This window comes from Eleutherodactylus coqui, chromosome 2 (assembly GCF_035609145.1).
Source record: "Eleutherodactylus coqui strain aEleCoq1 chromosome 2, aEleCoq1.hap1, whole genome shotgun sequence".
Lineage (NCBI taxonomy): Eukaryota > Metazoa > Chordata > Amphibia > Anura > Eleutherodactylidae > Eleutherodactylus > Eleutherodactylus coqui.
In genome coordinates, this window is record NC_089838.1 from 1,029,547 (window position 1) to 1,155,786 (window position 126,240).

The following is a 126,240-nucleotide window of genomic DNA, read 5'->3' on the forward strand; positions in this document are numbered from 1 at the left end:
TTGTACATAGGACTAGTATTATAGTAGTTATATTCTTCTACATAGGGGGCAGTATTATAGTAGTTATATTCTTGTACATAGGGGCAGTATTATAGTAGTTATATTCTTGTACATAGAGGGCAGTATTATAGTAGTTATATTCTTGTACATAGGGGGCAGTATTATAGTAGTTATGTTCTTGTACATAGGGGGCAGTATTATAGTAGTTATATTCTTGTACATAGGGGGCAGTATTATAGTAGTTATATTCTTGTACATAGGCGCAGTATTATAGTAGTTATATTCTTGTACATAGGGGGGCAGTATTATAGTAGTTATATTCTTGTACATAGGGGGCAGTATTATAGTAGTTATATTCTTGTACATAGGGACAGTATTATAGTAGTTATATTCTTCTACATAGGGGGCAGTATTATAGTAGTTATATTCTTGTACATTGGGGGCAGTATTATAGTAGTTATATTCTTGTACATAGGGGCAGTATTATAGTAGTTATATTCTTGTACATAGAGGGCAGTATTATAGTAGTTATATTCTTGTACATAGGGGGCAGTATTATAGTAGTTATGTTCTTGTACATAGGGGGCAGTATTATAGTAGTTATATTCTTGTACATAGGGGGCAGTATTATAGTAGTTATATTCTTGTACATAGGCGCAGTATTATAGTAGGTATATTCTTGTACATAGTGGGCAGTATTATAGTAGTTATATTCTTGTACATAGGGGGCAGTATTATAGTAGTTATATTCTTGTACATAGGGAGCAGTATTATAGTAGTTATATTCTTGTACATAGGGGGCAGTATTATAGTAGTTATATACTTGTACATAGGGGGCAGTATTATAGTAGTTATATTCTTGTACATAGGGGGCAGTATTATAGTTGTTATATTCTTGTACATAGGGGGCAGTATTATAGTAGTTATATTCTTGTACATAGGGAGCAGTATTATAGTAGTTATATTCCTGTACATAGGGGGCAGTATTATAGTAGTTATATTCTTGTACATAGGGGGCAGTATTATAGTAAGTATATTCTTGTACATAGGGGGCAGTATTATAGTAGTTATATTCTTGTACATAGGGGACAGTATTATAGTAGTTATATTCTTGTACATAGGGGGCAGTATTATAGTAGTTATATACTTGTACATAGGGGGCAGTATTATAGTAGTTATATTCTTGTACATAGGGGGCAGTATTATAGTAGTTATATTCTTGTACATAGGGGGCAGTATTATAGTAGTTATATTCTTGTACATAGGGGGCAGTATTATAGTAGTTATATTCTTGTACATAGGGAGCAGTATTATAGTAGTTATATTCTTGTACATAGGGGGCAGTATTATAGTAGTTATATTCTTGTACATAGGGGGCAGTATTATAGTAGTTATATTCTTGTATATAGTGGGCAGTATTATAGTAGTTATATTCTTGTATATTGAGCAGTATTATAGTAGTTATATTCGTGTACATAGGGGGCAGTATTATAGCAGTTATATTCTCGTACATAGGGGGCAGTATTATAGTAGTTATATTCTTGTACATAGGGGCAGTATTATAGTAGTCATATTCTTGTACATACGGGGCAGTATTATAGTAGTTATATTCTTGCACATAGGGGGCAGTATTATAGTAGTTATATTCTTGTACATAGGGAGCAGTATTATAGTAGTTATATTCTTGTGCATAGGGGGCAGTATTATAGTAGTTATATTCTTGTACATAGAGGGCAGTATTATAGTAGTTATATCCTTGTACACAGGGGCAGTATTATAGTAGTTATATTCTAGTATATAGGGTGCAGTATTATAGTACTTATATTGTAGTACATAGGGGGCAGTATTATAGTAGTTATATTCTTGTACATACGGGGCAGTATTATAGTAGTTATATTCTTTAATATAGGGGGCAGTATTATAGTAGTTATATTCTTGTACATAGGGGGCAGTGTTATAGTAGTTATATCCTTGTACATAGGGGGCAGTATTATAGTAGTTATATTCTAGTATATAGGGTGCAGTATTATAGTAGTTATATTCTTGTACATAGGGGGCAGTATTATAGTAGTTATATTCTAGTATATAGGGTGCAGTATTATAGTAGTTATATTGTAGTACATAGGGGGCAGTATTATAGTAGTTATATTCTTGTACATAGGGAGCAGTATTATAGTAGTTATATTCTTTTATATAGGGGGCAGTATTATAGTAGTTATATTCTTGTACATAGGGGGCAGTATTATAGTAGTTATATTCTTGTACATAGGGGGCAGTATTATAGTAGTTTTATTCTAGTACATAGGGGACAGTATTATAGTAGTTATATTCTAGTATATAGGGTACAGTATTATAGTAGTTATATTGTAGTACATAGGGAGCAGTATTATAGTAGATATATTCTTGTACATAGAAGCAGTATTATAGTAGTTATATTCTTGTATATAGGGGGCAGTATTATAGTAGTTATATTCTTGTACATAGAGGGCAGTATTATAGTAGTTATATTCTTGTACATAGGGGCAGTATTATAGTAGTTATATTCTTGTACATAGGGGCAGTATTATGGTAGTTATATTCTTGTACATAGAGGGCAGTATTATAGTAGTTATATTCTTGTACAAAGGGGGCTGTATTATAGTAGTTATATTCTTGTACATAGAGGGCAGTATTATAGTAGTTATATTCTTGTACATAGGGGGCAGTATTTTAGTAGTTATATTCTTGTACATAGGGGCAGTATTATACTAGTTATATTCTTGTACATAGGGGGCAGTATTATAGTAGTTATATTCTTGTACATAGGGGGCAGTATTATAGTAGTTATATTCTTGTACATAGAGGGCAGTATTATAGTAGTTATATTCTTGTACAAAGGGGGCAGTATTATAGTAGTTATATTCTTGTACATAGGGGCAGTATTATAGTAGTTATATTCTTGTACATAGGGGGGCAGTATTATAGTAGTTATATTCTTGTACATAGGGGGACAGTATTATAGTAGTTATGTTCTTGTACATAGAGGACAGTATTATAGTAGTTATATTCTTCTACATAGGGGGCAGTATTATAGTAGTTATATTCTTGTACATAGGGGGCAGTATTATTGTAGTTATATTCTTGTACATAGGGGGCATTTTTATAGTAGTTATATTCTTGTACACAGGGGCAGTATTATAGTAGTTATATTCTAGTATATAGGGTGCAGTATTATAGTACTTATATTGTAGTACATAGGGGGCAGTATTATAGTAGTTATATTCTTGTACATAGCGGGCAGTATTATAGTAGTTATATTCGTGTACATAGGGGGCAGTATTATAGTAGTTATATTCTTGTACATAGGAGGCAGTATTATAGTAGTTATATTCTTGTACATAGGGAGCAGTATTATAGTAGTTATATTCTTGTGCATAGGGGGCAGTATTATAGTAGTTATATTCTTGTACATAGAGGGCAGTATTATAGTAGTTATATCCTTGTACACAGGGGCAGTATTATAGTAGTTATATTCTAGTATATAGGGTGCAGTATTATAGTACTTATATTGTAGTACATAGGGGGCGGTATTATAGTAGTTATATTCTTGTACATAGCGGGCAGTATTATAGTAGTTATATTCTTTAATATAGGGGGCAGTATTATAGTAGTTATATCCTTGTACATAGGGGGCAGTATTATAGTAGTTATATTCTAGTATATAGGGTGCAGTATTATAGTAGTTATATTCTTGTACATAGGGGGCAGTATTATAGTAGTTATATTCTAGTATATAGGGTGCAGTATTATAGTAGTTATATTGTAGTACATAGGGGGCAGTATTATAGTAGTTATATTCTTGTACATAGGGAGCAGTATTATAGTAGTTATATTCTTTTATATAGGGGGCAGTATTATAGTAGTTATATTCTTGTACATAGGGGGCAGTATTATAGTAGTTTTATTCTAGTACATAGGGGGCAGTATTATAGTAGTTATATTCTAGTATATAGGGTACAGTATTATAGTAGTTATATTGTAGTACATAGGGAGCAGTATTATAGTAGATATATTCTTGTACATAGGAGCAGTATTATAGTAGTTATATTCTTGTATATAGGGGGCAGTATTATGGTAGTTATATTCTTGTACAAAGGGAGCTGTATTATAGTAGTTATATTCTTGTACATAGAGGGCAGTATTATAGTAGTTATATTCTTGTACATAGAGGGCAGTATTATAGTAGTTATATTCTTGTACATAGGGGGCAGTATTTTAGTAGTTATATTCTTGTACATAGGGGCAGTATTATACTAGTTATATTCTTGTACATAGGGGGCAGTATTATAGTAGTTATATTCTTGTACATAGGGGGCAGTATTATAGTAGTTATATTCTTGTACATAGAGGGCAGTATTATAGTAGTTATATTCTTGTACAAAGGGGGCAGTATTATAGTAGTTATATTCTTGTACATAGGGGCAGTATTATAGTAGTTATATTCTTGTACATAGGGGGGCAGTATTATAGTAGTTATATTCTTGTACATAGGGGGACAGTATTATAGTAGTTATGTTCTTGTACATAGAGGACAGTATTATAGTAGTTATATTCTTCTACATAGGGGGCAGTATTATAGTAGTTATATTCTTGTACATAGGGGGCAGTATTATTGTAGTTATATTCTTGTACATAGGGGGCATTTTTATAGTAGTTATATTCTTGTACATAGGGGGCAGTATTATAGTAGTTATATTTTTGTACATAGGGGGCAGTATTATAGTAGTTATATTCGTGTACATAGGGGGCAGTATTATAGTAGTTATATTCTTGTACATAGGAGGCAGTATTATAGTAGTTATATTCTTGTACATAGGAGGCAGTATTATAGTAGTTATATTCCGGTATAGGGGGCAGTATTATAGTATTCATATTCTTGTGCATAGGGGGCAGTATTATAGTAGTTATATTCTTGTACATAGGGGGCAGTATTATAGTAGTTATATTCATGTACATAGAGAGCAGTATTATAGTAGTTATATTCTTGTACATAGCGGGCAGTATTATAGTAGTTATATACTTGTACATAGGAGCAGTATTATAGTAGTTATATTCTTGTACATAGCGGGCAGTATTATAGTAGTTATATACTTGTACATAGGAGCAGTATTATAGTAGTTATATTCTTGTACATAGCGGGCAGTATTATAGTAGTTATATACTTGTACATAGGGGGCAGTATTATAGTAGTTATATTCTTGTACATAGGGGGCAGTATTATAGTAGTTATATTCTTGTACATAGGGGGCAGTATTATAGTAGTTATATTCTTGTACATATAGGGCAGTATTATAGTAGTTATATTCTTGTACATAGATGCAGTATTATACTAGTTATAGTCTTGTACATAGGGGGCATTTTTATAGTAGTTATATTCTTGTACATAGGGGGCAGTATTATAGTAGTTATATTTTTGTACATAGGGGCAGTATTATAGTAGTTATATTCTTGTACATATGGAGCATTTTTATTGTAGTTATATTCTTGTACATAGGAGGCAGTATTATAGTAGTTATATTCTTGTACATAGGGGGCAGTATTGTAGTAGTTATATTCTTGTGCATAGGGGGCAGTATTATAGTAGTTATATTCTTGTACATAGGGGGCAGTATTATAGTAGTTATATTCTTGTACATAGGGGGCAGTATTATAGTAGTTATATCCTTGTACATATGGGGCATTTTTATAGTAGTTATATTCTTGTACATAGGGGGCAGTATTATAGTAGTTATATTCTTGTACATAGGGGGCAGTATTATAGTAGTTATATTCATGTACATAGAGAGCAGTATTATAGTAGTTATATTCTTGTACATAGCGGGCAGTATTATAGTAGTTATATACTTGTACATAGGGGGCAGTATTATAGTAGTTATATTCTTGTACATATGAGGCAGTATGATAGTAGTTATATTCTTGTACATTGGGGGCAGTATTATAGTAGTTATATTCTTGCACATAGGGGGCAGTATTATAGTAGTTATATTCTTGTACATAGGGGGCAGTATTATAGTAGTTATATTTTTGTACATAGGGGGCAGTATTATAGTAGTTATAGTCTTGTATATAGGGGGCATTTTTATAGTAGTTATATTCTTGTACATAGGGGGCAGTATTATAGTAGTTATATTCTTGTACATAGGAGCAGAATTATAGTAGTTATATTCTTGTACATATAGGGCAGTATTATAGTAGTTATATTCTTGTACATAGGGGGCAGTATTATAGTAGTTATATTCTTGTACATAGGAGGAGTATTATAGTAGTTATATTCTTGTACATAGGGGGCAGTATTATAGTAGTTATATTCTTGTACATAGGAGGCAGTATTATAGTAGTTATATTCCCGTCCATAGGGAGTAGTATTATAGTAGTTATATTCTTGTACATAGGGAGCAGTATTATAGTAGTTATATTTTTGTACATAGAGAGCAGTATTATAGTAGTTATATTCTTGTACATAGGAGCAGTATTATAGTAGTTATATTCTTGTACATAGAGGCAGTATTATAGTAGTTATATTCTTGTACATAGGAGGCAGTATTATAGTAGTTATATTCTTGTACATAGAGGGCAGTATTATAGTAGTTATATTCTTGTACATAGGGGCAGTATTATAGTAGTTATATTCTTGTACATAGGAGGCAGTATTATAGTAGTTATATTCTTGTACATAGAGGGCAGTATTATAGTAGTTATATTCTTGTACATAGAGGGCAGTATTATAGTAGATGTATTCTTGTACATAGGGGGGCAGTATTATAGTAGATGTATTCTTGTACATAGGGGGCAGTATTATAGTAGTTATATTCTTGTACGTAGGGGGGCAGTATTATAGTAGTTATATTTTTGTACATAGGGGCAGTATTATAGTAGTGATATTCTTGTACATAGGGGACAGTATTCTAGTAGTTATATTCTTGTACATAGGGGGCAGTATTATAGTAGTTATATTCTTGTACATAGGAGGTAGTATTATAGTAGTTATATTCTTGTACATAGGGTGCAGTATTATAGTAGTTATATTCTTGTACATAGGGGGCAGTATTATAGTAGTTATATTCTTGTATATAGGGGCAGTATTATAGTAGTTATATTCATGTACATAGGGGCAGTATTATAGTAGTCATATTCTTGTATATAGGGGGCAGTATTATAGTAGTTATATTCTTGTACATAGGATCCAGTATTATAGTAGTTATATTCTTGTACATAGGGTGCAGTATTATAGTAGTTATATTCATGTACATAGGGGCAGTATTATAGTAGTTATATTCTTGTACATAGGGGGAAGTATTATAGTAGTTATATTCTTGTACATAGGGGCAGTATTATAGTAGTTATATTCATGTACATAGGGGCAGTATTATAGTAGTCATATTCTTGTATATAGGGGGCAGTATTATAGTAGTTATATTCTTGTACATAGGGGGCAGTATTATAGTAGTTATATTCTTGTACATAGGGAGCAGTATTATAGTAGTTATATTCCTGTACATAGGGGGCAGTATTATAGTAGTTATATTCTTGTACATAGGGGCAGTATTATAGTAGTTATATTCATGTACATAGGGGCAGTATTATAGTAGTCATATTCTTGTATATAGGGGGCAGTATTATAGTAGTTATATTCTTGTACATAGGGGGCAGTATTATAGTAGGTATATTCATGTACATAGGGGCAGTATTATAGTAGTCATATTCTTGAATATAGGGGGCAGTATTATAGTAGTTATATTCTTGTACATAGGGGGCAGTATTATAGTAGGTATATTCATGTACATAGGGGCAGTATTATAGTAGTCATATTCTTGTATATAGGGGGCAGTATTATAGTAGTCATATTCTTGTATATAGGGGGCAGTATTATAGTAGTTATATTCTTGTACATAGGGAGCAGTATTATAGTAGTTATATTCTTGTACATAGGAGCAGTATTATAGTAGTTATATTCTTGTGCATAGGGGCAGTATTATAGTAGTTATATTCTTGTACATAGTGGGCAGTATTATAGTAGTTATATTCTTGTACATAGGAGGCAGTATTATAGTAGTTATATTCTTGTACATAGGAGGCAGTATTATAGTAGTTATATTCTTGTACATAGGAGGCAGTATTATAGTAGTTATATTCTTGTACATAGGAGGCAGTATTATAGTAGTTATATATATGTACATAGGGGGCAGTATTATAGTAGTTATATATATGTACATAGGGGGCAGTATTATACTAGTTATATTCTTGTACATAGGGCGCAGTATTATAGTAGTTATATTCTTGTACATAGGAGGCAGTATTATAGTAGTTATATTCTTGTACATAGGGAGCAGTATTACAGTAGTTATATTCTTGTACATTGGAGGCAGTATTATAGTAGTTATATTCTTGTACATAGGAGGCAGTATTATAGTAGTTATATATATGTACATAGGGGGCAGTATTATAGTAGTTATATATATGTACATAGGGGGCAGTATTATACTAGTTATATTCTTGTACATAGGGCGCAGTATTATAGTAGTTATATTCTTGTACATAGGAGGCAGTATTATAGTAGTTATATTCTTGTACATAGGGAGCAGTATTACAGTAGTTATATTCTTGTACATAGGGGGCAGTATTATAGTAGTTATATTCTTGTACATAGGGAGCAGTATTATAGTAGTTATATTCTTGTACATAGGAGTAGTATTATAGTAGTTATATTCTTGCGCATAGGGAAAAGTATTATAGTAGTTATATTCTTGTACATAGGGGCAGTATTATAGTAGTTATATTCTTGTACATAGGAGCAGTATTATAGTAGTTATATTCTTGTACATAGGAGGCAGTATTATAGTAGTTATATTCTTGTACATAGGGGGCAGTATTATAGTAGTTATGTTATTGTACATAGGGGGCAGTATTATAGTAGTTATATTCTTGTACATAGGGGGCAGTGTTATAGTAGTTATATTCTTGTACATAGGGGGCAGTATTATAGTAGTTATATTCTTGTACATAGGCGAAAATTTTGTAATTACTTTGTAAGTCATGATTTTGGCATTACTATGCTGTTTTCCTGGAGTTGCCCCTTTATTAATCTCCTGTTTCCCGCTGGCATATAGCATTCCTTGCTCCGGGCATTCATAGTGCGTCTGGGCTGTGAGACACACGTGATAGCAAAAGGACTTCATGCTGCGTTTCTTTCTATGTAACTGATTCATCAGGGACTGGATGCTCTCACGGTCTGATAAAGCTGAGCCACACAGGAACAGCGGGAAGCGCACACTGTCATGTGATCCAGAAAAGTCCTCGTTATATTTTTATTTTCTATTCTGAAATTCTTATTTTCTAAGAAAGCGTTCATCTAATATAGTAAAAGGAGGCCGGGATATAATGTGAGAAGGTCGTATTCACTCCTGTGTAACTGATGACCTGCAGCGGTATGTGCTTCTGGTGTATTGTATGCTGGTATAAGCTGGGCCTCTTCGTACATGCAGAATATACACACTGAGCGGCCCCTTTATTAGCCCCCCCCTCTCATGATTAGCGCCCCCTGTACGGTAATTCCCCCCCGTGACCCCGGAGTGCGCCATAAAATCACGTCACAAGTTTTCCGCTGATCATTTTCAGTTTGAATCCACATTAGATGGAAGATCCAGCGATCGGAGCGACTTCCAACGAGGCCGGTCATCGGTGCTGGACTAGCCGGAGTGTCACCGCTAACCACAGGGGGGTTTATCATGTAACGGTGTGGAGAGTATACCGAGAATGGCGCGATCGAGGAAAACCTCTAGCGAAGGGGGATCCTGCGGACGGAAACAACTCATCACTGAAAGGGGTCGGAGGAGGATGTCAGGAATCGTTCTGACCAACAGGCTGCACAGTCAGCTGATACAACGCTGGAGCTCCAACTAACGTGTCCGAACGCACAACTCGCCGTTCCTCCGCACGGATGGTATAACAGCGGGCGACCAGTTCCAGCGCCATTGTGTCTAGGAGAAACAGAAAGACTCCAGCGGGCAAAAGAGCGCAAAACTTGTATCACTGAGCAGCGGAGAAACATCTCCTGGTCAGATGGAGACAGATTTATGTGCTGATGGGAGGGCAGAATTTGGCACAAGCAGCATGAATCGCTGACCCCTTCCTGTCAGCCGGTCAGAACATGTCAGCACCGCCATCTAATCTGCAGGGACTACAAGAAGCTTCCTGTCCGCAGGGGCCGATATTCCTGCAGAACCGTTTCATCTCTTAGTGGGATCTACATTACGATGAACTGTTGCGGTTCTGAGGGCCAACGGAGCCCAACGCTACAGGATGGGGGTTTAATACAGGGGCCCTTCAGTATATATGTGCAGCCATGTACCAGGGGTGACATCCGGTCAGCGGGTAAAGTCTGCTGCTGATACATACATGGCCGTCTAATTCTCATTGTTTTGCTCTCCAGATAAGGTCTTCTGGTGTCTCCAGTGTAAATATTTCGCTCCCGGCTCATCACTTTAGGGTAACCCTTGCTCTGTGTATTTACGGGTCACATGAGGGCATTTATCTTATCCTTCATCAGAGTCTGTGCAGAAGCCAGAAAACAACTTCTCTGACTTGTAGCCCCAATTCTTTCCAGGTGACTGCGCCTTTAAAAAAAAGAAAGAATACTCCCTGGAAAGTCCCCATCAACCTTACAGTCCCTGAATGTCAGCAAGATTGTTCCCATTCACTGACAGGAAGCAAATAAGGTGAGGAACTGAAAAACAAAGTCTGTTAGAAAGTTGCAGAACTTTTCATTATTCAGTGTTTAAATGTTACTTCAAACCAGGGAACCTTTAACAGGGCCCTTTAAGAAGGTCCTGGGTCCTGTGGTTGCCTTGGAGAGGGTCTTACAGGTTGTGTGGTCCTTGCAGGGGTCCGGCTCCCCTTCCTCGTGGGTCACACATAGAGGAACTTGTGTTACTTGACGTGAGCGTTGAGGTTGCACAGATTACATCGGGCCGAGCGGAGTTCCATGAGGTTGAATAGTCTATTAGGTTACAAGTCACGTCCCTCCATGTCAGCCAGAAATACCCTGGAACATGGCTGCTATGCCAGAGCTTGCCCTCCCATCATCCTTAAAGGGGTTGTAGGGATTAGAAAAACATGGCTGCTTGTTTCCGGACACAGCGCCAATGTTGTCTGTGGGTTGTGTCTGATATTGCAGCTCAGCTGCCCTTCACTTTAATTGAGCTGAGATGCAATACCACACACAACCCTTTGGTGGCGCTGTATTTGGGAGAAAGTACCCATATTTTTCTAACTCTAAACAACCCTTTTGAATTAAGTCTGTCACCATTTTTCATGGAGGAGCCCACACAAGACATATACAGCAGCCTACAGGTCTTGCAAAGAATGCTTGGAGTTACCAGTGGGGTAAGTAGAAGAAAAGAGGCCCTTAACCCAAAGGGGTCCCCTATTAGGATGCATTCCAGGGCAGCAGGTCATGATCTTTGTCCTCTCCAACCTCTTTCCAGAAGCCCTGAGCCAATTTGCTTATGCTTACTAACAAAGCAGCTTCTCTAGGGAGGGGCATCTTATTGGGTGAAGAGAGCCAATGCAGGATGCCCCTCCCCCGAGGAGCTGTACTGTTAGCAAGTGTCAGGAAATAGGCCACTCAGGACTGAGCATCTTCTCTTCCAAGTCCCCATAGCAGCTGCCTGGTCCGCCCTTATGTATGTACTCCACCGAGGGACGACTCCTGTTAACTGCAGCTTTACCGGCCAGGATTTCCTTCTCTCATGTGATTGACTGTAAAGCTGCATCTTTGACTCTTATGTTGGTGGGGGATGAAGACTAACCTATGTGCTCCTTTGGTTTTATTAGCAGCAGCTATATAGTCCTAAAAATTGCAGTTTTTTATGTATTCCTACATCTTGGGAAAATTAGGACCAAACCATCCCACTCCGATACGGAGGACAATTTGGTCCTATTTTCCACGTGGCATAGAGACGAAAAACAGCAATTTGGGGCGATGCAGCTGCTGTTATTAAAACCTAAGATACTGGTAGGTTGGTCTTCATTATCCTTCTGCATGCAGATTGGTTAGGAAGCTACACATGAGCAATAGTGTAGCATGAGGAGTCGCTTGGTAAAGCACTTACCATAGAGGCAGACCAGGCAGCTGCTATAGGGCCATTAAAGAGAGGGGCTCAGTCCTGAGGGGCCAGTTTCCTGACACATGCTAACAATGTAGCTCCTCAGGGAAGGGGACATCTGGTCGGGCCATCTCATTAATAGTAGATTGTGCAGGAAGCCCCGCCCTAGAGGAGCTGCATTGTTAGCAAGCATCAGGAAATTGGCTGAAGTCTCATTGAAAGGAGTTGGAGGAGACAAAGACTCGGACCCCCTTTCCTGGAAGACACAATAATAGACGACCCCTTTTGATTGACGGCCCTTTTTTTCTAGTACTCCACTGGTAACTCCAAGCATTTTTGGAGACCTGTGGAATGCCATATATATATTGTGTGGGTGAAAGATTGCTGGAGGCAGGCTCTTCCTTAAAGGGATATTCCCATCTGGCATGTAGTCTGATGGATGCAGGTTCCACCTTTTGGACTCACACCTATCACTGGCTGCTACACCTTTTGCCATTTTGAGACCTGATTGCTGGTTTTTGGTCCCCACCCTTGTGTATAGCCTGCAGCTGGTTCTGACACCAGTCTTCTTATCTGCGGAGTTCTCCATCGTTTATGCTGCTGACCACTTTCTATACTCGCCTCGGGATTGTGGTAATATCACTGTAAAGATGTCTGCAACTACAACTCCCAGCATGCCTGCGGTAGATGAGCTGCACACTGTGAACACATGTATGTTGTGGGATGGTTCGAGGTTACATGAGGCATATATCCCCTAATCCTCCTATCTCACATCTACTTCATATCTGGGGGCTGCAGGCGGACATGAGATTGGGGGTTATCCAGCTCCAGTCTTTAGAGTGTAAGCCTTTGGACTGCAGTTTTTTTGTCCATGCAAACCTGTTTGTTTCCATCCTGATTGGACCGTTGGATGAGAAGCGGACGGTATAGGAGGGGGGCGAGGAACGGCATAACGCGGTCACATAGGGTTAATTCTGTGGAATATAATCACAACTAGTGAAGCAGCACCCCCAGTGGTCGGATTTGGTATCACACCCATGAAAAACTTCAGGACTTCGATTTCACAAAAGAGGCTCCTGTAATTAGGGCTGAAGGCTGCCTTCACACGGCGAGCGCCATATCGGATTGCAGGATTCAATGTTCATTGGGATTTGGGAGAAACTCGCCGTCGCTAAACGTGTGATTGTCACAAATCACATGTAAACAAATTAAACATCCCATGGCACTGGCGGGTACACGGGGATGCGCGGCAGTTTTTTCTCACCCATTGGAAAGAATGGGCAAAATTTCTGCAGAGTCGCAGAAAAAAAAGCTGTGATTTTTCAGTCTGGCGGCGTCGCTGCGAGAGGAAAGCTGGACGTGTAAATACATGTATTAAAGCAATGCGGTCCGTGTCGGCTGTGCCTCGCGATGCAAGAATCGTGTTCGTGTGAACGCACCCTTAAGACGGTTTCAAACCGCGGAGAAAATCACGTGAGATTTGTGGGTTGCGAGATGCACAAATTTCGCACGAATACGAATCCCATTTTTTTACCCCTGAGCGCTTTTATCAGATTGCGGTGCCGGAACATTCTGATGATCATCCATTGTTTTCAATGGGGTCGCCAAACAGATGGCGCAGGCGAGTGCGAGACGGGGATTTCCATCGAAAACACAAGAATGTCTGGCATCCGCCCGGAGATCACCTGATATGGGATGAGCCTCACGGACCGTTATCACCCATGTGATATTAGTCCCGTCGTGCCGCCATGATTATCGCATTACGGTACAAACCGAATCCAATGATTTCAGTTCTTTCATTTCACTGGTGGGATTCCCACCCGTTATTTGCGCGGCCGCGAACAGAATGGACGTGCCTCGTATTACGGGAACTACATGCGGACGGATCTTCCTGCTGTTTTGCCCGACTTCTGCGCTATGGTCTGGAGTTTGAACAAAAGGCGTTCATGCGAAACTGCGCTTTGTAGCGGCAGGTGTATTTGCGCCTAGGGCCATCAGACACCGCCCACTCACACGGACGTAAGGGTCCCGCATATTACGCGGTCCATTGATTTCTATTGATATACTCGCACGCATCACTTGGTGATAAGAGCCCCCAGCGCACGGCATTGTGGTGCGGATTACTAATACACGTCATTATGGGCTGTGGGGGTTCAGCTGACACATATGTACAGCCGTGTTTACTATGCACCTGAAAAACCCGTGTAATTGGCGGTACACGTACGCCGTGTGAGCGAGCTCCAAGGCCCATAGAAGGATGCTGTTTACTGCGCATACAGCTCCGGGTCTGGGAGACGTTCCACCTCAACACATGTGACCGGTAATGCCACAATATTGGACCGGCACGCCGCAGCCGCCATCGACTTCTATTGGAGTTTGTAAAGTCTGCAGTCTTTTCTTGCTCCAGTCCTGATAAGAATCCCCTGCGGTTTTGCGTATGAAGCCCTTTGCAGCTCGCTGCCCCCGTCTGATCCCGCATTCACATACATTACTCTTCCCAAACCATGGTGAGAACCAACCCTCCCCTAGAAGTTGTCGGGATCAATGAGACTTTCTCGGTGTCACGGTAAAGTTCTATTGGGGATAAAGACCGGGCGGCCATAGCAGTGTGACAATGTTGGGGGGCTCCTGGGACCCCCCTGTGTGTGCGGCCGAGCATTATCCTGCTGGAAGCCACCATGAGAGGAATACATGTGGCTGCAGGATGTCCGGAACATATCGCTGAGCTGTCATTGTCCTCGTACCAACACTAGGGGGGACCGGCTGTTGTATGTGATGCCCCCCCCAAACCATCACACCAGCAGGGGGCAGTGTGACAATGTTGTGGGGCTCCTGGGACCCCCGTGTGTGTGCGGCCGAGCATTATCCTGCTGGAAGCCACCATGAGAGGAACACATGTGGCTGCAGGATGTCCTGAACATATCGCTGAGCGGTCATTGTCCCTCGTACCACCACTAGGGGGGGACCAACTGTCATATGCAATGACCCCAGACCATCACACCAGCAGGGGGCAGTGTGACCATGTTGTGGGGCTCCTGGGACCCCCCTGTGTGTGCGGCTGGGCATTATCCTGCTGGAGGAACACATGTGGCTGCAGGATGTCTGGAACATATCACTGAGCTGTCATTGTCCTCGTACCACCACTAGGGGGACCGACTGTTGTATGTGATGGCCCCAGACCATCACACCAGCAGGGGGCAGTGTGACAATGTTGTGGGGGCTCCTGGGACCCCCTTGTGTGTGCGGCCGAGCATTATCCTACTGGAAGCCGCCATGAGAGGAACACACATGGCTGCAGGATGTCCTGAACATATCGCTGAGCTGTCATTGTCCCTCATACCACCACTAGGGACCGGCTGTTGTATGTGATGGCCCCCCCAAACCATCACACCAGCAGGGGGCAGTGTGACAATGTTGTGGGGGCTCCTGGGATCCCCTTGTGTGTGCGGCCGGGCATTATCCTGATGGAGGAACACATGTGGCTGCGGGATGTCCTGAACATATCGCTGAGCGGTCATTGTCCCTCGTACCACCACTAGGGGGTCTGACTGTTGTCTGTGATGCCCCCCCAAACCATCACACCAGCAGGGGGCAGTGTGACAATGTTGTGGGGGCTCCTGTGACCCCCTTGTGTGTGCGGCCGAGCATTATCCTGCTGGAAGCCACCATGAGAGGAACACATGTGGCTGCGGGATGTCCTGAACATATCGCTGAGCGGTCATTGCCCCTCGTACCACCACTAGGGGTGATTGTTTGGCTTTATCTGCACGGGGTTGGAGCCCATTGAAATCAACAGAAGGTTTGTTTGCAGTCTGTAACAATGAAGACAAATAAGTCTGCATAGGAGCTGCATACACAAAACGGTAGGAGACTTGGTATTTAGGGCATTTACAGTATTGATGACCCGTACTCAGGATAGGTCATCAATAGTTGATCAGTGGCGGTCCGCAGCCTACGGGGTTCCCTGTCACTCACTGCAGCGAGGCCTTATGTCTGCATTGAGGTCAGAGCTAGAAGTGTAATACAAGGCGTAGCTTCCATTGATTTAATTGGGTGCGAAGCCTTCTATTACACTTCCAGCTCCGACCCCACAGAGCTGTCAACTTCCAGCCTGTCTGCAGTGAGTGCTGGGGGTGCGATCAGCTGATCACCGGGAGTCCTGAGCAGTGGAGAGGTCATTAATGTATATAAAGTGTAGCAACTCTAGTAGTTTAGGTGAAAGGGGAATCCCGGGCATTTAACGCCCTCGCTATATTGAGGACCTATCCACCGCTCAGGACTCCCAGTGATCAATTAATCATATATATATGTATATGATTTCAAGCGATTCATGGTTGCAAAAGCCTATATACCCCTTTAAGAGGGCAAAGAGGCAAGTCACCTGACCTACTGATGTCCGGGTGTGTAAACCAGGATAACTGGTCGAGACATTCCAATGGTAATGGATACATTGTATCAGGGGATGACTCTGACACCTTCAGGGCCAGGGGGGGGTCTAGGGCGCTCCTTCTGACAGGGGACAATGCTGGGTTGTGTTGATAATCCAGAGTCAGGGGCTCTAATTACGGAGGTTCATGTGACACAAGCATGAGACTCCCATCTGAAGTGCCGCCACAACACCGAAGGCCCTTAGAGATAGTCCCGCCACAAGCACACACATCACACATGTGACCCGGGCGACCCAGCCCTTCTTACATAACAGCAAGCAGAAGCGTGTCTGAAAAACAGAGGCATGATTGGTCAGGAGCACCACATACGTGTTTATGTATACAGCGTATCCGTAAGTCACGGCGACTGGCAGTACAGCAGGATGACGGGGACCACATGGCATCTCAAGGTCTCCCTATGGGGACATATAGGGCCATTCTGAGGGCTCCCTGTGGTCACATGTCTGTGAGAGGCACGGACTGATCGTTTTCCAATAGTTGGAGAGTCGCAGATTAATTAAAGGGGTTGTGCAAGACCAGAAACGGCAGTAATGCTCTTTGCAGTCTATACCTAAATCATTGTGTTGCACCTGCATGATAGGACTACGGGGGGCGCAAGCGAAGCACTTGGTTGGATAATTAGCAGAAACACTTAGTGGTCATTAAACGGGTTTTACCATCAAAGACATGAATCTCCTACATACCGCCCGACTGTTGAACTGAAAAAGAGGGAGAACTATAGCAGCTTGGCTAGTTTTTCTGACAGGCCACGCCCCTTTTACACAAAGCCATGGCTGTTGTATCCCCTAATAGTGCCCTTCAGTGACCCCCTCACAGTAATAGTGCCCCCCTTAATGGCCACAGTAGTAATAGTGATAGCCATAGTGGCCTCAGTAGGAATAGTGACCCCTATAGCAATAGTGATCCCCATTAATGGTCCTTGTAGTAATAGTGACCTCCAAAGTGGCCCGAGGAGTTCTAGTAGCCCTAAAATAGCCCCATTAGTAATAGTGCCTCAGTAGTAATAGTGACCCCTCCCCCCCATAGTGGCTCTGTTAGTAATAGCGCCCCAATAGTGGCCCCAGTAGTAATAGTGCCTCCATAGTGGCCAAAGTAGTAATAGTGACCCCCCACCCCCACCCATAGTGGCTCCGTTAGTAATAGCGCCCCAATAGTGGCCTCAGTAGTAATAGTGCCTCCATAGTGGCCAAAGTAGTAATAGTGACCCCCCCCCCCATAGTGGCTCCATTAGTAATAGCGCCCCAATAGTGGCCTCAGTAGTAATAGTGACCCCCCCCCCCGTAGTGGCTCTGTTAGTAATAGCGCCCCAATAGTGGCCCCAGTAGTAATAGTGCCTCCATAGTGGCCAAAGTAGTAATAGTGACCCCCCCCCCCATAGTGGCTCCATTAGTAATAGCACCCCAATAGTGGCCTCAGTAGTAATAGTGACACCCCCCATAGTTTCCCCAGTAGTAATAGTGACCCCCATAGTGGCCAAAGTAGTACTAAAGCCCCTACAGTAGGCCCAGTAGTAATAGTAACCCCCATAGTGGCCCCAGCAATAATAATGCCCCCATAGTGGCCCGAGCAATAATAGTGACTCACTATAGTTGCCCCAGTAGTAATAGTGACCCCCATAGTGGACCTTTAGCCAACAAGCATTTTACTCACAGGTAGTCCTGGACCAGCCGCTCCTATCAGTGTAACCTCTGAACTCTCCGTGGCGTCTGCCTGCAGGAATAGAAAAAAGAAAGAAAGGTTTGGTCCGGTGTCGTCAGCAGAACCAAATGTGATTGTTCTCAGCAAGAGAAGCCGGGTCATCCTGTAGATATGGGACCTTCTAATGGCCAACAAAAACGCATCATGTTATAGCGAGCTTTCAGATCTTCTATCGATCCTTCCTTAGGCATATGGCTGCAGGAATGCAGACTCCGGGGTAGAGGTCAGGGGTCGCACTGATTACTGCAGCCTCTGGGAGAACCAGTGAGATGTATGCTTGTTTCCTGCCAGCTGGGACAGCAGAGTCTGGGCTAGTTGGGAGGAATACCTCTATCCAGAGGAAAGGGAATAAGTGTCTGATGTCGGAGATGCTGAGAATGAACCCCCCCTCCCCCATGTGAATGAAGTGACAGCACGCATGTGGGTCAACACTCCATCCATTTCCATGGGACAGGTGTATACCCATTCCATAGAAGTGAATGGAGTGGGGGGTCATGTGTGCACACTGCTGCTCAGGTTACATAGGGCATTTGGGGAGCCATGATTGCTGGGGGGGCGGTAGGCGGACCCCAGATATTTATCCCGCACTCTGTGGACAAGAGATAAAGGTCTTTGGTAGTTAAACCCCTTTAATTTGGGTCAAAAAGTAGAAAACTGTCCATGAACCTCCATGCATGAATGAAATGTCTCGCTGACCCGTTTCCACCTTCTTATTAGCTGCAGTTGAGTTATAAATCGTACGGCCAATGTACTGCTAACGTATATTACTGTTTACCCCCCTAAGGACTCCTCAGTGCCAGGTATACACTGATGTGCCAAAAGTCATGGGACAGGAACTAGTATGGTGTAGGACCCCTCTAGCCCAACAACCTGACGTGGCATTGACTCCACAAGTGGACAGAAGACGTCTGGTAGGATGTTGTGCCGTCTGGATGCCCCCACAGCCTCGGGATATTTGTAGGTGTAGGATCTCAGGTGTGAATGGACCTCTCCACCACTTCCCATAAATGCTGGATCGGGCTCATGTCAGGGGAACGTGCCGGCCGAAACATTCATAGAACTCTCCAGAACGCTCCTCCAACCGGTTCTGGACAACTTGGGCCCGATGGTTCGGCACATTATCCTGCTGGAGTATCCCATCATTGTGGGGGACATGAAATCCATGAAGGGGCTACAAACGGTCACCAAGAATGGAATGTTCTACCTGTCTGGCACGCACTATGATGCCCCATAATTCACGTTGCCTTGCCATGAGCATTACTGGACCTGCTTGGAAACAGATCACTGATGGAGGTAATGGCACAAAGCTGACCTGGACTCCTCTTTACACCCTATGATGCCAGATAGGAGCAGAGGTTGGGGCTGCCTGAACACCTCTGGAAGGTTCATGTGTCTATTATAATCCTGTGAGCCTTTATCAAACAACATGTAGTTCATGAATTACAGATAGTGAATTATCATTTCAATGGGAACTTGACCTGCAATACCAAGCCTGGCCACTACATTACGAACAGAGCTGTTTGCTTCAAGCAGAATTCAGTTGAATACATAAGTGTACCAGCCTGGTGAACAGCTGATTAGCAGGGGTCCCAGACAGCGGGCCACAGCCAGTCTACTATTGAAGACCTTTCCTGTGGATGGACAATGAAGAGTTTACAACTGGATAACCCTTTTAATGTTATTATAGATATATAGTCGGCACCAGATGTACGCTAGAAACATCTCACTGGAACTATAAGTCCAAGCATGCCCTGCCTGTCTGCAGCCGCCACGGTGTTCTGGATGTAGAAGCATTGTGTTACTGGCCCTTTAAAACTTTTTTTTTCCAAACCGTGATGTGTTGTTCACAGCAGCACAGAGGATGAATGAAGCCGCCCTTCTCACCTCCTGTATGAGGATAACAACAGTGCCAACTGCTTTGTTAGCAGGCAGATCTTTAAAGAGACAGACCTACTTAATACTAGAAGGACTTGTTTGTCTTGGCCCCAGGGGAATAAGCAGCGTGACTCCTCTGCATTTCTCTTTCTGTCCAGCAGGTGGCCCCACTGAGTGACTCTTATGACTTTTTGCAGCCATCTTTCCCTCTGCAAAGCAGAACAAGCAGTGCAAGAGAAAGCAGGGGAGAGGGACGGAGCTGCTGCTGCTCCTGCTGACTTGGAACTGTCGAAGTCTGGATGTCCCCCGCTTCACAAAGAGCCCCACAAGACTCCAACCCTGCAGATTAGAAGCCGCGGCAGCCACCATGGATGAAGCTATCCACAGTCTGCAGGAGAGGCAGTTACTGGAGCACAGAGATTTCCTGGGGTAAGGCGATTTTCTTGGACTCCTGGTGCCGACTGAGAAGTGAAGTCCAAGCCGAGCGTCTACTAAACCTGTCACTTCTTTGCAGAATGGACTACCCCTCCTTATACCTGTGCAAGCCCAAGAGGGGAATCAAGAGAGACGACAGCAAGGTAGGAAGTTTTTTATTTCTTATAAGAGGGAAGGGGGAGGAGGGGTTGTGATCCCAGACAGTAGATCCGACTTGCACGGAATCCTAAGTGTCTGTCTCGATGGATACAATGTATCTTTCCCACCATTTAGGAGACCTACAAACTGCCTCACCGGCTCATTGAGAAGAAGAGGAGAGACCGGATAAATGAATGTATCGCGCAGCTCAAAGACCTTCTGCCTGAACATCTCAAACTGACGGTAAGATCTCCGCTTGGCGTCTTGTAGTCATCTATAATTAATAGCCATCAATATTTCACAAAGCCCATTGATCGGCTGAGGGGGGTCATTTGTGTGCCACGTTGAGCTGTTGCCCCGCACACGTACCATCGGCAGTGTGAGTTCCTGGTATTCCTGGGTTTGCGGGCAGCTGGCAGGCTCGTCAGGGAAGAGCTGGCATGGGTGCTGACAGTTTTTTTTCTCTTCCCTCCGATGTTTTTGTATTGCAGACGTTGGGGCACTTGGAGAAGGCGGTGGTGCTGGAGTTAACTTTGAAACACTTGAAAGGTTTAACGTCCCTGACGGAGCAGCAGCACCAGAAGATCATCTCATTACAGAACGGTGAGTCCTGGTTACACTTTCTCCTCGCTGCCGTCCTTGAAGCGTATGTTTTTGCATCGTGTGGACATTGCGGCTGCGCTGTCTTTTTAAAATAGTCACGAAAATTTGATCCGTCAGTCAATGCAGTGTTCAGGTTTTCGGGTGTTGTTGTAGGCGATGTTGGGGTCTTAGTAGCCGACCAATCAGTGCAAATTTTTGAAGATTGTCCTTTGGGGTCCTGCAAATGAATGGAATCAACCTAGGGAAAAAATAGTCACCCGTCATTATAATGGTTACCTCGAGGTATGTGGCCAACGTAAACGTTCTTGAGAAGGTGCTGGTGGGTCTAGAGGAGGAGAGCATTAGATGCCGGGTCAATCTTTGTCCAGAAATCTTTTGGCACTGATTTGAGACGTTTGCACAAGAGGTGGGAGCAGAAATCTGGGACTTAAGGTGGAAGTTGGGTTTCGTCTTGTGTAGAGGCCGATAAGCAGATGTCGATTGTTGACTTTACTCCTTGTCTGTGTTTGCTATGAACAGGAGAACGTTCCATGAAAACTCCCATCCAGTCAGATCTGGACGCTTTCCATTCCGGCTTTCAGACTTGTGCCAAAGAAGTTCTGCAGTACCTCTCCCGGTTTGAGAGCTGGTCTGCCCGGGACCAGAGGTGTACCCAGCTCCTCAACCATCTCCATACTGTGTCCAGCCAGATCCTGCCCAGTTCTCAACTCCTCTTACAACAGATCCCTGGTGGCAAAGCATCTTCTCCATCCCCGTCTCGAGGGGTTCAAAAAGTAGAGAAGCAGACAAACTGCGTGCCGGTCATTCAGAGGACACAAAACCTGGAATTGAGTGAGAATGACACTGATACCGACAGTGGGTATGGGGGCGAGGGGGAGAAGATGGACACTAAAGCTGAGGGACAGAGTGGTGGCAAGGGCCAAGAGGTCAACAGTGTGACTGTGAAACAGGAGCCTCTGGACGAACCATTGCCTAAAAGGTTTAAGGCGGAGTGCTCAGGATTGGGCGGATCGGCCACCGGCTCTGATCCTGTTCTCCGACCCGATGCCAATCTTCTCAACACTTTGATGGGATTTGGAAGTGGTCCTTTTGGTCAACAAGCACCCTTTTGTTTGCCCTTTTACTTTATCTCGCCCACGGCAGCAGCCGCAGCCGCAGCATATATGCCTTTTCTAGACAAGGGTGGTTTGGAAAAGTACCTCTACCCAACGGCTGCCCCAATCCCCTTCATCTACCCGGGTATCCCAACCCAGGCAGGAAACACGTTCCCATGCCTCTCCTCTGTCTTGTCCCCTGAAAAGATGCCAGGTTGCTCCTCATCCCTACTTGCAGAACTTCCGTCATCACCTTTTCAGGCTGGTGGTCCTACCTCACTGGCTACAGAGGATCTTCGGGAGCCTTTACAAGACCTCTTGCAGCCTCCTAAGGAGAACTGATGCTAAGAACACTGGGAATTCAAGCAAAAAATCATAAAAAATCTATATACTTATCTATATATATGTATAAGGAGCCTCTCATTTTTGTAGCAAGTATTGAAGTCTCTTACCGGATCAACATTAGGGTTGTATATTGATGGGATGGATGATGGCTGCTTTTAATTAACTCACAAAGTGCTGGTTTAGTCGAGTGGAGGTTGTGGGACCTCCGCATAGAAGGCATGTAAGTGTTATCACGGCACCTGGTGAGTAAAGATCTAGGGTCAAAACTAAGATGATTTACAAAAAGTTTACAAAAACTTTCCTACTGGGGACTTCGATCAGATGATTTATCTTCAGACAGGCTGAACGTACAGTACAGGAACGACTCCCTTCTGGCCAATCCAAAAAGTAGGCGCTGAACGAAACACAAACTGTAGAGAGCTTACTGTATATATTCGTTAACCCCCGGCCCCAGACTAAGACGGTCCTCTTACCAAGGCGCAGGTAGAGAAACAGTCTGATGGTCCAAAAACAGAGAAAAATACCTGAAAACATTTTTTCCCCGTTTTTGGAGTCACTTTTTAGCTTAAAATGTTCTTTTTCCAAGTGACAAGCCTTCTTGGAGCGGAATACTTTTTTGTTAATGCCCCGTCTTTAATACGATTTGCCGGCACTTAACTTTTTGAGACAAGATTGTACTTAAGAAAAGAAAATTTCTAAACAATAGTTGCGGCTAATGGAATTCTCAGAGTAGACAATGAGAGAGCATGCGGTGGCCGGGACCGTCCTCTGCCCGGTACAATAGCCACCCGCCGGGCCGCCATGCCCACATAATGGCTAATTATCCTGGTAGATCTTATGCCGTAACCGCTTATATAAGAGAGGTGTAATTAGACTTTGTTTGGCAGAGAGGGAAGATCGCGTTCTCAATTCTCTCTTTCACTAAATGAGTTCAGCCTATAAATTATGTAATCGGCTTCTGACGTGGATTATTTCATTGGGCAAAAACAGCCGTCGGCCCATGTGACCCGCCGGAATGTACATAGGCTGCAGCCCCGCCCAGAGCCATCTGTATGGAATGTTAATGTTGGTCTTGTAAATCCGTGGGGTTTGGGGGGAACAATGACAGTTTTTGCATTAAAAAAAAATTAATTGTTGATTTGCTGTAAAAAAAAAAAAAAAAAAAAATTGTGTTAAAAAAAAAAACCTAAAAATTTCTAAATCCGCCCATTTATTTGCCATATTTCAGAATTTTTTATTTGGGCTTTCTAAAAGCGGTTCTATTTGTAGACGCCAAGCTCTCGTTTCTAGTTGCACTTTAATTTTACCGGTTTCTTTAAAGTTCCACTTGATCTACACTTTTTGCACTTGACGTCTTGACAAGATACTTCGTTGTTTTTCTTTTTCTTCTCGATTACTTGAAAGCCGAGTTTTAGTGAGAATGACAAAAATAATCCTGTAAGTTGTCAAAACCAGCGGTAGCACTTTATGGGCTGACTGGCCGTGAAGGGGATGATGTGCGTAACTCCGCCTCGAGTGGTGCGAATCCACAGCCCGACGCGTTCTATTATAGAGGGTCTAGAAACAAAAAGCGCACTGAAATAACAAAAATATTTATTTGTAGCGTAAAAAAAACTATTACTGAATCGATAAACTGTAAGGTGGACTAAAGAGCTTCACCAGTTTGGGGACGGGGGCTGGGAATTGTAGTCCCGGGGTACCCTTGCCAACCTCATCCTGGGGTCTGTTAACCTCTTGTGCACTGGAGACGCTATTCTGACAGCAGATGGATAGAAACCATTCCACCAATCAGTGTTTTTGTTTTATATATACATCTATATTATATATATATAGTAGGGATGGGTTCATTCCTGCCCCTTGTAAACGCCCTTTTACGGGCCTCGCTGAATGTCAATGTGGTGCTGAGCACCTGTTTACTGGACTCTGTCTCTTTAAATAAAGTTTTTGTTTTTATATTGCATTTATTTACATCGCTCTTTGTTTCTCGTGAGCGACAAGCTCGGCGCCCAAAAGCGTACCCCAAACCGTGGCGGCTGAGGTCACTGGGCTCCTGTCCTTGGTGTTAGTCCCATAATGGGGTGCATCCCCATCTGAACCCCCTCAGTAACCAATCTAAGCCTATCTCTCTACCTGTCAATGGTACTATGTTTTGTACTACAGTACAATGTAGCGACTGGAGGGTCTCCAGCTATTACAACTCCCATCATCCCCCCCCCCCCCCCCATCCCTGGAGAGCCGAAGGTTACTTACTAGAGATCTAGATGAAAGAGCAATTCCAGTCATGTATGACAATTCTCCTGCCTCCCTGGCCCCAGATTCTTGCCCATAGGGGCAGTATTGTAGTAATTATAGTTTTGTCCATAGGGGGCAGTATTATAGTAGTTATACTTTGGAACATAGTTTGTCCATAGGAGCACAATGTGCATTACTTATCAGAGGGTGACAATGAGCAGTGGAGAAAGCTCCTCGTACAATAAAGTGTCAGAAAGGGTATGGCTTCTCCTTAGGGAGAGCATCTAGAAGGTGTGAGAAGACTTATAAGGCCATCCATGCTCCTCTGGGAAATATGCAAATAGGAAGCTGGAACAATAGCCCTGCAGCGCCACCTATTGGATGGCAGCATTCCTGCAATTTAATGTCAGACTTTTGTAACAACCCTTGTAACAATGACAGGGAATATGAGCCAAAGGAGTACATAAGCACGCACGCACACACGGACAGGTGTTTTGGGGTGTTCTCCCCTTCATCGGTGTGCCTTGCTTGGGTAGATGAAGCCTGTTGCTCTATATGGAGGCATGATGGGACTGATTTTCCAAAAAACGTAATTCAGCAAACTTTTACAAGATGTCTTTACGAACGCTTACTATGTTGGAGGTATGAATGTCAGCAGTGACTGGAATTGCCCTTTACGTTTGTCCTGTAGGTTCCCTTAAGGCCACTGACCCCCTATTTATATAATCCTCTTGGGCCGTGAAGTTCTTCAGATACTCTATGGAGGTGCTAACATACTGATTGCCTTAACCTTTGTATCTCTTCGTGAACTTCTTGCGATCTCCTTAGATCTTGGCAGCCTCTATGGAAGCTCCCAAGGCTGTTTTGGGGCTGCATGTCCCAGCATGCCTATTAGTTTGGGTTACAAGTTAACCCCCTCCACTTGAAGTCGATAGAGAAGGACTGCCCCGCAGATAGACCTTTCACTCTGCTTGGTTGTTTTTGTTTTTTTATTTCAAAAACTTTTTTTTATAGCAGTTTTTCATAATTCAGACTTTTTTTTACAAGTTCCAATGTGAATCCCGGCGTCGCCCCGACAGTCTGATAATGACAGGGGAAGCTTCTTTCTTTTAGTAATAGGACTTAAAGAAGACCTTGTCTAGATATTTATAGGTTGTTGCCAAGGTAGCGCTGTGAGATATCGCACTTCATTGTTATGTAAGAGGTGAGATGCGACGCCGAGTGACTAAGGGTGAGTAATCCCCTCTGCTTTTTGTCGCTTTTCGCTGCAGTTCGCCTGAAACGCTGTGTTTAAACAACGTTCTGGAGGCTCTCGGGGCCCGCCCCGCCGCTGGGCTTTATGTAAATAGATCCCAATCTGAATGACGTCCGATCAGCTATTTTTGTAAAAGGGGTAAAACATTTTTCTGCGATTTAATATATGTGATTTGGAAAGATTTGCGGTAACAGAAGTTGTACTTTTGCTGCGATGCTTTCTGCTTGCCGTTATACTGTGTGCTGCCGTAAATTATTGAAATAAACCATGAAAAAAACAAGCAAGGAAAAAATGTGGCTTTGTGTGGAATCTATTTTTTGAGGATTTTTCTTTATTAAGGGTCTAGAAACCGGAGGGTCCTGATGTGCGATCAGGATGAGAGGACTCTTAAAGAGATACTCCATTCACTGATGTGATGTCACTGGGGCCCAGACGCATCCAACCAAGGACATCTCTGAAGAAGTGGTATGCTCTCTCAGCGTAAGTTTTCTCCGGATTCTCCGGTTTTCTCCTGCGATCCATAACATACTGGAAACGGAAGGTGCATTTACACGCAGAAGATCCTCAAAAGTCATCAGAAACTGACAGTTGTGAGCGATCATTCTGCAGCGGTAGTACTGGGCTCATCAGCCCTTCAGTACCTCATTGCATGTATTGAGAGGACAGCGGGTGGTCTGTTCTCTAAATACATCGCTATTGTTCTCCAGAGGGACAGCAGCTGTTAACAGCTGGTAAAGAACCCCAACGGCGCTGCCAGCGGAGAACACAGTGCGCGGTCCGTATTATCAGGGACGATGGATGTCATGCTGACCTAAAATCAGCGATGGACGAACAGTACACGAAGGGCACACAGTTACACGCAACAATTATCACTCAAAATATGGCTTTTGAGCACATTTTGAGTGATAATCATTGTGTGTAAAAGGGCCTTTAGTGTGTGAGAAAGGGGAAATTAGAAAGTCACAAACCATAAGTGCAATCAGGAGAAATGACACTGACCTAACAATTGTCATAATGGGATGCAGGAGGCAATCAATCCCATATCCATCTATCTATCTCCTATATATCCCATATCTATCTATTTATCTATCTATCTTCTATCTATCTCCTATCTATCTATCTATCTATCTCCTATCTATCTATCTATCTATCTCCTATCTATCTATCTCCTATCTATCTATCTCCTATCTATCTATCTCCTATCTATCTATCTATCTCCTATCTATCCCCTATCTATCTATCCCCTATCTATCTATCCCCTATCTATCTATCTCCTATCTATCTATCTCCTATCTATCTATCTATCTATCTATCTATCTATCTATCTATCTATCTCATATCTATCTCCTATCCATCTATCTCCTATCCATCTATCTCCTATCCATCTATCTATCTCATATCTATCTATCTATCTATCTCCTATCTATCTATCTATCTATCTATCTATCTCCTATATATCTATCTCCTATCTGTCTATCTCCTATCTATCTATCTATCTATCTATCTCCTATCTATCTATCTCCTATCTATCTATCTCCTATCTATCTATCTCCTATCTATCTATCTCCTATCTATCTATCTCCTATCTATCTATCTATCTATCTATCTATCTCCTATCTATCTATCTCCTATCTATCTCCTATCTATCTATCTCCTATCTATCTATATCCTATGTATCTATCTATCTCCTATTTATCTATCTCCTATCCATCTATCTCCTATCTATCTATCTATCTATCTATCTATCTCCTATCTATCTATCTATCTATCTATCTCCTATCTATCTATCTCCTATCCATCTATCTCCTATCCATCTATCTCCTATCCATCTATCTCCTATCCATCTATCTCATATCTCTCCTATCTATCTATCTATTTATATATCTATCTATCTCCTATCTATCTATATCCTATGTATCTATCTCCTATCTGTCTATCTCCTATCTATCTATCTCCTATCTATCTATCTATCTATCTCCTATCTGTCTATCTCCTATCTATCTATCTATCTCATATCTCTCCTATCTATCTCTCTCCTATCTATCTATCTCCTATCTATCTATCTATCTCATATCTCTCCTATCTATCTCTCTCCTATCTATCTCTCTCCTATCTATCTATCTCCTATCTATCTATCTCCTATCTATCTATCTATCTCCTATCTATCTATCTCCTATCTATCTATATCCTATGTATCTATCTCCTATCCATCTATCTCATATCTCTCGTATCTATCTATCTATCTCCTATCTATCTATCTCCTATCTCCCGTCTATCTATCTATCTATCTATCTATCTATCTCCTATCTATCTATCTCCTATCTATCTATCCATCTATCTCCTATCTCTCCTATCTACCTATCTATCTATCTCCTATCTATCTATCTCCTATCTATCTATCTATCTATCGCCTATCTATCTATCTATCGCCTATCTATCTATCTATCTATCTCCTATCTATCTCCTATCTATCTATCTATCTATCTCCAATCTATCTCATATCTCTCGTATCTATCTATCTATCTCCTATCTATCTATCTATTTCCTATCTATCTCATATCTCTCGTATCTATCTCCTATCCATCTATCTCATATCTCTCGTATCTATCTATCTATCATCTATCTATCTATCTATCTATCTATTTCCTATCTATCTATCTCCTATCTATCTATCTATCTATCTATCTCCTATCACTCCTATCTATCTATCTCTCTATCTATCTCTTATCTATCTATTTAATATCTATCTATCTAATATCTATCTATCTATCTATCTCCTATCTTTCTATCTATATTATATCTTCAATATCTATCTCTCTCCCATCTATCTCTCTCCTATCTATCTATCTCCCATCTATCGATCTCTCTTTCTCCTATCCCTCTATCTTACATCTATCTATCCATCTATTTATCTATCTATCTCCTATCTATCTGTCTTTCTCATATCTATCTATCTATCTATCTCATATCTATCTATCTCATATCTATCTATCTATCCATCTCATATCTATCTATCGCTCTATCTATCTATCTATCTATCTCATATCTCTCGTATCTATCTCTCCTATCTATCTATCTCATATTTCTCGTATCTATCTTTCCTACCTATCTCATTGCTAACTATCTATCTCATATCTATTTATCTCATATCTATCTATCTCAATCTCATATCTATCTATCTATCTAGCTAGCTAACTATCTATCTCATATCTATCTATTTAACTCATATCTATCTATTTAATATCTATCTATCTCATATCTATCTATCTATCTCCTATCTATCTATCTATCTATCTCCTATCTATCTATCTATCTATCTCCAATCTATCTCATATCTCTCGTATCTATCTATCTATCTCCTATCTATCTATCTATTTCCTATCTATCTCATATCTCTCGTATCTATCTCCTATCCATCTATCTCATATCTCTCGTATCTATCTATCTATCATCTATCTATCTATCTATCTATCTATTTCCTATCTATCTATCTCCTATCTATCTATCTATCTATCTATCTCCTATCACTCCTATCTATCTATCTCTCTATCTATCTCTTATCTATCTATTTAATATCTATCTATCTAATATCTATCTATCTATCTATCTCCTATCTTTCTATCTATATTATATCTTCAATATCTATCTCTCTCCCATCTATCTCTCTCCTATCTATCTATCTCCCATCTATCGATCTCTCTTTCTCCTATCCCTCTATCTTACATCTATCTATCCATCTATTTATCTATCTATCTCCTATCTATCTGTCTTTCTCATATCTATCTATCTATCTATCTCATATCTATCTATCTCATATCTATCTATCTATCCATCTCATATCTATCTATCGCTCTATCTATCTATCTATCTATCTCATATCTCTCGTATCTATCTCTCCTATCTATCTATCTCATATTTCTCGTATCTATCTTTCCTACCTATCTCATTGCTAACTATCTATCTCATATCTATTTATCTCATATCTATCTATCTCAATCTCATATCTATCTATCTATCTAGCTAGCTAACTATCTATCTCATATCTATCTATTTAACTCATATCTATCTATTTAATATCTATCTATCTCATATCTATCTATCTATACATCTATCACTCCTATCTATCTATCTATCTATCTCCTATCCATCTATCTATCTCCTATCCATCTATCTCATATCTCTCGTATCTATCTATCTCAATCTCATATCTATCTATCCACCCATACATCTATCTCATATCTACCTCCTATCTATCTATCTCTTATCTCTCGTATCTATGTATCTACTATCAATCAATCTATCTATCTATCGATCTATCTATCTTTCTATATCCTATCTTTCTATCTATATCATATCTTCAATATCTATCTCCTATCTATCTATCTCATATCTTCAATATCTATCTCTCTCCTATCTATCTATCTCCTATCTATCTATCTCTTTCTCCTATCCCTCTCTTATATCTATCTATCCATCTGTTTATCTATCTATCTTATATCTATCTATCTATGAAATATCTATCTCTATCTATCAAATATCTATCTATTCCATATCTATCTATCTATCTCATATCTATCTATCCATCTCATATCTATCTATTTATCTATCCATCCATACATCTATCTCATATCTATCTCCTATCTATATTTCTCATATCTCTCCTATCTATCTCTCTCCTATCTATCTATCCTATCTATCGATCTCTCTTTCTCCTATCCCTCTATCTTACATCTATCTATCCATCTATTTATCTATCTATCTCCTATCTATCTGTCTTTCTCATATCTATCTATCTATCTCATATCTATCTATCTCATATCTATCAATCTATCTATCTCATATCTATCTATCTATCCATCTCATATCTATCTATCTCATATCTATCTATCTCATATCTATCAATCTATCTATCTCATATCTATCTATCTATCCATCTCATATCTATCTATCTCATATCTATCTATCTATCTCATATCTATCTATCTCATATCTATCTATCTATCCATCTCATATCTATCTATCGCTCTATCTATCTATCGCTCTATCTATCTATCTATCTATCTATCTCATATCTCTCGTATCTATCTCTCCTATCTATCTATCTCATATTTCTCGTATCTATCTTTCCTACCTATCTCATTGCTAACTATCTATCTCATATCTATTTATCTCATATCTATCTATCTCAATCTCATATCTATCTATCTAGCTAGCTAACTATCTATCTCCTATCTATCTATCTATCTCCTATCTATCTATTTAATATCTATCTAATATCTATCTATCTCATATCTATCTATCTATACATCTATCACTCCTATCTATCTATCTATCTCCTATCCATCTATCTCATATCTCTCGTATCTATCTATCTCAATCTCATATCTATCTATCCACCCATACATCTATCTCATATCTACCTCCTATCTATCTATCTCTTATCTCTCGTATCTATGTATCTACTATCAATCTATCTATCTATCTATCTCCTATCTATCGATCTATCTATCTTTCTATATCCTATCTTTCTATCTATATCATATCTTCAATATCTATCTCCTATCTATCTATCTCATATCTTCAATATCTATCTCTCTCCTATCTATCTATCTGCTATCTATCTCCTATCTATCTATCTCTTTCTCCTATCCCTCTATCTTATATCTATCTATCCATCTGTTTATCTATCTATCTTATATCTATCTATCTATGAAATATCTATCTATCCATCCATACATCTATCTCATATCTATCTCCTATCTATATTTCTCATATCTCTCCTATCTATCTCTCTCCTATCTATCTATCCTATCTATCGATCTCTCTTTCTCCTATCCCTCTATCTTACATCTATCTATCCATCTATTTATCTATCTCCTATCTATCTGTCTTTCTCATATCTATCCATCCATCTGTCTCCTATCTATCTCCTATCTATCTATCTATCTATATCATATCTTCAATATCTTTCTCTCTCCTATCTATCTCCTATCTCTCTATCTATCTATCTCTTTCTCCTATCCCTCTATCTTATATCTATCTATCTATCTATCTATCTCCTATCTCTGTCTATCTATCTATCCCATATCTATCTATCCATCCATACATCTATCTCATATCTCTCCTATCTATCCCATATCTATCTCATAAGATAGATAGGAGATAGATATGAGAGATATAAGATAGATAGATAGGAGATAGATATCTCTCATATCTATCTCCTATCTATCTTATATCTCTCGTATCTATCTATCTCATATCTATCTATCTGAATCTCATATCTATCTATCTATCCATCCATCTATCTCCTATCTATCTCATATTTCTCGTATCTATCTGTCTATCTATCTATTTATCTCCTATCTATCTGTCTATCCCATATCTATCTATCTCATAGCTATCTCCAATCTATCTATCTTATATCTCTCGTATCTATCTGTCTATCTATCTATCAAATATCTATCCATCTATCCATCTCATATCTATCTATCTCATATCTATCTATCTCCTATCTCTCGTATCTTTCTATCTATGTCATATCTTCAATATCTATCTCTCTCCTATCTATCTATCTCATATCTCTCCTATCTCTCTCCCTCTCCTATCTATCTATCTATCTCTCTCCTATCTATCTATCTCTCTCCTATCTATCTATCTCTCTCCTATCTATCTATCTCTCTCCTATCTATCTATCTCTCTCCTATCTATCTATCTCTCTCCTATCTCTCTCCTATCTCTCTCCTATCTCTCTCCTATCTCTCTCCTATCTATCTCCTATCTATCTCCTATCTATCTCCTATCTATCTCCTATCTATCTCCTATCTATCTCCTATCTATCTCCTATCTATCTCCTATCTATCTCCTATCTATCTATCTATCTATCTCCTATCTATCTATCTATCTATCTCCTATCTATCTATCTATCTATCTATCTCCTATCTATCTATCTCCTATCTCCTATCTATCTCTCTCCTATCTATCTATCTATCTCTCTCCTATCTATCTATCTATCTCTCTCTCCCATCTATCTCCTTATCTCCTATCTATCTCTCTCTCTACCTACCTCTATCTGATATGTATCTATGTATGTGATGTGCAGCTGTCTATGGAGAGGTTGCAACTTTTATATGTTTATATTACCCAACAGGAAAGTAGACGGAGAGACCTTGTGGCAGTGTGACCCTTGGGCGGCATCCAGTTCCTTGTCTGCTTTGTTTTTGGAGAGGGTGTGACCTGTGTAGGTCTAATATACCAAAGAGGATAGGGCACAGAGAAAGTTGTTTAAGGGCCGCTAAATCATTCATATTGGTGTATCCAGTGATAATCCGGACAATGACCGTTCGGTGTGACTGCATGCCCCGACTGAGCGACCAACGAGACTTTCTGTGTTCATCTGTTCCATTTCTTCATGCAATCGTTCATTTATGAATGAATGCCTGTTTATTATGAATGTAAGTGGGTGGGCCAGAACGATCCCCGCCGCGCTCCACCTTCATTCACTCAGTGAAGCTCGCTCCTCTGTGAAAGCTCAGGAAAGATAATTGTTGGGATGACTTGTCGGGCATCTGCACCCAACAAGTCTTCCTGTGTAAAAGGTCCGTAAGCCCGTAATACCCAGTGGGAAAGGGCATGGAGAACCCTTGAAGAGACTTCGACAGCAGATTGAAGTACTAGGACCTTGGCTGCGATGAATGTCAAGAGTTAGAAGCTCAAAAAAATTGCTCCACCAACTGTTTCATTTGGGGGTTCCACCAATAGGCTCCATAGTCCAAGAAAGGCAGGAGGACGGTCTCTCAAGCAACCAGGTTTTTGGGCATTTAACAGTTAACCAACAGGACATTCCTTGCCTATAACTTGAGAAATTTCTGAAAGTGAGTTAGGGTGACAGAAGTTTATGGTGAGTCAAGGACCATCAAATGCCAACTGGTAAGCTATAATCCAAGTAATGGAAAACATTCAAACCCAAACCTTTTACCAGAAGAAAAGGTTCTACCAAATTGTTGGCAACCTGAACCTCAAAGTGGTGGGATACTCTTCTTGTCATGGTGGCATCTCCAAATTAAGAGACTTAAACCAAGACTGAGTTTTGGTGAGCAGGTCTAAGCATTTATGCTACTGATCAGAGGTGGACATAAAGACAACACCTGTAGCTGCTATGGGGTCCAGTTAAGGTTTCCTCATCCAGGTAATCACACATTGAACTCATTGAGGCTATGATTTAGAGACTTTGATGAGCATTGATGACGTGTCTGATGGTGAACTGACCTGGATACAGCTGCTTTGGTGCCACTACCAGTCATGGAAGGAGTACTGGTAAGGACTTCAGGGTCCGCATTGTTTTCCATCATGGAGGTTAATGAACATTGTATTTTGCCATTGTCTCACAATAGGTGCAGAGGCCGGCCTCCTCACTGGCTCACTGCGCTGACCATCTTCTAGTAGATCGAAAAAGACATTTACAAAGAGGCAATGTTCAGTTGTGCGTTCGGACACGTTAGTTGCAGCCCCAGCGCTGTATGCGGAAGTTTCTGAATGTGCAGAACCTGTTCACCAGAACTCCTAACATCCTCTTCTGGCCCCTTTCATTGACGCGTTGTTTCCGTCCACAGAATCCCCTTTCGCTGCATGTTCGTGCCTGATCACACCATCCTCTGTATTCCCTCCACACAGCTACACGAGACAGTCCCCCGCACGTGGTACGGCAACACCCACTGAGAATGGTTGTTTATTTCTGGGGAGGGGTGGGGTTCCACGTTGCCCCTCGCACTTATATATATATATATATATATATACACACACACTCCTTCAATGTCACCAATCACTAAAGGGCACAGCGTTTTTCCTTTTAATACAGATATTTAACTACATCATGCGTGGAACAATCTGCGGTCCCACATCCGGTGCCGCCATCGATGTCTGAAAAGGAGGGGGAAATGAATATTTTTCTGTTTTTCATCTTGTAAAAGTAGGGGGTTCAGAAGCCGGATTATCATTCATATGGGAAGATGAGCGCATCCACCGTGGAGAGGCGGAGCCATACTGTATACACACTAGTATCAAGCATCAAATAAGACCGTAATCACCTTGGGGAGAAAAAACCACGGACAGTAGATACCTCACTGCGAGAAAGTCAGGACGGCAAAACATTTTTTTAATTGGACATTATAGGTAAAGATTCGCAAATTAATTTTATGCACTTCATGTAAAGAAGGGGGCAGTATTATAGTAGTTATATTCTTGTACATAGGAGGCAGTATTATAGTAGTTATATTCTTGTACATAGGGGGCAGTATTATAGTAGTTATATTCTTGTACATAGGGGCAGTATTATAGTAGTTATATTCTTGTACATAGGGGCAGTATTATAGTAGTTATATTCTTGTACATAGGGGCAGTATTATAGTAGTTATATTCTTGTACATAGGGGCAGTATTATAGTAGTTATATTCTTGTACATAGGGGGCAGTATTATAGTAGTTATATTCTTGTACATAGGGGCAGTATTATAGTAGTTATATTCTTGTACATAGGGGCAGTATTATAGTAGTTATATTCTTGTACATAGGGGCAGTATTATAGTAGTTATATTCTTGTACATAGGGGCAGTATTATAGTAGTTATATTCTTGTACATAGGGGGCAGTATTATAGTAGTTATATTCTTGTACATAGGGGGCAGTATTATAGTAGTTATATTCTTGTACATAGGGGCAGTATTATAGTAGTTATATTCTTGTACATAGGGGCAGTATTATAGTAGTTATATTCTTGTACATAGGGGCAGTATTATAGTAGTTATATTCTTGTACATAGGGGCAGTATTATAGTAGTTATATTCTTGTACATAGGGGCAGTATTATAGTAGTTATATTCTTGTACATAGGAGCAGTATTATAGTAGTTATATTCTTGTACATAGGGGCAGTATTATAGTAGTTATATTCTTGTACATAGGGGCAGTATTATAGTAGTTATATTCTTGTACATAGGGGCAGTATTATAGTAGTTATATTCTTGTACATAGGGGGCAGTATTATAGTAGTTATATTCATGTACATAGGGGGCAGTATTATAGTAGTTATATTCATGTACATAGGGGGCAGTATTATAGTAGTTATATTCTTGTACATAGGGAGCAGTATTATAGTAGGTATATTCTTGTACATAGGGGCAGTATTATAGTAGTTATATTCTTGTACATAGGAGGCAGTATTATAGTAGTTATATTCTTGTACATAGGGGGCAGTATTATAGTAGTTATATTCTTGTACATAGGGGCAGTATTATAGTAGTTATATTCTTGTACATAGGAGGCAGTATTATAGTAGTTATATTCTTGTACATAGGAGGCAGTATTATAGTAGTTATATTCTTGTACATAGGGGGCAGTATTATAGTAGTTATATACTTGTACATATGGGGCAGTATTATAGTAGTTATATACTTGTACATAGGGAGCAGTATTATAGTAGTTATATTCTTGTACATAGGAGGCAGTATTATAGTAGTTATATTCTTGTACATAGGGAGCAGTATTATAGTAGTTATATTCTTGTACATAGGAGCAGTATTATAGTAGTTATATTCTTGTACATAGGGAGCAGTATTATAGTAGTTATATTCTTGTACATAGGAGCAGTATTATAGTAGTTATATTCTTGTACATAGGGAGCAGTATTATAGTAGTTATATTCTTGTACATAGGAGGCAGTATTATAGTAGTTATATTCTTGTACATAGGGGGCAGTATTATAGTAGTTATATTCTTGTACATAGGGGGGCAGTATTATAGTAGTTATATTCTTGTACATAGGGGGCAGTATTATAGTAGTTATATTCTTGTACATAGGGGAGCAGTATTATAGTAGCTATATTCTTGTACATAGAGGGCAGTATTATAGTAGTTATATTCTTGTACATAGGGGGCAGTATTATAGTAGTTATATTCTTGTACATAGGGGGGCAGTATTATAGTAGTTATATTCTTGTACATAGGGGGCAGTATTATAGTAGTTATATTCTTGTACATAGGGGAGCAGTATTATAGTAGCTATATTCTTGTACATAGAGGGCAGTATTATAGTAGTTATATTCTTGCACATGGGCAGTATTATAGTAGTTATATTCTTGTACATAGGGGGCAGTACTATAGTAGTTATATTCTTGTACATAGGGGGCAGTACTATAGTAGTTATATTCTTGTACATAGGGGGCAGTACTATAGTAGTTATATTCTTGTACATAGGGGGCAGTACTATAGTAGTTATATTCTTGTACATAGGGGGCAGTATTATAGTAGTTATATTCTTGTACATAGGGGGCAGTATTATAGTAGTTATATTCTTGTACATAGGGAGCAGTATTATAGTAGTTATATTCTTGTACATAGGGAGCAGTATTATAGTCGTTATATTCTTGTACATAGGGGGCAGTATTAGTTATATTCTTGTACATAGGGGGCAGTATTATAGTAGTTATATTCTTGTACATAGGGGGCAGTATTATAGTAGTTATATTCTTGTACATAGGAGGCAGTATTATAGTAGTTATATTCTTGTACATAGGGGGCAGTATTATAGTAGTTATATACTTGTACATAGGGGGCAGTATTATAGTAGTTATATTCTTGTACATAGGGGGCAGTATTATAGTAGTTATATTCTTGTACATAGGGGGCAGTATTATAGTAGTTATATTCTTGTACATAGGGGGCAGTATTATAGTAGTTATATTCTTGTACATAGGAGGCAGTATTATAGTAGTTATATTCTTGTACATAGGGGGCAGTATTATAGTAGTTATATTCTTGTACATAGGGAGCAGTATTATAGTAGTTATATTCTTGTACATAGGGGGCAGTATTATAGTAGTTATATTCTTGTACATAGGGGGCAGTATTATAGCAGTTCTATTCTTGTACATAGGGGGCAGTATTATAGCAGTTCTATTCTTGTACATAGGAGCAGTATTATAGTAGTTATATCCTTGTACATAGGCCTTACAATTTGTAATTTATTTGCACAAGTCCTAAGTCTGCTCCATTTTACAATCTCAGGCAATGTTTATCAATGATATGAATCAGGATGTTTAACCATAGAGATATGTGTTTATATATATAATGTAAAATTGATTATATATATTTTTATATATATACACAAATAAAACCTATCAGCATGATTTGCCTGCAGTTCTCGGACCTTTTGATTAATCTCAGCAATTCTTGTATTTTATATAATCCTCCTCCTGCGTTTAACATGAGAGTCGTCTCTACTTGTACTTTCATTGTGACAATCCATTCCTGAAATGTCTATCTGTCCTGGGAACTAAACTCTCCTGTCAATCGTACCGCCATCTGGCGACATGTCCGACATGTCACAATCCTGGCTTGTCTACATTATCGCTGTGTCCTATATAGTGCCCTAACTACATGTTCTGCACTCCTCGCACATTTCTAGCGTGACCCCATCATTTCGAGGGCTAACTTGACTCTTGAAATTTGCACGTGATTATTGTACAGCAAAGTATTAGATCAAAGCTTGTACACTCCGCCGAGATCTGTGTGAAATCCCTTGTTAATTGCTTCACTCCGGGGGGCCTTGAGCCCGCAGCATGTTATAATGTGATTATTAATGGATAGGAGTGTATTCCACCATCTCGTGATAAGGGCTCACATGGGCAGCAAGTCCACAGGAACTCTGCTGACCTCCCACACGATGTTAGTGTACCGTATGCCCTGCTGTCTGACAACTTGTAATGAACAGTTCATCATTGTCCCTCCTATTCCTTTGCCACATACAGATCTGGCCAGCCAGAAAAGCAATTGAGAATGTAAGTCTTCAGGAATTCAAATTACCATTAAAATGCTCCCTCTGTATAAGGATATAACTACTATAATACTGCCTCCTATGTACCAGAATATAACTACTATAATACTGCCCCCTATGTACCAGAATATAACTACTATAATACTGCCCCCAAAGTACAAGAATATAACCACTATAATACTGCCCCCTATGTACAAGAATATAACTACTATAATACTGCCCCCTATGTACAAGAATATAACTACTATACTACTGCCCCTATGTACAAGAATATAACTACTATAATACTGCCCCCTATGTACCAGAATATAACTACTATAATACTGCCCCCAAAGTACAAGAATATAACCACTATAATACTGCCCCCTATGTACAAGAATATAACTACTATAATACTGCCCCCTATGTACAAGAATATAACTACTATAATACTGCTCCCTATGTACAAGAATATAACTACTATAATACTGCCCCCTATGTACAAGAATATAACTACTATAATACTGTCCTCTATGTACAAGAATATAACTACTATAATACTGCCCCCTATGTACAAGAATATAACTACTATACTACTGCCCCTATGTACAAGAATATAACTACTATAATACTGCCCCCTATGTACAAGAATATAACTACTATAATACTGCCTCCTATGTACCAGAATATAACTACTATAATACTGCCTCCAAAGTACAAGAATATAACTACTATAATACTGCCCCCTATGTACAAGAATATAACTACTATAATACTGCCCCCTATGTACAAGAATATAACTACTATACTACTGCCCCCTATGTACAAGAATATAACTACTATACTACTGCCCCTATGTACAAGAATATAACTACTATACTACTGCCCCCTATGTACAAGAATATAACTACTCTAATACTGCCCCCTATGTACAAGAATATAACTACTCTAATACTGCCCCCTATGTACAAGAATATAATTACTATAATACTGCCCCCTATGTACAGGAATATAACTACTATAATACTGCCCCCTATGTACAGGAATATAACTACTATAATACTGCCTCCTATGTACAAGAATATAACTACTATAATACTGCCCCCTATGTACAGGAATATAACTACTATAATACTGCCCCCTATGTACAAGAATATAACTACTATAATACTGCCTCTTATGTACAAGAATATAACTACTATAATACTGCTCCCTATGTACAAGAATATAGCTACTATAATACTGCCCCCTATGTACAAGAATATAACTACTATAATACTGCCCCCTATGTACAAGAATATAACTACTATAATACTGCCTCCTATGTACAAGTATATAACTACTATAATACTGCCCCCTATGTACAAGAATATAACTACTATAATACTGCCCCTATGTACAAGAATATAACTACTATAATACTGCCCCCCCATGTACAAGAATATAACTACTATAATACTGCCCCCCCATGTACAACAATATAACTACTATAATACTGCCTCCTATGTACAACAATATAACTACTATAATACTGCCCCCTATGTACAAGAATATAACTACTATAATACTGCCCCTATGTACAAGAATATAACTACTATAATACTGCCCCCTATGTACAAGAATATAACTACTATAATACTGCCCCCTATATACAAGAATATAACTACTATAATACTGCCCCTATGTACAAGAATATAACTACTATAATACTGCCCCCTATGTACAAGAATATAACTACTATAATACTGCTCCTATGTACAAGAATATAACTACTATAATACTGCCCCCCTATGTACAAGAATATAACTACTATAATACTGCCTCCTATGTACAAGAATATAACTACTATAATACTGCCCCCTATGTACAAGAATATAATTACTATAATACTGCCCCCATGTACAAGAATATAACTACTATAATACTGCCCCCTATGTACAAGAATATAACTACTATAATACTGCCCCCATGTACAAGAATATAACTACTATAATACTGCCCCCATGTACAAGAATATAACTACTATAATACTGTCCCCTATGTACAAGAATATAACTACTATAATACTGTCCCCTATGTACAAAAATATAACTACTATAATACTGCTCCTATGTACAAGAATATAACTACTATAATACTGTCCCCTATGTACAAGAATATAACTACTATAATACTGTCCCCTATGTACAAAAATATAACTACTATAATACTGCCCCCTATGTACAAGAATGTAACTACTATAATACTGCCCCCTATGTACAAGAATATAACTACTATAATACTGCTATGTACAAGAATATAACTACTATAATACTGTCCCCTATGTACAAAAATATAACTACTATAATACTGCCCCCTATGTACAAGAATGTAACTACTATAATACTGCCCCCTATGTACAAAAATATAACTACTATAATACTGCCCCCTATGTACAAGAATATAACTACTATAATACTGCTCCTATGTACAAGAATATAACTACTATAATACTGCCCCCTATGTACAAGAATATAATTACTATAATACTGCCCCCATGTACAAGAATATAACTACTATAATACTGCCCCCTATGTACAAGAATATAACTACTATAATACTGCCCCCATGTACAAGAATATAACTACTATAATACTGCCCCCATGTACAAGAATATAACTACTATAATACTGTCCCCTATGTACAAGAATATAACTACTATAATACTGTCCCATATGTACAAAAATATAACTACTATAATACTGCTCCTATGTACAAGAATATAACTACTATAATACTGCTCCTATGTACAAGAATATAACTACTATAATACTGTCCCCTATGTACAAAAATATAACTACTATAATACTGCCCCCTATGTACAAGAATGTAACTACTATAATACTGCCCCCTATGTACAAGAATATAACTACTATAATACTGCCCCCTATGTACAAGAATATAATTACTATAATACTGCCCCCATGTACAAGAATATAACTACTATAATACTGCCCCCTATGTACAAGAATATAACTACTATAATACTGCCCCCATGTACAAGAATATAACTACTATAATACTGCCCCCATGTACAAGAATATAACTACTATAATACTGCCCCCTATGTACAAGAATATAACTACTATAATACTGTCCCCTATGTACAAAAATATAACTACTATAATACTGCCCCCTATGTACAAGAATATAACTACTATAATACTGCCCCCTATGAACAAGAATATAACTACTATAATACTGCTCCTATGTACAAGAATATAACTACTATAATACTGCTCCCTATGTACATGAATATAACTACTATAATACTGTCCCCTATGTACAAAAATATAACTACTATAATACTGCCCCCATGTACAAGAATATAACTACTATAATACTGCCCCCATGTACAAGAATATAACTACTATAATACTGCCCCCTATGTACAAGAATATAACTACTATAATACTGTCCCCTATGTACAAAAATATAACTACTATAATACTGCCCCCTATGTACAAGAATATAACTACTATAATACTGCCCCCTATGAACAAGAATATAACTACTATAATACTGCTCCTATGTACAAGAATATAACTACTATAATACTGCTCCTATGTACAAGAATATAACTACTATAATACTGTCCCCTATGTACAAAAATATAACTACTATAATACTGCCTCCTATGTACAAGAATATAACTACTATAATACTGCCCCCTATGTACAAGAATATAACTACTATAATACTGCCCCCTATGTACAAAAATATAACTACTATAATACTGCCCTCTATGTACAAGAATATAACTACTATAATACTGCCCCCATGTACAATAATATAACTACTATAATACTGCCTCCTATGTACAAGAATATAACTACTATAATATTGCCCCCTATATACAAGAATATATCTACTATAATACTGCCCCCTATGTACAAGAATATAACTACTATAATACTGTCCCCTATGTACAAAAATATAACTACTATAATACTGCTCCTATGTACAAGAATATAACTACTATAATACTGCCCTCTATGTACAAGAATATAACTACTATAATACTGCCCCCTATGTACAAGAATATAACTACTATAATACTGCTCCTATGTACAAGAATATAACTACTATAATACTGCTCCTATGTACAAGAATATAACTACTATAATACTGCCCCCTATGTACAAGAATATAACTACTATAATACTGCCCCCTATGTACAAGAATATAACTACTATAATACTGCCCTCTATGTACAAGAATATAACTACTATAATACTGCCCTCTATGTACAAGAATATAACTACTATAATACTGCCCCCTATGTACAAAAATATAACTACTATAATACTGCCTCCTATGTACAAGAATATAACTATTATAATACTGCCCCCTATGTACAAGAATATAACTACTATAATACTGCCTCCTATGTACAAGAATATAACTGCTATAATACTGCTCCTATGTACAAGAATATAACTACTATAATACTGCTCCTATGTACAAGAATATAACTACTATAATACTGCCCTCTATGTACAAGAATATAACTACTATAATACTGCCCCCTATGTACAAAAATATAACTACTATAATACTGCCTCCTATGTACAAGAATATAACTACTATAATACTGCCCCCTATGTACAAGAATATAACTACTATAATACTGCCTCCTATGTACAAGAATATAACTACTATAATACTGCCCCCTATGTACAAGAATATAACTACTATAATACTGCCACCTATGTACAAGAATATAACTACTATAATACTGCCCCCTATGTACAAGAATATAACTACTATAATACTGCCTCCTATGTACAAGAATATAACTACTATAATACTGCCCCCTATGTACAAGAATATAACTACTATAATACTGCTCCCTATGTACAAGAATATAACTACTATAATACTGCCTCCTATGTACAAGAATATAACTACTATAATACTGCCCCCTATGTACAAGAATATAACTACTATAATACTGCCCCCCTATGTACAAGAATATAACTACTATAATACTGCCCCCTATGTACAAGAATATAACTACTATAATACTGCCCCCTATGTACCAGAATATAACTACTATAATACTGCCCCTATGTACAAGAATATAACTACTATAATACTGCCCCCTATGTTCAAGAATATAACTATTATAATACTGCTCCTGTGTACAAGAATATAACTACTATAATACTGCCCCCTATGTACAAGAATATAACTACTATAATACTGCCCCCCTATGTACAAGAATATAACTACTATAATACTGCCCCCTATGTACAAGAATATATCTACTATAATACTGCCCCCCTATGTACAAGAATATAACTACTATAATACTGCCCCCTATGTACCAGAATATAACTACTATAATACTGCTCCTATGTACAAGAATATAACTACTATAATACTGCCCCCTATGTACAAGAATATAACTACTATAATACTGCCCCCCTATGTACAAGAATATAACTACTATAATACTGCCCCCTATGTACCAGAATATAACTACTATAATACTGCCTCCTATGTACAAGAATATAACTACTATAATACTGCCCCCTATGTACAAGAATATAACTGCCAATATGCTGTTATTGTGAATGGATGGATGTGAGTGTGAAGGTTTTGATATATTCTTCTATATGTCTGTCTGTTAGATGTCACACTTTAGTATCAGGCATTAGATTGCGCTCCTGTATGGGATCCAGTAGGGATCAGACATCATCCTTACTGCATCCTATACATTAGTGAGGTTTCCTCAGACATCTGCAATGGAGATTAAAGGGTAAAAACAAATCCTCGAGGCCGATGCAGATTCTTGCACTGATCTGGCTATTTTTGGGCGGGGGTGAAGTCAGGTTGCATACACCAGAGTGACCCTGTCTGATTTTACGTGTCTCCTAAATGTCACCTCATGCGGTGGAAAGGCTACGCGGACATCAATCAAACATACCTTTCATTACACCTAAACATAGACTATCGCGGCCACACATGTGGCAAGGGGGGGGGGGGGGGTGTCATGTACTTTATATTAGGAGGTTTTCCTCCACCGCTGACCCAATATGTACAGATAATAAGGCTGCGACCGCAGGAGGTCCTTTTATTAAAAAAAGGACACACATGTCTCATTATTTAAATTGTGCCTGTCACTTTAAATATGAATCAAGAATGGGTAACCTTAGCGTGGTCTCAGAGTGCCCACTATAGCGCTCCTTGACCTCCTGCTGTATGTGGCTTTACTGTACTATAGGGGCTGTCAGGGTTGATCGTTGTGAATTGCCCAGGAGGCCACCAGCAGCAACCTGAAATTACCATTTACCCCTTCACTGCCCTAGACCACCAGGAAATATAAGATGAACTCCGTCAGGAACTCAAAATCACCAAGCAATTTACATTTAAGCCTTTCACCACCCTAGACCACCAGGAACATTACAATTACACACATGCTAACTGTGGGGCCTGACCTCCTTCCACATAACCAGTCATAGCGCCCACCTTATCCATAGGGTTGTGTGTGGTATTAGCTGAGCTGCAATACCAGACACAACCACCAGCCACAATCAACAAGGGTGGCGCTGTGTTTGGAAGAAATGTTTTTTCTATCCCTGGACAACCCCTTTAATATCAGACCCCAATAGTTTAAAGGCATTGTACCAGAATTACTTTTTATCACCTATTCACTGGATAGGTAATAAAAGTGTCATCAGTGGGGTCTCACTGCTGAGACCCCCACCAATCTCAACAACATGGGACCCCTATAGATAAGGAATAACTTGAAATTCCTCTACTACCCCTTTAATATGAGACCCTAGGTCAGACCTCATCTGAGGGGGGTGCACGTGTGGTTATCATGCCCACCTCCCCACCCCCTTAACTACCCCTCCTATCCTCCTTTAGTTAGGCTGCATAGCTAGTTCATCTAGTTAGAGCCAATTATTTAGTCTGCAGCGCCCTCATGTGGCTAAATGGTGCATTACAGGTTCTTGTCCATGTCCTACTCATGGGGAGGTCGTGGGATTGGAGGCCAGACTGACGTCGGTATTGGTAGTTAAAGTTGTTTTGGCGCCAATGGCGTCAGAGGAAGTATCACCAGCACGGTGGGCTATTAGTAGAGGTGTGGTAGACGGTATGTGGACCAGGGGGCTGACCACATGACCGCGGCCTCACTAAGTGATTGTAAGTGTTGCACGGAGCTTGTTATTACAGCCGGCTGGCCAGTGCTGATGCCAGTTACAGGTAACAAGGTGCATTACACACCGACTGTTACACCGCATCTACTAAAGAACTGCTGACTATATTAAAGGGATTGTCCAGTTGTAGACTATCGATGGCCGAACTGCAGGATAGGGCATCAGAAGCAGATCAGCACGGGTCTGCTACCCAGGACTCCCTGGTGATCAGCTGTTTGCTAGGCCTTTGTGTTTGTACACTGATTTTTGCTGCAAGTAGACAGTGCCGTTCTTGCTGCAGTGGCCAGGCTTGCTATTATACCTATTAAATTCAATGCACACTTTTCCTGCAATACCAAGCCTGACCACTGCAGTTTGAACAGAGTTGTCTGCATCCTGCATTAATCAACTCAATGCACAAAAAGGTCAACCCTGCAAACAGCTGATTGTCAGAAAGTCCTGCGTGGCACCCCTGCTGATCTACTATTCATGACCTATCCTAGAGATAGGCCATCAATGGTTTACAACTGGACGGTACTGGTGTACCTTGTCTCCACCACAAGTATGGGTGGAGACCTAGTGATGGGCTGGAGACGCCCACAAGTTCGTGATTGGCTGCCTGTAGCAAGATCCTAGCAGCGTGATGGAGGGTTAGGGTTAGCTGTGTAGAACCCTAACATGTAAAACTAACCCTAACTTTCCACCTAAGGCAAAGCTCAGTCCCCACGCTGCTAGCAACTTGCTCCTGGGGACAGTGACCGGGTGGTGGTTCCCAACAACAGAGAAAAAGCGCAGAAGCTACAGCAACGGGGTGACTGACGGGGGCACTGAGACGGGGAGCAGCGACGTGACAGCCCCTGACAGGCTGACCACCACAGCCAGAAGGGAGATGGCAGTAGTGACTGCCAGGACCTGCGAGGCGGAAGGCAGAGACCCACCCATGCAGCCAATCAGACACAGGGTGCGTCACCTGGCTGTTAAGCAGCCTTACACTTGTCGACACCCACCACTTCCAGGGTGGACAAGGTACAACAGTACCCAACTGGACAACTTCTTTAACTCTTCCTACCAGAGAACTGTTTAGCTGTTGCATCGAATAAAGTTTATTAAGAGCAAGATGGCGTCCTCAGCTTTTGTCTGGTGCAAACTACTGTGTGCCCACTGCCAGCCCTGTGATCGGGCTGATTATCAGAGACAAGTGGAGCTTGAACCCATACCCATGCTAGAGCGGTCTGCCCGGCATCTGGGTACTACGTCTAATGGGATCTAGGATGATGGTCCCCCATGTTCCCTCCTGCCCAAGGGCCCCAAGATACTCCAGGACCTTTACAAACATATACCACTATCAGACCTCCTATATTAAAAGGGTTGTCTACTTGTAAACTATTGGTGGCCCGTCTTCAGCACTGGTCACCAATAGTAGATCAGCCGGTTCCATCACCCGGGACCCCTGCCAATCAGCTGTTAACTGGATTGTTGCGCTCATGCACGGAGCTGATTTCTGAAGGAAGCAGATAGCTCCATTCCCACTGCAGTGGCCAGGTTTGGTATTGTAGGCCAAGTTCTCATTGAAATGAATGGGAACTTGGCCTGCAATACTAAGTCTGGCCACAGCAGTGGAAACAGGGCTATCTGCTTCCTGCAGAAATCAGCTGAGTTCAAAAGTACACTGTCCCACCGAGCATCTGATTAGTGGGGGTCCCTGGACAGTAGACCCCACCTAATTGACTATAGATCACTTGTCTCGAAGATGGGCCATCAATAGTTTAGAACTGCACAACCTCTTTAACAGAAGCCCCCATACCTGATCTGATATATGAAGAGCAGACCGGCACCACTGCACTGGGTCCTAATGCCGTCCATTGTCAGGACTGGAGCTGGAGAAGAGTTGGGAGTGGGACGGGGAGTGTGCCCACCGCTACCGGCTTGATGGATCCAATAGATAGAAGGCGGGTTTTGTAACCGCTACACGTGAAAAACAGGGTGACCCCGGTGAAGGCCGGTGAGTTGGCGTCTGCGGTTTCCATGCTGCACTTTCTACATTGGGGTTCAAAGACGCGTATTAACGTTCATTTCGGTTTGTACGCGCAGCGATTCTCGCCAGATGGGGTTGGAAATTTAAAAAATCGTAACACCCCCCCGAATTATACACGGTCATATAGTCACAGGAGCAAAACCAAAAACCAGTGGCGGTGTTATTACAACCGGGCTAATGAGAGGGGAGCGCAGCGGCTTCTACAGGCTGGAGTAACATCATCTGTGGGCTTCTTGTGACCCCTGCTGTTCTACTGGTGGCATAACACTGAGAAACTAGATTACGTGCGCCACCTGCTGGCAGCACAGTGAACTGCAGGGCACTCAATTTCTGTTCTGTTTTTTATGCTACTTTATGGCATTATGTTGCTCTATCGCCACGGCCCGTCGCGGTCCGCTGTCATTAGCCCGCACTCACTGCGCCGACTCCTTAAAACAAACATTTATTAATGTGAAGGCTTAAAGGACGAACACTTCAATAGAATTATTAAAAGTCCCCACCCCCATCATGGCCAAGTTCTTACAATACAGGGGTTACCTTGGAGAACAGTTGTGCATCTTGTGCCGGAGCACCAGCTTGCAGAGGGGCGTTATGTGGCTTTCAGACAAACTTGACCCATCGCACAGAGCAGACTGTCAGGCTCTGGACCCGACTTTTACTCTCTAGCTGGTCGTCATCTCCTGATACTGACGGACATCGGTCTGTCATCATCTGCAGTTGTCTTGTCTCTGGTCATTCTGTAGCCGGAGGTCATCTCTCCCCCCCTCCCATTACTGATGGACATTGGTCTGTCGTCATCATCCGCAGTTGTCTTGTCTCTGGGAACTCTGTAGCCGGAGGTCATCTCACCACCTCGTTACTGATGGACATTGGTCTGTCATTATCTGCAGTTGTCTTGTCTCTGATCATTCTGTAGCCGGAGGTCATCTCACTACCTCGTTACTGCTGGACACTGGGCCGTCATCATCCGCAGTTGTCTTGTCTCTGGTCATTCTGTAGCCGGAGGTCATCTCACCACCTCGTTACTGATGGACATTGGTCTGTCGTCATCATCCGCAGTTGTCTTGTCTCTGGTCATTCTGTAGCCGGAGGTCATCTCTCCCCCCCTCCCATTACTGATGGACATTGGTTTGTCGTCATCTGCAGTAGTCTTGTCTCTGGTCATTCTGTAGCCGGAGGTCATCTCACCACCTCGTTACTGATGGACATTGGTCTGTCATCATCTGCAGTTGTCTTGTCTCTGGTCATTCTGTAGCCGGAGGTCATCTCGCCACCTCGTTACTGCTGGACATCGGTCTGTCGTCATCATCCGCAGTTGTCTTGTCTCTGGGCATTCTGTAGCCGGAGGTCATCTCCCTATCCAGTTACTGACGGACATTGGTCTGTCGTCATCTGCAGTAGTCTTGTCTCTGGGCATTCTGTAGCCGGAGGTCATCTCACCACCTCATTACTGCTGGACATTGGTCTGTCATCTGCAGTTGCCTTGTCTCTGGTCATCTGGGCACTCTGTAGCCGGTGGTCACCCCCCCCCCCCCCCCATATTACTGATGGACATCGGTGTGTCGTCATCATCTGCAGTAGTCTTGTCTCTGGTCATTCTGTAGCCGGAGGTCATCTCACCACCTCGTTACTGATGGACATTGGTCTGTCATCATCTGCAGTTGTCTTGTCTCTGGTCATTCTGTAGCCGGAGGTCATCTCGCCACCTCGTTACTGCTGGACATCGGTCTGTCGTCATCATCCGCAGTTGTCTTGTCTCTGGGCATTCTGTAGCCGGAGGTCATCTCCCTATCCAGTTACTGACGGACATCGGTCTGTCGTCATCTGCAGTTATCTTGTCTCTGATCATTCTGTAGCCTGAGGTAATCTCACCACCTCGTTACTGATGGACATTGGTCTGTCATCATCTGCAGTTGTCTTGTCTCTGGTCATCTGGGCACTCTGTAGCTGGAGGTCATCTCACCACCTCGTTACTGATGGACATCGGTCTGTCATCATCTACACTTGTCTTGTCTCTGGTCATTCTGTAGCCGGAGGTCATCTCACCACCTCGTTACTGATGGACATTGGTTTGTCATCATCATCTGCAGTTGTCTTGTCTCTGGTCATCTGGGCACTCTGTAGCTGGAGGTCACACCACTCCCTATTACCGATGGACATTGGTCTGTCATCACCTGCAGTTGTCTTGTTTCGGGTCATCTGGGCACTCTGTAGCCGGAGGCCATCTCACCCCCCTCCCATTACTGATGGACATTGGTCTGTCGTCATCACCTGCAGTTGCTTGTCTCAGGCCATCTGGGCACTCTGTAGCCGGAGGTCACCCCCCCCCTACCTCATTACTGCTGGACATTGGTCTGTCATCATCTGCAGTTGTCTTGTCTCTGGTCATTCTGTAGCCGGAGGTCATCTCGCCACCTCGTTACTGCTGGACATTGGTCTGTCGTCATCCGCAGTTGTCTTGTCTCTGGTCATTCTGTAGCCGCAGGTCATCTCTCCCCCCCTCCCATTACTGATGGACATTGGTTTGTCGTCATCTGCAGTAGTCTTGTCTCTGGTCATTCTGTAGCCGGAGGTCATCTCACCACTTCGTTACTGATGGACATTGGTCTGTCATCATCTGCAGTTGTCTTGTCTCTGGTCATTCTGTAGCCGGAGGTCATCTCGCCACCTCGTTACTGCTGGACATTGGTCTGTCGTCATCCGCAGTTGTCTTGTCTCTGGTCATTCTGTAGCCGGAGGTCATCTCTCCCCCCCTCCCATTACTGATGGACATTGGTTTGTCGTCATCTGCAGTAGTCTTGTCTCTGGTCATTCTGTAGCCGGAGGTCATCTCACCACCTCGTTACTGATGGACATTGGTCTGTCATCATCTGCAGTTGTCTTGTCTCTGGTCATTCTGTAGCCGGAGGTCATCTCACTATCCAGTTACTGATGGACATCGGTCTATTGTCTTGTCTTTGGTTAAGTGGGTACAGAGGCTTCCTCTCACACATCTCGCTCTTATGCTATGCCATCTTCTGACCATCACGGCTGCGGTGACTCCTGTCTGGGCTGCGGAGTTATTTACCTAACCCCCTATTTGCCACATGCAGGAGATGGGGTCCCTCACAGTCTTCTTCAGCACTAGTGCTTACTGGAGCCCCCCTACTGCCGCCATCATTGCACTTTCCTGCACTCACTCCAACAGGGGGGTGAAACCTCTCCCTGCGGCTCGTGCCGCTCTACAACTGAGCACCTCCTCCCCCTCACAAGGGACGCATTAGGCGAATCCGCAAGAGGTGGGCACCCATCGCTGCGGAGCCCTTAAAGCAGGGGATGCACTAGCCATGTCACAGTAGTATTTCTAAATTGGGGTAAGGCACTTGGGCTGCAGATGCAACGGACTTACACTTAAAATATATTTGTAACCCAACTAGCGGGACGGCCATTTTGGACTTCATATTAACCAACAGACCTGACAGAATAACATGGGTGCACAGGCACCTGGGAAATAGTGACCATAATATGGGAAATTTCCCCTTGTTGACTCAGAGAGGTTATCAAAAGTGGGGTTACTTAGTTTAGAAAAAAAGACAGCCGAGGGGCGACCTAATAACTATGTATAACATATCAGGGGACAACACCGATCTCTCCCATCATCTATTATACCCAGGACTGTAAATAGCGGGCGCCCACTAGTGGAAAGAAGGGTTCTACACAACAGGGGGTTCTTTACTGTAAGAGCAGTGAGACTATGGAACTCTCTGCCTGAGGACGTGGTGATGGTGAACTCCATAAAAGAGGGTCCTGGACGTCTTACTTGAGCGATACATTACTACATGTTAGATCACGGATGACTGCAGGAGGGTCGGTGATCCGGGGATTGTTCCAATTGCCAGATGGGAGTCAGGAAGGAATTTTTTTTTCTCTTAAATAAGGAAAATTGGCTTCTACCTGATTGGGTTTTTGCCTTCCTCTGGATTAACATTGGGGGTAATAGGATGATCTGGATATGTGTCTCTTCAGGCTAATTTATTAGGTTAGTGTCATACCGGACTGGAGGGTGCAGCACTGTATAGGCATGTAAAGGAGCGGAGAAGCTTACGTCTCCTGATACGAGCGGCACTACTGCTCCTGCAAGGGGGGTGAGCTGTGCCCTGCTCCCCTCTTAGGATAGCCGCTCTGCAGTGAGCTCCACACTTACCTCCGCCCCCTGTCAGGCAGGGCAGGGGAAGCAGAGAGGGGGAGTACTGACCATGCTACTTGAGACCGGGCACTCCGAGAGTAGGCTCCGACGCCCTAGTGACGTAACAATGTGGTTAGCATGTCACAGCGCCTAAGATAGGCCCTGCCTAGGGAAAAACAAAGGGGACTAAGCTCCGCCCCCACAAAATGACAGAAGTGCCGCGGTCAAAGCCAACCGTGCTTTTAAGCAGACAACAGAAAGAGATGGGGTTCTTCCTCGCACCCCCCTTCCACAGCGTGAGCGGAGGATGGGCTAGTTCAATATATCAAGCTAGGGCTTCAAAGGCAACATCAGAAAATCGCTCTATACTGCAATACTCAAGCATTACAGTATATCGTACAATCAAGTTCATGTTTCCTGCAAGGATTAAAATGTTTTTAAAAGATTTTTTAATAAAAAAAAAACACTAAAAATTTGGTACCGCCCCCTCTGTAAAGGGCCAACTAGTAAGATATCACAGTATTAATCCATAATAGACAAAAACGGAACCGCAGAATTGTGGAGTCTTGGATTTAAAAAAGCGATCAAAAAGACGTAGGCTTCCTAAATTGGTACTAATGAAACTATAGCGCCCCCCGCATATAACAAGCCGAACACGGGCGGGTAGGCAAAAAATAAAAAGGTTACGAGCCGCAGTGTACGGCGCAGGAGGCAACTTTTAGGGAGAAATTTTACTTGTTAAAAATAGAACAAACATTAATAGAGATGAGCGAGCGATGCCTGAGTACCCGCCGCCCCCGAGCGATGGCCCGCGTAACAGCCGCCCCCGAGCGATGGCCCGCGTAACAGCCGCCCCCGAGCGATGCCCCGCGTAACAGCCGTCCCCGAGCGATGCCCGAGTACCCACCGCACCTGAGCGATGCTCGAGTACCCGCCGCACCCGAGTAACTGCTTACTGCTCCGAGCAGGCTCGGGGGGCAGCACTTTCACTCCCCCCGCCCTACTGAACACGCTCGGACCAGTAAGCAGTTCCTTGGGTACCTGCCGCACCCGAGCGCTCGCTCATCTCTATACAGTAACAGTATTGTGTAGATTTAGCATCATGGTAAATGGCACTGCCCACCGCACAGAGTTCATGGCATTGTTACTGCTGTGAAGACTAAACCCACCCAAACATGATGCAATCGCATTTTTTTTAAATTTCTCCCCACTTAATTTTTTCTGTACATTATACTATACTTTAACCCCTTCCCTGTCTCCCAGAAAAAATGCAATAAAAAGCGATCAAAAAGTCGTATGTAGAGATAAGCGAGCATACTGGAGCGAGCAGTGCCTTATTCGAGTACCTGCCTGCTCGTCTCTAAAGATTCGGCTGCCGGCGCAGGTGAGAGGTGAGTTGCGGCAGTAAGCAGGGGGGAGAGAGAGAGATCTCCGCCGCCACTCCCCGAATCTTTAGAGACGAGCAGGCAGGTACTCACATAAGGCACTACTCGCTCATCCCTAGTCATATGTATTGTGAATTGGTACTAACGGAAACTACAGGACATCCCGCAAAAAATGAGCCCTGGGACAACCGATGGAAAAATAGGGCAGTTATGGCGCGCACAAGATGGCGGCCGGAAATAACTGAAAGAATTAAATGTCTTTGAAAAAAGAAAAAGTAGTGCAGTAAAAAAGCCACACAAGTTTGGTCCACTTTAAAAAGTTTTCCAGTCCAATATACGGTACATTAAATAGCATCACTGAAAACTACAACTCGTCCCGCAAAAACCACCGAGCCCTCATACAGCGACGGTGATGGATGAAATAAAGGAGGTACGGTTTATTTTAAAGGAAGGGGGGGGGGGGCCGCGTCATTAAGGGGTTAAATTGTACCATTAAAAACTACAACTCATCCCGCAAAAACCACCGAGCCCTCATACAGAAACATCTATGGATTAAATACAGGAGTTACGGTTTATTTTAAAGGGGGGGGGGCGTCATTAAGGGGTTAAATTGTACCATTAAAAAATACAACTTGTCTCGCAGAAAAACAACATTCGGCGAGGTCAACGGAAAAGTTAAAAAGTTATGGCTCAGAAGGGAGGGACAAAAAACAGGAGAATTAAAGAGTGAGTAATCCCTGTAATACAGTGTGTAACTAGGAGAACGTTGGGGGTCTTCAGTTTCAAGAAGCCCCTCCAATCCTGGAATTAAGCCGTTTAAGGTGGACTGCCCCTTTAAATGGACACACTCTCTAATGATCGTGTGATCCTCTCTAATGGTCTCGGTAGTTAGGCTCCGCCTCCACACAGGCTGTACAATGTGGCATATTATGTAATAACTAGTTGGTCGTTTTGGGATCTAATTACCCTCCTGTAACCTTAAAGGGGGTCTAAACCCCATTTCTATTTTGCAGTCTTGCAATTCTTGGTTGGAGCCTGCAGTGTAAAGGATGGAGGTTCTTAAGGTGCATTTACACACAGAGGATCGCTCAAAATTCATCAGAATGACAGTTGTGAGCGATCATTCTGCAGCGGTAGTACTGGGCTCATCAGCCCTTCAGTACCTCATTGCATGTATTGAGAGGACAGCAGGTGGTCTGTTCTCTAAATACATCGCTATTGTTCTCCAGCGGGACAGCAGCTGTTAACAGCTGGTAAAGAATGCTATCAGCGCTGCCCGCGGAGAACACAGTGCGCGGTCCGTATTATCTTATCGTCCTGAGGGGCAAGCATTTCACGCGGACGCGAAGTCAGCGATGGACAGATAGGGCACGGCAAGCGCACATTTACACACGATGGCTACATTCACACATCGCTCTCTATTGTAATTATGGTCCCTGCTGATAATGCCGGATTATCAGGTGTTCTAGATTACTGGCTTTTTTTCTTTTGACCTTTGTGCTGCTCCTGTAGAGTTGTCACATGACAGTTGGGATGTGACGGCGACTACCAAGATACAGTATAATGATTGAGAGGGAGGATATATGATTACATAGGATAATGTGTATGTTATGAAACCAATAGAATTAGCTCCCTCTAGTGGCTAAAGTGCTATAACAACTACCACGGTACTCGGCGGGCCCCTAGGGGTGGGCCAATCACTTGTGAACAAGATTGTAGCACTGGCCAGTAATTTTAATACAGGATGGCTCTGACAAAAAAAAAAGGGAGGAGCTGTGACAAAGGAGGGAGGGGCTGTGACATGACACTGCCATTGGTTGGTGCTCATAACTTACCCTGTCATAATTCCGTCATTTCAACCCTAAAAATCTGCATTTACTGACAAGAGTATTATAAAAGACAATTAAGCCCCGCCCATGAGGAACTTCCCCAAGACACCTGCATGGAAACAATGCCAGAAGCCCATCCTAGAATGTAACTATGGCGGGTTATGAGTGGAAGGGGTGGAGCCTGACCCCACCGGGCCTCCCCCTTGCCTAGTTACGCTCTAAGGTTGGCGACATAGGTGCATTTACACACATTTCCGCAATAGCCATTGTGTATGTGTGCTTTAACTTTTGCATGTTCAAATCACACGCATTTGTGTGCGCAGAAATACACACAACCGCGCCCCCGTCCAATAAAATGGGCAAGAATCGTAATTAGCGCAATGTATGTGCAGGAAAATAGAAGCATGCAACACACGCTTGTGAACAAACCCATCGAAATCAATAGGTTCTATTCACTGCATATTGCATGCCCAAAACATTTGTGTGACTCATGCCTAGGATGGATTTCTCACAGGTTGCAGCCATTTTGACGATTTCCTAGCCTAGCCCTTTAAGGAATTCTGACTTAATAGAAGGTGGGGGGCGCACCCTGATCGGGATCCTCATCGCTTGGTAGAATGGAGAACAGCCACAAGAATATTCCCTCTCTCACTGGAGGACCGGCCATGTCCGGCATTAACCAGACAACCCAGTGATGTGAATGGACATTGTGTAATACTTCATCTCCCCTGTGGGGGAGCTGCAGGCATATGAAGCGCTTTTTTCCCAGGTTTTCCCTTAGATCACAGCTGATCGCTGAGGAGCCCAACAGGCGGGCCCTTTATGGTCAGTAGAGGGCAGCGATCTCAGCCAGGATCTCTCTATTTAGGGATGTATTAACCCCCTACGCCTCCCACCTTGGCCCATTACCACGGATGAATAAAGACAGGAGACGAGCGCCCCAATGTGAGCGGGAATATATTGTAAGCAACAAATCCGCTTGTTTTCTTGTAGCAATAATTAACAATGTGGTAAAATCAGAAAATAGATAATATCGGTAACAGAAAATAGATAATTACATATAATACAGTCTGCATCGAAGCAAAGCAGAGGGGGATCATTCACAGTCACCTAGAGGATATATATATATACTGCATCCAATCAGAACGCCCATTCACAAGTCCATGTCCTTCACGGAGCGCGGTCGCCCGCGTATAGCGGTGGCAGCCATTTTGGTGGATTGGCGTTTCCAGAACAGTATTGGCAGAGGCGTGACCCAACGAAGAGACGCCACATTTATGTTTTCCGTTGGGTTGTGCCAAGATGTTCAACTCCTCCCAAAATTTCGGCCTGGGGCAAGTGGGTGATCGCCACCAGGACCGGGGGGAGCCACAGGCCAATAGACATCAGTAGGGGAAATGTATTATCACAGGGCGGCCATTTACACAAACGGCGGTCTTGTAACACCGGGGGGGCAGGGGGTCTGCCAGGACAGGAGCCGCTCTTACTGAGCAGCCATCAGCTCTGGGGGATAGGGGGGACCCCCATCAGATGACCACATTAGATGCCAATGGGAGCCATCGGGGTCAAAGAACAGATCCATCATGGCTGCCGTATGAACGGAAGCCATGACACCAATGCCTTAGACTACACCCACATGGGCGAGCGCGACATCCTGCGCTTTACATGCGAATGCATTCAAAAACACCTCGCATCACTTCTTGTGACGATCAGGCGCGCGTTTCACGTACGCTAGAGCATCGCACGCGCTTCCCATTGACTGAGGGCCGTGCGATGTCTCCAAAAGGTCCATTGAAAATAATGGGCGAGGCGTTCCGCGGAAACACCCGGAGATTAAAGGTCGCCGCACGTTCCATCGCGCAGCAACTCTACGAGTCCACATACGCAATACTAACATGCAGCAGCGCATGCGGTGACATTGGGCCGTGCTTACAGGCCGAATTGTACCCCGCCATGTGACCAAGCCCTTGGGATGGCGGCACGTGGCGGATTTCCTGCAGATCCCTCGGGGGTTTGACCCCTTTCATGGCGTTCAAATAATGGTGAAATCTGCGGTAAATCAGCATCGTATGTGAAGCATAAACCGCCACGTGCGATTTCACCCTCATCCGTAGGCCGCGGCGATAGATCCTCATCCGTAGGCCGCGGCGATAGATCCTCATCCGTAGGCCGCGGCGATAGATCCTCATCCGTAGGCCGCGGCGATAGATCCTCATCCGTAGGCCGCGGCGGTAGATCCTCATCCGTAGGCCGCGGCGGTAGATCCTCATCCGTAGGCCGCGGCGGTAGATCCTCATCCGTAGGCCGCGGCGGTATATTAAGGTCACAGTCGCCATACATTTAAGCTTCAAAATGGCTGCCACCGCCACGGTCTGCCGATGCTGCGCAGTAGGCGGGTCACCGCATTTATTTGCTTTGTGAAACAAAAACTTGTACAAAAAATAACCCAGACTGCTCGCACGTGAATGCGGCCCGTCAGCGCTAAATATTATTGCGGTAGTTCTCACACATCCGTTTACAGTCGGTACGTAACATGCGCCATTCGCTTCTCGCCAGTCTGGCTAATACTGTATCAGTAAGGCCGCACATCACGGCTTTATGGCAACACTTGGACACCATTTTCATAAATCGCCACGACATGGCTGTTCTCGCCGCAGTTGCAGCGTGCGTACTCGCCGTCATTGGGGTGTTAGAAGTGATCAAGTCGGACATGCTGGGTGTTAAGGCAGCGACAAGCAATGGCGGGAGGAAACATTGTGGCCTGCAGGGAACTACAAGTCTCAGCAGGCCTCATGTGCCCATAGCAACCAATCAGGGATCAGCTGTCATTCTCCAGCAGATTGGTTGCTACGGGCGACGAGGCCTAGTCTACAGGACGCACTCTGTCGTCACTGAGGTAAATCCAAAAGGGGCGTTCGGAGCGCTGAATCCAGAGATCGGGGTCCAGGGGGCTTGTGGCTGAACACCCCTCTGAGCGGCTCATCCCCTCACTGTGGTGGAAGGACCCCGGAGCTCGCAGAGCGGGAGCCCCACGCCGCCATGAAGAAAGCAGCTGTCGCTACGACGGGCCCTCCTACTGAGGAACCAGCAGGTCCCACACACTACCCCCATGGAGGTTACAGGCAGCCATTGTGAATCCCTCCATGGACAAGCCGCGGCGGAGCGTGAAGCAGTAGGAATGTAGAATACAAACATCCGCCATTTCATTATAAATGTGAAAAACGTGGTAAAAATACATACAAAACGTGTCTGACCTACGACCTTAGAAAGCTATTGCGCCATTCTAGTGATTTGTTTTACATGCAATCAGACTCCTCCCCGGACGCGGCCGGACGGTCGTCATTAGCCACCGGGAAGCGCTTCAGACCTTCGGCCACGTTTCCGGGAAGCTGCAAGCAGATTGTCTACTATTTGGCAAAAATACATGTGAATGTATAGAACTACATTCTAGAGTGAAGCCGACGCGGGGGCTGGGATGGAACTCCTGTAATCCGGCATCTGCTGCTCCGGAAATTCAGAGGATCTGGAATCTCAAAAGATCCAAAGCAGAAAGCAGTGCTGTCACGTCATGCAGTAACAAGAGGCGCCCTCTGGTCTGCGCTGCTGCTCCAGTCGTCTGGTCTGCCTGATAATCCGGAATATTCTACAAGGAGCCGGGTCTTCTGAACCAACAGTATTGTACATTGTTCTTCATAAAAGAAATGCCCTCAGAAGCGGGACACGTGGCCTCCCCGGATCCTGGAATATCCCAACAATTTATAGCAAGGTGGCCACTCCTCTTATTGTTTAGCCCCGCCCCTGAGGAACCAAGAATCGGGACTGGCAATAACAATATTGAATGGCTTCTAAATGCTGTCTCTCCCATTATTCTGAATGTAGAGCGTCCAATAATCTGGCACCCAGATCTCCAGTATGAGGGCAATACTCCAGTCCGGGGTCAAAATTCTCTCTAGGGACTGGACAGGGGAGTTATATTACCCATCATCCACCCTCAGGGCTCCTGTCCCTTGGTCCATTTTTTCAGTCTTCCAAGATGGCTGCTGCAATTTTTTGACTACCTAATGCAAACTGGACTGGTAGACTTCCAATGCACGCCCCTGCTATGACTAGCCAGCCCTCTTCATTTGAGGAGCTTTGGCCAACCTGAGATCAGCGTAAAGAACACCGGACTACCATGAAGATTGTTGTGGCCATCTTGGAAGACCACAAAAGGGGGCCACAACTGGTGGCTCTGAGGAACAACAGTGTTGATGACTGACGGCAAGTAATATAACCGCACCGGCCGGTGGCGGCACGACCAGAGGGCCACTGACACCCGACCAGAGGGCCACTGACACCCGACCAGAGGGCCACTGACACCCGACCAGGTAGACTGGATAATTAGAATACTGGGGCAGATTTATTGAAGGGATGGTTCAGGGTTAGAAACACATGGCTGCTTTCTTCTAAATACAACGCCACCCTTGTCCATAGGGGTTGTGTGTGACATTGAAATCAACGGGAGATGAGCTGTAATAGCAGACACAACCCATGGCCAAGGGTGGCGCTGTGTTTGGAGGACACTAGCCATGTTTTTCTAATTCTACCTGTTTATATCTAGTTTCGGCCTCCATCTTTTGGTTCCGTCCAGATGGCCTGAAATGGCTTCCAGAGAGAATCGTGGGCTCAAACGTAGACGAATAAGGCCGCCGTGGAGCAACACTCCCATTTATGGCCGACCTTTGGGCTGCAAGGAATACTGGATCCAACCAGCTCCTGATTTCCGGCACAATATAGCCTCTGAATGACTAATGATGGCGGTTCTATCCTCCATTTCTGGCAGCCCAGACGGCAGGCGGCAATAAACCTCCCCCCTCGATGTGAGCAGACACTAATACTGTCCTAGACGGAGGGCTCCTTCATATCGGAGTATTGCGCACAAGTCAAGGTGTTCGTTCTCGCCTCCCGATAGAGCGTCTCCATAGAAACCTGTGGGAGGCGCGCAAATGACGTCCCGGGCATACGCAAAAAGTACGTAACGCGCCGTTATGTACACAAATCTACCTTATTCATAGCGCAAATACACTGCGCCGAAGCGTTCACAGCCGCGCACTCATCGAAGGAGCCCAGAGGCAGCAGAGCGCGATAGAAGACCGGAGGTAGGTGGCCCTGAATCATCAGTGCCGCCGGCTGCACGACTGGCACCAAAATAATGGCGCAAACCATCACTGCATTGGCGCATTTCACGACTTCTTACCCACGCCACTTTTGTACACAGTTTTGAAAATGGTCATTGAGCTGTAAAGCGAGTCGGTGGCACAAGTTTGGCGCAGCACTTAGACACCAGTTCTTGGTGACAATTGGAGCCAGAATTCTGCCACCATTTACGCCATCTCCCGCAATCTGTCTACACACTGAGCGGCCCCTTTATTAGACCCCTGGCCCGCTCACAAATGGCGCTTCACTATACGGTAATTCTCCCCGTGACCCTGGAGTGCGGCATAAAATCACGTGACAAGTTTTCCATGGATCAGTTTTAGCGCGAATCCACATTAGATGGGAAACTCCAGCGATCGGAGCGACTTCCAACGAGACCGGTCATCAGTGCTGGACTAGGATGACACCGCCAACCGCGGGGGTGGGGGGGGTTCTCATGTAACGGTATGGAGAGTATACTAAGAATGGCGCAATCAAGAAAAACATCCAGGAAAGGGGATCCTGCGGACGTAAACAAGTCATCACTGAAAGGGGTCGGAGGAGGATGTCAGGAATCGTTCTGACCAACAGGCTGCACAGTCAGCTGAATACAACGCTGGAGCTCCAACTAACGTGTCCGAATGCACAACTCGCTGTTCCTCCGCACGGATGGTATAACAGCAGATGACCAGTTCCTGCGCCAAGAAAAACAAAAGAGAGACACTGCAGCGGGCAAAAGAGCACAAAACGTATCACTGAGCAGCGGAGAAACATCCCCCGGTCAGATGGGTGCAGCCCTGGGATGCCCCGTGCTGCTGGGAGGGCAGGATGAATCCATGAACCCTTCCTGCCAAGCTGGGTGAATAGATGAAACGACACGTTTCTGTGGTTCTGAAGGCCAAAGGTGGACCAGCGCTCTACTCCATGGGGGTCAGTAATAAAGGGGTCATTCAGTGGCAGAGAGGCAGGTCTTCTAGATACTAGTCATCGGGAACCTCATTGTAATACTGTCATCCCTACTCGGAGGTTCCCTTTACACTAGCCAACTTTCGGAGAACTTTCTAGTAACACTGTGGGTGAGCGACCGGAGAACACTGAAATGCTGGACATAACGGAGCGGACGTCCCATCGGCCCGAGATACAGAACGCCGCCGCTGCCGCCGGTGGACAATAGACTTCTGTCACTGCGGCCTTCCTGGAGACGTCTCCAGCCGCGGCGCCCAAAGATAGGACTCAAAAGGGGAAAGGAGGAGAGAAGCCTGAACCCCGGAGAGCGCGTCAGCCATGCCACAAGACCACCAACCGACGGCTCCTGCAGCGGGGGGCTTCAACAACGAGGAGGGAGAAAAACTCACTACTCTCCAAAACATAGGAGTTGTAGAAATGTAAGAAACGCCGTCCGTTAGGGCCAGTCCGTCCAGCAGCTTGCAGTTATACGTAGATGCCCTCGGGGTTGAACCCTGAAGACAAGGCGTTCTGGAGGATCCGCAGGTTACTTGGAAGTTGTCTTGAAGTCACAGGCCGCTTTAGAGAACCGGACTGGAATGCTGGCTCTGAGGAAGGAAGCAGATTGGATGAAGCGGAATTCAAAAAGGGCAAAAATAAAACACAGCCCCCTGCTGCCCGTTAATGGTACTGCATGTACAGCTGCTACCTTTTGTAGATTTCTATAGCGACTATGGCTTGATTCAGTAGAACTCTGGAGCGTTCAGGTTTGGCAGCACGAATATGAGGTTAAAGGGGTTGTCAATCCTCAGGATAAGTCATGAATAGTGGATTGGCAGAAGTCAATCACCATGGACACCCACCAAACAGCTGTTCTCTAGCCCGATGCGCTTGTGTACTGAGGAGATGCCTGCAGGAAGCAGACAGCTCAGTTCTCACTGTAGTGGCCAGGCTTGGTATTGCATGCAACATTCTCATTCATTTCAATGGGACCTTGGCCTGCAATACTAAGCCTAGCCACTACAGTGAGAACAGAGCTGTCCGCTTCCTGCAGGAATCTGCTCAGTACACAAGCGCATACACTGATTGGTGGGGGTCCCTGGTGGCAGGATTGATCATCATAAATTGGTGGGGTTGTGAGGATATGCCATCAATAGTTTACAGCCGGAGCACCCCTTTACAGTACTCTACAGCTCTAGTCGGGTCGGATCCCATGGCTTCTAGTAGGACACCCACACTGGACAACATGGCTGCAGGAAGCTCAGAACAATCCTGGTGACCCAGAGGAAGTCTACCTTTTTCTGGCGGTGGGAATTCGGCTTCGCTGGGCTCCGCGGGCAGCACCGTAACCTTCGTACCGGTCTGCCGGATGAACTGCTGGAGGTTCACCTGTCGGAGCTCTTTGGTCAGCTGTTGGAGTTCCTGCTCTCGTTCCTGGAGGGGGGGAGGGGGGGATTAAGAAAAAAAACAGTATAAGAGTCTTGGACATTTATAACTTTTTTTTATAAGTCACTTCCATTTTGCTGTTTTTCCCAAAAAGTACATTATGGGTGGTGACAAACAGGAGGCTCCACCCATGCTGAAGAACATATGAAAAAAGGGAAGCTATGGCGCTCAGATGTCATAAGTGGCTCCAAATTCTCTGTACTAACAAAGTTAGAGAGTCTGTTGGCAGCTCTGACCGCCAAGCCTGATGACACTAGGTAGGTGATGAGGCGACTGGCCATGGGGGCTGCACACCTGAAAAAGAAGTAGTCCCTTCATTGTGATCGTCCTCCCTTCTGCCCCCCATGCCTTTAGTAAGTGCCCAAGAAGTAGTCCCTTCATGGTAATCGTCCTCCCTTCTGCCCCCCATGCCTTTAGTAAGTGCCCAAGAAGTAGTCCCTTCATGGTAATCGTCCTCCTTTCTGCCCCCCATGCCTTTAGTAAGTGCCCAAGAAGTAGTCCCTTCATGGTAATCGTCCTCCTTTCTGCCCCCCATGCCTTTACTAAGTGCCCAAGAAGTAGTCCCTTCATGGTAATCGTCCTCCCTTCTGCCCCCCATGCCTTTAGTAAGTGCCCAAGAAGTAGTCCCTTCATTGTGATCGTCCTCCCTTCTGCCCCCCATGCCTTTAGTAAGTGCCCAAGAAGTAGTCCCTTCATGGTGATCGTCCTCCCTTCTGCCCCCCATGCCTTTAGTAAGTGCCCAAGAAGTAGTCCCTTCATGGTGATCGTCCTCCCTTCTGCCCCCCATGCCTTTAGTAAGTAGGGAACGGGATGGGATTTAAACATGTTTTTACCAGCAAAGAAATGTATCCATAAATATCTGACCGCCGGTGGTCCGCCCGCTGGGACCCTCAGAGATCGTCGCACGTGAATGGTGCAGCAGTGCACATGTGTGACCGTGGCTCCATTCACTTCTGCCGCACGGCAGGAGATAGCGGAGCACATGTATCTTGGAGAAGTAAAAGGAGCAATGGCCGAGCGTGTCAACCCCCACCGGTCACATGGCGCGGGCATATACCTTCCATCCTGCGGTGTCTGGTTGGTGAAATCCCTTTAACCCCTTCAAGACCAAAGCGGTCTGTCTTAATGACCGGCCTTTTACCCATTTAGTGCCCCGACGCTGCTTTATCCTCATCACATTTATAGTGGAATTCATTTAGGAGGCAAAATAGTCCAGATTTATTAAAAACGCCAAAAATTCAGGAAAAGGATTCAAATTGGTCTTTTTTTAACTTCTGCATGAGCCCCCCCATACCCACCGGCCCGGATCTTCCATCAGATCCCCATTTGTCGCTCCTTCGTGAGACCAACGCCTATCTGTGCTCGTCACTTAGACTCGGTCTACAGATCTCCCCGCACACCGCGCTCCCGCTGACTGGTTGGTGATGCGAGCGCACTGACCGGAGTCGTATCACTGCGGGCGCGCAGCGGGACGCTCATCCATAACACAATCCTGTAAATCAGTCCAATGCTGCCAACCTGCACCAAAGCGCGCCGCGTGCCAACGTACCTTATAGAGTCAAGTCACTTCTGGATAAATTAACCCTACGTTATAAAATCACCTATAGCATTATAGCTTACTGTAATTACGGGGTTAATGCCTCTCGCTGACCGCTCACTCAACGCCTTCTGCTCCCTCTCCTATCTAACAAGAGCAGGAATAGGGGACCCATAGCTCTGCATGGGGGCTGTAAACCACAAATGGAAAGGTTTGAAACAAGTTGCTTTGCCTCCAACTTTAACAAGCCGCCACGGCCGGCACTACAAGCCACTCACCAGTAACCTCTTTGCCGCCTGCCCCAGCGAGCGCTCTACAGCCTTGCCCCCGTTCTCCAGCCGCACGCTCTCCTGCCCCTGGATCTCCAGCTCTCCTCTCATCTTCTCGATCTTGCCCCTGACGATGCCCTCGTTGATCTGGGACTCCTGCAGGACCATCTGTAGGCGCTCGGCCTGGATGCCGCCTTCGATGCTGTGGATCTGGCCGTGGCAGTCCTTCAGCTGGTCCTCGCACTGCCGCATGCGCTGGCTCATCTCCTGCAGCTGCTCCTTCAGCTGCTTCTCATTCTCCACCTCGATCTGGAACTCGTTCTCCCAGAAGTCCTCCTCCCCGATCTCCACATCGTTGCGTTTGATCTTCTGCTCCCACTTCTCGATCTCGTCCTCCAGGCCGGACTTGTACTTCTGCTCCCAGTAGTGCACCTCGCCATCGCTGGCGTCCAGCTGCTTCTCCAGGGTCAGGAGCTTCTCGGACTGCAGGTGGATCAGCCTCTTCAGCTCCTCGCCCGTCGTCTTATAGTTGTTCAGCACCTTCTGCTTGAACTCAGACTCCTTGCCTTTACCGAAAATGTCTATCAGTCCTTTGGCTCCGCCAGTAAAGGTCAGCGACTTCCTCTTTGGTTCGCGCCTCTTTATGGACTTGTCGCTCTGCGGCCTCAGCTTGGCTAGGGGCGGCAGACTCTGCCTGTAGAGGTTCCTCTCGGGCACATGGGCGATGCTGTCCGAGGTGGGGCGATCGCTGAGCGAGGGCCCGGTGCGCCGCAGGATCAGCTGCACATCGCTGGCGTATTGGCCCCACTTGTTCAGCGAGATCACCGGGTTCTCGTGGGGAGCCAAGTGCCTCTCCGAGTCCCTCCACTTCTCTATCAGCGTGTACCTTCCCGTGCGACCTGCGGGAAGACAAGGGGAGAAAAGGGTTAATCACCGGACATAACATGCATGTGACCAAGGGGACCCCCACCCGTCCACGGTGACCACCTACCTTCTCATACACAGGCAGTGGGCCCTAGGGAAGGCATGGGGCTCATCCACACAAGGGGTGGATTCAGTTTTGTGCGAGTTCCCGGCTCCCGGCGTCTGTTCGCACGCTCAGTCATTGGGCATTTCCGAAGCAGCGAAACAAATGCAAGACGGCAGCGCAGTGAGAACACGTACAAACCCCTGACTAAGGGGCCGCAGACCGAAACAGGACATGCCGACGACCCCGGAGCAAATTATTGGGGCAGAGCTCCATATTACATGCCTATGGGTAATTCACGTGGCAGATCGTACTATACCCCTACTAGAACAGCTCGGTAAATACGGCGCCAGCAGCAAGAGCCAGCTGTCCATACGGCACCAGAACCAAGCTCATCACATAAGTTTATAACCTTATATACATATACGACCACCTCTATACCTACTCGCCCCATCGTACAGGTTACACATAGCTAAGGCTGGCCATGAGCACACACTGCCAGTAGATGGCGCTGCTGGATCACTGGTCGCGCCGTACATCATCATCCAGGGCCATCTTCATTGTTTGTTGCGGTGATACAAGTCATGTGACATTTATGAAGCCCTATGACAACCGCGAGGGCCGCCCTGACAAACACTGAGGCACATTCTGAAAAATATTTAAGATTTTGTAAAATTTCTTACGAATTTCCAGAAAAATACGGAAGTTTGTAAGAAAAGTTATCAGTTTAAACCAGATTTCAATCCAGGGAAACAAAAGCTGCCAAGTCACCGCCGCTCTGACAGCCCTCATCAGACGGCGCAGCCTGCCATCTGCAGAGGCGGGGACCAAGAAGGGAAGCGCCGATCAGTCATGTGACACGGCGGGACGAATCCTAATGGGAGTACCAAGAAGTGAAGCGCCGATCAGTCATGTGACACGGCGGGACGAATCCTAATGGGAGGAGCAAGAACGGAAGCGCCGATCAGTCATGTGACACGGCGGGACGAATCCTAATGCGAGGTGCAAGGAGGGAAGCGCCGATCAGTCATGTGACACGGCGGGACGAATCCTAATGGGAGGAGCAAGAACGGAAGCGCCGATCAGTCATGTGACATGGCGGGACGACTCCTAATGGGAAGAGCAAGAAGGGAAGCGCCGATCAGTCATGTGACACGGCGGGACGAATCCTAATGGGAGGAGCAAGAAGGGAAGCGCCGATCAGTCATGTGACACGGCGGGACGAATCCTAATGGGAGGAGCAAGGAGGGAAGCGCCGATCAGTCATGTGACACGGTGGGACGAATCCTAATGGTTGGAGCAAGAAGGGAAGCGCCGATCAGTCATGTGACACGGCGGGACGAATCCTAATGGGAGGAGCAAGGAGGGAAGCGCCGATCAGTCATGTGACACGGTGGGACGAATCCTAATGGTTGGAGCAAGAAGGGAAGCGCCGATCAGTCATGTGACACGGCGGGACGAATCCTAATGGTTGGAGCAAGAAGGGAAGCGCCGATCAGTCATGTGACACGGCGGGACGAATCCTAATGCGAGGAGCAAGGAGGGAAGCGCCGATCAGTCATGTGACACGGCGGGACGAATCCTAATGGGAGGAGCAAGAAGGGAAGCGCCGATCAGTCATGTGACACGGCGGGACGAATCCTAATGGGAGGAGCAAGGAGGGAAGCGCCGATCAGTCATGTGACACGGCGGGACGAATCCTAATGCGAGGAGCAAGAAGGGAAGCACCAATCAGTCATGTGACACGGCGGGACGAATCCTAATGGGAGGAGCAAAGAGGGAAGCGCCGATCAGTCATGTGACACGGCGGGACGAATCCTAATGGGAGGAGCAAGGAGGGAAGCGCCGATCAGTCATGTGACACGGCGGGACGAATCCTAATGCGAGGAGCAAGAAGGGAAGCGCCAATCAGTCGTGACACGGCGGGACGAATCCTAATGGGAGGAGCAAGGAGGGAAGCGCCGATCAGTCATGTGACACGGCGGGACGAATCCTAATGGGAGGAGCAAGGAGGGAAGCGCCGATCAGTCATGTGACACGGCGGGACGAATCCTAATGCGAGGAGCAAGAAGGGAAGCACCAATCAGTCATGTGACACGGCGGGACGAATCCTAATGCGAGGAGCAAGGAGGGAAGCGCCGATCAGTCATGTGACACGGCGGGACGAATCCTAATGGGAGGAGCAAGGGAAGCGCCGATCAGTCATGTGACACGGCGGGACGAATCCTAATGGGAGGAACAAGGAGGGAAGCGCCGATCAGTCATGTGACACGGCGGGACGAATCCTAATGCGAGGAGCAAGAAGGGAAGCACCAATCAGTCATGTGACACGGCGGGACGAATCCTAATGGGAGGAGCAAAGAGGGAAGCGCCGATCAGTCATGTGACACGGCGGGACGAATCCTAATGCGAGGAGCAAGAAGGGAAGCACCAATCAGTCATGTGACACGGCGGGACGAATCCTAATGGGAGGAGCAAAGAGGGAAGCGCCGATCAGTCATGTGACACGGCGGGACGAATCCTAATGGGAGGAGCAAGGAGGGAAGCGCCGATCAGTCATGTGACACGGTGGGACGAATCCTAATGCGAGGAGCAAGAAGGGAAGCACCAATCAGTCATGTGACACGGCGGGACGAATCCTAATGGGAGGAGCAAGGAGGGAAGCGCCGATCAGTCATGTGACACGGCGGGACGAATCCTAATGGGAGGAGCAAGAACGGAAGCGCCGATCAGTCATGTGACACGGCGGGACGAATCCTAATGGGAGGAGCAAGGAGGGAAGTGTCGATCAGTCATGTGACACGGCGGGACGAATCCTAATGGGAGGAGCAAGGAGGGAAGCGCCGATCAGTCATGTGACACGGCGGGACGAATCCTAATGGGAGGAGCAAGAAGGGAAGCGCCGATCAGTCATGTGACACGGCGGGACGAATCCTAATGCGAGGAGCAAGGAGGGAAGCGCCGATCAGTCATGTGACACGGCGGGACGAATCCTAATGGGAGGAGCAAGAAGGGAAGCGCCGATCAGTCATGTGACACGGTGGGACGAATCCTAATAGGAGGAGCAAGGAGGGAAGCGCCGATCAGTCATGTGACACGGCGGGACGAATCCTAATGGGAGGAGCAAGAAGGGAAGCGCCGATCAGTCATGTGACACGGCGGGACGAATCCTAATGCGAGGAGCAAGGAGGGAAGCACCAATCAGTCATGTGACACGGCGGGATGAATCCTAATGGGAGGAGCAAGAAGGGAAGCGCCGATCAGTCATGTGACACGGCGGGACGAATCCTAATGGGAGGAGCAAGAAGGGAAGCGCCGATCAGTCATGCGACACGGCGGGACGAATCCTAATGGGAGGAGCAAGAACGGAAGCGCCGATCAGTCATGTGACATGGCGGGACGACTCCTAATGGGAAGAGCAAGAAGGGAAGCGCCGATCAGTCATGTGACACGGCGGGACGAATCCTAATGGGAGGAGCAAGAAGGGAAGCGCCGATCAGTCATGTGACACGGCGGGACGAATCCTAATGGGAGGAGCAAGGAGGGAAGCGCCGATCAGTCATGTGACACGGTGGGACGAATCCTAATGGTTGGAGCAAGAAGGGAAGCGCCGATCAGTCATGTGACACGGCGGGACGAATCCTAATGGGAGGAGCAAGGAGGGAAGCGCCGATCAGTCATGTGACACGGTGGGACGAATCCTAATGGTTGGAGCAAGAAGGGAAGCGCCGATCAGTCATGTGACACGGCGGGACGAATCCTAATGGTTGGAGCAAGAAGGGAAGCGCCGATCAGTCATGTGACACGGCGGGACGAATCCTAATGCGAGGAGCAAGGAGGGAAGCGCCGATCAGTCATGTGACACGGCGGGACGAATCCTAATGGGAGGAGCAAGAAGGGAAGCGCCGATCAGTCATGTGACACGGCGGGACGAATCCTAATGGGAGGAGCAAGGAGGGAAGCGCCGATCAGTCATGTGACACGGCGGGACGAATCCTAATGCGAGGAGCAAGAAGGGAAGCACCAATCAGTCATGTGACACGGCGGGACGAATCCTAATGGGAGGAGCAAAGAGGGAAGCGCCGATCAGTCATGTGACACGGCGGGACGAATCCTAATGGGAGGAGCAAGGAGGGAAGCGCCGATCAGTCATGTGACACGGCGGGACGAATCCTAATGCGAGGAGCAAGAAGGGAAGCGCCAATCAGTCGTGACACGGCGGGACGAATCCTAATGGGAGGAGCAAGGAGGGAAGCGCCGATCAGTCATGTGACACGGCGGGACGAATCCTAATGGGAGGAGCAAGGAGGGAAGCGCCGATCAGTCATGTGACACGGCGGGACGAATCCTAATGCGAGGAGCAAGAAGGGAAGCACCAATCAGTCATGTGACACGGCGGGACGAATCCTAATGCGAGGAGCAAGGAGGGAAGCGCCGATCAGTCATGTGACACGGCGGGACGAATCCTAATGGGAGGAGCAAGGGAAGCGCCGATCAGTCATGTGACACGGCGGGACGAATCCTAATGGGAGGAACAAGGAGGGAAGCGCCGATCAGTCATGTGACACGGCGGGACGAATCCTAATGCGAGGAGCAAGAAGGGAAGCACCAATCAGTCATGTGACACGGCGGGACGAATCCTAATGGGAGGAGCAAAGAGGGAAGCGCCGATCAGTCATGTGACACGGCGGGACGAATCCTAATGCGAGGAGCAAGAAGGGAAGCACCAATCAGTCATGTGACACGGCGGGACGAATCCTAATGGGAGGAGCAAAGAGGGAAGCGCCGATCAGTCATGTGACACGGCGGGACGAATCCTAATGGGAGGAGCAAGGAGGGAAGCGCCGATCAGTCATGTGACACGGCGGGACGAATCCTAATGCGAGGAGCAAGAAGGGAAGCACCAATCAGTCATGTGACACGGCGGGACGAATCCTAATGGGAGGAGCAAGGAGGGAAGCGCCGATCAGTCATGTGACACGGCGGGACGAATCCTAATGGGAGGAGCAAGAACGGAAGCGCCGATCAGTCATGTGACACGGCGGGACGAATCCTAATGGGAGGAGCAAGGAGGGAAGTGTCGATCAGTCATGTGACACGGCGGGACGAATCCTAATGGGAGGAGCAAGGAGGGAAGCGCCGATCAGTCATGTGACACGGCGGGACGAATCCTAATGGGAGGAGCAAGAAGGGAAGCGCCGATCAGTCATGTGACACGGCGGGACGAATCCTAATGCGAGGAGCAAGGAGGGAAGCGCCGATCAGTCATGTGACACGGCGGGACGAATCCTAATGGGAGGAGCAAGAAGGGAAGCGCCGATCAGTCATGTGACACGGTGGGACGAATCCTAATAGGAGGAGCAAGGAGGGAAGCGCCGATCAGTCATGTGACACGGCGGGACGAATCCTAATGGGAGGAGCAAGAAGGGAAGCGCCGATCAGTCATGTGACACGGCGGGACGAATCCTAATGCGAGGAGCAAGGAGGGAAGCACCAATCAGTCATGTGACACGGCGGGATGAATCCTAATGGGAGGAGCAAGAAGGGAAGCGCCGATCAGTCATGTGACACGGCGGGACGAATCCTAATGGGAGGAGCAAGAAGGGAAGCGCCGATCAGTCATGCGACACGGCGGGACGAATCCTAATGGTTGGAGCAAGAAGGGAAGCGCCGATCAGTCATGTGACACGGCGGGACGAATCCTAATGGGAGGAGCAAGAAGGGAAGCACCGATCAGTCATGTGACACGGCGGGACGAATCCTAATGGGAGGAGCAAGAAGGGAAGCGCCGATCAGTCATGCGACACGGCGGGACGAATCCTAATGCGAGGAGCAAGAAGGGAAGCACCAATCAGTCATGTGACACGGCGGGACGAATCCTAATGGTTGGAGCAAGAAGGGAAGCCCCGATCAGTCATGTGACACGGCGGGACGAATCCTAATGCGAGGAGCAAGAAGGGAAGCGCCGATCAGTCATGTGACACGGCGGGACGAATCCTAATTGGAGGAGCAAGAAGGGAAGCACCGATCAGTCATGTGACACGGCGGGACGAATCCTAATGGGAGATGCAAGAACGGAAGCGCCGATCAGTCATGCGACACGGCGGGACGAATCCTAATGCGAGGAGCAAGAAGGGAAGCACCGATCAGTCATGTGACACGGCGGGACGAATCCTAATGCGAGGAGCAAGAAGGGAAGCACCAATCAGTCATGTGACACGGCGGGACGAATCCTAATGCGAGGAGCAAGAAGGGAAGCACCAATCAGTCATGTGACACGGCGGGACGAATCCTAATGGGAGGAACAAGGAGGGAAGCGCCGATCAGTCATGTGACACGGCGGGACGAATCCTAATGGGAGGAGCAAGGAGGGAAGCACCGATCAGTCATGTGACACGACGGGACGAATCCTAATACGAGGAGCAAGGAGGGAAGCGCCGATCAGTCATGTGACACGGCGTGATGAATCCTAATGCGAGGAGCAAGAAGGGAAGCGCCGATCAGTCATGTGACACGGCGGGATGAATCCTAATGGGAGGAGCAAGGAGGGAAGCACCGATCAGTCATGTGACACGACGGGACGAATCCTAATACGAGGAGCAAGGAGGGAAGCGCCGATCAGTCATGTGACACGGCGTGATGAATCCTAATGCGAGGAGCAAGAAGGGAAGCGCCGATCAGTCATGTGACACGGCGGGACGAATCCTAATGGGAGGAGCAAGAAGGGAAGCGCCGATCAGTCATGTGACACGAATCCCAATGCGTTCCATACTTTGTTTCTGGGTGAGAGAAGTGGCAACGGATGCGGCCTGCCACAATGGAGGAAGGGGTTAATATGCCATATGTCATAAGAACACTAGAGGGCGTAATGGCGGCCACTAAGCCTCCTCCTAAGGCCTCTGCCACACTTGCATGTTTCTAGCGTGGTTTTTTCACGCAATTGTCAACAGGCCCTTTATTGTTAAAAACGCATCGCACAAAAATCACAAAGCACAAAACGTGACGCCTTTTTAATAGGAAGTCCTGTTGACAATTGCGTAAACAACGCAGCGATAACGTGCAAATAAAAAAAACACATCAGTGTGGAAGAGGCCGCGGGCGTACTAATGTGAGAGACGAGCCGCGCTGTTAACAGTCGGACGGACTATTGACGTTCGCGTTAAAACGCAGTACAAATCGCATGTAAGACGAAGTACAAAAACACAGCCGTAGGGATCAGCAAGGAATCCGTGCGGAATGTGTACACATACATATATATACACACACACATATATACACACACACACACATAATTTTTTCTAACTCTGTAACTTTTCTTTTGCTCCTCTGGGGGTCGCTCTCGCTGTATTTACATTTTCCCACTGCATCGGGAGCATCTATTAGGGCAGCGTCCACAGGAGTGCGCACGCACACACACACAAACGTATGTGTTTGTGCGTCTCTGTCTATGTATATGTGTGTGTTTGTGTGTGTCTGTATGTCTGTATGTCTATGCGTGTGCAGGCGAGCGTGTATATGTACACGTGTATGTATACATACATTATATATATATATATATATTATATATATATACATATATACACACACACACACAATTTTTTAAACAATGGCCTTAATGTTTTCCTAGTGTCGCTCTTCCAACTTCGGCCCCCGCCCCTCCCCCCTCACTGAGACCAATTAATTATTTCCCAGAACCACACTTCAGTTGCCCCCCAGCCGGCCCCCCAGAGCCACCTGTAACCCTCTGAAGCCAGGGCCGTTAAATTAAGGAAAACAGGACTCTCAGGGGGAGAGGGCAAAGGTCACCCAACCTTCCAGCCCGCCCCCAGAGTATCCCAGCCAGTAACCCTCCTGCTACTGCAGAACTACAACTCTCAGCATGTCCAGGGTGTCCGTAGTACTGCAGCTCTGCCCCATTCTCTTGGCTACAGTTGCAGTACCATATACAACCTGTGGACAGGTGAGGCGCTGTTCTGGAAAGAGCACAGCCTTGTATCTGGATAAGTGGCGAGATCAATGAGCGCTCGGTAGGGAGTGCAGGAAGCGGTGCTGCTGATGCTCGGCGATCATGTGATCACTGAAGACCCCCGACACATCAGACCCCTGACACACCAGTGACTAGATGGACACGGTATTAAAGAACCGCCCCGCGTGCGCTGAGAGGACGGAGAGGAACGCTGGCAGCCGGAAGAAGGCATCAGAGACCACCACAGAGGACCAACACACTGGGGTCTTTAAAGGGTCCTGCATCTGATTTAACGATCAGACATAAGGCCGCCCGGATAACGAGGCGCTGCAAATAGGAAGTCATTTACTGCATTTAAAGGCATATACACACAAGACACTGCTGAAAAGTAATGCAAATGAAAAGTGGGGCAGTTGTCCATAGCAACCAGACCCCCCCTAGTAGTCAGAGCGCAGCTCCTCCAGCAACCAGACCCCCTAGTAGTCAGAGCGCAGCTCCTCCAGCAACCAGACCCCCCTAGTAGTCAGAGCGCAGCTCCTCCAGCAACCAGACCCCCCCTAGTAGTCAGAGCGCAGCTCCTCCAGCAACCAGACCCCCTAGTAGTCAGAGAGCAGCTCCTCCAGCAACCAGACCCCCCCTAGTAGTCAGAGCGCAGCTCCTCCAGCAACCAGACCCCCGTAGTAGTCAGAGCACAGCTCCTCCAGCAACCAGACCCCCCTAGTAGTCAGAGCGCAGCTCCTCCAGCAACCAGACCCCCCCTAGTAGTCAGAGCGCAGCTCCTCCAGCAACCAGACCCCCTAGTAGTCAGAGAGCAGCTCCTCCAGCAACCAGACCCCCCTAGTAGTCAGAGCGCAGCTCCTCCAGCAACCAGACCCCCCTAGTAGTCAGAGCGCAGCACCTCCAGCAACCAGACCCCCCTAGTAGTCAGAGCGCAGCTCCTCCAGCAACCAGACCCCCCTAGTAGTCAGAGCGCAGCTCCTCCAGCAACCAGACCCCCCTAGTAGTCAGAGCGCAGCACCTCCAGCAACCAGACCCCCCTAGTAGTCAGAGCGCAGCACCTCCAGCAACCAGACCCCCCTAGTAGTCAGAGCGCAGCACCTCCAGCAACCAGACCCCCCTAGTAGTCAGAGCGCAGCACCTCCAGCAACCAGACCCCCCTAGTAGTCAGAGAGCAGCACCTCCAGCAACCAGACCTCCCTAGTAGTCAGAGAGCAGCACCTCCAGCAACCAGACCTCCCTAGTAGTCAGAGAGCAGCTCCTCCAGCAACCAAATACCCATTGTAGTCAGAGCGCAGCACCTCCAGCAACCAGACCCCCCTAGTAGTCAGAGAGCAGCACCTCCAGCAACCAGACCTCCCTAGTAGTCAGAGAGCAGCACCTCCAGCAACCAGACCTCCCTAGTAGTCAGAGAGCAGCTCCTCCAGCAACCAAATACCCATTGTAGTCAGAGCGCAGCTCCTCCATATGGGGTGACCACCCGTCCTCTAGCATAAAAACTGTGCCCTACAATAATTAAAAAAAAAAAAAAGGTATCTTTTCTTTCTACACCTCTCTAGTTGGCAAAGTAGATCCACCTATCTTTAGCTCCACCCATTTCCCCCATTAGGCACAGCAGTCCTTACTTCTTTAGTAGTCGCGGCAGGCTGCCTCCAAGCCTCCCCAGTAAGTCCCAGCAGGCTGCCTCCAAGCCTCCCCAGTAAGTCCCAGCAGGCTGCCTCCAAGCCTCCCCAGTAAGTCCCAGCAGGCTGCCTCCAAGCCTCCCCAGTAAGTCCCAGCAGGCTGCCTCCAAGTCTCCCCAGTAAGTCCCAGCAGGCTGCCTCCAAGTCTCCCCAGTAAGTCCCAGCAGGCTGCCTCCAAGCCTCCCCAGTAAGTCCCAGCAGGCTGCCTCCAAGCCTCCCCAGTAAGTCCCAGCAGGCTGCCTCCAAGCCTGCCCAGTAAGTCCCAGCAGGCTGCCTCCAAGCCTGCCCAGTAAGTCCCAGCAAGCTGCCTCCAAGCCTGCCCAGTAAGTCCCAGCAAGCTGCCTCCAAGCCTGCCCAGTAAGTCCCAGCAGGCTGCCTCCAAGCCTCCCCAGTAAGTCCAAGCAGGCTGCCTCCAAGCCTGCCCAGTAAGTCCCAGCAAGCTGCCTCCAAGCCTCCCAATATGCCAGTCTCCAGTATTTCAGGCAAATTATCTTCAAACCTCCCTAGTAGTCACAGCAGGCAATCCCAGGTTCCCCAGTAATCCCTGGGCTGGCCAACCCTCCACACCAGGCCATGGCTTCTTAGCAACCGGAGTAAGACCTTCCCCAGTACAACCTAAGGAACATTCATGTCTTCACTGACTGGAAAATCCGTTTAAACCTCCTGTTGGATTTCCTGGAATGATACAATACTAGAAATCGGAGAGTCATCACTCATGGACTACCCACGGGAGGAAACTCATCACCCGACCCCAGCACTCACACCGGCCAATCAGCACGCAGGAAGCTCACTGCAGCTGCGAGCCTGAAAAAAACATCTGGGAACAATTTAGCCGTTAGGAGCGTAATAAGACATTTATAAGATGAGGCGATTGTAGCGCATCCCCCACACCCCTCCGTAGGCCGGCCACACTGCATGACAACACGGCTGCTGCTATAACTGCTGGCACCCAGCTTTCCTGGAGTCATGAACGGCAAATCTGCCTAGGTATACAGCAATATAGTAACTGGTCATATCAGCTCCATGCAAGACTCTGCTCCTCCGCCGCGACCCGCTGCCACGCGCTTACGGAAAAGTCTCTTTGGTTGAGGTCATTGTGAAAGCTGGGCGGGTAACATGTCCTAAGAAGGCGAGGAAAGCCCTAATAGGGATTACTGCCAGTCTGATGCCCGCAGCAGCGCCCCAGCCAGCAGGCCGCTTACAGCAGCAGCGCCTGCAGGAGGGTTTACAGACGCTAGCGCTGGGGTGAAGCGTGGCCCGCTGGACGGTCAGGGGGAGGCCAAGGTCCGGGCGTTGCTTTTTAAATGTGCAGCCAATGTTGACGGGTTTTGATGCAGAAATGGTGGGTTTTGCCACAAACCTTCCGCTGTGGAAAATCTGCAGCATTTCTGCGACTTGTGAACGCACCCTTAGGGAGAAAACCGCGCGAGATTTGTGCGTTGAGACGGGGGGGCCACGACACACACGGGGGGGGGGGGGGACGACGACACACACGGGGGGGGGGGGACACACACGGGGGGGGGGGGACGACACACACGGGGGGGGGGGGACGACACACACGGGGGGGGACACGACACACACGGGGGGGGGACACGACACACACGGGGGGGGGACACGACACACACGGGGGGGGGGGACACGACACACACGGGGGGGGACGGACGACACACACGGGGGGGGACGGACGACACACACGGGGGGGGGGCGACACACACGGGGGGGGGGGGACGACACACACGGGGGGGGGGGACGACACACACGGGGGGGGGGGAACGACACACACGGGGGGGGGGGGGAACGACACACACGGGGGGGGGGGGGAACGACACACACGGGGGGGGGGGGGACGACACACACGGGGGGGGGGGGACGACACACACGGGGGGGGGGGGGCGACGACACACACGGGGATGGGTTGTGCATGGGGAAAAATAAACCAAATCATGGCTGTGTGTTCTTCTGATTGGTATTGGGTGATTCTAGGACATGTGATATCCACAGCCGCACGGATGGCACACGGATGGCTGCGCTGACACTACTGGGTGTACCTCGCATACGCCCGTCTAATCTCTGCCTCATGGGGTTTCTATCCAGGCCACGGATATGTGTGATCTCTGTAATGTACTACACAGGAGCGTCACACGTTAGGGCCCCATCGTTTGTGGTAGTGTCCCCGTTCACTGACAGCAAGCAGAGATCTTGTAGTGGTGAGTACTACTGTAATGGTGGCTGCTCAGCGTGTGGCACCCAGTGTCGTCGGTCAGCAATCGCGCCCGCTGTTGGAAACCCCTGAACCCAGCGCTGTGGAGCCGTTTAGGCCAATACACACGGACAGGAGTGCCATCAGGCCGTGAATCGATATGGCGCTCGCCAACATGCGGTGCCATCAGGCCGTGAATCGATATGGCGCTCGCCAACATGCGGTGCCATCAGGCCGTGAATCGATATGGCGCTCGCCAACATGCGGTGCCATCAGGCCCTGAATCGATATGGCGCTCGCCAACATGCGGTGCCATCAGGCCGTGAATCGATATGGCGCTCGCCAACATGCGGTGCCATCAGGCCGTGAATCGATATGGCGCTCGCCAACATGCGGTGCCATCAGGCCGTGAATCGATATGGCGCTCGCCAACATGCGGTGCCATCAGGCCGTGAATCGATATGGCGCTCGCCAACATGCGGTGCCCGGCACATGTGAGGCACTTTTGTGTTAAGAGCCTCGCATCAGTTCAGGAAAGGAACGATCCACCCAAAACCGCGGCGGCGGCCAGCAGAGCGATTACCATAAACCTCACGCCGCGCCGGCCTCAGTAACAACAATGGGCGATGTGAGGCGCTCCGAGGGGCGCCCAAAGATGGGACATACCAGGATCTCTCCCCGGCCGCAGGAAGAGAGAAACCCCCCAAAGACTCGTGTAGGACCGCATTCATGGTCGCACACACACACCTCGCTTTCTTGGCCGTGCGAATCCTTAAGGATATGTTCACACCGCGGATTACCGCGCTAAATCTGCTCGCAAAACCGTGAGAGAAATCCGCAGGTGTTCTGCCGCAGTTTACGCTGCGGATCCGCATGCAGGTTTACCCCGGCAGCGGGCAAAAACGTCAAACTGCGCAAACTGCTGTAGACCGGGCCGAGGCGGCGTGCGGAGCGGCGGTCTACAGGTCATGTGACATGGAAAACGCCACAGAGCCCGCCAGAAGAACAGAGGGTGCGCTTCACACCCGCCCCAAATGGGAACGTACCCTGGAAGAACGGCCCTCGTCGCCCCGGGCAACCAGAGCGCAGCTGCCATCTCCTCTGCTGCTGAAGTGAAAGCTGCGCTCTGATTGGTTGCTAGGGGCAACAAGGACAGATTTAAGAGAGTTCTGTACTAGTACAACACGACTCCTTGTGCGCAGTACGCGGCTCGGCGTACGGCGGCAGTTCAGGGGTCAGATTATAAATATGCGCGGATAGAGGAGCGGCTCGGCGTACGGCGGCACTTCAGGGGTCAGATTATAAATATACGCGGATAGAGAGGAGCGGCTGGGCGTACGGCGGCACTTCAGGGGTCAGATTATAAATATGTGCGGATAGAGAGGAGCGGCTCGGCGTACGGCGGCACTTCAGGGGTCAGATTATAAATATGCACGGATAGAGAGGAGCGGCTCGGCGTACGGCGGCACTTCAGGGGTCAGATTATAAATATGCGCGGATAGAGAGGAGCAGCTCGGCGTACGGCGGCACTTCAGGGGTCAGATTATAAATATGCGCGGAGAGGAGCGGCTCGGCGTACGGCGGCACTTCAGGGGTCAGATTATAAATATGGCGGATAGAGAGGAGCGGCTCGGCGTACGGCGGCAGTTCAGGGGTCAGATTATAAATATGCGCGGATAGAGAGGAGCGGCGCGGCGTACGGCGGCACTTCAGGGGTCAGATTATAAATATGCGCGGATAGAGAGGAGCGGCGCGGCGTACGGCGGCACTTCAGGGGTCAGATTATAAATATGGCGGATAGAGAGGAGCGGCTCGGTGTACGGCGGCAGTTCAGGGGTCAGATTATAAATATGCGCGGATAGAGAGGAGCGGCTCGGTGTACGGCGGCAGTTCAGGGGTCAGATTATAAATATGCGCGGATAGAGGAGCGGCTCGGCGTACGGCGGCAGTTCAGGGGTCAGATTATAAATATGGCGGATAGAGAGGAGCGGCTCGGCGTACGGCGGCACTTCAGGGGTCAGATTATAAATATGCGCGGATAGAGAGGAGCGGCTCGGTGTACGGCGGCAGTTCAGGGGTCAGATTATAAATATGCGCGGATAGAGGAGCGGCTCGGCGTACGGCGGCAGTTCAGGGGTCAGATTATAAATATGGCGGATAGAGAGGAGCGGCTCGGTGTACGGCGGCAGTTCAGGGGTCAGATTATAAATATGCGCGGATAGAGAGGAGCGGCTCGGCGTACGGCGGCAGTTCAGGGGTCAGATTATAAATATGCGCAGATAGAGAGGAGCGGCTCGGCGTACGGCGGCAGTTCAGGGGTCAGATTATAAATATGCGCGGAGAGGAGCGGCTCGGCGTACGGCGGCACTTCAGGGGTCAGATTATAAATATGCGCGGATAGAGAGGAGCGGCTCGGCGTACGGCGGCACTTCAGGGGTCAGATTATAAATATGTGCGGATAGAGAGGAGCGGCTCGGCGTACGGCGGCACTTCAGGGGTCAGATTATAAATATGCGCGGAGAGGAGCGGCTCGGCGTACGGCGGCACTTCAGGGGTCAGATTATAAATATGCGCAGATAGAGAGGAGCGGCTCGGCGTACGGCGGCAGTTCAGGGGTCAGATTATAAATATGCGCGGAGAGGAGCGGCTCGGCGTACGGCGGCAGTTCAGGGGTCAGATTATAAATATGCGCGGAGAGGAGCGGCTCGGCGTACGGCGGCACTTCAGGGGTCAGATTATAAATATGCGCGGATAGAGAGGAGCGGCTCGGTGTACGGCGGCAGTTCAGGGGTCAGATTATAAATATGCGCGGATAGAGAGGAGCGGCTCGGCGTACGGCGGCACTTCAGGGGTCAGATTATAAATATGCGCGGATAGAGGGGAGCGGCTCGGCGTACGGCGGCAGTTCAGGGGTCAGATTATAAATATGCGCGGATAGAGAGGAGCGGCTCGGCGTACGGCGGCAGTTCAGGGGTCAGATTATAAATATGTGCGGATAGAGAGGAGCGGCTCGGCGTACGGCGGCAGTTCAGGGGTCAGATTATAAATATGCGCGGATAGAGAGGAGCGCCTCGGCGTACGGCGGCACTTCAGGGGTCAGATTATAAATATGCGCGGATAGAGAGGAGCGGCTCGGCGTACGGCGGCACTTCAGGGGTCAGATTATAAATATGCGCGGATAGAGGAGCGGCTGGGTGTACGGCGGCACTTCAGGGGTCAGATTATAAATATGCGCGGATAGAGAGGAGCGGCTCGGCGTACGGCGGCAGTTCAGGGGTCAGATTATAAATATGTGCGGATAGAGAGGAGCGGCTCGGCGTACGGCGGCACTTCAGGGGTCAGATTATAAATATGTGCGGATAGAGGAGCGGCTGGGTGTACGGCGGCAGTTCAGGGGTCAGATTATAAATATGCGCGGTTTTACGTTTACTCTCTGAGACCGTTAGGATCGCAGGGAAGAGAAGCGGCTGAACGGCGCCGGGCCCCTCATCTACAGATCCTCCAGCGCCAAGCTTTACTCCAAAACGGAGGCCGACCCATGGATTTCTACAGCGCATTTGCATCTCAAAATGCCGTGGCTGTGTAAGAGTGGATTGGCGCAATTTCAAAAAACAAATCCATTATCTCCCTCTTCATGGCGTCCACACGGAAAGAGCACCAAAAATGGACACGTCTTTTTTTTTTTTCAACCTGCACTACAAAACCAGAATCGGCGCACAATCCGTTGTGCCAACGTGGCTTCGGGCCGCACCGACAAATGGCGGTTTTTGTGCGAATACCATTTCTAAGTCTGTGTAATGTTGCATCTCATGAGAAGTTCAAAGAAAATCGTCGTCGTATGAAGTATGAAAATCCGTACGCGAATCTGCCCGACAACTGAGGGTTAGCTACGTACGGAGAGCGCCATGATCGGTGATGGCCGCCGGCCCCGAAGGGGTCCTTGGGCTTTACAGACGCGCGTGTCCAATGCGTGCATGAAACGCAAGCGTTTGTCCGTGTAGCATCCGCACGCAGTGCGAGTTTTCTACATTTCTGTGTGATCCGTTTTTTTGGCTCATCAGTGATTAGTGAGGAGCGGCGCAGGCGGGCGTCCTTCTGCGCACACCGCCCCTGCAGACACATTTCCGATGGGGGATTCTGGTTCGTAAAAACAGACAAGATGGCGGGTCAGCGCTTTTTTCTTTTGCAGAGAACATCTTCCACGAATGTGTGAACAGCGAGTGATTACTGGGTTCGCGCTGCGGCTGTATGAGGGCTGAGGGTGATGGTACCGTGGATTCGCCCATCTGTCAGAGGCGGCCATGTTGCCACTTACATGACTGGTGTGGAATAAGCGCCCAAGATAAATGGCAGCATGTATTCCGCACGCATACCCAAGATCATGCGCGGCGCACAGAATACGTGTCAGCCCGGCCTCTGAGCATTCACAGGGGGCCCTCAAATCTCATTTTGCTGTGATTACTGCAGAACGGCGCCATTTTGCTGTAGTAGCGGCAGGAAAAAAATTCGATTTGAGCGCCTCTATGAACACAACCTGGAATGTCGCCCTGCAAGAAGCGGACGAGGCGCTGGGCCCTCAACACTCCCAAGATGGCGCAGAGCGTCCATCTCCTGTGGCAAGGCTCCTCCCCCAATTCAGGCGATATTACATCAAAGCCGAAAAGTGAGGCATCGGGCGGCTGGACTGAAGCATGTTCCCCCCACGGATACAAGGAGGGAGATTTATCACAGTTGGGGGAGGGGAGCTCGCAGCAACCAATCAGATCGCTCCTCTCGTTTACTGTACCGAAGGGCCTCTGCAGAATGAGAGCTGAAACCTGATTGGTTGCTAGGGCCAACGGCGGTCCCGCGCACAGGGGAACGCTCTGCCATCTGGTGCTCGCCGCTGCACATGTGGGCGCCGTCTGGTCTTCCTGCCGTTGGGCACACCCCCCAATAACGTTTTGCCAGACGTTAGAGCGGCAACGACATTGGCGTTAACCCTCAACATCCCACAATTCAGGTTAAACTACGTCACTCAGCTTTCTGAGGCTCCTGAGAGGCGGACAGTCCAGTCACGGAGCTCAGGATGAAGATGGATCGCACGCTCGCCAATGGCCGCTGTAGAAGCTGCGACGGCAGCCATTTTGGCTTTTACCCAGCTTTTCCGTAAACCGATGAATAGAACTCATCAACCTGACAGCAGAGGGCGACATCGCGCCTCATTCACGTTGTCCGTAGCAACCAGAGGGCGGACCCTCGCAGACTCACCTATGGCCTGCGCCAGGGCGATGACGACTTCTTGGCAGGTGGTGCCCTCCGTCACCCCGCAGACGATTCTCTGGACCCCGTCCACCCACACCTTCAGCTCCATGATGCCTCCTTCGCCCGTCACGTCATCGTCACCAAGGAAACCGCGTTCGGACAAGTCTGCGGAGGGAAACAAATGCGCATCAGCTCTCCGACCATCGAGGTTAGACCATCACTTATTGGTGAAAATACCTGGACTTCGCCATCGTCTTCACGCAAATCCTTCGTGCCGCACTATAGTGTCCGTGCCATGCGCGCCATAGTCGAGGCTTATTAGACTGAGCGCTACGTTTCCAGGGCCTCCGATTACCACACATTGCACGCAAAATCGGGGTCGACGCCGCAACACAGTCGGACGCGTGCAAATCTGCGGGCCTCTCACACGGACGAAATATGCAGCAGAAATTCGTTTTAAATGTCGCGGTTCCGCACGTGAATTTAGCGTTAAGTGGGAATGGAAGCAATGGAGGCGCGGCGTGCTGCGGGCCCGCGATTTTACCGACACGGACATCAAGGAAAATCTGTGGATGTTGGACGCAGATTCTCCCGTCACCACGATGCGAAACGGCACACGGCTTAACCGAATCAGCGGGCTGCGCGGCGTCCGCACAATCCGCTTTACGAACACGAGCGGTAAGAGGGCTGTTTTATTTCTAGGACTGTAGAAGACGACGCAGTTTGTGGTCCCGATGCTCCGTGTGAACGCACCACGACTATGGCGCACACGGGGTTCCTCCCTAAGCGGGTTAGCTTCATATGAAAGCAGCCGAGCGCGGTTTCTGCCACGGATGGACACGCAGTTTTCGCGGATCCGCATGTGAATTCGCCCCTTTTAGATGCAGATAATCTCATGGATTTCATATCACGCAGTTACGTGTCGCGACATTTTCAACTCCGCCTCCTACAGACGGCCGCGAATCCCTATTAAACTGCGAAGAGCGCTTAATTGCCCGAATATCGCAGCAGACTTTATGCAAGATTGGGGTGAACGGAGGGGGGGGAGGGGCGCAGTATGAGGGGGTCACCCAGCTTTTCCAGAAACAACGGCGCCGCTCATCCCGATCTGGGGGCTCATTCACATCAAGCGCTTTCCGTTTTTCTGCTTTGTTCCGGGACGCCCCCTGGCAAAAAGCATGGCCGTACGACGGGACTGAACGGACCTCGCTGACTGTAATGGAGTCCGTTCAGCGGTCTGTTCAGCGGTTCGCAGGATGCTGCGCCATTCCATCTGATCAGTGAGCGCGCCGCACTAGGTCTACAGAGGGGGTGGGGATTGGCCCCCACAGTCGGCGCTCCAGCCCCGACACAATGCAGAACGGCGTCCGCACAGATGTAACACGTCCGGCGCCAATTGGAACCATCTGTAGGAAATTAAAGAGCCTTGTACCTGCCAAGAGCAGCCCGGCCGCCGCGGCCGGCTCCCCGCATTCACCCCCCAATTCACTTTGCTGACATCTCGCAATTCAATCCGATGCTCCGAGATCCTACACAAACAGTCCTGCGATCAGCGGCGCGGTGGGGGGGGCCTTACTTCTAACCGCGTTCATCCCTTTCAGAATATCCGTGTTTTGATGACGTCACATGGCATCAATAAAATGGCGCAATCCACCATGTACAATAGGAAACCGCAAACACAGCAACGCCCTCAGCGCAATATAATCCCACGGTGACGGGTCACGGCTCACCACATACGGCGCAACGCAAAGGGAGCGAGGGCATCTGCTTACAGATCGGACAGCGCAGCGGCCCCGCAGCACAGAGGATTTCAGCTCAGCCAAGGAAACAAACATGGTGGCCACACCGTACCCCCGCCCCCTGGGTCTCCTCCAATAGGCTCATTCCTCAGGTCAGAAGATCAGAGGCCGGAATGAAGGAGTTGTCAGACCAAACGTTCCATTCCTCAGCGCCCTGCGGAGGATTGTCGCTGGACGCACGGTTATGTTTATTTTCACAGCGAAATAAAACCGTGGAGGAGTCGTGACCAAGGGGGGGGGGGGGGCCCGGCCGATCCTTACAGCGCATTGACCAGGCTTACAAAAACATGGCGGCTCCCCCCAGCGCCCCCCTGCTCACAGGTAGTGTGTGGTATCGCAGGCCTGTTCCACACAAGCAGCGGATTACTGGAAGCCGCCATGTTTCTCCACGCCATTTCAGGGCGAGCTGTGGAAAAACCAACATGGCCACCATCCAGCTTTCCTAGCATCCTGAACGGCTCATCTTTACCACAATACGTTCGCCATCGTCCCCAAGTACAGCGAGACGGAGAGGATTTGGCGCCGGCTCTTTACGGACTCTCATCGTCTTCTTGTTTTCCAATTACCGCTTGTTCTGTTTTCAGCCGGTCGCCATAGTAACCGCAGGTCTGCTTCTCCCTCTCGGTGACTTACGGCGGGGTCGTCACTGAACGTTCGCAAAACCCACTTCGCTGTAATGTAGAACCTGCGCAAACAGTGTACTGAAATCCTCTGTGCTGCTGCCCACGCAGCAGCGCCGCGTCCTCGGACGCAGATATGGCGGCGGGTGGCGAACGCGCTCAGATCTGATCATCAATATTCTATAGTAAACTACAGTCACATTCGCCAACGAACGCTCTGCGTCGAAATGGGAGAAAAACCACGCGGTGTGCCAGGAGAGCGCGGGCCGGGGGGGCCGGACAAGTGTCAGCGGGCACCGACTGATGGGAATTCCTGGGCGTGCCGGAGAGCAGCGCCCACGGGTGCCCACCTGCCAGATCAGTTCCAGCTCTCTACAATCTTCATACACTAAATAGCTGAGGCCGTCTCGTAAATCTAATTAATTCACCCAGAGAATTGAGCAACCCGGGGTGTGCAGAGACGTCCCCGCCAGCGCTGGGTTATCGATAGCGCCATCTGCACCCGCTTACATAAGCCTGGCACGTCTTCCAGAGGTGGAGTCACTTCACAGAAGCTTCTCTCTTTGGATCTGTTAGTGTTTTATGCTCCAGTCACCTCCAGAGCTGCACTCACAGTTCTGCGGCTCAGCTGCACTCCTTATCACACGTCTTCTGCTCTCTGTTTACAGGTCGCACCTCCGTGGGCAAGCGCCATGCCAGACCGCTGCCAGGGATTCGGGGGAAGTAAAGATTTCAGCCCTACGGCCCCTTCGCCATCTTGGCAGCTGCAGACGTGGTGCAGAGACAAGCTGCAGACTACTTCTGGGGTGACAGGGCTTGTAGCCGTGCCTCTTGCTACGATCCTAATACCCCCCAGTGTTGCGCCATGAGACCCTCAAAGGTGGGCGGGAGTGGAATGGAATCTCCTAATGGAATGGCTGGTAGGGTGGTACCCCGGTGCCCACCTGCTGTGCAGAGGTGACGTGACAATGTGTCAGGACTGGTAACTCCTCACCTCACATGGGGCGCCTGCCGACAGCGCCGGATTGGGCTTGTATGTGGTGCCATAACAGAGGCCGCCGAACTCCCGGCCTTCTTATAACGTTTCATCGCCCATTCATTTATCCATGACGACACTAATTACTCCGAGATGCCGCCTCCGCGCTTCAGTCGAGGTCTCGGGGGATAATTAATCTCGTTAATTTGTGGTGGAGTAATGAGCGCGCTAGAAGTCCTATTACATGGGTTGTAAACTATTAGTGGTTAATCTATGGTCCACCAGCAGGCGCCATACCACTATAAACACCTGTACACCCCTGTATATAGGCATATGGGGCAGGCAGGTATAACCTGGGTGTAGCTTATACCAGATATACATAGAATTATATACCCACATACCTCCATACACCGCAAGCTCCGCCACCTCCTCCTCTATAAGACACCAATGGGAGGACCAATCATGTGGCCGGCCACTAGCTGATAGCCTGCGGGTGTGGAGAATCATTCCTGTAGTCTCTCAAGGCAGAGAGGTCTGCAGCCAGCAATTGGCTACCAGCTACCCGGGTAATTGCCCCCCGCCCCTCAGTGCCACCAAAGACCGTCCTGCAGCAGTGCTACACTATATATGGCGGGGCCGGGACGCACTAGCCACCCCTGGCTGTACGCCAGTGTACTAAAAGACCGCCACACTAGGAACAAGGCTGTAAGTGCTACAAGATCCCCCTATGTACAGAAATATAACTACTATAATACTGCCCCCTATGTACAGAAATATAACTACTATAATACTGCCCCCTATGTACAAGAATATAACTACTATAATACTGCCCCCTATGTACAAGAATATAACTACTATAATATGGCGTCCTATGTACAAGAATATAACTACTATAATACTGCCCCCTATGTACAGAAATATAACTACTATAATACTGCCCCCTATGTACAGAAATATAACTACTATAATACTGCCCCCTATGTACAAGAATATAACTACTATAATACTGCTCCTATGTACAAGAATATAACTACTATAATACTGCCCCTATGTACAAGAATATAACTACTATAATACTGCCTCCTATGTACAAGAATATAACTACTATAATACTGCCCCCTATGTACATGAATATAACTACTATAATACTGCCCCCTATGTACAAGAATATAACTACTATAATACTGCCTCCTATGTACAAGAATATAACTACTATAATACTGCCTCCTATGTACATGAATATAACTACTATAATACTGCTCCCTATGTACAAGAATATAACTACTATAATACTGCTCCCTATGTACAAGAATATAACTACTATAATACTGCCCCCTATGTACAAGAATATAACTACTATAATACTGCCTCCTATGTACAAGAATATAACTACTATAATACTGCCCGCTATGTACAAGAATATAACTACTATAATACTGCCCCCTATGTACAAGAATATAACTACTATAATACTGCTCACTATGTACAAGAATATAACTACTATAATACTGCTCCTATGTACAAGTATATAACTACTATAATACTGCTCCTATGTACAAGAATATAACTACTATAATACTGCCTCCTATGTACAAGAATATAACTACTATAATACTGCCCCCCATGTACAAGAATATAACTACTATAATACTGCCCCCTATATACAAGAATATAACTACTATAATACTGCCTCCTATATACAAGAATATAACTACTATAATACTGCTCCTATGTACAAGAATATAACTACTATAATACTGCCTCCTATGTACAAGAACATAACTACTATAATACTGCTCCTATGTACAAGAATATAACTACTATAATACTGCCTCCTATATACAAGAATATAACTACTATAATACTGCCCCTATGTACAAGAATATAACTACTATAATACTGCCCCCCATGTACAAGAATATAACTACTATAATACTGCCCCCTATATACAAGAATATAACTACTATAATACTGCCTCCTATATACAAGAATATAACTACTATAATACTGCTCCTATGTACAAGAATATAACTACTATAATACTGCCTCCTATGTACAAGAACATAACTACTATAATACTGCTCCTATGTACAAGAATATAACTACTATAATACTGCCTCCTATATACAAGAATATAACTACTATAATACTGCCCCTATGTACAAGAATATAACTACTATAATACTGCCCCCCTATGTACAAGGATATAACTACTATAATACTGCCCCCTATATACAAGAATATAACTACTATAATACTGCCTCCTATATACAAGAATATAACTACTATAATACTGCTCCTATGTACAAGAATATAACTACTATAATACTGCCTCCTATGTACAAGAATATATCTACTATAATACCGCCTCCTATATACAAGAATATAACTACTATAATACTGCCCCTATGTACAAGAATATAACTACTATAATACTGCCCCCCTATGTACAAGGATATAACTACTATAATACTGCCCCCCTATGTACAAGAATATAACTACTATAATACTGCCCCTATGTACAAGAATATAACTACTATAATACTGCCTCCTATATACAAGAATATAACTACTATAATACTGCCCCCTATATACAAGAATATAACTACTATAATACTGCCTCCTATATACAAGAATATAACTACTATAATACTGCCCCCTATGTACAAGAATATAACTACTATAATACTGCCCCCTATGTACAAGAATATATCTACTATAATACTGCCCCCTATATACAAGAATATAACTACTATAATACTGCCCCCTATGTACAAGAATATAACTACTATAATACTGCCTCCTATGTACAAGAATATAAGTACTATAATACTACCTCCTATGTACAAGAATATAACTACTATAATACTGCCCCCTATGGACAAGAATATAAATACTATAATACTGCCCCCTATGTACAAGAATATAACTACTATAATACTGCCCCCTATGTACAAGAATATAACTACTATAATACTGCCCCTATGTACAAGAATATAACTACTATAATACTGCCCCTATGTACAAGAATATAACTACTATAATACTGCCCCCTATGTACAAGAATATAACTACTATAATACTGCCTCTATGTACAAGAATATAACTACTATAATACTTCCCTCTATGTACAAGAATATAACTACTATAATACTGCCCCCTATGTACAAGAACATAACTACTATAATACTGCCCCCTATGTACAAGAATATAACTACTATAATACTTCCCTCTATGTACAAGAATATAACTACTATAATACTGCCCCCTATGTACAAGAATATAACTACTATAATACTGCCCCTATGTACAAGAATATAACTACTATAATACTGCCTCCTATATACAAGAATATAACTACTATAATACTGCCCCCTATGTACAAGAATATAACTACTATAATACTGCCCCCTATGTACAAGAATATAACTACTATAATACTGCCTCCTATATACAAGAATATAACTACTATAATACTGCCCCTATGTACAAGAATATAACTACTATAATACTGCCCCCTATGTACAAGAATATAACTACTATAATACTGCCCCCTATGTACAAGAATATAACTACTATAATACTGCCCCTATGTACAAGAATATAACTACTATAATACTGCCTCCTATATACAAGAATATAACTACTATAATACTGCCCCCTAGGTCCAGGTATATAACTACTATAATAGCGCCCCCTATGTACAAGAATATAACTACTATAATACTGCCCCCTAGGTCCAGGTATATAACTACTATAATAGCGCCCCCTACGTCCAGGTATATAGATGCCCGGTTATGGAGACACTCCGGCTCACCACACGCCTCGTTGAGGATCTGGCAGGAAGTTTCATCTGGATAAGATATTAGTGGATCTCTCAGATAAGAGGCGAGGAGATGATGGGAGTAGTAGTAGGAGGTTCTCTGCTGGGGCGCCCCCTGTCTGCACACATTTGTCATCACCAAGTCTATTAATTACAGGGTGGCATTAATTAACTGGTGAGGATGAGGAGACTCTCTGAAGGGCAGACATGTCTGACAATCAAGCGGCACACAGTCTATCCTCTCTCCACTGCTGTAGAGCTCAGTCCATGCTTTTGCTCCCAGTTATCAGCCACTGCAGGCAGGAAAGCAGCCATGACCGCAGTTAGTCATTGGCGGAGCCATTAACCTTCTTCCTTTGTGCCCGATACCAGGACCGCTGGTGAACGCCCGCTTCGGCCTTGTCAGTCCTCATGGGGGACCGACCCTGTGCGAACTGCAGTGGCGGCCATGTTGGTTGTCACCCTGCTGTTTCAGAAACCGATACAGGCGCAAAAGAAGTCCACCAAAAACCGCGACCTGACCGCGCCGTGCGAGTATTCGCTTGGCTAATGGCCCCAGGGCCGATTCCTAGAATCCCGTACGGACGTGGTTATTAGCACTCCACTGGTCACATGACACCAACACAAGGCCTGACCGCGCTGTAATGCTCCTGCGCTCAGGTACTTTCACACGGTCGCTATCTGGAGTAATCCGCCACGGATGTCAATGCAAACCGCGTTATTTGTATTAACGCGTCCACAAGGGCTGCGGGGAACTCTGCGGCATCCACAACCGCGTTGTACGCACCGCGGCCCGGCTCCGTTCACGCCAACGGCGCACTTTGTTGTGGACGTGATGCTGAATTGGCGCAGATTGCGTTGTGTGCGCATTCCCACTGAACCCAAGGGGATGCGCCTCTGACAGCACCTAGTCGCGGAAAATGTGACCGCGGTATAAACGGTGCGGATCTTACACCGCGTGCGATCCCGGAGAGGAAGACGTTTTCCTGAACTCCCCACAACACAAAAGGGTTGACAACAGGGAGCAATAGCACATTCACAAAGCAAGCCTGGAAATGTACTGTCCCTTTAAGGAGGCCCAGCGGCTCTTAAAGGGCCCCCGCCTCATTTCATCAGGACTATTTTTAAGTGATAATGTCATAATGGATGTTAATGAGCCGGCGCTCTGCGCTCAGGATGAGGCCGCTGTGTGATTCGTCATGGCGGTAATTACCCCGCGCCCTCCCTGCGCCGGGCGGAACATATGTTTTAGGTCTTTCTGGTTAAACCTCATTCAGAGCATTTAAAGCCTAAAAATAGAGCGAGGACGGCGGCGGCGGAAATGTCTAACAGATGTCACTGGCGCAGCGGAGGACGTGGAGAACAGCGAGAACGCCGCCGCGCCGAAGGAAAAAACGGCCTCCGTGCAGCCGGCTGCGATGAAGACGTCCAACAGGCCCCATAATATAACACTGGGGAGGAAGACGGCTGCAGCGGTTTAATGCAAGATGGCGGCCGGCGCACAACGGTCCGGAAACCACCGCGAAGACCTGCGAATACGGATTTACTACCAGATAAAAGGTTCAGCAGCCCTCGAGCCGACTATCAATACCTCTGCTTGCTGTCAGTGAACGGCAACGCTCCTCTTTATACCTGGAGGATGACACCTACGCGGACCGACTCCTCACAGCTGACGGTTCGTTACAGTCTGGGCAGTCCAATACCGTCCTGATGTCTGAGGTTGGCGGCGGCGCAGGGGCGCAGTTTGCCACGTGACGCCCTTAATAGTCACGCAGCGAGTACACAGTGACACGGCGTATTTTCCACGGGCTGCCGATGGTTATCCATCACCGTGGCGTTTATATGCGATCACGCACTAAGATAGCGCCTATTTATCGTGTACGCATCTCGCAGTGAGCGGTCAGCAGCGTGGGAGCCAACGGCAGACTGCTGCGGCGTGTTCCATGCGCAAAACCAAGTGTCCTTCAGCCGCGCGTCTGGAAACGGTTCAGACACGGGTGTAACAGTGGCGCCCCCGTCTCTGGGTGGCGGACAACGGAACAGTTGGAGGGGCTTTGCGGACGATCAGCAGAATACAGATAGGAAACCGTGCTGGAGTCCGCTATACGCACGAAACAGCGGAGCGCCATGGAAAAGACTCCGCCTCAATAAACAGAACGCATGTCGGCAGCGGCGCCGCGGGTTTACCGAAGAGCCTCGGGCTGATTAGTCCCGTCAGCAGCAAACTCCGTGTGAAGTAACGTTATCACACGGATCCACGCAGAAGCAGCTCAGAAATGGCGCACGCGAATCTGATGTTCTCATGGCAGAAAACGCCTGCAGCTTTTACACGCAGCTCTGCTCTAATGCCACACGCAGATGTTGCCCGCTGGCAGGTTGGCGCACAGAACGTCCGCATTCACTGACAGCAGGCAGAGATCTTAAAAACGGTGATGAAATTGAGTTTATTAGAAAGTTCTGGAACGTTCAGCATTAAGCTTCCTTCCCTTAGAGAAGGGGCGTCTGTTGCTAAGCAACCACCCAAAGCTCTGGTGAGCGGCGACGTCCGGCGCCATGTTTACACTGCGGATACGGATGGGAATGGACTTCCTGATCTCTGCACTCCAGATTTCCTTCTCCGCATCGGAGCCGCTGTGTGGAGCAGAAATGGCGCTGACTCAGCGCTTCCTTCCGGGCGGCTCCTATCTTACACTGCAGACGGCGGCTGATGCCAGTCAGAGCCCCCCTCCATACAGGGAAACCAAAATACGACTGACCGCGTCCAAAAATGGAGAACTCGCAGGAATCATGACAGGGATTGGTTGTTGTATCATTTCCAACATCGTCCATCACTCAGCTTTCCCGGATCCTGAGTGGCACTGCGGCAGCCCAGTCCATAACATGAGACCCCAAATCATTCCACAGGCGTAACGTCACGTGTTGTCGGACCAGATCCAGAGTGCGCACTAAAGACGATGGCGGCCGGCAACACTCAGAACAACCAGCTCCAACGTCATCCTGTACTGACCCTGAGTTACATCCTGTATTATACTCCAGAGCTGCACTCACTATTCTGCTGCTGGTGGAGTCACTGTGTACATACATTACTTATCCTGTACTGACCCTGAGTTACATCCTGTATTATACTCCAGAGCTGCACTCACTATTCTGCTGGTGGAGTCACTGTGTACATACATTACTTATCCTGTACTGCTCCTGAGTTACATCCTGTATTATACCCCAGAGCTGCACTCACTATTCTGCTGGTGGAGTCACTGTGTACATACATTACTTATCCTGTACTGCTCCTGAGTTACATCCTGTATTATACTCCAGAGCTGCACTCACTATTCTGCTGGTGGGGTCACTGTGTACATACGTTACTTATCCTGTATTATACTGCAGAGCTGCACTCACTATTCTGCTGGTGGAGTCACTGTGTACATACATTACTTATCCTGTACTGATGCTGAGTTACAGCCTGTATTATACTCCAGAGCTGTGCTCACTATTCTGCTGGAGTCACTGTGTACATACATTACTTATCATGTACTCACCCTGAGTTACATCCTGTATTATACCCCAGAGCTGCACTCACTATTCTGCTGGGGGAGTCACTGTGTACATACATTACTTATCCTGTACTGCTCCTGAGTTACATCCTGTATTATACTCCAGAGCTGCACTCACTATTCTGCTGGAGTCACTGTGTACATACATTACTTATCATGTACTCACCCTGAGTTACATCCTGTATTATACCCCAGAGCTGCACTCACTATTCTGCTGGGGGAGTCACTGTGTACATACATTACTTATCCTGTACTGACCCTGAGTTACATCCTGTATTATACTCCAGAGCTGCACTCACTATTCTGCTGCTGGAGTCACTGTGTACATACATTACTTATCATGTACTCACCCTGAGTTACATCCTGTATTATACTCTAGAGCTGCACTCACTATTCTGCTGGTGGAGTCACTGTGTACATACATTACTTATCCTGTACTGCTCCTGAGTTACATCCTGGATTATACTCCAGAGCTGCACTCACTATTCTGCTGGTGGAGTCACTGTGTACATACATTACTTATCCTGTACTGCTCCTGAGTTACATCCTGTATTATACCCCAGAGCTGCACTCACAATTCTGCTGGTGGAGTCACTGTGTACATACATTACTTATCCTGTACTGCTCCTGAGTTACATCCTGTATTATACCCCAGAGCTGCACTCACTATTCTGCTGGTGGGGTCACTGTGTACATACGTTACTTATCCTGTATTATACTGCAGAGCTGCACTCACTATTCTGCTGGTGGAGTCACTGTGTACATACATTACTTATCCTGTACTGATGCTGAGTTACAGCCTGTATTATACTCCAGAGCTGTGCTCACTATTCTGCTGGAGTCACTGTGTACATACATTACTTATCATGTACTCACCCTGAGTTACATCCTGTATTATACCCCAGAGCTGCACTCACTATTCTGCTGGGGGAGTCACTGTGTACATACATTACTTATCCTGTACTGCTCCTGAGTTACATCCTGTATTATACTCCAGAGCTGCACTCACTATTCTGCTGGAGTCACTGTGTACATACATTACTTATCATGTACTCACCCTGAGTTACATCCTGTATTATACCCCAGAGCTGCACTCACTATTCTGCTGGGGGAGTCACTGTGTACATACATTACTTATCCTGTACTGACCCTGAGTTACATCCTGTATTATACTCCAGAGCTGCACTCACTATTCTGCTGCTGGAGTCACTGTGTACATACATTACTTATCATGTACTCACCCTGAGTTACATCCTGTATTATACTCTAGAGCTGCACTCACTATTCTGCTGGTGGAGTCACTGTGTGCATACATTACTTATCCTGTACCGATCCTGAGTTACATCCTGTATTATACCCCAGAGCTGCACTCACTATTCTGCTGGTGGAGTCACTGTGTACATACATTACTTATCCTGTACTGCTCCTGAGTTACATCCTGGATTATACTCCAGAGCTGCACTCACTATTCTGCTGGTGGAGTCACTGTGTACATACATTACTTATCCTGTACTGCTCCTGAGTTACATCCTGTATTATACTGCAGAGCTGCACTCACTATTCTGCTGGTGGAGTCACTGTGTACATACATTACTTATCCTGTACTGCTCCTGAGTTACATCCTGTATTATACCCCAGAGCTGCACTCACTATTCTGCTGGTGGGGTCACTGTGTACATACGTTACTTATCCTGTATTATACTGCAGAGCTGCACTCACTATTCTGCTGGAGTCACTGTGTACATACATTACTTATCATGTACTCACCCTGAGTTACATCCTGTATTATACCCCAGAGCTGCACTCACTATTCTGCTGGGGGAGTCACTGTGTACATACATTACTTATCCTGTACTGCTCCTGAGTTACATCCTGGATTATACTCCAGAGCTGCACTCACTATTCTGCTGGTGGAGTCACTGTGTACATACATTACTTATCCTGTACTGCTCCTGAGTTACATCCTGTATTATACCCCAGAGCTGCACTCACTATTCTGCTGGTGGAGTCACTGTGTACATACATTACTTATCCTGTACTGCTCCTGAGTTACATCCTGTATTATACCCCAGAGCTGCACTCACTATTCTGCTGGTGGGGTCACTGTGTACATACGTTACTTATCCTGTATTATACTGCAGAGCTGCACTCACTATTCTGCTGGTGGAGTCACTGTGTACATACATTACTTATCCTGTACTGATGCTGAGTTACAGCCTGTATTATACTCCAGAGCTGTGCTCACTATTCTGCTGGAGTCACTGTGTACATACATTACTTATCATGTACTCACCCTGAGTTACATCCTGTATTATACCCCAGAGCTGCACTCACTATTCTGCTGGGGGAGTCACTGTGTACATACATTACTTATCCTGTACTGCTCCTGAGTTACATCCTGTATTATACTCCAGAGCTGCACTCACTATTCTGCTGGAGTCACTGTGTACATACATTACTTATCCTGTACTCACCCTGAGTTACATCCTGTATTATACTCCAGAGCTGCACTCACTATTCTGCTGCTGGAGTCACTGTGTACATACATTACTTATCATGTACTCACCCTGAGTTACATCCTGTATTATACTCTAGAGCTGCACTCACTATTCTGCTGGTGGAGTCACTGTGTGCATACATTACTTATCCTGTACCGATCCTGAGTTACATCCTGTATTATACCCCAGAGCTGCACTCACTATTCTGCTGGTGGAGTCACTGTGTACATACATTACTTATCCTGTACTGCTCCTGAGTTACATCCTGGATTATACTCCAGAGCTGCACTCACTATTCTGCTGGTGGAGTCACTGTGTACATACATTACTTATCCTGTACTGCTCCTGAGTTACATCCTGTATTATACTGCAGAGCTGCACTCACTATTCTGCTGGTGGAGTCACTGTGTACATACATTACTTATCCTGTACTGCTCCTGAGTTACATGCTGCATTACACTCCAGAGCTGCACTCACTATTCTGCTGGTGGAGTCACTGTATACATACATTACTTATCCTGTACTGATCCTGAGTTACATCCTGTATTATACCCCAGAGCTGCACTCACTATTCTGCTGGTGGAGTCACTGTGTGCATACATTACTTATCCTGTACTGCTCCTGAGTTACATCCTGTATTATACCCCAGAGCTGTACTCACTATTCTGCTGGTGGAGTCCCTGTGTACATACATTACTTATCCTGTACTGCTCCTGAGTTACAGCCTGTATTATACTCCAGAGCTGCACTCACTGTTCTGCTGGTGTATACTGATAACACATTGCTCCTTATGACACATGATCAGACGGATCGGTCGCACGCTGCCGCCGCGCAGTCGGTTATCGAGAACATTCCGTACTAGTAACCATGTCATCCTTACTTAGACATCTGACTATGAGAAGCCCTCCAAGTCTCTGACAGCCGAGCGCCTCCGGAGCACAGAAGGACGTGACGAGAATTAATGACTCTTCCGCTATTATAACCGCAGTCGCAGTTACGTATCTGGCGCCTTAACCGCGGCGCTTACAGGAGATAAGACGTCCAGCGGAGGAGTTCAGCCCCAGCGGCGCTTCATCGGGTGAAATACATCAAGAGATGCTGGTTGTAGCCGACGGGGAACGCCGCCATCACCAGCCGCATCCGACATTTCCGTCCAATATGTGGAGTTACTGCCCGTCATTGTCATTATCGGTCGGCGCAATGGTGGCCGTAGACAATCCAGGCATCTGTAGAGCGACGATCACCATGATCCGCGCCCGTCTGCCTATCTTTTACACCACCGAGTCAGACTCCTTGCAGGAGGAATGATCATTCATGCGACCGCCGACCGCCCCTAGGGGGCGCCACCGCCGACGGCCCGCCCCTAGGGGGCGCCACCGCCGACGGCCCCCCCCGGGGGGGCGCCACCGCCGACGGCCCCCCCCGGGGGGGCGCCACCGCCGACCGCCCCCCCCGGGAGGCGCCACCGCCGACCGCCCCCCCCCCCAGGGGGCGCCACCGCCGACCGCCCCCCCCAGGGGGCGCCACCGCCGACAGCATCCTATACGGACGCTGAGCTGGCGCGGATACCCGGTACGCTCGATATACGCAGAGGTTTGCGTTTGACGGGTCAATTCTTGATGCAGAAGCTTGTTGGAATTCCGTACACGGATTGTGCTATTAGCGGGGCTAAACGGGTGCGCAGATCCGCGGACACAGCGCCACATGGCGACACAGACTTAGCTTGGATTTTCAGAGGCGGACTTCCCCCGGAACATTGTGCAGCGAATCCCACCGTGTGAGCACGCTCTTAGGGCTAATTCACACGAACACATTGGCGCTGCCCATCATAGCTACAAGATTTGCGCGCACAATATGCAGTAAATAAAATGAATTGAACTCGATGGGTTCGCCCGCGGGGTTTTTTGCAGGCGCATTTTGGTCACGCAAAAGCCGGCCCCAGCAGCATGTCCTAGTGTCATGCACAGCGCCAAAAAAATAATGTGTGCACAAAAGGTACAGTAAGATAGGCGCACGTACGCAAAAATACAATAACCATCACGTAAACACGCAGCGCACACGTAAACACGCAGCGCACACGTAAACACGCAGCGCACACGTAAACACGCAGCGCACACTCCTGTGAAACTGGCCGTAGCGCTGCATCCATAATGGCTGTCACCCAGCTTTCCCGCGTCTCCCGACGGCGACCTGCATTTGACTCATTTCTTGCCCTACTTAACCTGAATGAATCTCGGCCGGCGGTCGCGTTGGAGGTCATGAAGTGCGCAGCGAACAGGCCCAGCGCCGACCGAGGGGAGGCAGAAGATTTTACCATCCATAACTCCACATAATTAACACCAGGAAAACCGCGCAGCTTCGTGTTCTGACAGCTACGGATCCACAGAACGTGCCGGAGAGGAGGGGGAGCTGAAGGCGAGGGGGCTCTCTGGTAATGCTGGGAGTTGTAGTTGCACAACAGCTGCAGTGTGCGTGCGCGGGGGGGGGGGGGGGGGGGGGGATCATTAGTGTCTGCACTCATCAAGGTCTGCGTTCTCATGGATAAGACCTAACACTAAGAGAAAACATCTGCCACCATATGGGGCATCAGAACCCCCCCCTCTATGTGTATATACTGAGGGGAATCTACCTCACCCCTATGTGTATATACTGAGAACCCCCCCCCCTCTATGTGTATATACTGAGAACCCCCCCCCCCTCTATGTGTATATACTGAGGAGAACCTACCTCACCTCTATGTGTATATACTGAGGAGAATCTACCTCCCCTCTATGTGTATATACTGAGGAGAACCTACCTCCCCTCTATGTGTATATACTGAGGAGAACCTACCTCACCTCTGTGTATATACTGAGGAGAATCTACCTCACCTCTATGTGTATATACTGAGGAGAATCTACCGCCCCTCTATGTGTATATACTGAGGATAATCTACCTCCCCTCTATGTGTATATACTGAGGAGAATCTACCTCACCTCTATGTGTATATACTGAGGAGAATCTACCTCACCTCTGTGTGTATATACTGAGGAGACTCTACCTCCCCTCTATGTGTATATACTGAAGATAATCTACCTCCCCTCTATGTGTATATACTGAGGAGAATCTATCTCACCTCTATGTGCATATACTGAGAAGAATCTACCTCCCCTCTATGTGTATATACTGAGGAGAATCTACCTCCCCTCTATGTGTATATACTGAGGAGAATCTACCTCACCTCTATGTGTATATACTGAGAAGAATCTACCTCCCCTCTATGTGTATATACTGAGGAGAATCTACCTCACCTCTATGTGTATATACTGAGGAGAATCTACCTCCCCTCTCTGTGTATATACTGAGGAGAATCTACCTCCCCTCTATGTGTATATACTGCGGAGAATCTACCTCACCTCTATGTGTATATACTGAGGAGAATCTACCTCCCCTCTATGTGTATATACTGAGGAGAATCTACCTCACCTCTATGTGTATATACTGAGGAGAATCTACCTCCCCTCTATGTGTATATACTGAGGAGAATCTACCTCCCCTCTATGTGTATATACTGAGGAGAATCTACCTCCCCTCTATGTGTATATACTGAGGAGAATCTACCTCCCCTCTATGTGTATATACTGAGGAGAATCTACCTCCCCTCCGTGTGTATATACTGAGGAGAATCTACCTCACCTCTATGTGTATATACTGAGGAGAATCTACCTCCCCTCTGTGTGTATATACTGAGGAGCATCTACCTCACCTCTATGTGTATATACTGAGGAGAATCTACCTCACCTCTATGTGTATATACTGAGGAGAATCTACCTCCCCTCTATGTGTATATACTGAGGAGAATCCACCTCACCTCTGTGTGTGTATACTGAGGAAAATCTACCTCCCCTCTATGGGTATATACTGAGGAGAATCCACCTCCCCTCTCTGTGTATATACTGAGGAGAATCTACCTCCCCTCTATGTGTATATACTGGGGAGAATCTACCTCACCTCTATGTGTATATACTGAGGAGAATCTACCTCACCTCTATGTGTATATACTGAGGAGAATCTACCTCACCTCTATGTATATACTGAGGAGAATCTACCTCACCTCTATGTGTATATGCTAGGGAGAATCTACCTCACCTCTGTGTGTATATACTGAGGAGAATCTACCTCACCTCTGTGTGTATACTGAGGAGAATCTACCTCCCCTCTATGTGTATATACTGAGGGGAATCTACCTCACCTCTGTGTGTATATACTGAGGAGTATCTACCTCTCCTATGTGTGTATATACTGAGGAGAATCTACCTCCCCTCTATGTGTATATACTGGGGAGAATCTACCTGACCTCTGTGTATATACTGAGGAGAATCTACCTCACCTCTATGTGTATATACTGAGGAGAATCTACCTCCCCTCTATGTGTATATACTGGGGAGAATCTACCTGACCTCTGTGTATATACTGAGGAGAATCTACCTCACCTCTATGTGTATATACTGAGGAGAATCTACCTCACCACTATGTGTATATACTGAGGAGAATCTACCTCCCCTCTATGTGTATATACTGAGGAGAATCTACCTCCCCTCCATGTGTATATACTGAGGAGAATCTACCTCCCCTCTATGTGTATATACTGAGGAGAATCTACCTCACCTCTATGTGTATATACTGAGGAGAATCTACCTCCCCTCTGTGTGTATATACTGAGGAGAATCTACCTCCCCTCTGTGTGTATATACTGAGGAGTATCTACCTTACACTCTCTGTGCAGACAACAGGTAAGTACCGCTACCATATTACCGTGGTTGAAGCCGGGTGTATCAGCTGTCCTTGCAGTCCGTGTGAAAGAAAAAAAACAAAAAACGGCTCCGTGTGCCACCTCACTGAATAAAACGGGCTGGCGTGCCGCCTGTGTGCCATCATAGACGGGCGCGGCAGCGCTATTATGTGTGCTTTACAGCTATACTGTCAGTATTTCACGTGCCCTGCGGCCGAAGTGGGCGCCAACACGCGTCCTACGGTTTCTGGTGGCATTATGTGCGCTCCACAGCAGTCATGTGGCGCACAACCCACTTCAGCGCCATGACATGTGCTTTACAACACGGTTATGGACGCCCTACAACACGTTAGATTTCTTCTGCCAAACCTGCGCACATCAGCACCCCAGCACATTGGATGGGCGGCCGCGCTGCAGACCGCGGGGAACACATCCTTTACGGACAGATTTCAAAATCACTTTTTGTGGAAAAAAGGAGTGACGCCATTTGTTGGCACGGCTGAAACAGCACAGTCCTGTACGCATGAGCCCTCTGGGAGACGCACGTACGTGTAGCATGGCAGACGCCGGCACTATTGTATGTCCTACGACTGAACACAGCGCCCCCTGCAGTGCAGCGGTTTATTCACACATTGAGGGCTCCCATCAAAAAACGCAACCTGCGAATACGCCCCAATATCCCTGGCGGTTAATAGGCAGACTACTTCATCCTCCTCCTTCTGGCAGCCATCTTTTCCTAATTTGCCCCAGGTGCAGTCATACTGTGAGCCTTCGGCCGGCGCTCCCCCTCTTCTGCGCGGCGCTGACACGGGAGCGAAGGAGAGGCCACATATGGAATCTGCAACAACACAGACACTGGCAGCCAAGTGGAAACTATTTCCTTCCGACACAAGGAGAGAGCTGGCACCGACCCGGGCGCCTCGTAATATACAACGCCGTGTCATAAACACATCTCTGGGGCACCGCCATCTACGTGCCGCCAGTCCCATCTGCTCAGACGCAGCAAGACTCTTAACGCTTTACCGGCAGTTCTGACCTCCCGGAGAGACGCCGTAAGAGGCAACAGACCGTCAAGGGGCTTCTGGAAAGGTCAAAAATGGGGAAACTGCTTTTTAATATCTCACTTCAAGGCTGAGATCTGAGCACACAAAAGCTGTAGGCCCGAAGACTGTGGCTGCACTACTGACAGCATCCAAATCCTCCCCTTCCTGTAGACCCGAAGACTGTGGCTGCACTACTGACAGCATCCAAATCATCCCCCTTCTGTAGGCCTGAAGACTGTGGCTGCACTACTGACAGCATCCAAATCCTCCCCCTTCCTGTAGACCCGAAGCCTGAGGCTGCACTACTGACAGCATCCAAATCCTCCCCCTTCCTGTAGGCCTGAAGCCTGAGGCTGCACTACTGACAGCATCCAAATCATCCCCCTTCTGTAGGCCCGAAGCCTGAGGCTGCACTACTGACAGCATCCAAATCCTCCCCCTTCCTGTAGACCCGAAGCCTGAGGCTGCACTACTGACAGCATCCAAATCCTCCCCCTTCCTGTAGGCCCGAAGCCTGAGGCTGCACTACTGACAGCATCCAAATCATCCCCCTTCTGTAGGCCTCAAGCCTGAGGCTGCACTACTGACAGCATCCAAATCATCCCCCTTCTGTAGGCCTCAAGCCTGAGGCTGCACTACTGACAGCATCCAAATCATCCCCCTTCTGTAGGCCTCAAGCCTGAGGCTGCACTACTGACAGCATCCAAATCCTCCCCTTCCTCTAGACTTGAAGCCTGAGGCTGCACTACTGACAGCATCCAAATCATCCACTTCCTGTAGACCGGAAGCCTGAGCCTGCACTACTGACAGCATCCAAATCATCCCCCTTCTGTCAGCTGCAGTGCTGTTATAGCAGCTTTGTGTGGATTCACGCAACCATCTGCATCAATGCCCCCACAAGCCTCGTAAAGGAGGGGGGGTACATATTTTTTAAAATCAAGATTTTGAGCCATGCAAGAACCCCCATAATGCACCTCTCCCTGCCCCGCCCTCTCAATCACCGAGGCGTTAAATCTGAGTTTTGAATTGAACTTTCAACCGAGACAGAAAAAGTGAATTCTAATGAGGAAGACAAGAAGATCGGGTCCGACCTGCTGCGGCCATGGGGCGTGCTTCTAAGGTCACCCACTCTTAAAGGGATTAGGAAAACATGGCTGCTTTCTACCACGGATGCGTCTAGGAATGCAGATGCAATACCACATTCAACCTGTGGACAGGTGTGGCGCTGTTTGTTAAAAAAAAAAAAAGTTGATTTTTTTTCAACCCTGTACAATCCTTTTAAGGATGGCGAGATGAAAGGACCGGACGAGGTGCCCGCGAGGACTGCCACAGCCGAGCGCGACTGGGATACATTACTTCAAATAGCGACCTCTGTGGGAGTTACGTAATCAGCAAGAAGTAGCCCAGACTGCCTGACGGTTCACGAAAGTTCCGACTGCGGCGTACAGGCGGGTCGGGGGCAGAGTGGGTCCTGGAGGCGAAATACGGCGCGCATTTGTACCAAAAGCGAAACCAAATCCCGCCACGTGTGCCCACACCCTGAAGGGTATGCCCAGGCGGCAGAAGATTACCACAGCTGTTGGCGCAGACCGGCGGACGAATAAGGTCCTGCGTAGAATCTGCATGTAGAATTCTGGGGTGGAAAATCGCGATTTTGCGTTGGAATTTCGGAGTTTGCCCACGGACAGCGCAAAACCACCGCAGAACCTCACCATCGAAGTCCGCCTACAAAAATTAAAACATTGAACAAACCACCAAAACCAGCGGCTTTCGATACGTTTCGACACGTGGAGCTCGCCCGTCAATGCTCAGAACACAGACACGGAATATAGCGTATCATCAAGCAGTGGGTAGAGTTAGCGGCATGCTAATTTGGCGCGGGTTCTGCGTCACGTGAACACGGCCTTACAGGTGCAAATTTGCCACTTAGGCTTCAGACTTGACAGATGGCACGGCTCGACTTCGGGATGTGGCGCCCCCTCTCTCCTGTGCGTTCGGCCGCGCCCCGACTTCGGGATGTGGCGCCCCCTCTCTCCTGTGCGTTCGGCCGCGCCCCGACTTCGGGATGTGGCGCCCCCTCTCTCCTGTGCGTTCGGCCGCGCCCCGACTTCGGGATGTGGCGCCCCCTCTCTCCGGTGCGTTCGGCCGCGCCCCGACTTCGGGATGTGGCGCCCCCTCTCTCGCGTGCAGTCGGCTGCAGCCCGATTTCGGGATGTGGCGCCCCCTCTCTCCGGTGCGTTCGGCCGCGGCACGATTTCGGGATGTGGTGCCCCCTCTCTCCGGTGCGTTCGGCCGCGCCCCGATTTCGGGATGTGGCGCCCCCTCTCTCCTGTGCGTTCGGCCGCGCCCCGATTTCGGGATGTGGCGCCCCCTCTCTCCTGTGCGTTCGGCCGCGCCCCGATTTCGGGATGTGGCGCCCCCTCTCTCCTGTGCGTTCGGCCGCGCCCCGATTTCGGGATGTGGCGCCCCCTCTCTCCTGTGCGTTCGGCCCGCGGCCTGACTTCGGGATGTGGCTGACTTCGGGGTGTGGCGCCCCCTCTCTCCTGTGCGTTCGGCCGCGGCTGGTATTGTTTCACTTCTAAATGCTGCCCGTGAAAATGCCATGACGGCGACAGAAGAGTAATCCGGGATTGTACTGAGCCGAGGCGATCCTGCCGACGTCAGCACTGGTGAGGTAAACAGCGCTGCCCAGGAGTCCGCTACAACACGACCACCGCGCCCCGTCTGGGTGGGCAGACTAATCTGACGGGAAGCGGGGCGACACCAGTACAAGATAATTCATGCCCAGGTTACCCCGGAAGGCGAACTCCAAGTAAGCAACTCGCATGGCATGAAGCTTTACAGTATGTCGGCATCCAACTGGAACGGACATAAAGGAGGAGCATCACGGAGAACACAGCCAATCAGTGAGCTTAACATTACTGCTGATGCCGATTGGCTGTGAGCGGATGAGTGACAGGACCCTCCTCCTAATGCTCCGCCCCTTATGTCCTTTCCAGTTGGATGCAGGCACATTACACAGTTTCTCTACAGTTTGGCACTTGGCTGCATCCTATTACTCAGGTGGGCATGCAAGCGTTTGGGGCACTGTATGGGCACTAAAACTACATTCCCTTAAAGGGCACCTGCCCTAGAATAAACATGTGACCCTGTGCCCGTGGCATGCTGTGCTCAATCACTCCGTTGTGCCCAAATGAGTTGGAAACCGGCATCGTACAAAAAGGAGGATCTGCTATGAAACTGCCTGTGCCAGTCTGCACTGCCTTCCTAGCATTATATTCATGGACCAGGAAGATCACTCATGACCAGAGCAAGCTGAAGTAAAAACAATGGGATTATGGTCACTAAGCAATGCCACAGCCGCGGTCGCAGCAAGGCGGTCCCCAGGTTATTTTTCATTAGCAGGGGCTTTATGCACACTTTGCACTCGGCGTTACCCATGATCCTCCTTTGTGCACCTGATGTATTTGTTTTTACTTATCTCCACGTTGCGGCTCATCAGGAAACCGTCCGGCATGAAGCTCTAACGCACCCGCCACCTCGGGAGGAGACGTCTAGATAATCCGAGCAGCTGCCATGTCAGCAGCACACTCAGCTCTGCTACTCCGATGTGACCGGGAACAGCAACATCGTTTCCCCAGACGGCTACTCTTAGAGGAGAAATGAGGGGCGAGGAGCCTGCGAAGGATCACGGGATCTGCTGCCATCACCCGCAAAGTCAGGACTGTAATCTGTTGTTCACAGTTATCAGCCATGTCAGTGACCTCCCGCCCCCACATATCTAAAGTGCTAAGAGAGACCATCACATGTGGGATATCAGCCGGACTATTATAAACGGCTGATATTAGGGTTACTGGCCCCTTAAAACTAGACAGTGCGTCCGAAGAGCAGCGGAGACAATCCAGCTAACCGACCGCTGATCTCCGGGGACTGTATATCCAGGGAAACTCAAGAGAAGGAAGAGAAGCTCATATCCGCAGCGACACCACAAGGTGCAAATTACCGTACGGTGAGCTCCGTACAACCGCACAACCAGCTCTGCTACACCAAGTCTACAGCAACACAAACCCCAAGATCACAGAATACTGATGTACAGTACTTATACACTTCAACATAGGGGGCAGTATTATAGTAGTTATATTCTTGTACATAGGGGGCAGTATTATAGTAGTTATATTCTTGTACATAGGGGGCAGTATTATAGTAGTTATATTCTTGTACATAGGGGGCAGTATTACAGTAGTTATATTCTTGTACATAGGGGGCAGTATTATAGTAGTTATATTCTTGTACATAGGGGGCAGTATTATAGTAGTTATATTCTTGTGCATAGGAGGCAGTATTATAGTAGTTATATTCCTGTACATAGGGGGCAGTATTATAGTAGTTATATTCTTGTACATAGGGGGCAGTATTATAGTAGTTATATTGCAGTACATAGGGGGCAGTATTATAGTAGTTATATTCTTGTACATCGGGGGGGCAGTATTATAGTAGTTATATTCTTGTACATCGGGGGGGCAGTATTATAGTAGTTATATTCTTGTACATAGGGGGCAGTATTATAGTAGTTATATTCTTGTACATAGGAGGCAGTATTATAGTAGTTATATTCTTGTACATAGGGGGCAGTATTATAGTAGTTATATTCTTGTACATAGGGGCAGTATTATAGTAGTTATATTCTTGTACATAGGGGGCAGTATTATAGTAGTTATATTCTTGTACATAGGGGGCAGTATTATAGTAGTTATATTCTTGTACATAGGGGGCAGTATTATAGTAGTTCTATTCTAGTACATAGGGGGTGGTATTATAGTAGTTATATTCTTGTACATAGGAGGCGGTATTATAGTAGTTATATTCTTGTACATAGGGGGGCAGTATTATAGTGGTTATATTCTTGTACATAGGGGGCAGTATTATAGTAGTTATATTCTTGTACATAGGGGGCAGTATTATAGTAGTTATATTCTTCTACATAGGGAGCAGTATTATAGTAGTTATATTCTTGTACATAGGAGGCTGTATTATAGTAGTTATATTCTTGTACATAGGGGCAGTATTATAGTAGTTATATTCTTGTACATAGGGGGCAGTATTATAGTAGTTATATTCTTCTACATAGGGAGCAGTATTATAGTAGTTATATTCTTGTACATAGAGGACAGTATTATAGTAGTTATATTCTTGTACATTGGGAGCAGTATTATAGTAGTTATATTCTTGTACATAGGAGGCAGTATTATAGTAGTTATATTCTTGTACATAGGGGGCAGTATTATAGTAGTTATATTCTTGTACATAGGGGGCAGTATTATAGTAGTTATATTCTTGTACATAGGGGCAGTATTATAGTAGTTATATTCTTGTACATAGGGGGCAGTATTATAGTAGTTATATTCTTGTACATAGGGGCAGTATTATAGTAGTTATATTCTTGTACATAGGGGCAGTATTATAGTAGTTATATTCTTGTACATAGGAGGCAGTATTATAGTAGTTATATTCTTGTACATAGGGGGCAGTATTATAGTAGTTATATTCTTGTACATAGGGGCAGTATTATAGTAGTTATATTCTTGTACATAGGGGGCAGTATTATAGTAGTTATATTCTTGTACATAGGGGGCAGTATTATAGTAGTTATATTCTTGTACATAGAGGCAGTATTATAGTAGTTATATTCTTGTACATAGGGGCAGTATTATAGTAGTTATATTCTTGTACATAGGGGGCAGTATTATAGTAGTTATATTCTTGTACATAGGGGGCAGTATTATAGTAGTTATATTCTTGTACATAGGAGGCAGTATTATAGTAGTTATATTCTTGTACATAGGGGGCAGTATTATAGTAGTTATATTCTTGTACATAGGAGGCAGTATTATACTAGTTATATTCTTGTACATAGGAGCAGTATTATAGTAGTTATATTCTTGCACATAGGGGGCAGTATTATACTAGTTATATTCTTGTACATAGGAGCAGTATTATAGTAGTTATATTCTTGTACATAGGTGGCAGTATTATAGTAGTTATATTCTTGTACATAGGGGGCAGTATTATAGTAGTTATATTCTTGTACATAGGGGGCAGTATTATAGTAGTTATATTCTTGTACATAGGAGGCAGTATTATAGTAGTTATATTCTTGTACATAGTGGGCAGTATTATACTAGTTATATTCTTGTACATAGGGACAGTATTATAGTAGTTATATTCTTGTACATAGGGACAGTATTATAGTAGTTATATTCTTGTACATAGGAGGCAGTATTATAATAGTTATATTCTTTGTACATAGGAGGCAGTATTATAGTAGTTATATTCTTGTACATAGGGGGCAGTATTATACTAGTTATATTCTTGTACATAGGGGACAGTATTATAGTAGTTATATTCTTGTACATAGGAGCAGTATTATAGTAGTTATATTCTTGTACATAGGGAACAGTATTATAGTAGTTATATTCTTGTACATAGGGAACAGTATTATAGTAGTTATATTCTTGTACATAGGGGCAGTATTATAGTAGTTATATTCTTGTACATAGGGGGCAGTATTATAGTAGTTATATTCTTGTACATAGGGAGCAGTATTATAGTAGTTATATTCTTGTACATAGGAGGCAGTATTATACTAGTTATATTCTTGTACATAGGAGGCAGTATTATACTAGTTATATTCTTGTACATAGGAGGCAGTATTATAATAGTTATATTCTTGTACATAGGAGGCAGTATTATAGTAGTTATATTCTTGTACATAGGGGGCAGTATTATACTAGTTATATTCTTGTACATAGGGACAGTATTATAGTAGTTATATTCTTGCACATAGGAGCAGTATTATAGTAGTTATATTCTTGTACATAGGAGGCAGTATTATACTAGTTATATTCTTGTACATAGGAGGCAGTATTATAGTAGTTATATTCTTGTACATAGGGGGCAGTATTATAGTAGTTATATTCTTGTACATAGGAGGCAGTATTATAGTAGTTATATTCTTGTACATAGGAGGCAGTATTATAATAGTTATATTCTTGTACATAGGAGGCAGTATTATAGTAGTTATATTCTTGTACATAGGGGGCAGTATTATAGTAGTTATATTCTTGTACATAGGAGCAGTATTATACTAGTTATATTCTTGTACATAGGGACAGTATTATAGTAGTTATATTCTTGTACATAGGAGCAGTATTATACTAGTTATATTCTTGTACATAGGAGGCAGTATTATAGTAGTTATATTCTTGTACATAGGGGCAGTATTATAGTAGTTATATTCTTGTACATAGGGGGCAGTATTATAGTAGTTATATTCTTGTACATAGGAGGCAGTATTATAGTAGTTATATTCTTGTACATAGGAGGCAGTATTATAATAGTTATATTCTTGTACATAGGAGGCAGTATTATAGTAGTTATATTCTTGTACATAGGGGGCAGTATTATACTAGTTATATTCTTGTACATAGGAGGCAGTATTATAATAGTTATATTCTTGTACATAGGAGCAGTATTATAGTAGTTATATTCTTGTACATAGGGGGCAGTATTACTAGTTATATTCTTGTACATAGGAGGCAGTATTATAATAGTTATATTCTTGTACATAGGAGGCAGTATTATACTAGTTATATTCTTGTACATAGGGGCAGTATTATACTAGTTATATTCTTGTACATAGGGGTAGTATTATAGTAGTTATATTCTTGTACATAGGGGGCAGTATTATAGTAGTTATATTCTTGTACATATGGGGCAGTATTATAGTAGTTATATTCTTGTACATAGGGGGCAGTATTATAGTAGTTATATTCTTGTACATAGGAGGCAGTATTATAGTAGTTATATTCTTGTACATAGGGGGCAGTATTATAGTAGTTATATTCTTGTACATAGGGGGCAGTATTATAGTAGTTATATTCTTGTACATAGGGGGCAGTATTATAGTAGTTATATTCTTGTTTTGTACATAGGGAGTAGGTATTATAGTAGTTATATTCTTGTACATAGGGGGCAGTATTATAGTAGTTATATTCTTGTACATAGGGGGCAGTATTATAGTAGTTATATTCTTGTACATAGGGAGTAGTATTATAGTAGTTATATTCTTGTACATAGGGGGCAGTATTATAGTAGTTATATTCTTGTACATAGGAGGCAGTATTATAGTAGTTATATTCTTGTACATAGGGGGCAGTATTATAGTAGTTATATTCTTGTACATAGGGGGCAGTATTATAGTAGTTATATTCTTGTACATAGGAGGCAGTATTATAGTAGTTATATTCTTGTACATAGGGGGCAGTATTATAGTAGTTATATTCTTGTACATAGGGGGCAGTATTATAGTAGTTATATTCTTGTACATAGGAGGCAGTATTATAATAGTTATATTCTTGTACATAGGAGGCAGTATTATACTAGTTATATTCTTGTACATAGGGGGTAGTATTATAGTAGTTATATTCTTGTACATAGGAGGCAGTATTATAATAGTTATATTCTTGTACATAGGAGGCAGTATTATACACTAGTTATATTCTTGTACATAGGGGGCAGTATTATAGTAGTTATATTCTTGTACATAGGGGGCAGTATTATAGTAGTTATATTCCTGTACATAGGAGGCAGTATTATAGTAGTTATATTCATGTACATAGGGGGCAGTATTATAGTAGTTATATTCTTGTACATAGGGGGCAGTATTATAGTAGTTATATTCTTGTACATAGGGAGCAGTATTATAGTAGTTATATTCTTGTACATAGGAGCAGTATTATAGTAGTTATATTCTTGTACATAGGGAGCAGTATTATAGTAGTTATATTCTTGTACATAGGGGCAGTATTATAGTAGTTATATTCTTATACATAGGAGGCAGTATTATAGTAGTTATATTCTTGTACATAGGAGGCAGTATTATAGTAGTTTATATTCTTGTACATAGGGGGCAGTATTATAGTAGTTATATTCTTGTACATAGGGAGGCAGTATTATAGTAGTTATATTCTTGTACATAGGGGGCAGTATTATAGTAGTTATATTCTTGTACATAGGGGGCAGTATTATAGTAGTTATATTCTTGTACATAGGGGCAGTATTATAGTAGTTATATTCTTGTACATAGGGGGCAGTATTATAGTAGTTATATTCTTGTACATAGGAGGCAGTATTATAGTAGTTATATTCTTGTACATAGGGGGCAGTATTATAGTAGTTATATTCTTGTACATAGGAGGGCAGTATTATAGTAGTTATATTCTTGTACATAGGAGGCAGTATTATAAGTAGTTATATTCTTGTACATAGGAGGGCAGTATTATAATAGTTATATCTTGTACATAGGAGGCAGTATTATAATAGTTATATTCTTGTACATAGGGGGCAGTATTATAGTAGTTATATTCTTGTACATAGGGGGCAGTATTATAGTAGTTATATTCCTGTACATAGGAGGCAGTATTATAGTAGTTATATTCATGTACATAGGGGGCAGTATTATAGTAGTTCTATTCCTGTACATAGGAGGCAGTATTATAGTAGTTATATTCATGTACATAGGGGGCAGTATTATAGTAGTTATATTCTTGTACATAGGGGCAGTATTATAGTAGTTATATTCCTGTACATAGGAGGCAGTATTATAGTAGTTATATTCCTGTACATAGGAGGCAGTATTATAGTAGTTATATTCTTGTACATAGGAGGCAGTATTATAGTAGTTATATTCTTGTACATAGGAGGCAGTATTATAGTTAGTTATATTCTTGTACATAGGAGGCAGTATTATAGTAGTTATATTCCTGTACATAGGAGGGCAGTATTATAGTAGTTATATTCTTGTACATAGGTGGCAGTATTATAGTAGTTATATTCTGTACATAGGGGGCAGTATTATAGTAGTTATATTCCTGTACATAGGAGGCAGTATTATAGTAGTTATATTCCTTGTACATAGGAGGCAGTATTATAGTAGTTATATTCTTGTACATATGGGATAGCATTATAGTAGTTATTCTTGTACATAGGGGGCAGTATTATAGTAGTTATATTCTTGTACATAGGGGCAGTATTATAGTAGTTATATTCTTGTACATAGGGAGCAGTATTATAGTAGTTATATTCTTGTACATAGGGAGCAGTATTATAGTAGTTATATTCATGTACATAGGAGGGCAGTATTATAGTAGTCATATTCTTGTACATAGGGGGCAGTATTATAGTAGTTATATTCTTGTACATAGGAGCAGTATTATAGTAGTTATATTCTTGTACATAGGGGGCAGTATTATAGTAGTTATATTCTTGTACATAGGGAGGCGGTATTATAGTAGTTATATTCTTGTACATAGGGGCAGTATTATAGTAGTTATATTCTTGTACATAGGAGGCAGTATTATAGTAGTTATATTCCTGTACATAGGAGATTATAGTAGTTATATTCTTGTACATAGGGGCAGTATTATAGTAGTTATATTCTTGTACATAGGGGGCAGTATTATAGTAGTTATATTCTTGTACATAGGAGGCAGTATTATAGTAGTTATATTCCTGTACATAGGAGGCAGTATTATACTAGTTATATTCTTGTACATAGGGACAGTATTATAGTAGTTATATTCTTGTACATAGGAGCAGTATTATACTAGTTATATTCTTGTACATAGGAGGCAGTATTATAGTAGTTATATTCTTGTACATAGGGGGCAGTATTATAGTAGTTATATTCTTGTACATAGGGGGCAGTATTATAGTAGTTATATTCTTGTACATAGGGAGTAGTATTATAGTAGTTATATTCTTGTACATAGGGGGCAGTATTATAGTAGTTATATTCTTATACATAGGAGGCAGTATTATAGTAGTTATATTCTTGTACATAGGAGGCAGTATTATAGTAGTTATATTCTTGTACATAGGGAGCAGTATTATAGTAGTTATATTCTTGTACATAGGGGGCAGTATTATAGTAGTTATATTCTTGTACATAGGAGGCAGTATTATAGTAGTTATATTCTTGTACATAGGGGGCAGTATTATAGTAGTTATATTCTTGTACATAGGGGGCAGTATTATAGTAGTTATATTCTTGTACATAGGAGGCAGTATTATAGTAGTTATATTCTTGTACATAGGGGGCAGTATTATAGTAGTTATATTCTTGTACATAGGGGGCAGTATTATAGTAGTTATATTCTTGTACATAGGAGGCAGTATTATAATAGTTATATTCTTGTACATAGGAGGCAGTATTATAATAGTTATATTCTTGTACATAGGAGGCAGTATTATAATAGTTATATTCTTGTACATAGGGGCAGTATTATAGTAGTTATATTCTTGTACATAGGGGGCAGTATTATAGTAGTTATATTCCTGTACATAGGAGGCAGTATTATAGTAGTTATATTCATGTACATAGGGGGCAGTATTATAGTAGTTATATTCCTGTACATAGGAGGCAGTATTATAGTAGTTATATTCTTGTACATAGGAGGCAGTATTATAGTAGTTATATTCTTGTACATAGGAGGCAGTATTATAGTAGTTATATTCTTGTACATAGGAGGCAGTATTATAGTAGTTATATTCTTGTACATAGGGGGCAGTATTATAGTAGTTATATTCTTGTACATAGGGGGCAATATTATAGTAGTTATATTCTTGTACATAGGGGCAGTATTATAGTAGTTATATTCTTGTACATAGGGGACAGTATTATAGTAGTTATATTCCTGTACATAGGAGGCAGTATTATAGTAGTTATATTCCTGTACATAGGAGGCAGTATTATAGTAGTTATATTCTTGTACATAGGGGGCAGTATTATAGTAGTTATATTCTTGTACATAGGGGGCAGTATTATAGTAGTTATATTCCTGTACATAGGAGGCAGTATTATAGTAGTTATATTCTTGTACATAGGGGATAGCATTATAGTAGTTATATTCTTGTACATAGGGGCAGTATTATAGTAGTTATATTCTTGTACATAGGGGGCAGTATTATAGTAGTTATATTCTTGTACATAGGGAGCAGTATTATAGTAGTTATATTCTTGTACATAGGGAGCAGTATTATAGTAGTTATATTCATGTACATAGGAGGCAGTATTATAGTAGTCATATTCTTGTACATAGGGGGCAGTATTATAGTAGTTATATTCTTGTACATAGGAGCAGTATTATAGTAGTTATATTCTTGTACATAGGGGGCAGTATTATAGTAGTTATATTCTTGTACATAGGAGGCGGTATTATAGTAGTTATATTCTTGTACATAGGGGGCAGTATTATAGTAGTTATATTCTTGTACATAGGAGGCAGTATTATAGTAGTTATATTCCTGTACATAGGAGGCAGTATTATAGTAGTTATATTCTTGTACATAGGGGCAGTATTATAGTAGTTATATTCTTGTACATAGGGGGCAGTATTATAGTAGTTATATTCTTGTACATAGGAGGCAGTATTATAGTAGTTATATTCCTGTACATAGGGGGCAGTATTATAGTAGTTATATTCTTGTACATAGGGGCAGTATTATAGTAGTTATATTCTTGTACATAGGGGGCAGTATTATAGTAGTTATATTCTTGTACATAGGAGGCAGTATTATAGTAGTTATATTCTTGTACATAGGGGGCAGTATTATAGTAGTTATATTCTTGTACATAGGGGGCAGTATTATAATAGTTATATTCTTGTACATAGGGAGCAGTATTATAGTAGTTATATTCTTGTACATAGGAGGCAGTATTATAGTAGTTATATTCATGTACATAGGGGGCAGTATTATAGTAGTTATATTCTTGTACATAGGGGGCAGAATTATAATAGTTATATTCTTGTACATAGGGAGCAGTATTATAGTAGTTATATTCTTGTACATAGGGGACAGTATTATAGTAGTTATATTCTTGTACATAGGGGGGCAGTATTATAGTAGTTATATTCTTGTACATAGGGGGCAGTATTATAGTAGTTATATTCTTGTACATAGGGGGCAGTATTATAATAGTTATATTCTTGTACATAGGAGCAGTATTATAGTAGTTATATTCTTGTACATAGGGGACAGTATTATAGTAGTTATATTCTTGTACATAGGGGGGCAGTATTATAGTAGTTATATTCTTGTACATATGAGGCAGTATTATAGTAGTTATATTCTTGTACATAGGGGGACAGTATTATAGTAGTTATATTCATGTACATAGGGGGCAGTATTATAGTAGTTATATTCTTGTACATAGGGGGCAGTATTATAATAGTTATATTCTTGTACATAGGGAGCAGTATTATAGTAGTTATATTCTTGTACATATGAGGCAGTATTATAGTAGTTATATTCTTGTACATAGGGGGACAGTATTATAGTAGTTATATTCATGTACATAGGGGGCAGTATTATAGTAGTTATATTCTTGTACATAGGGGGCAGTATTATAGTAGTTATATTCTTGTACATAGGGGGCAGTATTATAGTAGTTATATTCTTGTACATAGCAGCAGTATTATAGTAGTTATATTCTTGTACATAGGAGCAGTATTATAGTAGTTATATTCTTGTATATAGTGGGCAGTATTATAGTAGTTATATTCTTGTATATAGTGGGCAGTATTATAGTAGTTATATTCTTGTACATAGGGGCAGTATTATAGTAGTTATATTCTTGTACATAGGGGCAGTATTATAGTAGTTATATTCTTGTACATAGGAGCAGTATTATAGTAGTTATATTCTTGTACATAGGAGCAGTATTATAGTAGTTATATTCTTGTACATAGGGGGCAGTATTATAGTAGTTATATTCTTGTACATAGGGGGCAGTATTATAGTAGTTATATACTTGTACATAGGGGGCAGTATTAGTTATATTCTTGTACATAGGGAGCAGTATTATAGTAGTTATATTCTTGTACATAGGGGGCAGTATTATAGTAGTTATATTCTTGTACATAGGGGACAGTATTATAGTAGTTATATTCTTGTACATAGGGGGCAGTATTATAGTAGTTATATTCTTGTACATAGGGGCAGTATTATAGTAGTTATATTATTGTACATAGGAGGCAGTATTATAGTAGTTATATTCTTGTACATAGCAGGCAGCATTATAGTAGTTATATTCTTGTACATAGAGGCAGTATTATAGTAGTTATATTCTTGTACATAGGGGGGCCGTATTATAGTAGTTATATTCTTGTACATAGGAGCAGTATTATAGTAGTTATATTCTTGTACATAGGGGGCAGTATTATAATAGTTATATCCTTGTACATAGGGGCAGTATTATAGTAGTTATATTCTTGTACATAGGGGCAGTATTATAGGAGTTATATTCTTGTACATAGGGGGCAGTATTATAGTAGTTATATTCTTGTACATAGGAGCAGTATTATAGTAGTTATATTCTTGTACATAGGGGGCAGTATTATAATAGTTATATTCTTGTACATAGGGAGCAGTATTATAGTAGTTATATTCTTGTACATAGGGGACAGTATTATAGTAGTTATATTCTTGTACATAGGGGGGCAGTATTATAGTAGTTATATTCTTGTACATAGGGGCAGTATTATAGTAGTTATATTCTTGTACATAGGGGGCAGTATTATAGTAGTTATATTCTTGTACATAGGTGCAGTATTATAGTAGTTATATTCTTGTACATAGGGGGCATTATTATAGTAGTTATATTCTTGTACATAGGGGGCAGTATTATAGTAGTTATATTCTTGTACATAGAGGGCAGTATTATAGTAGTTATATTCTTGTACATAGGGGGCAGTATTATAGTAGTTATATTCTTGTACATAGAGGGCAGTATTATAGTAGTTATATTCTTGTACATAGAGGGCAGTATTATAGTAGTTATATTCTTGTACATAGGAGGCAGTATTATAGTAGTTATATTCTTGTACATAGGGGGCAGTATTATAGCATCATTGATGTTATCATCGGTCTTGTCATCCATTGTGTCGTCGCTCTTTGCGGTCTCCACATTTCCTCTCCACCTGTTGGAAGGTTTAGGTAGGACAATGGCCGGAGGTGTGCAGGACGCCCCCTGTGGTCTTTCGCCTTCCACCAATCAGGCTGCACTTCTGACATTTGACTAATAGTAATCTCAGAATTCCTTCTGCGGCCAAGAACAATGGGATGTGGAATTAGCACATAGCTGGCAACAAGGCGGCGATCACCTTGTGAAACAGATTAGCCCGTACCCCCCCCCCAGCACACGGGGCGCTGCGCTGCCATGGAAACCAAAAGTACAAAAACAAGACGTGTCGTGTCCGATGTATAGAGCATATATGGTACCAAGTCTGACAACTGGAATCACCGAGGGAAGGATGAAGGCGCCCCGATGACCGGACATGTCTCTGGCGCCTGAGGTTCAGGAAGCCGCGGCGGTCACCGTCCGCCATGGTTACTTCCAGAGGCATTAAGTGGCCTCCAACCACGGAGATGGAAATAGCACCATGTAGCCGCGCCCTTCCAACATGGATTCAGGCCACAGCCGAGTCTACAGCGACCGGCGCCATCCAGTTGTAGGAAAGCTGGGTGACGAGTACTATGGCCGCCACGGCTGATCCCACAAGGGACGTCATCGCAAATAGCAAATAGTCAGCGACAAAAGACATCTACGACAGAAGACGGCGTCCAGTCGGATGGCTCACGGGCGTATTCACATTGGGGGTTTATACAGCTAGGATCCGCCATCACTTTATACCATGAGGACATCGGATGTAGCAGAGCTGTGTGTGTCCAGTGTTGCGGTGCAGAGCTGTGTATGTCCAGTGTTGCGGTGCAGAGCTGTGTATGTCCAGTGTTGCGGTGCAGAGCTGTGTATGTCCAGGGTTGTGGTGCAGAGCTGTGTATGTCCAGTGTTGCGGTGCAGAGCTGTGTATGTCCAGTGTTGCGGTGCAGAGCTGTGTATGTCCAGTGTTGCGGTGCAGAGCTGTGTATGTCCAGGGTTGCGGTGCAGAGCTGTGTATGTCCAGTGTTGCGGTGCAGAGCTGTGTATGTCCAGGGTTGTGGTGCAGAGCGCGCGTCCTGCAACGTTCAGCTCTGCTACATTTGTGGCCTCAAGTCCAGAATCAGAAAACACATCAACTCTAATTCCGTGCTCCCATCGCCCGGGTCGGGGTAAGGTGCCGATTGAGGCGTCTTCAGCCACTGGAACCCCCGCTGATCCCGGCGCATCCCAAACCGCGGGCAGCGGTGGCCCCGATACGCGACTCTGCTCCATTCGCTGCAATAGGACTGCAGATTTTGGGGCGGTGCGCCGGTCAGACCGCGTCAGGAAATATACACAAGGTCTGCAACTTCCTACTCGAGTCGTGTCCGTGCTTCACAGGCTCCAACACCTCTGCTTGCTGTCAGTGAACGGGAGTGTTTGCAGTCCTCAGCTACCGATCCTCATACAGAAGGGTTACAAAAAGCGGCTCCGACGCCCCCTGCACACCGCTGGCTGCTGTGAAGATTACAGGCCCGATGATTACAGGGTGAGCTGGCAGACGCTGCAGTGCCCGCTACCATGTGTGCCAGCGCGGCCTCATCACTGCTGTACAACTCAGAGGTCCCACAGTACCGGGTCCGGGGGGCAGTCCTCAGCAGACCGTACCCACCAGGGGGCGCCACAGGGAACGCAAGGGACCGCGCACTCACGGGGGGGGGGCGCCACGGGGAACGCAAGGGACCGCGCACCCACTGGGGGGCGCCACGGGGAACGCAAGGGACCGCGCACCCACCGGGGGGCGCCACGGGGAACGCAAGGGACCGCGCACCCACCGGGGGGCGCCACGGGGAACGCAAGGGACCGCGCACCCACCGGGGGGCGCCACGGGGAATGCAAGGGACCGCGCACCCACCGGGGGGCGCCACGGGGAACGCAAGGGACCGCGCACCCACCACGGGGCGCCACGGGGAACGCAAGGGACCGCGCACCCACCGGGGGGGCGCCACGGGGAACGCATGGGACTGCGCACCCACCACGGGGCACCACGGGGAACGCAAGGGACCGTGCACTCACCACGGGGAACGCAAGGGACCGCGCACCCACAACGGGGCGCCACGGGGAATGCAAGGGGGCGCGACGGGGAACGCAAGGGACCACGCACCCACCACGGGGCGCCACGGAGACCGCAAGGGACCGCGCACCCACCACGGGGCGCCATGGGGAACGCAAGGGGGCGCGCACCCACGAGGGGGTCGCCACGGGGAACGCAAGGGACCGCGCACCCACGAGGGGGCGCCACAGGGAACGCAAGGGACCGCGCACCCACGAGGGGGCGCGACGGGGAACGCAAGGGACCGCGCACCCACCACGGGGCGCCACGGAGACCGCAAGGGACCGCGCACCCACCACGGGACGCCACGGGGAACGCAAGGGGGCGCCACGGGGAACGCAAGGGACCGCGCACCCACCACGGGGCGCCACGGAGACCGCAAGGGACCGCGCACCCACCACGGGACGCCACGGGGAACGCAAGGGGGCGCCACGGGGAACGCAAGGGACCGCGCACCCACCACGGGGCGCCACGGGGAATGCAAGGGGGCGCGTCGGGGAACGCAAGGGACCGCGCACCCACCACGGGGCGCCACGGGGAATGCAAGGGGGCGCGTCGGGGAACGCAAGGGACCGCGCACCCACCTGGGGGCGCCACGGGGAATGCATGGGACCGCGCACCCACCACGGGGCGCCACGGGGAATGCATGGGACCGCGCACCCACCACGGGGCGCCACGGGGAACGCATGGGACCGCGCACCCACCACGGGGCGCCCACGGGGAACGCATGGGACCGCGCACCCACCACGGGGCGCCACGGGGAACGCAAGGGACCGCGCACCCACCACGGGGCGCCACGGGGAACGCAAGGGACCGCGCACCCACCACGGGGCGCCACGGGGAACGCATGGGACCGCGCACCCACCACGGGGCGCCCACGGGGAACGCATGGGACCGCGCACCCACCACGGGGCGCCACGGGGAACGCAAGGGACCGCGCACCCACCACGGGGCGCCACGGGGAACGCAAGGGACTGCGCACCCACCACGGGGCGCCCACGGGGAACGCATGGGACCGCGCACCCACCACGGGGCGCCACGGGGAACGCAAGGGACCGCGCACCCACCACGGGGCGCCACGGGGAACGCAAGGGACTGCGCACCCACCACGGGGCGCCACGGGGAACGCAAGGGACTGCGCACCCACCACGGGGCGCCACGGGGAACGCAAGGGACCGCGCACCCACCATGGGGCACGCAAGGGACTGTGCACTCACCACGGGGCACCGCGGGGAACGCAAGGTGGCGCCACGGGGAACGCAAGGGACCGCGCACCCACAACGAGGCGCCACGGGGAATGCAAGGGACCGCGCACCCACAACGGGGCGCCACGGGTAATGCAAGGGGGCGCGACGGGGAATGCAAGGGACCGCGCACCCACTACGGGGCGCCACGGAGACCGCAAAGGACCGCGCACCCACCACGGGGCGCCATGGGGAACGCAAGGGGGCGCCACGGGGAACACAAGGGACCGTGCACTCACGGGAGGGGGGGGGGGGCGACTGAGTGAACGCAAGGGACTACAAGCAGTGCACACACCGCGGGGCGCTGGACGGTCGGCGAATCCTCCAGCCCCTGGCAGTGAAGGGGTGCCGCTGATCCCTCATCCCGGATTACTTGCGCCCGTCTGGCCTCCAGATTACCGCCGGCGCTCCAAACACAACTATTGTTTTCTGACTGTTGTGCAACAAAGTTGCAGTTGGAGGCCAAGCGGGGTCACCGGAGCCCCCCACACCGAACGGGACCCCCAGTGAGCGGACCCCCAATGTCGGGGGCACTCAGCGGCCGTATTACATCTGTGCATATATATATCTCCCGGGCTGCTCACCTCCTACGGGGTATAAGGGTCCCATATATATCTACCGGGGGGGGGGACACGTATATACATCCTAGGGCCCCCACCTCCTACACGGGGGGGGGGGGGGGGGGGTCTCACACACATATATATATATATATATCTCTCCCAGAGCCCCCCCCCCTCCTACATAGGGTGACATACATGTATATATATGTGTCCCCCCGGGGCCCCCACCTTCCACACGGGGGGTCACAGATAGCCGTAGGGGGCCCCCACCTCCTCCTCCTCGGGGGTCCCATATATACATCCCGGGGCCCCCCCCTCCCTCCTACATAGGGTGACATACATATATATATATATATATATATGTGTGTGTGTGTGTGTGTCCCCCGGGGCCCCCACCTCCTCCTACTCGGGGGTCCCATACATACATCCCGGGCTCCTCGCCTCCTCCACATATGTATCCCCCCCGGGGCTCCTCACCTCCCGGCCGGGCTCCCCGCTCCTCCTCGCCGCCGCCTCTCCCCTCCGTCCTCCCGGCTCCCCGCGGCTCCTCCGTCCGGGTGAAGTTGCAGTAAAGTTGGGCCGGAGCTGCTGGCCGGGCTGTGAGTGTCACTGCGGAGAGCGGAGCTCCTCCCCCTCCCCTGTCATCGCCGGGCCCCGCCCCCGGCACCGCCCATGCTCCGCCCACAGCACTGCCGCAGCCGCCGCGCCGCCTCTTGCCCCAGGAGTCCGGGAGAGCCATCTCTGCTTGCTGCCAGTGAGGGAAACCCTTCAGAGAGCGGATACTTGTCACAGTCACACATACAGCCGGACGGGGGTCGGAGGACACGGTGTGGGGGCCAGCCATAGTGCCAACGGAACCTGCCGGGGATCCGCCATTCATTAAGGGGGTTTAAAAAAAAAAAACTAAGAAAGAGGGGGGGAGGAGGGGAGAGAGAGAGAAAGGGGGGGCTGAGAGCAGGAGGGGGGAGTGGGGAAGAGAGAGAGGGGGGATGGGGGAGAGAGAGAGGGGGGGGGAGAGAGAGGGGGGGGAGAGCAGGAGGGGATTGAGAGGGGAGGGGAGAGAGAGAGAGGGGGGAGGGCAGAGAGCAGGAGGGGAGAGAGAGGGGGGAGTGGGGGAGAGAGAGAGGGGGGGCAGAGAGCAGGAGGGGGGAGTCGGGAAGAGAGAGAGCAAGAGAGGGGGGAGTGGGGGAGAGAGAGAAAGGGGGGGCAGAGAGCAGGAGGGGGGAGTGGGGAAGAGAGAGGGGGGCAGAGAGCAGGAGGGGGGAGTCGGGAAGAGAGAGAGCAAGAGAGGGGGGAGTGGGGGAGAGAGAGAAAGGGGGGGCAGAGAGCAGGAGGGGGGAGTCGGGAAGAGAGAGAGCAAGAGAGGGGAGAGTGGGGGAGAGAGAGAAGGGGGGGGGGCAGAGAGCAGGAGGGGAGAGGGGGGAGTGGGGAAGAGAGAGGGGGGCAGAGAGCAGGAGGGGAGGGAGTGGGGGAGAGAAAGAGGGGGGGCAGAGAGCAGGAGTGGGGGAGAGAGAGGTGGGGGGCAGAGAGCAGGAGGGGAGAGAGGGGCGGCGGAGAGCAGGAGGGGAGAGAGAGGGGGAGCAGAGAGCAGGAGGAGAGAGAGGGGGGGCAGACAGCAGGAGGGGAGAGAGACAGAGGGGGTAGAGAGAGGGGGGAGGGGAGAGAGAAGGGGGGGTAGAGGGAGAGAGAGGGGGGAACACAGATGGGGAGAGAGAAGGGGGTGGGGGAGAGAATGGGGGTAGAGGGGGGAGTGAGGGAGAGAGGAGGAGAGAGGGGGAGGAATAGAGAGGAGGGGGGAGACATGAGAGAGAGGGGGGACAGAGAGCGAAAGGGGGAGAGAGAGGCGGGAGGAGGAAGAGAGAGAGGAGGGACAGAGAGCGGGGAGGGGGGAGAGAGGGGAGAAGAGAGATGGGGAGAGAGGAGGGGGGTAGAGGGGGAGAGCGAAGAGTGGGGGACAGAGAGGGGGGGATTGGGGGAGAGGGGAGGGAGAGAAGGTGAGTAGAGGAAGAGGGGGGAGTGGGGTAGAGGAGGGAGAGGGGAAAGAGAGGGGGGAGCGTGAGAGAGGAGGGGTGAAGAGAGGGGGACGGGAGGGGAAGAGGGGGGGTGGGGGGAACAGAGAGAGAGGGGGGAGATAGATGGAGGAGGGGGCAGGGACAGGAGGGGGGAGGTAGGGCGGGGGGTGGAGCCAGTTTTCATTCTGCTTCCGTCCCGTTAGATTTCACATAAATGGCGCACATTGCAGTCAGTGGTTGCGCGGTGTTTCTGCATCTGCGCAGGCAAACACTGCAGTAACACACGCACCTGTGCGCTTAGGTACGCAATGCTTATTGCACAGAAACGTGGCCCTAATTTGCTGCATGCTGCCCGCAAGAGACACGGGCGCTGCCCACAGCAGGCACGCAGTGACATATCGGCGTGTGTCCGCGTGTAATACGCGCCAAGATGAAGTGCGCTGCGATTTGTTTTGCGCACTTTTTGGTTGAGCTCCTGTGAGCAGCAGCATGGCGCCCTGTGGGAGATGGCGGCAGCATGTTCCGCTGTAGCAGCGCGCTCGTGCGACGGCCCTCGGCCCCTTCTGCTATACGCTCTCAGGCCGGATTCATACAGCTGGATTTGCGCACATGATTGGCAGTGAATTGAGGACGGCCGCGCTATATGGCGCTGTTACATGGGGACCTCATTACCTGAAGGCTGTATACCACCTCGGCTCCGTATGGTGCTGCTATATAGCAGTATTATCTGAGTGCTACATGGTCCTATTAGATGGACGCTATATGGCGGCATTATATGTGGGCGCTTTATATCAGCGCTATCGTTCTACTGATGTGGATAGTATATAGCAGGGTTATGCTAGCAGTGAGGCACCCAGGCCGTACGAGTGTATATATATATATGAGGCATGCAGGCCGTACGAGTGTATATATATATATATATGTGGCACCCAGGCCGTATGAGTGTATATATATATGAGGCACCCAGGCCGTACGAGTGTATATATATATATGAGGCACCCAGGCCGTACGAGTGTATATATATATATGAGGCATGCAGGCCGTACGAGTGTATATATATATATATATATATATATGTGGCACCCAGGCCGTATGAGTGTATATATATATGAGGCACCCAGGCCGTACGAGTGTATATATATATATGAGGCACCCAGGCCGTACGAGTGTATATATATATATGAGGCACCTACGCCGTACGAGTGTATATATATATATGAGGCATGCAGGCCGTACGAGTGTATATATATATGAGGCACCCAGGCCGTACGAGTGTATATATATATATATATATATATGAGGCACCCAGGCCGTACGAGTATATATATATATATATATATATATATATAAGGCACCCAGGCCGTACGAGTATATATATATATAAGGCACCCAGGCCGTACGAGTATATATATATATAAGGCACCCAGGCCGTACGAGTATATATATATATATGAGGCACCCAGGCCGTACGAGTATATATATATATGAGGCACCCAGGCCGTACGAGTGTATATATATATATATATATATATGAGGCACCCAGGCCGTACGAGTATATATATATATATATATATATATATATAAGGCACCCAGGCCGTACGAGTATATATATATATAAGGCACCCAGGCCGTACGAGTATATATATATATAAGGCACCCAGGCCGTACGAGTATATATATATATATGAGGCACCCAGGCCGTACGAGTATATATATATATGAGGCACCCAGGCCGTACGAGTATATATATATATGAGGCACCGAGGCTGTACGAGTGTATATATATATATATATATATATATATATATATAAGGCACCCAGGCCGTACGAGTGTATATATATATGAGGCACCGAGGCTGTACGAGTGTATATATATATATGAGGCACCCAGGCCGTACGAGTATATATATATATGAGGCACCCAGGCCGTACGAGTATATATATATATGAGGCACCGAGGCTGTACGAGTGTATATATATATGAGGCACCCAGGCCGTACGAGTATATATATATATGAGGCACCCAGGCCGTACGAGTATATATATATATATGAGGCACCCAGGCCGTACGAGTATATATATATATGAGGCACCGAGGCTGCACGAGTGTATATATATATATAAGGCACCCAGGCCGTACGAGTGTATATATATATGAGGCACCCAGGCCGTACGAGTATATATATATAAGGCACCCAGGCCGTACGAGTATATATATATAAGGCACCCAGGCCGTACGAGTATATATATATATATGAGGCACCCAGGCCGTACGAGTATATATATATAAGGCACCCAGGCCGTACGAGTATATATATATATATATATATATATATATATATATATAAGGCACCCAGGCCGTACGAGTGTATATATATATATGAGGCACCCAGGCCATACGAGTATATATATATATATATATATATATATATATGAGGCACCCAGGCCGTACGAGTATATATATATGAGGCACCCAGGCCGTACGAGTATATATATATAAGGCACCCTGGCCGTACGAGTATATATATATATATATGAGGCACCCAGGCCGTACGAGTATATATATATATATATATATGAGGCACCCAGGCCGTACGAGTATATATATATAAGGCACCCAGGCCGTACGAGTATATATATATATATATATGAGGCACCCAGGCCGTACGAGTATATATATATATATATATATATGAGGCACCCACGCCGTACGAGTATATATATATGAGGCACCCAGGCCGTACGAGTATATATATATATATAAGGCACCAAAGCCGTACGAGTATATATATATAAGGCACCCAGGCCGTACAAGTATATATATATGAGGCACCCAGGCCATACGAGTATATATATATATATATATGAGGCACCCAGTATATATGAGTGTATATATATATATATGAGGCACCCAGTATATACAAGTGTATATATATATATATATATGAGGCACCCAGGCCGTATGAGTATATATATATATATAAGGCACCCAGGCCATACGAGTATATATATATATATGAGGCACCCAGGCCGTACGAGTATATATATATGAGGCACCCAGGCCGTACGAGTATATATATATATGAGGCACCCAGGCCGTACGAGTATATATATATGAGTCACCCAGGCCGTACGAGTATATATATATACGAGGCAC

General features: G+C 46.2%; 2 protein-coding genes across 2 annotated transcripts; one reads left to right on the forward strand and one right to left on the reverse strand.

Moving 5' to 3' along the window:
• The first annotated feature begins 20,347 nt into the window (after positions 1–20,347).
• BHLHE41 (basic helix-loop-helix family member e41) lies at positions 20,348–24,739 on the forward strand. Its single transcript, XM_066590143.1, has 5 exons — positions 20,348–20,593; positions 20,679–20,742; positions 20,873–20,980; positions 21,229–21,340; positions 21,860–24,739. The coding sequence occupies exons 1-5, from the start codon at positions 20,532–20,534 to the stop codon at positions 22,774–22,776; spliced, it is 1,263 nt and encodes a 420-aa protein (XP_066446240.1). The 5' UTR covers positions 20,348–20,531; the 3' UTR covers positions 22,777–24,739.
• A 31,868-nt stretch (positions 24,740–56,607) lies between these two features.
• RASSF8 (Ras association domain family member 8) lies at positions 56,608–121,689 on the reverse strand. The gene is made up of 5 exons (XM_066590144.1): positions 121,549–121,689; positions 83,103–83,261; positions 65,050–65,939; positions 63,084–63,222; positions 56,608–62,396 (listed from the first exon to the last, which is right to left on the reverse strand). The coding sequence occupies exons 2-5, from the start codon at positions 83,203–83,205 to the stop codon at positions 62,275–62,277; spliced, it is 1,254 nt and encodes a 417-aa protein (XP_066446241.1). The 5' UTR covers positions 83,206–83,261; positions 121,549–121,689; the 3' UTR covers positions 56,608–62,274.
• Positions 121,690–126,240: the final 4,551 nt, after the last annotated feature.

Bases quoted from the DNA above. Each gene is read 5' to 3' on its own strand.
- BHLHE41 (XM_066590143.1), top strand. From the start codon at position 20,532: ATGGATGAAGCTATCCACAGTCTGCAGGAGAGGCAGTTACTGGAGCAC. The intron at 20,594-20,678 runs GTAAGGCGATTT...ACTTCTTTGCAG, and splicing joins GAGCACAGAGATTTCCTGGG to AATGGACTACCCCTCCTTAT. The intron at 21,341-21,859 runs GTGAGTCCTGGT...TGCTATGAACAG, and splicing joins GATCATCTCATTACAGAACG to GAGAACGTTCCATGAAAACT.
- RASSF8 (XM_066590144.1), bottom strand. From the start codon at position 83,205: ATGGAGCTGAAGGTGTGGGTGGACGGGGTCCAGAGAATCGTCTGCGGG. The intron at 65,940-83,102 runs GTGAGTCTGCGA...GTCTTCCCGCAG, and splicing joins CGCCCTGGCGCAGGCCATAG to GTCGCACGGGAAGGTACACG. The intron at 63,223-65,049 runs GTGAGTGGCTTG...CCCCCCCTCCAG, and splicing joins AGGCGGCAAAGAGGTTACTG to GAACGAGAGCAGGAACTCCA.